Genomic DNA, 144,179 nt, shown 5'->3' with positions numbered 1-144,179 from the left:
GCTGGCATGGCGACTCAGAGGTCCCCCAGAGCCAGCGGGCTCAGCACGGCAGCCCTGGGCCCCCCGGGGCCACAGGGCACCTTAGCAACCACCCTTGACGCTGTGTCCTGATGGGAAATTTGGCTGCAGAGAAATGCATCCGAACACGTAAGACCCAGCTTTGACTTCCTTCCCTTCAGAGCGAGATAAAATTTGAAATGTTCAAGATCAAAACAACCCTGTTGTTCAGGTTTTTAATTTAGACATTGCCTCGTTCTGCTAAGTCAAGGTTTCCCACCTCTGGCGCCACCTACCCACTGAGTCCGTAAAGTGATCATTTGCAAAGAAAGAAGCTGTAGGGACTTCCCTGGTGGCAAAGACTCATTGCTCCCAAGGCAGGGGACCTGGGTTCGATTCCCTGTCAGGAAACTAGATCCCACATGCATGCCGCAACTAAGAGTTCACATGCCACAGCTAAGGAACCCTCGAGCCTCAACTAAGGAGCCCGCCTGCTGCAACGAAAACCCAATGCAACCGAATAAAATAAATAAATACTCTTCTTAAAAAAAGAACCTATAGGCATCCAGCCTGGTGTCCCCACACATGAAGGGACGTGGCTCTGAAGCAGAGCGGTCACTGGGCCAGGGCCAGGTTTGTGTCCGTTTGGCTTCCCAGGCTAAGGAAAAGGCATCTTTCTTTTTAAGATCAAAATTAATTTTTAAAATCTCCCTCAATTATTTCAGATAAAAATCTGAAGAGAAGTGCCAACAAAATCACTGGTTGTTGAACTTGTGATAGAGCAGGACAGTGTTTTTGGCAGGAATCTCCCAAACCCGCCTCCTGTTGTCCACAGAATTACGCTTCCTTAGTTGTGTGTGTCCCACGAATAAAGATTCAGAGGGTGCATTCGCCTACTTGTGCCCCAAGCGCAAGATTTTCTGTACTTCGGCCACGGCATTGGCCTGTGACCAGCTAAGCGTTTGGCATGAATTTGATCTCGGAATAAAATTAGCCCTCGATTCCTCATTCCAGTGGAAATTGTATGGCCTTCCCTCTCCACTTTCTTAATGGCTCCTTCACTACAAAGCCTCAATTGAATGGCCAAGTCGGCCATCAGTAAGATTTGGAATTAGATGTACTGAGCGTAAATCAATAGAAAGGAAATCAAAACTAAAAGGCCAGAATTATTTTTGCAGCTCGCTTTGTGCAAGACAACTTCTCATTGAACCTCGGGACCACCTGGAGACTCCAGAACAACTCTGCACTCCCGCTTCAGGCCACTAATGTAATGAAGCTACTTTTATGAGCAGACATTAATGACAAGGTCCATAAAATGGGATTATATACCTGGCCCGTTCACCTCCAAGAGCTACTAGATAACAAAATTAGAAAATTCAGAATTCCGAGTGTTTGATTCCAAATTGAAAGGGACGATGCATTTGCAAGGGTTTCAGCTGCCTCTCCATGGTTCCTGACTCAGATTTCCACAGAATTTCATGCTCTTGTGAATTTCAGGTGCATGGTTTCCTTGATTCAACAGGGGGAGATATAAGGAAGCCCCTCAGGCTCATTTAGAATTGAGAGGAAGTTATCATCCTCCCTCCAAGACAACCTCCCCAAGAGCTCTGGTCGTTCTCCAGCAGGGCACACCAGGTAGGGACCTTCATCTGTCTCTGGTCCACCCTGGTCCTGTGCCTTCAGACTTGCCAATCCTTTATCACATTAGGAAAGTCATTTTCCAAGCCAATCAGCTCTTGGCTACCAATGGCTGGTCAATTATTAACATGTTATCCCTTCCAAAAGTATCTCATCTTACATGGTACCCCCAATAACATAATATTTTAAGCAAAGGAAGAACTCTCTAATGGTAAAAATCCAACCACCTGAGCCAATGAGAAGACAAGTTTGTGTCTTTATGGTCTGAAGGAGCTGCGTACTGTGTCGCCATCTATGGTTGGATCTGTGAACTGCAGATCCCTGTTGTGTTTCCACAGTGGGCAACCGAGCGGTAAAAGATAGCAGAACTAACTGTTCTATTCTGAATCTTTATTAGTCAAAAGAGAACCATTTCACTTCCACCCTTCCTTCTAGTTCCAAAGCATGGAAACTTTTATTTATTCTGCATTGTTCTAAGAAACATGAGTTCTTACTCACAATGAAGTGTAAACTCTGATGAACGGGTGTTGGGATGTGTGATTTCAGGGTGAAAAGAGACAGCAGACCCAGCTGTTTCAAGGCTGTGGTGTTATCTTAAGAAAATCAGCACCTAGAGTCTGTCATACAGAGTGAAGTAAGTCAGAAAGAGAAAAACAAATACCGCATGCTAACACATATATATGGAATCTAAGGGGAAAAAAAAAAGTTCATGAAGAACCTAGGGGCAAGACGGGAATAAAGGCGCAGACCTACTACAGAATGGACTTGAGGACACGGGGAGCAGGGGGAGGGTAAGCTGGGACGAAGTGAGAGAGTGGCGTGGACATATAGACACTACCAAATGTAAAACAGATAGCCAGTGGGAAGCAGCCGCATAGCACAGGGAGATCAGCTCGGTGCTCTGTGACCACCTAGAGGGATGGGATAGGGAGGGTGGGACGGAGACGCAAGAGGGAGGAGATATGGGGATATATGTATATGTATAGCTGATTCACTTTGTTATAAAGCAGAAACTAACACACCATTGTAAAGCAATTATACTCCAATAAAGATGTTAAAAAAAAAAGAAAATCAGCAAATGAGAAAACTATTTTTCACTCATTCACTGCAAAATTTAACATCAGGCAGAATGAACTTTTCTGCTAAAGTTGATCTTACCTGTAGAATACTAGGATGACAGAACGAGATCTCTGCACTTTTTTTAAACTGAAAAATTCTACTTCTTTTCTAGAATCTCTGAGTTCTGGGATGCACTTACCGACATGAAGAATAGAAGAGAGAATTTCTATGGGAAAACTTGGGAGAATGGAAATAAAACATGAAAAATTGGTGCTAAAAAAGAAAAATGTGAGTGTGTGTGTGTGTGTGTGTGTGTGTATGTAATAAATAAATACCTGATGGGATCTGCATGTTTTGAAATAGAACTCAATTCTATTTTGAAAGTGAGTTCCCTTCAGTACCCAGACAATGAGCGGTGATTGATGACCTTTGATATTTTTCTCCAAGAGTGATTTCAGGTTAAAAAAATATGTTCCATGTTAAGGTGAAGTTCTCACCAAATGTAAAATTTTACCGCCAGTTCACACATTCAGCCAAACATTCCTTTAAGTTAATTATACATTATCTGAACAAGTGTATAGGCGTTCAGTCTCTTCGTATCGGTACACATTTTCTAGTACTTTTGTTCTGATTTTTAAAGAACCTTGACTAATTCACTTTAGCGTGAACCTAATCCTACACCGTGGGGCTAAGTATAAAACAAGCGACATTCTCAAATGGGTGACAAAAATGAACAGACTGGGGACAATTAAGTCTCATTAGCTGCGTGTTGTCACATCAGCTACAGGGTGTAGCACCAATTTTCTCTTCTCTGTCACGGGCCAACACTCCCCCCGCTTTGACGGAGCGAGCCTCTTGGTGATGAGATGCCCAGAGCAAGCCCTGGTTCGCCTCTGTTCATGTAGAGCCCCTCTGGACTTTATTTCCATTGCCACAATCTGAGAAGTTCACCGCTCAGGTCTGTTGGTCACAGCGATGAGTCACTGAAATGGTCAAGTAGCAGAAAAAACTTCTTTCCCTGCTGCTCAATCCGCACCGCAGTTAGAGCCGTGGGTGGGAACAGAGTGATTTTATTTCAAGTCATGATTTTAGAATCTTAAAGGCGGTCATGAGACCCAGACCTATAGGATGCCCAGTTTTAATTCTTAGTCACTTAATCCCAACAGTCGTAGGACTGACAACTGTGGATTTGTGAACGCACCCAGGGGGATTAACTGTCGTCTGCTTTTCCACAGTGATGGGGAAGAACAGCAGTTAGGCTGAAGCACGTGTATTAGTGGGAGTGTTGCTGGTTTAAAAGCATCTTTAAAGTTTCTTTACCCTGTTTCCCTTTTTGTCTCTCTCTAGTTAATGATGTCTTTTGGGGGAAAAAACCCTGCATTTAAGCTCAGCTAACAGAGGTCCTACTCCATAATGGTATGTTTTGCAAGGAGTGGGTCTGGACAAACTTTTCTAGCACAATTTTATTTCTAAGCCCTGATTGCTTTTTCTTTGAATTTTCCAGTTAATACTTAATTCTACGTAAGCAACTTTTTTTCCCCTTTAACTGTAAGGTAAGCCCATCCTCAAACAACATTGTGTTTTGTATAATATATTGGATTTTGCCAAAATTATTTCTTAAAGCATATTGGATTCTTTATCTGAATTCAAGAGAACGATACAAAACAGAACCTGAAAATGGAAGTGGTCTCAGGGAGCACGTCTGCCCAAATGTTCTAGGCCTGTCTTTGCCATCCTGAGGCGCTCACAGCTGAGCAGCTACACTGACCAGCCATTGCCAAGAGATGGGATTTTATTACATGTAGAAATATGTAAATAATCTGATTTCCTTTAACAGCAACACTGAAACACAGTCTTCTCAGAAAACACAGCCCATGCGGACACAAAGAGGATGAATGAATGAACGGATGAATGGATGAAAAGATGGCTGGATGGATGGATGGATACAGCAGTGTTCTCAGGGGTCCCCTTACTCAGGCAAATCCTCCCTGCTGCTTCCTCAGCAGATGTGGCATTTCACTTTTCTTGCCCACGCTTAGAATTCCCGGTAGAGGGGTCCCGGGAACGCAGAGCTATTTTGGCCCATTGAGGTCAAGGTTGGGGTCCCCAAACGCAGCGCCCGGCACCACCAGCAGCCTCGGGCTGGGCAGTCGCAGGGCTGGTCTGCTCGGACTCACCTCCCGTGGACCCTCCCCGGGTAGTAAAGGCCACTGGCCACGGCCCACGTGGCCTCCGTGCAGGACCCAGGTCCCTTCCTGCCTTTACAGCATCCACATAACCAGTCCCTACAGTTAACCCGTGAAGCATCAGAACTTGGTGACTGACACAGTTCATCCTTCCCAGCAACTCTGTTTAAAGCTTTCTGAGGACAAAAGCAAGAAGACAATTATACAGATTGCGGAGACCAGAGAAAGAGCAGGAGAAAGAGAGGCTTGGAGAGACACAACCACAGTGGAAAGTGCACAGCTCGGCAGTTAACAGGGCAGCGCCCCGGCTTATAGGACGACGGCCTGATTAAACACCGCAACGCACACCCGGAAGAAGGCCGTAAGCTGGGACACGTCTGTGCCAGAAGCAGCACGTTAACCGCTGCTCGCGCACTTCTCCAACTGCAGTCCTTCAATTCTTTCATTTAGAGAACAGTTTACATTATAATAGCCAGCATCACTTCTGTTTTAAAGCAATTGATTATATGGCTATTGCCCAATTATGGACCCACTGGATATTTCCATAAGTGAAAACAACTGCAAATGTGCTTTGAAGATGACCTTTAAATAGGGAGTCTGGTGACACACAGAGGCACGGCCTAAGGGTCCTGGTGCCCCTATTCCGAGGCCTCCCGGGGGTTGAAACATCTCTTTCCTCTCAAGTTTTCTGGGAGCAGAGGTCTGTGGACTCGGCAGCGGGAAGCCCGTGAGCTACAGCCCCTGCCCCCCACCCTGGGGTCTCTGCCCCGCAGACTCCCGCCCTTGCAGACTGTCACACTGCATCGGAGGGCCACATGCTGGTGACTCCACGCGTTCATTCTGTGGCCGAAAGTGCCTCAAACAAATCTTCCCGGAACCTCAAAATCCTGCCAACCCCACCGGCTCAGCAGCACCCGGCCAGCAGGGAATCTTCCCAAGTCCTAAACATCTCAGAAGCCAAGGTGCGGCCGCAAACAGCAGAGGCCCAGAGACCAAATGCCCCCGGGATGAGAGCAGGGCCTTGAGGAGCTCCTTCAGGGACAGGAAACAGTCTCAGCATTAGCCAGAGACAAGTGACCCAGCCGCCCGGGGAGGGCCGTCCTAGTGGGATCAGTGTAAGAGGCTTGTCTGTGGTCACCACCCAGCACGTGGCTACGCTGGGAAGTCAACCAGCCCCTGCGACTGGAGCTGACCTCTTAACCCTGGTGCCCATGGCTGCTGCAAACTTGCCCCAGCTGGACACGTGCCCCCACGTTTCACAGAGAGCCTGCATGCTCTTCTACTGCATGAAAATTGGAGCAGACATCTTTTCCCCTGTTCTTCCCACTAAGCACCACGAAAAGCCCTGGTCGTCACGGACAAAGCAAACATGGGAAGCCTCTGGAAGGTGCAGAGGCAGCAGAGGTACAAGGAACACGAGGCCCAGCCTGGCCGGGAGCCCCTAGTTCGCGGTTTGGCTTATGGCTCCCACCAGGTGCTGGAGAAAATTGGCAGACCTGGAAACACCCACAGATCCATACGAGAAAGCCTGCTCTCCAGCCTAAGGACTGGGAGACCAGTCGGCCTCCCAAGACCCGCAGTGCTTCCACAGTAATGGCTCCACCCCAGCCAAACAGCACAGAGGAAATTCAGGCCCTGTCCCCAGCCTTCCAGCAGAAGTTCAGTGGCGAGTCAACACCTGCACCATCGTGGGGCTGAAAAGAGGCAGCCAGGCCATGTTTGGGGTCGTGGTGGAGCAGGCTGTGTGGGGAACATGGGCTTCCCCCCCAGCCGACAATAACACAGTGCGGGGTCAGGAGCCTGCCTGCTCGAGGACAGGTTTAAATGAGATCCAGAGTCTTATAACACACACACCACCCATGTTTCCATCAAAGAGCATCTGCCACACCGAGAACCAGGAAAATGTCCTATGGAACAAGAAAAGGAGCTCAGTAGATGCCAACACTGAAATAACAGACGGTAGGATTATCTGATGAGGACGTGAAAGCGGTGATGGTAAGAATGCTTCAGCAAGCATTTACAAACACACTTGAAACAAATGACGAAATAGAAAGTCTCAACAAAGACATGAAGCGTTCGGCCAATAAATAGAAAATACAAAGCAGAACCACCTAGACATTTCAGAACTAACAACTATTGTATATGAAACAGTATCAGGTACAAATATTGTATCTGACCCACAAGGTTGGCTCAATGGCAAAGTGGGAAAAACAGAAAAAAATCAGTGAGAAAAGGTAAAACAATAGACATTCCTCGGTGTCACCGACCATCTTAGCAAGCTGATGAAGGAAGAGTCACACAACCATATCAATTCAGGCAGAAGAAAATAGTTAACAATTCTCGTCAAACTGATGTACAGGTTTCACGCAAAATCCCAGCAAAATATTTTGCAGATGTAGACAAGATTTATGGAAAGGCAAAGGGACTAGAATAGCTAAAACAATTTTGAAGAAGAAAACTAAAGTGGAATGACTCTACCTGTTTCCCAGACTTTTTATGTAGCTTCAATAATCAGGGCAGTGTGGTATTGGTTGGGGCATAGATACATAGATCAATAATACAAAAGAAACAGAACAGAGAACCCGGAAAGAGCCCCACACAATGACGGCCAACTGATTCTCTAAAAAAAGGCAAAAGCAATTCAGCGGAAGAAGAATAGCCATTTCAAAAAATGGTGCTAGAGCAATTTTAAATCTCAAGGCAAAATAATGAACCTTGAACAAAACCCACAACTTATCAAAAAGTAACTCAAAGTCGATCATAAATTTAAACGTAAAAGTATAAAATTTTTAGAAGACAGGAGAGAAGCTTCAGGACCTAAGGCTTGGTGAAGAGTTCTCAGACGTGAAACCAAAAGCACAATCCATAAAAGGAAAAAAGCAATACATTGGGCTTAGTACAATTAAAAACAGCTGTCGTTCTACAGAAGACTTTGTAAAGAAGATTAAAAGACAAACTATGGACTGAGAGAAATTTTTTGCAGACCAAGTGTCTAACAAAGCGCTCACAGTTAAGAATGCATAAAGAGCTCTCAAGATGTAACGGTGAAAACCCCCAAACAATCCAGTTGGAAAATGGGCAAAAGATGTTGTCTGCAGGATAATGGTTCCCCAAAGATACCCATATTCTCAGGCCTGTAATCTCCAGAACCTGAGAATATCTTGAGTTTTATGGCAAAGGATAACTAAGATTGCAGATGGAGTTAAGACGCTAGTAAACTGAATTTGAGGACGGAGATTATCCTGGGTCATCCACATGGGCTGTGTTAGGGTTCTCCGGGAAGCAGAGCGGATGTAGTAGGGGATGTAGGTATATATATAGGTGGACATGGTGTAGGTATATATATAGGTGTAGGTGGTGTAGGTATATATATATAGGTGGAGGTGGTGTAGGTATATATATATAGGTGCAGGTGGTGTAGGTATATATACATAGGTGCAGGTGGTGTAGGTATATATACAGGTGTAGGTGGTGTAGGTATATATACAGAGAGATTTATTTTAAGGAATTGGCTCACACAATCGTGGTGACCGGCAGAGCCCAAATCAGCAGGGCAGGAGGGCGGGCTGGGATCCCAGGGAACAGGTGGTCCTACCATCTGCTGGCACAAGGTCCTCTTGCCCAGGGGACGCCAGTCTTTTCTTTCTATCCAGGCTTTCAACTGATTGGATGAGGCCCACCCACAATCTGCTTTACTCAAAGCCCACCAATTTTTTTTTATTTCCTTTGATAACTAACATTTACTGAGTACTTAATACATGCCACGGACTCTTCCATGCACTTTATATTATTTATATTTTTTCCTTCCCAATTTGAAAACCAACATAACATAAAATTTACCATTGTAACGATTTTTAAGGGCATAGTTCAGTGATATTAAGGGCATTCATACCGTTGTTCAATCATCACCCCCATCTATCCCCATAAATCTTTTTTAGAAAAAAAAAGGACATTTATTCAAAGAACAGAATATACTTAGAATTGTTTGCTTCTAAAAAGCCCATTTCCCCCAAGCTTTAACTTTATGATTTCGTATTAAGCAATGAAGTTATTTTACACAATCTAGTTACACAATTTTACAGAGATAGTCCCATAACTCTTTTTATCTTGTGAAACATAAAGTCTATACATTCTGCCTTCACTCTGCTCCTTGCACCTACCCATCTACTTTCTATCTCTGTGATTTTGACAACTCTAAGGATCTCATATAAGTGCAGTCAGACAGTATCTGTCTTATCGTGACTGCAAAGCCCACCAATTTAAACCTAAATCTCACTCAAGACACCCTCCCAGAAACAGCCAGGATAGGATTCAGTACATGTAGGTACTGTGGCCCAGCCAGAGCGGCCATTGTAATCACAGGGGTCTATAGATGTCACAGCAGAGAGTCAGAGACAGGACAGGCTTTGAAGATGGAGGAGAAGAGCCACAGTCCAAGAATGTGGTGGCTCCTGGGAGTGGGAAGAGGCAAGGAAACAAATTCCACAAGCCACACGGCACTGCTGACACCACGGTTTTAGGCCAGGGACGCCCGGCTGGGGCTTCTGGTCTCCAGAACCAGTAAGATTATAACTTTATATTGTTTGAAGTGAGCGTGTAGGACACACCTGCCCAGGGTGGGTCTCTCCGGCTTTGCTGTCCACACCCTTACAGGGAAACGTCCAGAGCTTCATTCGTGAGAGCCCAGCTCTCTCTGCTTGGTCTAAATTGGAAGTGGAGACAAAAATTAGGAAAACTGTCAGTTACTGATCAGATCCCGGCAGGGGCTGTTGTTTACCTACCTGGATCTACCTGGACGGTTACTGTGGATGGCACTCTTTGCTCCTGGATGGTCACCACGGACACTGGTTTCCCTTCCCGGGCTGGTCACTGCAGACTGTGGGTCAAAGTTCTACATCCCTTCATGGTGCTGTTTTCCATTTGAGGCTGCTGGTCAAAGGACCACACTTGAATGGAAAGTGTCCAGACCACTGGTCTGTGTGTCATCAGACCATTAATTAACTCAAATGGGACACGGAACCCAACGTGCTACCTGCAAATGTAAGCTGTGCTTACATTCAACATGTCCATGAACACTGCAAACGTTTGCAGTCTCCTCCGTGGCTATCCCTCAAGGTAGACTGCTTTCCACTACATCTACCCAAAGAAAATCCTTAAAGCATCTGCATTGGTTCCCCATAACAGCAATAAAAACGTTAAAAAGCCAAAAGATCCCTGGTGGGCCTGCCACCTTTGAGTCCTCCCCGGGTTTGGGGGCACCGTTGTTGTGCATCCAGGACCACCCCCCTGTGGTTGGAGGACTGTCCACCTGGGACCCAGCCCTGCCCTGGGGTGGACCAGCTACCCCATTCTGAGCCCCAGACATAGGAATCGGTCCGGGATTGGGATATGGGATGCGATATGGCCCAGGCAAGCCAACCAAAATCCTGTGGGATTTCCTCACTGGTGTGAATGGAGCAAGAATCTCTGAGGGGTGGAGCTGGGAGGTGGTGCGGGGGGACAAGCAGCCTTGCTCCTGCTGAGATGGAGGGGGGACTGGGGATGCTGGGGAGACAGGCGTCAGCCCCTGGACCCCTGCTGGCTCCAGCACCTGCTCTGTAACTCAGTGAGCTCCCAGCCTTTTCCCAACATGCCTCTTTTCCCCGAAGCTGGCTTTGTTGGGTTCTGCCAGGTCTCAGGGTCTGCAGGACTGAGGGAGGACAGGAACGGGCAACAGAAGTAAGGAGAGGGGATCCCCGTCCCCCAAGGCCCCAGGGGTCTCCCGCATCTTCCTGTCTCTGCCACCCACACAGGCAGGACGCTGTTCACTTCCTGCCGTGATGTCACACACCCTGGACATTCCACAGTGTCCTGGAGACCACGCGGGAGAATCTGAGGGGACCTCAGGAGAGGGTCCCCCTTCTGCAGCTGGAGGAACATGGCGGCTAATACAGGAGTGGCCGTCTTCGTCCTGCTGCTTTGCTGCGGGCAGGGAGCTGAGTTCCGGCCGATAAACGTGACCACGGGTACAGTCACGGGGCGTTGCTGTGGGCGGGAGACTCCCCGGGCTGAGTCAGGTGGGCCATGGCCTTCTCCTAGGGGTCCCTCCCCTTCATGCCTCCCCAGATTTACCGTTTATTGCCGGGGGAATGGAGCAAATTGAAGTGTTGTTCTGTATTTGAAGCTTTTTTCAGATCCAATACTCAGATCCAATACTCCATACATCAGATCCAATACTCCATCCAATAATTCAGCATACGTTATATATTTTAACTTTTAATCATGGAAAATTTCTAGCTCACCCAAAAGAGGGGGAATCGTGGAAACTCCATCACCCAGTTTCAATCGTATACGTTTTGCCATCTTGTTTTACACACACATGCCTGCTCCCCCCTCCCCTTCCTGACCCCTCAGAGGTCACCAAGGGCGAGCTCGAGGAAAGGGGTCCCGACAGACCCCCGGCCCAGCTCCCAGGCCGGATGAGCAGGCCCTGGAGAGTCAGCACAGGGCCCATGCGGCTCCCCTGAGAGCAGGACGTGGCCCAGGCCGGGCCCAGAGTTACCAGGGGGGCGGCCCAGCCCAGCCTGGGTCTGGAGGTCACCCTGTTAACTGTCCTTGTGTGCTTTTTCCAAGATGAAATTCTGGTCCAAGAGATGTTGGAGCCAAATAAATCATCATTTCTTGAAACACAAAGACACCCACCAACATCGACAAAGACTCCAACAAAGAGAAAAAGCAAGTACACATTTCTTAAAGCCTAATTACATGTGTTCCTAGAGGTCTGTGGTACATATGCTCAATCCCGTCATGGTCGCATTCCTTGAGGCCAGCTACCTCTGGGGCAAAAGCAGATGGAGATGTGGACGAAACAGTCGTCCCAAACCTCTGCTGTGATCTTCCCTAGACTGGGGAGGTCACACCTAGACAGGCAGAGACAAGTTCCTTTCTCCCGGCTGGTGTCTGGGTGCAAGAAGGGCCTCTGCTTGGGATGCAGGTGGGGTTTAGCCACTGCGGGAACCCGGGGCGCACGGAAATGGGAGCTTTCGGCCACCCAGCACGTTTGATGCTCACCTAAACCTCTGAGAGCAGGGCAGTGACTACGACCCCATCCGACAGGGGATAAAAGTAAGGTCTGGAAGAGGACTGGCCCGAGGCCCCAGAGCTAGTGAACAAAACAATGTGCTTTCCCAAAGCACAGCTTCATGCGGTCCAAATGCATACAGATAAGTCAAATAGCACCCTGAGACCTGAGATGGAGCATCTGACCCTCGCTCAGGAGAGAGCAGCACGGCAGAAATCTACACGCAACGCGTGAAAACACCTTCAGCAGCAGGGACGTTCAGCATTTTCTTGAAATTTTACATCCAGATGGAAGTTCCAATAGCCTATGGAACATCTACCGAACAGCTGGGCTCAAGGAGGTCAGATGAAGCCTGACTGTTTACATACTAGGTTGCCAGAGCACGTTTTCAGTAGAAGTTGAAAACTGTGTTAGCATCCCAAGCTAAAGTACGGTATGGATGAAAACGTTCGCGGGAGTGTACATTTATGTTTTCCCTCATTCTTTTCCATGCTTTTCATCAAAGATGCCGGCCTTGACGAGAGCTATCAAGTTGGTGGTCCTGAGGGTTACCGTGAGCTCTCAGATATTTCATCATTATCTCCGGACCCTGAGGACGAAATTCTCAATAACGGTAAATGCAGCCTGGCAGGTCCCAGCCCGAGCTCAGATGAGGTGGGAGGACAGGAGGATGTAGGCAGAGACGCCTCCTTCGTGGGGGGTGAACAGCGTGGTTGGAGGGTTGGAGGGCGATGCTGCTTCCGCCACCATGACACCTCCCTGGTCAGGCAGATTTCCCGCCTCCTGGGGACGGAGAAGACAAGAGGTGACTCAAAGACACATTCCCGGGCCCATCGAACATCTCTGCAGGTGGCGCCCGGGAATCTGCATTTCAGCCCATTCCCCAAACAGTCTTTCCAGTGAGCCGGCGGGCGTCTGGTGTTTGGAAGATTGAACAGGAATAGGGTCGCAGTTACAGTTAATATTTCTAACGCCTCTGGGTGCGTCCCACACATTGACCTGTGCAAATCGCCCAATGGCCAGTGTGGCTGCCAGGTAAATTCAGTGGAATAGCATTGCTTCCAGTCTCTCTCGGCAGACAGAGCTGGAAAACATGAAGACACACACACACACACACAGATGCACACGTGCACGCAGACACGCACAGACACCTCTGTGCTGACTTCTCAGCCTCCCTCCCTGCTCTCTTTGTTTCTCTGTATAAACCCGTGAGTTCACACTGGCGCCTCTGGTTCCACTCCAGTATCAATTTCAGGGGCTCTTCTCGAAGCTCCTTCTCGGTACCACTTTGTAAGGAACGTGGCTCCCACTTTCCACACAGATTTAACTGCGTAGTCCTGGAGTTCAGAATTGCTATCCCCACCCCTGAGAAAATCCAGTCACCCCACAAGAGAACAATATTTTTCATCGGTCCTTTCATCTCTAAGTGTCATTGTTTTCCTGTGTCGCCAGGGCCATCCTCCCTGCCCACCGGGCACCCTGCGTGTGGCTCATTTCTAATACATAAGGCTCCTTGTTACTGTTTGCTTTCCCTTGTCGGTCCCCTCATCCTGTTAATTATAAATACTTATTTACATTTGACTCTGTGAAGCATCACCATGGTTTTGAAAGCCACACTCTAGAAAATGGAACACACAAAGCCCCCCCAGCCCATCATCCCACCTGTATAGGGGACCAGTCTCCTTAGTTCCACCTTCCTGTGCCTCCTTTTGCACAAATGAGGAGATGAGGGATATTCGTGTATCCCTCCTTTATTGCATGAGGGGTACACACCATAAATCTCTAGTCTTTTTTTCCACTTAACAGTGAAAACTGAAAATCAGTCCACATCCGTTAATATAGATCTCCCTCTATTTTTCACAGCTGCAAAATATTCCACAATGTGTGTAAACCATACTTAGCGCCCTGCTATCTGTGTACAGTCTTTTCACTTGGTTCCAACCTTCTGCAGTTACAAACACTGCTGCAATGAACAGCCTAGTGCATACGTATTTTCCTATTGTTGGAGATGTATCATCAGGGTCAATTCTTTTTTTTTTTTCTTTTTTTTGCGTTACGCGGGCCTCTCACTGTTGTCACCTCTCCCGTTGCGGAGCACAGGCTCCAGACCCGCAGGCTCAATGGCCATGGCTCACGGGCCCAGCCGCTCCGCGGCATGTGGGATCTTCCCGGACCGGGGCACGAACCCGTGTCCCCTGCATCGCCAGGCGGACTCTCAACCACTGTGCCACCAGGGAAGCCCCTCCAGGGTAAATTCTTAGAACTGGGATGACGGGATCAAAAAATGAGTGACTATGTAATCTGAATAGTCAGATAATTCTATATTTACACAATAACTTTCCAAAATGCTTTCCAATAAAATTTGAAAATAACATGAGTGTTTCAACCCAGACTTTTAAAGTAAAGTGTGAGCCGAAATGTTCATAAGTATGTAATCAAATGCTCCCCCATGTTTTCTATGTTCTTCATCCAAGAACCCCAAATTGATGAGAGTTACCAAGTCGGTGGTCCCGAGGTTTACCATGGATCACAGCTCTCCTCTGGCCTTGAAGACAGGTCTCGCAACAATGGTAAATGTAACCTGGTGACTACCCCGGCCGGCCTGCGCGTGCAGTGGAGGGACGGGGCGTGGGCATCGAGCATGGCGGGCACAGCAGCCTCACCATCAGTGTGTGCTCACACTTGTAAATTATCACCAGTCCGATGGGGGAGGAGGGTGTTTCTGTCTTGTTTTAATTCGCAATTTTCTAATTATGAGTGAGTCTGAACATCTCATATTTTAAAGGCCATTTCTTTTATCATTTCAAAATCTTTCCTTTTATCCTTTCCCTTCAGTCTTTTTTCAAGGCTTATTTTTAAAATATAGTTGGAAACATACAATATAAATTCTGTATCTTGCTTCTTTATGTAATATGATAATGATCTTCTTTTTTTCTTCCAGTTTTATTGAGATAGAATTGATACACAGCACTGTGTAAGTTTAAGGTGTACAGCGTGATGATTTGATTTACATACATCATGAAATAATGATCACAATTTCACTGAACATCATCTCATTTAGATACAAAATTAAAGAAATAGGAAAATATAATTTTCCTTGCGATGAGGACTCAGGACTTATTGTCTTCACAACTTTCATATATAACTTGCAGCAGGGTTAATTACATTTATCATGTTGTACATTACATCCCTAGTACTAATTTATCTTATGACTGAAAGTTTTTACCATTTGACCACCTTCACCCCATTCCCCTCCTCCTGAGCCCTGGTAACCACAGGTCTGATCTCTTTATCTATGAGTTTGTTTGTTTTTGAACTATAATCGGCCTACAACACTACGTTAGTTCCTGTTACACAACATAGTGAATCAATATTTCTATACATTTCAAAATGATCATCGCAATAAGTCTAGTTATGATCTGTCACCACACAAAGGTATTACATAATCGTTGACTATATTCCCCACACTGTACATTTCATACCTATTACTCATTTAGTTTGCAACTGGAAGTTTCTACCTCTTAATCTTCCTCAACTATTTCTTTTTTCTTATTATTGAAGTATAGTTAATTTACAATGTTGTGTTAGTTTATGGTGTACAGCAAAGTGATTCATTTAGATAGCTAGCTAGCTAGCTAGCTAGATAAATAAATAAATAGATAGATATACATATATATATATTCGTTTTCAGATTCTTTTCCATTACAGGTTATTACAAGATATTGAATATAGTTCCCTGTGCTATACAGTAGGTCCTTGTTGTTTATCTATTATATACACAGTGGTGTGTATCTGTTAATCACAAACTCCTTACTTATCCCTCTCCCTCCCTTCCCCTTTGTTAACCATAAGTTTGTTTTCTATGTCTGGGAGTCTGTTTCTGTTTTGTAAATAAGTTCGTTTGTATCATTTTTTTAGATTCCACATATAAGCGATATCATGAGATATTTTTCTCTCTCTGACTTACTTCACTTAGTATGATCATTTCTAGGTCCATCCATGTTGCTGCAAATGGCATTATTTCATTCTTTTTTATGGCTGAGTAATATTCCATTGTATATATGTGCCACATCTTCTTTATCCATTCCTCTGTCAGTGGACATTTATGTTGCTTCCATGTCTTGGCTATTGTCAATAGTGCTGCAATGACTATAGGGGTGCATGTGCCTTCTCAAATTAGAGTTGTCTCCGAATATATGCCCAGGTGTGGGATTGCTGGATCATTTGGTAGCTCTATTTTTAGTTTTTCAAGGAACCTCCACACTATTCTCCACAGTGCTGCTGTAATATTTATAAACCTTTGGATTTGAATGCCTCCAGGTTGGCAATACTTCTACAGGTAGTCATCATCCTCAATAACCCCCGCTGGCATTCATGTAAAGTAAGTGCCCAGGAGAAGCAAGGATCTAGGTGTTTAAACCCTGACAGTGAGAGAATGTTCTAATTTCATTCTTTTCCATGTAGCTGTCCAGTTTTCCCAGCACCACTTATTAAAGACACTGTCTTTTCTCCATTGTGTATTCTTGCCTGCTTTGTCGTAGATCAACTGACCATAGGTGTGAGGGTTTATTTCTGGGCTCTGTCCTCTCTTCCATTGATCTATGTGCCTGTTTTCATGCGAATACCACACTGCTTTGATTACTGTAGCTTTGTAGTATAGTCTGAAGTCTGGGAGGATTATGCCTCCAGCTTTGTTCTTTTTCCTCAGGATTGCTTTGGCAATCCTGGGTCTTTTGTGGTTCCATATAAATTTTAGGGTTATTTGTTCTAGTTCTGTGAAAAAATGTCATGGGTAATTTGGTAGGGATTGAGTTAAATCTGTAGATTGCTTTGGGTAGTATGTCCATTTTAACTACATTAATTCTTCCAATCCAAGAGCATGCGATATCTTTCCATTTCTTTGAATCAGCTTCAGTTTCCTTTATCAATGTTTCATAGTGCTCAACATATGTCTTTCACCTCCTTTCCTTTATTTTCAATCATTCAGCATCACTTTAAGTATACAGCGTACTACATATACTTGGATCTTGCTTTCTAAGGAGTATTGCCAAAAAGAAAAACATTTAATGCATGAGTTAAGCCTACATACACTGTAAAATCCTGAGAGTTTCACACTGATAGGATTTTGTTTTAAAACAAACTGTTAACTATGGGGTAAATCCAAACAAGGATTCCTGGGTAAAACAACAATGATGAAGCAGCTCCTGCCTCATCGTGATCGTGCAGCCGCGAGTGCTGGTCATCCCCCGGCCTCAAACAGACATTCCTCCTCCCCAGCCAAATCATCCAGGCAAGTTTCACTGCCTCTGCCTGATGAGGAGTTGGTGGGAAATACTCCCCCATCTCCACCGCCACCACGTTGATACTTGTTCAGTCTTTTTCGCTGCACGAATGTAATGTCTCCTATTTCCTGATCAGGCATTGATGCCCCCTCCTTTTGCTCTGCAGGCGTCCATTTTTGATTTTTCAGGGCATCTAGGATGATGGGATACCAGGGCCAGGAGGGGTCGGGATGACCCACCAGGACCTGCTAGTTTCCAGGAAAGAATGGATCGGCAGAAGGGCTACACAGCCAGTCAGTGGCTGGTGACATCCTGTTAGAGGTTCAGCCCATTTACTTAAAGGGAAACGGCGTCGTGAAGCCCAAACCTGCAGGGTAGGTGTCTGCAGGCTCTGAATGAATGAACTGGCAGATGAATGACTGAAGTGTCCCAGCTGGAAGGGAACACTGAGCCCTGGAGCTCATCTGAGCAGAGGACCGGCTTCTACAGGCATGTGTTTTATTAACACGGAGAAAAGGCGAAGTCCCATCGTGATCTAGTAACTTCACAAGCAGCTCAGATGCAACCTGACAAGAGTTTCTGCTGTGGCAGAAGGGGTGGGTTCTGGGGTCCGCAGGCAAACCCACCGAGGGCCTCGCCGAGGTGCTCACTGACCTGTCGGGATCAGGCCAGGAAACTGTGCCAGAGAGAGATCCTGTGGTCACGGAGGAACTGGACTGGAAAAACAGTGGCCAGCAAGTTAAAGGAATACTCCTCCGTGTTCACTGAAGGCAAAGGGCAAAGAAAAAGTCTGGCAGAAACAGAGGGAAGATCAGACAACAGCATGGCTATAGCTGGAGAGGAACCCATCTCCGTGCTGGGGGTTAGGACACAGCTGGTCCCTTCAGCCCCGCCTGGTGGGCTGACACCTTTCCACGGGAAGCGGGGCTCCACCAGGCCAGTGGTTTCCAAGCCACTGAGTGGGTCCTGAAATCAATTCATTGGGTTGGCACCAACATCTAGAAGAGAAAAACAGAATAAAAACAATGCACGTGCTGGTGAAACTTTTGTTTCGAGAGACAGGAGGTGGTCACTGGTCACGGTACAAAGCGCCTTCCTAGCTGTGTGGGAAGATTCAAAGACTGTGAAAGCCACAGCTTCGGGGGATACACTCACCCTTCTGTGAGTCTGAGATCTGGGCCGTGTGTGTATCACGGGTCTCCTCGCTGCCCTGGTTGGAGCCAGGACCCACCTCCTGCTGGGGGACCCGCGGGCGCATTCCGTCTACACTCGGGCCCCCCTTCCCTGGCAGATGTCGGTGCTTGAGGGAACTGCTTGCTTTCAGCTTCTCATCCCGAGCGAGGATAAGGCCCATCGCCGGCACCTGCAGCCAGTCCATCCGCCTGTGTCTGGAACAAAATACCGCAGACCCGGCGCCGAAACACTAGGACCACCCGCCTGTCGGCTATGCAGGCAGAGTCCAGACCAAGGGGGGCTGGGCCCTTAATCTGCTCCATGCCCCCCGACCCCGGTTCTGGTGGTTTGCACGGTCCTCGGCTTGTAGAGACATCACTGCATCTCTGCCCCTGCCGTCACCTGGCCTCCGTCCCCGTGCACGTCTGTGTCTGCGGCTAAATTTCCCCTTTTCATAAGGACACCAGTCATGTTGTTGGATCAGGGCTACCTTGCTCCAGTGGGGCCTCACCTTAACTAGTCCCGTCTGCAGCGACCCCATTCTAACTAGGTCACCGTCAGAGGCACTGGGGTCAGGACCCCAACACGTGAACTTCAGGGCGACCCCTGACCCCACCTGCCGGCAAAGACCTTCCATCCAGCGCCCAGGAAATTGTCAAGCCAAGAGGAGTTTCCCCGCTGAATGTTGACTGCCTTCTTTACAAAGTAAAAATAAATACTTCGCCATTTTATTCTGATTAAGAAGCGGAGTGAGGCTTTGGGAGCCGTGTCTTCTTTCCTGTGTTATTTCCTCCCGTGATGCCTGGGTCCCAGGCACGTGGGGATGGCGCCAATGTCTCCAAGGAGACTGCAAAGGGGGCTCCCAGGGCTGCTCAGGACAGGCCCGCCGGGACGACTGGAAGGCGGTTTGGGGTGATCAAGCCCATTCAAATATCAAGTCCAGCCCCGAGCACCCTCCAAAGAGGCTGTGGCCCGGGTGAGAAGCCACGACTCAGATTCTCCCACGTGTGAGCCTCGACTGACGTGTGCTCAGGTTGCAGTTTGTCTCTGCCTTGAGCCTGGTTGTCCTGGGCAGGAACGTGGACAGAAATTCACCCAGCGCGAGATTGCCAGGAATGGAAGAAAAAGCAATCAGCCTGGTAACGACGACGACGTCAGCCCTTCAGCGCCTCCTACTGACAGACGCAGCCCCACCAATCCGTGGGTCCCAGGACCGCCCTCGGGCCACGTGTGGACGGGGCCGGCGTGGCCTCGTGCACCCCCTCTGCTGTCTTCCCGCAAGCTCACGGGTGGGCACGTGTGCCTTCTGCGGAACAGGAAGTTGTTTAAGAAGCAGGCTGGCGGCAGCCCTGACCGCTCGGGTACGAGGCCACCGGGGCTGTCTTCTCTGTTCTAGAACAGTGCAGCAGAGAGAAAGCAGCTCCCAGAGGTGCCCGCTCCGTGGGAACTCAGAAATGCAGACTGGGAGCGGGGTTCTTAACGAGCTGGAAGCGTCGCCACGGAGCACAACGCAGCGGGTCTGCCTTCCGAGTGCGTGTTCACTGCAGGGCCCCCGTCCATCTAGAAGCCGGCGGCCAGCGCCCCCTGCCTGCCCCTCGTGACACCGGGGGGACCCCGAGCCCCGGCGCCCCACCGAGATCGGCTCCCCCGGAACAGGCAGGATCCATCCCCCAGGTTGTGTGGGCGGATTTATCTAGAACCTTGCCCTGCTGCCGAAGATAAACTCACCTCCAGGAAGTGCGGCTCCTGTTTCCGCTCACGGGAGGCCGCCTGGATGCTCAGCGCTGATTTACGCACAAGACCGACTTCTGTTCTTGCATCGTCTAAGACCCCAGAGTTTGCAATGATTCGTCTGAACTAGGTTACAGATCAACCCCATATTCTCTGTAGACAAATGATCACCTAGAAGACAGTCGTCACACGTGTCTCTGTTTGGGGGCCGTGGGAGCCTCAAAATTGGAAAGAATGGGTCGATTATAACGCCTCCTGAGGACCACGTGTTAGGTTGAGCCGTTGGAAATTCCTGTTTGTGAGATCAAACATGGTCCAATACCCGCAGCGCCACCGGTCCCACCCAGTCCCTGGCGCCTTCCAGGCCCCTGCTCCAGGCAGGGCTCCCGCCCCTCGGGGTCCCCGCAGGGAGGCGCACCCTCCTCTCTCCATGCTCGGTCCCCCAGGCACCCACGCTCTGCTGAGCAGATGCCGGGCCTCCTGACCCTGTCACCACAGGCAGAGCCTTCCCTCCAGACAGACACACAACCCCTAGCACACAGGCTGCCTCACACCCTCTGGGGGTGTGTTCATTTCTTCCACGAGCAGAGCAGCCCCACGCTTCCCAGACTCACTGTTCGGGGCTACACTGAACCCACCACTGACCCCCCAGAGACACAAACGTACAGGCTTCGTAACATCGTCCTCATGAGCCAGACCTCGGAGTCACGAGGCAAAGAGGTTCTAAAGGAGGGCTCCCAGGGATGACTCGCTGGCGTGGAGTCCAGGCTCCACGGCAGGGTAGCTGCTCTCACTTCCCTTCCTGGGCTGGAAGAGGCTCCTCACCACCAAGGGGCGTGGTGCCACTGACCATGTAATATATCACCTTTCCCCGACGTTGATCATGTTAGCCAGGTCTTAGATTCTTATTGGTATCTGTCATAGTCCAGAGGAATCCAACCTCCCCTCCTTCGTCTTTCTCTGCTAACAGGAGCGGAAATGGAAAAGTTTCTGTGGGACGTGGGGGCGTGGGAAACAGTGCAGGGTAGAGGCCAAGAGCTGATCAGATCCTGGCTCTGCCTCTTATTAGCTGTGCAACCTTGGGTAAGTTACTTCACCTCTCTGAACCTGTTTCATCGTCTGTAAGCTATGGAGTTACTGTGAGGATTAAACGAACTGACAGAGGTAAACAACTTGGGGCAGACAGAGTCTGGTTCATAAGAAATGTCAGGCGTTATTACAAGACTTTTTGGTTTTTATTAAGGTGTAACTTACATACAGTGAAATCCATCCTTTTTACCGTCCAGTCCTGCAAGTTTTGACAAATACATAGGGTCATGTCGCCATTGCAATGAACAAGACAGAACAGGTCTATCACCCCAAATTCCACGCCTCCATTGTAGTCAATTCCTTCCACCACCCCCAGCCCTAAAAAGGACGGACCTGTTTCCTGTGCCTCTAGCGTCGCCCTTTCCGGAATGCCGTCCACGCGGTGTCGTTCGCTGTGTAGACCGTGAGTCTGGTTTCCTCCATGTCGTGTGTGTATCCGCCGTCGCCCCTTCTCAGTGAGTGGTGCTCCGCCGGAACCACAGTTTGTTCATTCCTCACCAGCAGAATGACATCCAACCTGTTTCCAGGTTTGGGAGCTACAAGTAAAGCCACGGTAACCATCTGCGTAGTAGTTTTGGGGTGGATACAGATTTTCGTTTCACTTAGGTAAATATCTAGAGATATGGTAACTATGTTTTACTTTTTAAGAAACTGTCAAGACAGATTTTTGCATTGACTAGAAGGATTCGAGTTGCCCTGGGTCCTCCTCAACATTTGATATTTTCTATCGTTTAACCATCTAATGAGCCTGCAGTGGTATGTTATTGTACTGTAATTTGCATTTCCCTAGTAACTAGTAATGTTGAGCGTCCCGTCCTGTTCACTTGCCACCTGTGTATCTTCTTTGGTCAGATGTCTGTTCAGACATTTTGCCCATGATTTATTATTTATTCTTATTATTGCATTTTGAGAGGTATTTGTACGTTTTGGATACAAGTCCTTCACCAGATATGTGATTGGACAATATTTTCTACCAGTCTGTGGTCTGCTTTTTCATTTGCATAACATGGTTTTTCAAAGATCAGGAATTCTTAATATTGATCAAGTCCAATTTATCCATTTTCATTTTATGGATCATGCTTTTGGCGTCGAATATCAGAAATCTTTGCCTAGTTCAAAGTCACAAATATTTTCTATGTTCTTTTCTAGAAATTTTACAGTTGTAGATTTTACATTTAGGACTATGATTTACGTCGAGTTTGTGTCCGCGATGAAAGGTAGATATTTTGTTTTGGTTTGATTTCTTGCCTATACTGATGCTCCATTGTTTCAACACCATTTGTTAAACAAACTCAGCTTTCTCTGTTGAGTTGCTTTTGCTGACACTTTGCTCTTTGAATTGCCAGATGGTGACAATCAGTTGATCACATATGTGTGGGTCTATTCCTGGATTCTTTCTTTTGTTCCACTGCCATAAGATCTATTCTTTTTCAGATTTCACATTGTGTTGGTCACTGTATGTTTACAATAAGATTTGAAATCAGGTAGCGTGAATCCTCCCACTTTGGTCTTCATTTTCGAAATTGATTTAGCTATTCTGGTTCCTTTGTCTTCCCATATAAATTTAAGAAACAGCTTGTGAATTTCAACAACAAAAAACTGGGCGGGACTTTGATTGGGGTTGCTACAGATCTGTAGATCACTTTGCAAGACGCTGACATCTTGACATATCCAGTCTTCTGACCTTGCAATGATTTCATCTCTTTAGGTCTCCTGTGACTCCCCTCATCAGCAACAAAACCCTGCATAAATTAGACTATACATAAATATTTCCTATTTCTTGGTGCTACTACAAATGGTACTTGTTTTAATTTCCAACTGTCTGTTTCTAGCATATCGAAATGTGATTGTTTCACACACTGACTCTGTAACCCACCACCCTGATCAACCTGCCTTCAGTTCCAGCAGTCTTCCTGTGGATTCTTCAGGATTTTCTACAAAATTATATTATCTGTGAACAGTTTTGTTTTTCCTTTCCAATATATACACCTTCTATTTATTTTTCTTGCCTTATTTCACCAGCTCTGACACGATGCTGAATGTTAAATAGGAGTGGTTAGAACAGACATCCTTTCATAGCTTAGAGTGAAAACATTAAGGGTGCTTTTACTAAAAGCTGATGTTAGTGGTGGGCATTTTTAATAGAATCCTTTTATTAGGTTGAAGGAGTTACCTTCTTTCTACTCCTAGTTCGCTGAGCCTTTTGATCAGGAATAGATGTTGAAATTTGACAAAGTTTGTTTCTGTTATCTATTGCAGGCATAGTGAACTTTTTGGTAAAAAGTCAGATAGTAAATATTTTAGTCTTTGAGGGCAATATGGTCCCTGTTGTAACTACTTAACTCTGCCATTGTAGCACAGAAGCAGCCAGGGACAATACATAAAAGAATGGGTGTGGCTGTATGTCAATAAAACTTTATTTACTAAAACAGGTGTTGATCCTATATCTTATGGCCCATAAGCCATCGTTTGCCAACCCTGATCTTTTGAAATCATCAGCTGGGTTTTTTTTAATCCTGTTCATATGATGAGTCACATGTGATTGATTTTGAGACACACACACACACACACACACACACACACACACACACACACCTCTGGAATTCTCTTCGGACCCCATCTTTGAACTCCAGCTGCTTTGGCCTCTCCCTGCCCCCAACCCCATCTCCTCCGCACATTGAGACCTCTGGGCTCCACTGTGTCCCCCATCACTGTCTGGCCTGGAAAGTCTCCAGGCAGTAAACTGGAGGAACCATAGGAAACCCTTCATTAGTTTCCCCTCTCAGGGATTCCTATTCTTTGCTGCCTGTCTGGTGTATGCGAAATCATTATTTCCTTTTTTTTTTCTAGTTTTTAAATTACCTTGGGAGGATAAATCTGTTCCTTGTTATTCCATCTTTTCCAGTCATGAAAATTCAAATACTAGGTTATACTGATGCGGTTCCATTGGGAATCCTGTAGCTATGAAAATCTCTGCATTTTAACCTAGAGAGAAGATTCAGGTGGCCTGGAAAGAGCAGAGGCCAGAGACCCTAGCCCCCTTGGTTCTTTCCCAGCTAGGTCACCTGCGGCCCCAGTGACCTTAAGCAAAATCTGCCTCTCTGGGGTCTCACCTGTAAAAGGAAAGTAAACATCATTCCCGAGCTTCGTCAGGTGCATTGACGGTCAAATGGAACCCCACCTGCATAGGGACCATGTGAATGTTGTCATGATACGTGCTCCCTTGGGACTCCCAACTCCACAAATAAGCAAATTTAAGATGTAAATTTTTATATTTATTGATGTTCTATGTTTTTCCGTAAATTCCCAGCCTGAATTATCTGTCAAAACTTCCTATACGATTTCCTCTTAAAAATACAGGTGTGGTTTTAAATATTCAGTGAGAGGATGATGTTGGTAATAATCTCTACGATGTGGAAAATCCCTGGAAGGACAACACACAGGGAGGGCATGACAGCTGTGACTCCAAGAGGAAACTAGAGTCAATGATTGGAATGGCCTGACTTATCACGGACAGACTTTTTCAATTTAAAAATTGTACCATTAAAAATACAAATGTGGTACTTAAATAAAATTTAGCTTAGTATTTTTAAAGCCTGAAGCATCTTGAAGGATACTGGAACTGCAGACGTCTTCCCTTCCTTGTTGCCAGCGCAGCCAGCTCTGCCTCTGTGATTTCCGGGGTGTCTGAAAAGTCCTCTTGGTCCCCGACACTGTCCCCGACATCCTGACTGTGCCTAAGTGCCCGGTTTAGACTTGGGGCTCTGCTGAGATCAGAGTGTCCCACGGGATAGATATAATTTTATGCCATAATCACTACTTTTCTATTAACTTTAGCTTTAACAAAAGATCCTTTCACTCACTCAGTAACTACTGAGCACCTGCTCAGAACAAGGGGTTCTTTTCCAACAACCCACAGGGTAGCCAACGACTCGTTATTTCTCATGGGTTCAACAAATATAAACGTCTAAACCTGAAGGTTTTTCTTAAGTGTTCCAGGCTGTACTTATATGGAGTTTTGGGAAAACCGAATGGAGGCAGGTCTTCTTGGTGAGCTTTGTGAGTAGGGCAGGTGGGAAGGGCAGCTTCCTGCAGGGGAGCTCGTCCCTCGACAACAGGGACCCTCGTGGGCAAAAGCTGCCTGAAGTGGCCCCCACCCCTCACGCTGCTCCCCTTTTTTTGGCAGCGGGACCAGCGAGTCCCACGCAATTATGCGTGCAAAGGGGTGGACAGGAGGGAGGGTGGAGAATCGCCCTTTGGAGGAGTGAAGCATCTTATAAAATGTGTGTCCAGGACCAAGGACAGCAGCCAAGCGGTCAGGAGCGTCGTCCATAGAAGGAAGCAGTGCCAGCACGCACAGTAGACGACACAGATGACGCTAGCGTGTGCTCAGAGCGAGGAGAGGCCCACGGGAAGCAAGAAGATGTGGCGTCCACCCCGTGCCTGAGTGCCCAGCACGCACTCTCGGCTCTGGGCTCCTGCAAGGAGGGATGTTTCGACAGCCTCACCCGGGGCCATGTCACGTCACGTGCTCTGCGAAATACTGCATTCTCAGAGCTCGTGGTTGTCCAAAGCTGAAAAGACGTTTGGAATCCTGCCTGAACTCTTCACCAAACCTTGATCGTTATACTTACTTTTCCTCCAGGAAAGAAGAACCCAGACAATGATCAACATGCGAAACAATCGGTTCGGGACACAATCCTTCAAAACACTGGAAAATCTCCAGGTAAATGGGAACAACCGTTTGGCTCTAATAGGGATTCTCCTCCCTGGTGAGAAGGGACGTGAGGCGTCCACTCGAGGGCCCCGCGTGCCCTGAGAGCAGCTCTGGAGGAGTAGGCGGCGCCGTCCCGGGGGCACCAGCGTGGGCGCGCAGGGGTCTCCTGGCCCACCACGTGCGCGTTCCAGGAGTCCCGGGCCACCTGCGGGCGTCGCCTCCCTTCCCGCTGAGCCCAGCGAGGCCGTGCCTCTTTCCCAGGAAGAACAGGCAGCAAAGTGCACACGCGTGTACAACATGCACGTAGACACACACACAGACGTGCACGCACACCCGATGCCATTGTGTCCTCACGTTTGCCGTGCTGGGGAAATGCAAACTGGGTCTCTGGTGTGGGAGGTGAAGCCGTGCTCCAAGTGGGGTTTCCGACCTATAGTGCTTTCTTGGCGAGGCGACTAGGGCACAGCTTTCGGCAGGTTTTTTTTATCCAAACCCATTCAGACTGTGGGCAGGTTGTACCTCTGCCTGACTTGTGGAAAGAGTTCCTTAGGACAAAGTGGGGTTGTCCCATTTCTCCAGAAAGGCGGGTCTGGAGAAGGTCGTGAATCCTGCCTTAGAAATAACCACGGAGAGAGAACGTCTGTTCCGAGGTGCACACTTGGCAATGGGTTGGTGTTGGTTCTAAAACCCCACTGTTTTTTTATAAATTTATTTTTATTTATTTATTCTTGGCTGTGTTGGGTCTTCGTTGCTGCGCGCGGGCTTTCTCTAGTTGCGGCGAGCGGGGGCTACTCTTCGTTGCGGTGCATGGGCTTCTCATCGCGGTGGCTTCTCTTGTTGCGGAGCACGGGCTCTAGGCGCACAGGCTTCAGTAGTTGTGGCATGCGGGCTCAGTAGTTGTGGCACATGGGCTTAGTTGCTCCGCAGCATGTGGGATCCTCCCGGACCAGGGCTCAAACCCGTGTCCCCCGCACTGGCAAGCGGATTCCTAACCACTGCACCACCAGGGAAGCCTTGATACTTGGTTTTAACGACTATCACGTCTGGAAAAGATTCCTCACCAGGACACGTAGGTCAGAATGAGAAGCGCATCACTGGCTGGACATCTTCATCGCGTTGGGGGTTAGTCCAACCTGTCGACCGATTCTACAGGGGATTTGGTTAAAGTTTGGGCAGTAAATCTCTGTGCTCCAGGACCACCATCAGTTGCTGCTCCAGACCACTTAGAATGTGTTGCATTTTAACAACTCTAATACATGGGCCCAACCACCTGAAACCCTCCGCGTGGAATATCTTAAAACAAGTTTAACAAGTGGATTCCCGGGGCTTCCCCTGTGGCGCAGTGGTTGAGAGTCCGCCTGCCGATGCAGGGGACACGGGTTCGTGCCCCGGTCTGGGAAGATCCCACATGCCGCGGAGCGGCTGGGCCCGTGAGCCATGGCCACTGAGCCTGCGCGTCCGGAGCCTGTGCTCTGCAACGGGAGAGGCCCCAACAGTGAGAGGCCCGCGTACCGCAAAAAAAAAAAAAAAGAAGTGGATTCCCAAGCTTTTTAAATGTTTAAGCCCAACTTACAAAAAATTAAGGGCTACATATCATTCTTCACAATAAAATCCCGTAACGGTTATATAACATTTCTGAATGTTCATTTTCAAAATGTTTTCTCTGCAGAACGGTCACACCGACGGGCACCCAGCTCAGCACGGGCGGCCAGGAGCCGGGCCAGAGCCGCGACAAAGACGCCCTCTTCCTCCCACACCTTCAGCCTGAACACCCGCGATCCAACAGCCCTCCCGGGACCCCCTCCCGCTCCAGCTGGAGACCCTTAGCCTCTGCATCTTCCACCAGCAACGCGAGGACGCCGCCTCGTTATATAATGTTATATAATACACATTGCTTTTGAAAAGTAGCTGCTTCCTCACTTGTCACTCGGGAGGTTCCCCTCGCGGCCGGCTGCGCGTCTGAACGCCGTTGGAAATGTTTGCTCAGTGGCCACTTCTCCTCAAGAGAAGACCTGAAAATTGGACATTTATTCTTCAGTAAAATCGAACATCTGACTGTGTGAAGGCTCAGCCCTGAGGTTACAGGGCATCACAGAGGACTTTCAGGGCCTCTTCCCATCTCCTGGCAAAATACTGTGAAGATTCCACTACTTAAAGGATAAACTGACGCTTCTGCTTCCGCTTGGGCTGCAAAGGTCAAGCAGAAACGGGGGCAGCCCAGCTCCTTCCGAGGCAGGGCCGTCGCAGGGGCCCATGTGCTGCGATGTCCCGGGAAGGGGGGCAGCGAGGAGGGGGCACATCCGAGACGATGCGAGGCCTGTGGTCCCGGAGGAGCCGTGCCCCGCAGACCCCCGCGGGGCAGCTGAGACGCAGGAAGAGCGGCCTGGAGACCCCAAGAGAAACGCTGGGCCCCTCACTCCCCTGGGGGCCGGCGTGTGGGGTCCTCTGTGCCCCTGCTGGGGACACGCAGGAAGCAGGCCCCCTCGCCCGCCGACCGCAGGGCAGAGGCTTGTCCGCGGGGACCCCTTCCCCCATGTACGGCTGGTGTCCCCGGCACACGGGCGGCATCGTGCCGCGCCCTCCGGCCGTGCTCTCAGGGTTCGGAAAGCTTTGCATTCCCGTGTTTCTGAGCATCCCTCCTCCTCCTCCGCAGCCCCAGCCTGTGATCCCTCCGGTCCCGTCAGGGGCTCCCCGCCCCCGCTTGTGGTGCCGGGGTCACCGGGGCCCCCATGGCTGGAGCCTTGGATGGACCACGTCAGGCTTCAGGATGCCCTCAAAGGGCCTGGCGCTCCCTTGAGGGGCCCAGGGGTCAGGCGCAGCTGCTCTGGGCGCCCCAGCCAGCCCAGGCCTGCAGCCCGCAAAACGGAGCAGCCTTCCCCCAGCCCCGCCCTTCACGTCAGGGCATCTAAGGGAAGGACCGCAGCTCTCCGCCAGGCAGGGCGGACAGCACAGCCTGCAGGACAGGGCGGCCTGTCAGGTGTGGGCGGAGGCTGAGACAAGCCACCCCTGGTCCAAGCATCCCCGCGGGCAGCGGACCCGCAGGCCCTGCAACGACACGAGCCCAGCTTTGCGAGAGAGGGGTGAGCCGAGGGCTGCTCGGACGGCAGAGGCTGGTGCGCACGTCCGGTGGGGACAGATGCAGGCTGTCGGGCTCTCTGACGCCCCCCGGGGGGACAGGGTTAGATTTCCGGTGGAAACCGGAGACCGTGTGAGAAAGCCGGTCGAAAGTGCTTGTCAGCAGCATGAATCTGGGCTCCGCGCAAGTTGCTATGCGATTTTCCCTGGCTGCATTTTTATTAAAACCTTGAACCGGAATAAAGGCAGAGAGACACAAATTTACTTCTCTTCTTGAAGAGACACCTGGCAGCACGTCCACAGAACAATCTCCATGATCACTCAGTCAAATTTCCACACCATTTGACTCAACTTTCTGGAAAGCAGAGGCATATTTTCAGCGCAGAGAGCCGTGTGTGATTCACGGCCCCCTGCGCCCCCAAGCCCCCGCAGAGCTGGGCGAGGCCGGCGGGGAGGCTGCGGCGGCAGGGCCCTGGCCCCGAGCGCCTTCTCCAGGCAGGCGGCGGGATCTGACCCAGTGTCCCCGGGGGCCCAGGTCCCAGTGAGCACCTTTAGCACCTGGCGGCCCGCTCTGGCCGGGCCTGGCGACCTCAGCCACCTCAGCCCCTGAACCTGGGTCACCCCGCAAAACCACAGCAATGGAAACATCTCTGGGGCGGCTGGAGGGGAGGGAAAGCGAAGCGCGGGCGCTGCGCGGTAGCCCCGGGGTCCGTCCCAGCCTTCCCACCCCACACCCCTGCTGCCGCTGCGGTTTCTGTCGCGCTCCCCCCTCACGTGGCCGTGGTGCCTCGTGACCCAACTTGAGTGTGACCGTGGCTATTTGATCAAAGGGCTCTTTTCCCAACAAGTGGGATTTTCAGCTTGGCTGTGCCTTTCTGCCCTGCAAAGCCTGCAGGACGCATCCTCCCCAGTGACAGAGAATCACACGCTCGGAACTCTGCTGGCGACATGGTTCAGGCTACGCCAACAGGCGGGAGGGTGGCAGGTCCTTCGAGCCTGAGGACGGCCTTCGGCCTTCAGCCTCGGCAAGTGGCCTCCTGGGCAGGGGGAGGGCTGGGCCTGCGGCGGTCCGGGCAGGGGCTTCTCTCCACTGAGTGCACGGGCGCAGGCCCGCGGACCTCGTGCGCCGGGCCCTGCACGCAGCTCCCCAGCCGCGGCTACCTAAAGCTCAGAATGATTACCACCTTCTGGGTGAAACGGCGGCCCTGCCCTCCCAGGGCCACGCGGGGCACCTGCCTCCAGAGATGGCTCAGCCTGCAGTGGGCTCTCCCCTCCCCACCCCAGCACGGAGCCCCCCGCTCCCCGAAGCCGCTGCCGACTCTGGCTGCTGAGACCCTGCTCGGGGGTGACAGGCTGCCCGACGCTCCACAGTCAGCGCCTCCACCTTCCAGGCCCACAGCCCCTCCTGAGTGAGCCCCCCGACCCGGGCCGGCCCGGGCTCCTGTCGGAAGCGACTCCACAACCCACGACTCAGCCTGATTACCTGATGGCTCCTAAGCCAAAGGGCATTTCTGTCCCCACATCTAGAGTGGCGTTTTCTAGAGCGGCTTCTACTGAGGAGTCACCTCTGGAGACATGCTTCAGATAAATTAAAAGCAGGCTCCAAGGTCAAAAAGCTTCGGGCAGGTTCTCCGGGAGACACGCAATCCATCATCGTTTCTGGGAAGCTCTGCAGCAGAGAAACCTGCTTCAAATTTCTGATTGTATGAATCTTTAAACTGAAATTCAACGTATATCCTAAGAAGTTCCGACCTTCGCCCTGGGTCCATCTCTGCACAGCCAGCACCCCTGATGCCCCTTTTCTTCTACAGGGACTCTGCACCCAAAGGAATCGGATGTGGGTAAAAACTGAAAGGATGCATCACGCAAGCGGCAAGGGGGGCGTTCCCTCTGGATCTGCACCGGAAGTTGCACACGGTCTGATTTCTTGGTTTCACTGATTCAATAATTCATATGCTGAAGCACGAACTCTGCCAACCCCCAGCCCCCGAACCTGGCAAGTGAACTATGTCTCTTCATAGACAATCAAGAAAGAACCAACACATCGGAAAGATAATCGCTTTTAATTTTCTAAGTTTTCACTTACGCAACATGATAAAGGCAGATTTATGCGACTCGATATGACATTTTTACAAAAAATGTCCCCCCAGCATCTGGGCAGTAGTATATAAATATTTACAATGAAAAAATAGGCAAGGAAAAAGGAAATCTTCATTGTTCAAGACAATTTCTTTCCAATGCTTCTCAGAATCTTGAAAATAAAATACTTCATTACCTTTCTTAGTCATCCATATTTACATGTTGATCCAGCTGATGGTTCAAGAAATCTAGGCTTAAGGATGTTTTGTTCTACGTCACTCCTGCTCTTTTTCTACACTATTTTCCAAGTTATCTGAGAGTAAATTAAATATAAAAATGTAAACTTTGAAGGAAGAGAAAAAAAGAACACGTGTAAATGCACTGATAGAAAGGTCCTTACAGAGGTTAATATTTTACAACACTAAAAACCAAAATAAAATGCTCTCTATATTTCTTTAGTAGGGACATTTGGTTTCAATGTAATCTGATGACATTAACAAAAATTGCCTCTAAAGAGGACGCCAAGAAAACAGCAACGATGTTACCATCCTAACTGATGAATATCCATCACCCTAATTTTCTCTAAAAGAAACTGTGGTTTTTTTCAAAAAGTGACAAATATGAATTATATCACGGAGAGCTTAAAAGCCTCAACAAAGTGTGGTATCTTTTAAATATGAAGACTTTAAAAAATAAATTTGAATAGTGCAAGCCAGCCTCTTTAACGTAGTGATATTACAAATATATTCAACTCCAACGTAGGAAAGCACGACTCTGCCGCCGCCCGACGCCGGGCTGTCGAGGTTGCCAGGATCGAGGGCAGCAGGTGGTCCCCGAGGATGCGATGCGAGCGTTTCCATGACGACGCCTCCAGCGGTACCTGCCGCCCTGAGGCAGGGCCGGGGCCTCACGTGTGGGAGCTGCGCCGGCCCCTGGCGCCCAGGGACACGCGGAGCCGCGGCTCCCGGGCGCGGTAATGCTCGTTGAAATCCAGCCTGAAGCTCAGGAAGCGCAGGCTCTCATCAGGGCTGGTCGTCAGCAACACCAGGAACTGCTGCACGATGCCCTGGAGAGACGCAGGGGACACACGCCCATCTCAGGTCCAGGAAGGAGCTGCCCACACAACCGCCCCGCCTTTAACCCCCTTCGGAGTTATTTCCATCAACACCCACCCTAGCGGTTATCCCTGGGACCAGAGTTCACCTAGTCAAGGGCAGCCCCACGGGGAAGAGATGCTCATTTCCACAAATGCAAATTCACAACAGTAATTTCATGGAAAAGAACTAACCAACAGATTCTTCCTTTCTGCCCTTAAGTTCTACAAGAATGAGCAAAACAGCAAAGCAACTGGTGGGAAAACATCCAATTTTTAAAATTTTGATTTTGAATAGATAACTTCAGTGCGACACTTTTCATCTTTCACATGAGTTATGAAAGAGTATTTAATCATACAGCCCTGATGGGAGGACAAATTGAGAACACCAAGAACAGACACGTGATGTAAACCATGGCTCGGGGCCCCGGTGCCTTTGGGGGTGTCGGGCTGCGGCTGCCCCCGAGGGCGGGCAGTGCGGCCACATCACCTCCTCATTGGGGGGTTTGCAAAGATGACGACAGGGTGTGAGAGACGTTCACTCAACTTTAACAGAACAGAATTCCCAACTGCTTCTGTCCGGGCTGAGTCACTGAGGACACCTCCCATCCCTGCCAACCCCCCGCGCGTCTCACATCAGCTGACCGTCACCTGCTCAGGGGAAGCGCTCGGGAAAGCTCTGATCGGCAGAGAAAAGGTCACCGACACACCCTTGTCCATCCTTCCCGAACTCTCGAGGTGGACACTGCCCCCCACCCTTGCTTCTGGTGGAGCTCCTGGGAGCTGGGACGCGTGCAGACGCATGTGTGCGACACTAGTCACTTTACACTGAGCGAACACACTGCCTGCGTGCGTGTGCGCGTGTCACCATCTCTCTGGGTAAGGAGGACTTGGGAGAAAGTCCCTAAGGAACCACGCTGCTCAAAACACCGCCAGGGCTTCTCGCGAGCGTGAAACTGAAACATGCCGACGAAGGACGCCTCCACCTGGACATGTGAGGACATGCCTTCCCGCGGGGCCGGGCCCAGGGCCGCTCACAAGCAGCAAAGCACGGATGGCTGTTAAGACTCTATAGTGTTTCAGCCACCGACACAAAGAAGACAGCAAAGGACTTATGTGCTCAAGAAAAGAAGTCTGAACGGCAGTGATTTACAAAGATCAAGGCTGTAACGTTAAGTAATGCTGGGATTACATTAAGATTACTTTTTAAAAACTGTATTAACTCTACCGGGAAAACATGTAACCACCACTGGCCTTTTGGAAATCAGCACTTGGACACGTTAAGTTACTGAGCTCCTCTGCAGCTGGGCAACTATCTTTTTTTTTTTTTTTTGCGGTACGCGGGCCTCTCACTGCTGTGGCCTCTCCCGTTGAGGAGCACAGGCTCCAGACGCACAGGCTCAGTGGCCATGGCTCACGGGCCCAGCCACTCCGCGGCATATGGGATCTTCCCAGACCGGGACACGAACCCGTGTCTCCTGCATCGGCAGGCAGACTCTCAACCACTGCGCCACCAGGGAAGCCCGGGCAACTATCTTAATTAACAGCACGAACGTAACCATGAGGCGCCCACTTCTGAGAATTATGAACCCACACCACGTGCAGGACCTGGGTCAAGACAGCGCCTCAGCATCAAACACCTGCCCGACAGATATTTTTGCATTGGACATAAACCAGTCATTACCACCATTTATGAAACGTGTTTTCAACAAAAAGGTAACAGGAGGCCAATGCCAAAGTGAAGCCACTTACAAAAGGGACAAATTTACCCCTTAGTTATGCAGAAGAGAAATTCAAAACTAAAAAGTATGAGGACCTTGGGAAGCAAACTAGACGCCTAGGGAACAGGGTCGTGGCGTTTCAGTTAGAATTCTGAACCAATGAATACATGGCACAGAAACATAATTTGTCAAGGTCTGGGGTTCAACGCTTGATTTGTCTAATTAGTTACCAGAACTGAGTGGAAGAACTCTTCGTAAAATCTTTTCACCTCTATTTCCAGCACTAACATCACCTTGAGAAACATGAAATCAGAAAACAAACCCTCAAAAGAGACAAAGCAGAGCGTGTGGCCTCCGCGGCCCAGCAGCCTGAGGCCCGTCCCGCACGCTCCCCGCACGCTCCCCGCCTGTCCGCAGAGGAGGGGGCCGCAGAGCCGCGCCCACCAGAGCAGCCACGGGAAGGAAGGGCCACCAGATGTCGGACAGCCCCGAGGGCAAGACTCCCACCCAGCGGCAGAGGCGGGACCGGCTGGAACGACGCCCCTTCCATCATCTGGCATCGAGCATCAGTTACTGTGACGTGGGCGGCACCCTGCTGCTGGACACGCACCTGGTAGAAATGCGTCAGTATGCGCAGCTGCGAGCACAGCCTTGGTATCGACTCCTGGAACTCCCGGACCCTCTGGCTCTCCTGCTCTTCTTCTGCGGCCGTCACCCCCCACTGGCCCTGAGAGTGAGAGAGAAGCAGACGGGTTAGACTCTGGATGGAAGACGCTGGGGGGCGGGGCTGAGGTGCGTGTTAGTGGCGGGGCGCCGACTTCCACCCCTCTGTGCCGCTGGAAACGTCCATGATCGTTTTCTGATGCCACACTGCTCTCTAGCTTACTTTTTTCAATTAATAACATACCTCGGGAGTATTTTACATCAATACACGAGTACACGGAGAACTCCCTCACTGTCCGTAACCATGTCCATCAGCCACAGGGTGACATCCAACTATTCAGACGATTTGTCACAGCTCGCCAGGCTTCTGCTATCAGAAACAACGCTGTAATCAACAGCCTTGTATCTGTCATCTTGCACGTATTTCAGAGCAGATACTTTACGTGTCTGTAAACTGAACCCGACGGTTCAAAGCACTGGCGCCCTCACACGTTGCATTAACTCCTGACTTGAACGGGAACGGTTCTTACCATTTCCCTTAGCCGTGATGCATGTAAAAGACTGTTCTCAATCACTGGTGAAGCTGACTAGCTGCTTTCCAGCCAGCACACGCAGGAATTATCACAGGACCATTTCTTATCAATTAACATGGTAAATTACACGAATAGATCTCTTGAACCCCTGCATTCCTTAAATAAACCCCAGTCTGGGTGAATTATTCTCTCAATATTCTGTTAAATGTTTCCACTGAATTTTCTGTAAGACTTTTTCCATCAACATGTACAACCTAGGTCTGGTATAAAGATTCTTGCATCTGGTGTCAACTTCACAGAGCTTCCCAAGCAGGCTCTGGACGCTTCCCTCCCTGTGACTGAACTGGCACAGAGCACAGCGCTCTCCACGCCAGAGGTCCGGCCACTCCCTTTCCGGTGGCAGAGCTGCTGATAAGCAACCTTGCTCCTTGCTGAGCCACTGTTCTGCCTAGAATTTGCCCTCTGTCCAGAGAAAGCCCTTCATCTCCCTCCCGTGCACAGGCTGACTTCACGGGTCCGAGCCAGACAGCAGGCGGCACTCCCTCACCACCTCGGTGTGTCTGCCTTCCCCCCACAGCCTCCTGGGCGGTGCCCGGCTTGTTCTGCTCCCCCTGGGCCGGGGACGCCCTCCGTCCACGCTCACCCTCATCTCACCGGGGCCCTCCTCCTGCTGCCCGGCCGCCTCCGGGTTTCGCTGCTTCCCCAGCTGCTTCCCCAGCGGCTTCAGCGGGCGTCTGGGTGACTCTCTCCCCGTTTATTCCCGTCGGCATGAGGGTTGCGCATTTTCAGAATCGCGTCCTGGGGCTCCGCGGCCTGAGAGACACGGGTCACCTCTAGCGCCCCTCCGGCCCTCCCTCCGTGGCGGGACCTCACCGCAACCCCATCTTCCATCACAAGCTGGCCCTGTCCTCTCTACTGCCTTGTGCCCTCGACGGCAAGCTGCTTCCCTCTGGACAACTTCAGTGCCCAGTGCGTCGTCCGTCCTTTCCACTCTGTCCTGTCTCTTCTGTCCCAGAACCTCCCGACCAAGCAGGTCTGCCCAGACGAGCCCTCAGCCGTGGGCGAGCAGGCGACAGGTCCAGAGGGCAGCCCCGGCCCAGAGGTTACCCAGAGGCCTCTCCTTTCATGCGGTGGGCTTAGCCCCGCTGCCTCTGCTGACGGGACAGACACGTCTGGTCTCACTGTCATCTCAGCAGTGAGACGCTTTCCGGTCTCCCTGACGGTGGCCATCTTTTACCACATGGTCTGTGCTTCTTCTGATAACCAGGAGGCTTCTAAGCCTGTTCAGTGGCTACCTTTAGAAGGACAGCTTCACAAAGCGGGCCGTCCCTGTGCTCTATTTCTTCAGACAGCGTTAACCAGCCTGAGCGCCCCCTTCTTGCTGCCTGATTTTTAGAAGGCATTATTTTCATGTCTGTATCTTTTTATATATATATATATATATATATACACACCTGTTTTACTTACTTCATGAGCTTTAAAGAATATCTCTTGATGCTGGGTTTTAAAAGACGAAGTAATTACTGAACTTATATTACTTTCTATCTCTTCTTCCCCTACTACCTTTTGTCTTTTCAAACACATTTTTTAAATACTCTATCTTACTGTAGTACATACATATAAAAAAGCGCACGAGTTCTACGTGGACAGCGTGATGCAGTGTCACGATGCGGTACACGCGTCACAGCTGGGCTGACATGCACGCTCACGTCAGCAGCACAGCGGCTGCGTCCAAACACTTTGTCTTGTACTTGCAGCCAGGTAACGGCTTTACATAGTTAAATTCAATTTTGTTTTATAAATAAAAGCTATCCCTAATAATTAAAAGCAAAAATGAAACCAATTAATCTAACTGGGTACTGAGCTGGTGGCAAAACCTTACGGGAATAGCTATTTCAGGGAGGTCACCTTGCAGGAGCGGACACGTGGCTGGGAAATCGCACGGCTGCTGCACTGTGGGGGGAGGGTCAGGATGCCTGTTCTGAGAGAGTGGTGTGTACAGGTGTGTACAGGTGTGTGGGGGGCAGGTGGAGTCAGAGAACAAAGAGCTGGGTGAGCTCCTGCTAGAAAACAAGATTTCCAATTGTGAGACAGAAAAAAGAAGAAAGAAAAGGCCTTTAGCCCTAAATTTGAATTGGACATATTATCACAGACGGTTTTGAGAAGTGGGAAGAAAGCAGAAAACTGAGGGCAGGGACTGAAGGAGGAAGAGGCGCCCGGGAGCCCTTGCCCAGCAGCAGCAGTGCGGAACGCTGCGGCAGGGGCGGGCAGAGGCCCCCGACCAGGCACGCTGGGCCCTCCGAGCCGTCCTGCACAGCCCCTCCAGCCTGCGGGGGCCTCAGGTCTGATGACAGCGCGCAGATCACCCTGCATCACGAACGTTAACCATTCCGCGGGTACACTCGCAGCTCTCGCCTCTCCCGCATATCCCGAGCACGTCCGAACAAACACGCTGAATAACCCACCTTATCAGGCAGGTCTGCTCCGAGGCGCTGACGGGCAACAGTCTGGAGAGTGAGCCTGGGCGCCCCCAGAGCGCAGACTCACAGCTCAGCGATTCCCCAGGGGCAGAGCTCTGGGCAAGTGGGCAGTTTGAGAAACCACGGCCATGGATGGATTTACTGGACACTTAACAGCTGACATACACCAGCACATGAAAATAAGGAGCTCCAGGGGAGTCTGTTTGTTTATTATCACTCCCATTCTACAAACCAGGAAAACTGGTCTCAGAGAGGTCAAGTCAGCCAAGGCACAAAGCTGGTGACGAGGTCGCGGCCTTCAGTCCGCCTGGTGCGCAGGCTTCCTGGGCGGGCCCAGCCGGGAGGCCCCGGGGGCCGGGGGTCGCCAACTCTGACACTTCAGCCACAAACCCCTGCTCCCGGCAATGCAAACAGAGTGAGCAGTACACCCATCCCTAGAACACCCTGAAGGCTCGACACATACACGATGCGCTGTGACCCTTCCAAGTTAACGATCCTCTAACGCAGACTGTAAGGGAATAGTCAAAAATAAACCGAATCCAACCGCATCAACTGGACAATCTGTCACCACCCCAAGGATAAGCATCTTGAGAAAGTGAAAGACTACAGATTATATCCAGTACAAGAAATCCCATAAAGACTCAAACTCATTCCATACATCTCTGTACTTCAAGGTCACGACGGACATGAACCACTCAGTAAGGCGACTGAAAATAGCCGACGAGCACAAATCCGGTTCCCACGGGTATGCGTGTGCCCGCCAGCTCCAGAGGAGAGCAATGCAGAGTCGGGCACCACCCAGCGGAGACACCGACGCAGACGAACGTCTCGACACTTAACTGAGGAACGCTGGCAAGAGACCAGAGCTTCCCGCGAACTCTGCCTTCACTGATAGGACAGTGACGGTGCCCGCTCCCTGTGAAAGAGTCCAGAGCCGCTCAGGACCCCGGCCGGACGCAGCTACGACCACAGCCTCAGCGGCAGAGTCTGCCGCGCCGGTGAGCGCGGCAGCACCAGCTCACTGTCGAAGCGGATGAGCCACCAGCACCAGAACCACACCTCGGCTCCACGCTGCTGCTTCTTCTCCTCGAACCGCAGGCGCCTCTGCAGCTCCTCCAGGGCGGCTCTGTAGATGGCATCTTGAGTGTTCTGAAGCTCGATGATCTGATCAAACACGGCCCTCAGCTGGTTTAAAAGTGCCTGGGGAGAGAGGACGAGTTTTTTCTTTTCATGAACAGAGCCCCCAGCACGCTTATTACTAAGTTTTTCAAATAAAATATTGACACTTAGTGAAATTCTCAAGGCGCTCTTTAGCTGTTCATTCATGCATCAGCAGACACCGACTGAACACCCGGTCCTGGCAAATACGCGAGCTCTGAATCACCACAGCAACAGCAAGCAGTCAGAGCCCAGGCTCTCGGCTGAATCACCTCCCATCCTCACCGAGACCCGGCAACCCAAGGTGCTGCCCAACTCCGAAGTGTGGAGCACGTAGCTGCATCCACAGCGGGACTGCCTGAGGAGTAGAAAGGGATGGGAGAACACTTTTTTTTTTTTTTTTGGTGGCACATACCAAAACCAGACATGGAGAATATGAGAGAGGAAATTCTTTAAAAAGTATAAAAAACAGATCCTGCAAGGTTTTTTAGAAAAAGGTATCACGCTTTACACCAGGAATGACAGGATGGTTTTAAACCAAGGGCGACAGTGCGTCTCCCTAATTCACAGGGCTCCTCAGGGCACACACCTACCGCAGGTCACGCATTCTTTCTCTAGTGCGGCACGGAAAGGAGGAGACCACGGCACACAGTCTTGTATGTACACCAAACGATATCCACGCACCAGACACATCCTAACCCAAGGCTGTACGGCGAGCACCACGACACCAGCGCCGGCGGAGGGGAAGGGGCAGGGGGCTGAAAGGTAACATGAGAGCCAACACCCACGGGGTCTTTCGTGGACAGCAAGCAGTGCGCTCGGCTCAGAGCTGCCTGTTCCTGGTGGGGCCTCAGCCGTAACACAAAATCAAAACAAAAACTGGAGACGACTTTTTAACAAGGATTTATTTCTTCTAGTTTGTTTCTTTATTGTAGTCAAATAAAAATTTACTATTTTTGGAGCTGGGGTGACTCACTGTTTACTCCAAGCTAAGAGTGCAACATGTGCTTCTGTCGTCAGCAGTCTGTTCAGACAGGGCGACGACGACAGCGCCTTCTGTGCTGACACCGGTTTGCGACAACTTACAGTGTGACTCAGGATTTTTCTCAAGAATGCATAAACAGAAATTACAAAAATGTATACACACACCTGTCACAACCTCCAACTTCAAAATTACGTGTATCAAACAGCCTTGTTTTTCTTACTAAGTGACGTAAGAAAAATACACTTAATTTATGTCAGTAACAGACTGCCTTAATTTGTTTTATATATTGGGTTTCTTAAAAAACAAAAAACCCTCTAGTGATTACTTTAAATAAACCATCAAATTAAAAGTAAAACCCTCAGCAGACGGACCATTTCAGAAAAGATCATTAAGGTCTTCAGCAAACGACTCCTTCCATGAATTGAGCCAGGACCAACTCACACGTAAACATTTACTATCATGAGAAAATTATGTTACAGGCAAAAATATTTTCTCGCTTGGATTCTGTTCATCCCCGTAGACATCTTTAGCAGTGAGCAGCGTGGCCTCTAGCTGTTTACAATGGAACTTCCACATATGCAAACGGACAGAGACACCGCCACTGGCAGGTGCATGTGCTGATTCGCCAGCTTGGGGACAACCCTCAGCCCTTCACATGTTTTCTAAAAAGCATTAGATCTAACGATCGTAAATCTCTCTGCAAAACACACACACACAAGATGACTTTTAATTGTTTAAAAACACTAGCGGGCTTCCCTGGTGGCGCAGTGGTTGAGAGTCCGCCTGCCGATGCAGGGGACACGGGTTTGTGCCCCGGTACGGGAAGATCCCACATGCCACAGAGCAGCTGGGCCCATGAGCCATGGCCGCTGAGCCTGCACGTCTGGAGCCTGTGCTCCGCAACAGGAGAGGCCACAGCGGTGAGAAGACCGTGTACGGAAAAAAAAAAAAAAACAACACTAGCAACTCACATGTCCCAGGCACTATGGTGACGGCTTACGAGCAGCACACAATTTAATTCTCACAAATGTAGGGAAGAGAGGGGTGTCGTGCTCTTTCAAAACACGGGAACGCCGGGGTCAAAAGCTGAGAAGCAGGATGGAGCCTTAGGTCCACCTGCCCGCAGTGCCCCGCGCTGTGCGAGTGGACAAGGACACGGTGGCAGCGAACGCCCGCAGCCCACCAGGTCGGGCCCTGGACACTCATCTACCCGGACTGAACAAGAGCGTGTCAGCAGGCAGACCCCTGACAGGACCTGCCCACAGCGCCAGCCTGATACAGACGAGGCGCAGTGATCGAGGCTGAAAGCCCTGAGGTGTGCGCTTCGTAAGTTCTCCTTACGCTCCAAGTACTTTAAATTATTCCTGTGCCGCTGTTCCAATCTATTTATGAACATTCTATATAGAAGCATCTTTGATCTGAAGCATCTATAAAGAAGCACACATGATCAATAATTCTCTAATAATGAAATCTGGCATATCAAAATACCTGTTTTCCCAGCCACGGATGGCTAACCAGATATACCTAAAAAATCAGACAAGTATAGCTGATTCACTTTGTTATACAGCAGAAACTAACATACCATTGTAAAGCAATTATACTCCAATAAAGATGTTATAAAAAAATGATAAAAAAACAGCTCTAAGATACAATTTCTCACCTATCTATCACACTGGCAAAAATTTAAAAGTATGACAACATGTTCTGTTGGCGAGGCTGTAGGAAAACGGACTCTCACGCACCTGCTGCTGGGAGTGCAAACGCACACACGCTTCTGGCAAATATCTACTAAAGCGTCTACTAAAAAAGAAATCAGACGAAACAGCGTGTTCCCACAGAAGGACCCCTGCAGCGGGTGGAGGTTTAGTGGGAAGCAGCCCTCTGCAATCCTGAAACGTCTTTAAAGTCGCACATTTAACGTCAAAAACGTACTTGAAATTTTGCTTCCTGCTTCACATTTGTCTCAAGTGAAAGCAAAGTGTTCCTTATTTTCCCAGATCTCTGAGTAAGATCTAAGCTCCGGGAAGACTTGCCACATGGAGCATGCAACTTTCAGCAGGGCCTACAGGAAGGAGTGTCAGCAAATAAGCAGGGGTTTATCCAGACAGCCTGTCCTGACTCTGCCGCCCACACCCCCTGACCTGAGGGGTGGGCTCTGAGTGCTTGTTCTCGCACTGCCACCCCTCAGGACGACTCCCCCCTGAGCAGCACGCGAGGACATCGCTGCCACCCCAGGAGGTGGATGGGCGCCACCAGTCTTCACCCTTTTGTGCCCAGCTCAAGGCACGTTCTCACCTGAGCACTACTGCTCCAACCCTGAGGGGAACATCACACTAACAGCAAGACTGTCCCGGCCACCAGGGCTGTGGCCGCACCAGGGGACGAGCCCAAGGGGAGGACTGGCTGACCGTGTGTTCTCGTCTTACCCTGGAGTCGGCGTCCAGCAGACAGCGGGAGATGACGGTGTCCAGGAAGGCCTCATGCGCGGCGATGATGTGGTCCAGGTCCTGGGCCTGCTGCACTTTGTTCCAAAGTTCATCCCAAGAGCACTCAAGCACCTGGAAACGACGAGAGCCTGAGGGAGGCGCTGGCGCCACGCCGGCGCAGCACCTGCTACGAAGCACAGCACAACGGCCTGAGACAAGATGATCTCAACCAGAATCGAGGGCTGATTCGAACGTACCTCAAATGTAATGTAATACTGCATCTGATGGATGAAATGGACCATCTCGGAAGCCAGGATATGGCAGTGGTGCAGCACCCCAGAGAACTCTGCAAGAGAGCCACACAGCGCCGTCGGACACCAGCACAGCCCGCCCTCCTGGCCGCCTGCAAGCTGCCTTCCCCAAACTCCCTCACTTTCACTCTCGACCCCTAAAGCAGGAACCCGCCTTTCCAGAGTTCATCTCTGTGCTATGTAAACACGTACTTAGCCACCCAATCACGCAGTGACAGATTACTTTACGGAATATAAGGATCTAACAAGAAATGGCATAAAATGAAATAACTATTTGAAAAGTAGAGAAATTCTGTTTTACAATAATGCAATATCTTGAATAAATATAAGCTCAATTTTATGGTTTCTTTACAGTCAGTCAGTCTGCCTACTGTGTGTGAGACTTTTACTATTCCCTAGCTATTTGGCGACAAAAATGACATTTCCTTAAGTACCGAATGTGACCTTGCCACCTGAGAGAAGCATGAACTTGGAGGGGGGTGGGCAGGGCCCAGACTCCATTCCTATTCTTTGTGAGATTATAAAACCAGGACAAGGCTGGAGGGTCGCCAGGGAGCAGCATTCTCTGCTTGGACTTTTCATTTTTGTTCAGAGACTCCGCTGGACTATTATGGGATACTACTGTCCCTGAAGGCTCCATTGGGGGAATGACTTTAACGTGGGTCAGACTGGACATATTTCTGTTACCGCTCCAAGGGCCTTCAATTAGCTACCTGGATAACTCACTTGTCGCTGCATGCGGTTATTTGAGAAATCATTCTTGTCCCTTCCTCAAAGAGTAATGACGGAGCGACGTATAAACAGGTGTGAAAAAAACAACAGTGGTGCTGTATACTTGAAAAAATACTGCTTTCTACAAGCTGAGGACTAAGAGACACTTGTGGGGATCCTGGCTTGTCTAACAGGCCCTCCTCGGCCAGGGAAGAAACAGCACGGCCCCCTCAGAAGATCGGCACAGGCTCCAAAGCCCGCCGTCCCCCGTACCATCAGGATCTGCAATCCATGAATGTGGTAAACATTCTTCTGAAAGACAGCTATAAGTTTCCTGTTTCATTTGTAAGTCCAGAGTGAAGGATGTACTTTTCCTACTAAAACCATCAGAGGGGCTAAGACTTCTAGTCTAGCACTCAAAGTCTATTTAACTAAAATGACTTTGCAATGTAAAAAGGCGTAAGAACATGCTGTTTCCAGCCATATTGATCTGCATTATGGTTTAGGTAAGCTTCTCAGAGAAGTAACCCCAGTGTGCAACTCCATCTGGGGTTTAACCAGAGCTGGAACGGCGGACTGTCCCCCCCCCACCCCCGACGCCAGGCAGTCCCCCTGGAGAGCCGTCCATGTACATTCAAACATCCCACAGGCACGTGGGCGCGTGCCAGTCCGATTCTCCAGATCTTTCTCGGTGTGATGGGATTTCTTCGTAGAGCGGCAAAGTTCCATAAAACGGTCTGTGATACGAAATAGTCTAGAAACCCCGTGTGGAAGGGTCTGTTTCTTTAGTGTTCTTCATGTCATCACAGACCTCGGGTGGAACTTTCCCGGAAGCCCAGCATCTCTGAGGCCTCGTCCAGCACAACCTCACCACTTCCGAGGGCACGGCTCTGCCCGCACTCACAGCAAACGGGGGCAGCCTGTTTCCCAGCCTCGTGAGACGGGTCTGCAGTTTACACTAACCCAGCCTGACATTTTCCCACCAAAGAAAGTTTAAGGTCGCAGGCAGAATGGTAGGTCTCATCCCGGCTCCCGGCGGATGACGTGAGAACGCTGAGCGCTGCCCGGGGGCCTGGGACAGTGCAGAGGCAAGAACACATCTGCGGCCACTTGCCAGCCTCCGGCTCCAGGACAATCTTCCACACATCAGGGAAGAAGCCTGACTCCAGGTTTCACTGCTCTGTGCAGTCTGGGTGTCCTCTGTCACCTAAGCTGAAGTCTCTTCCTCCTGCCCAGATCTGTCTTGGGCCGCAGATCCATTTACCCTTAAAAACATCTCACACAGGTGAGCCTGACCTGACAGCCCAGCCCCCCTCCTCCCGCAGTGCCCGGAAGCAGAGGCCCAGGGGTCCACCCTGGCCACACCTCCCACCCCACGGCTCTCAGCCCCCAGGCTGCAGGCTCCCCCGGCTGCCTAACGCTGGCACACCGTCATGGTGGGTCATGGTGGGCCGGTCTGCTGGCCTCCAAGCTCAGCCCTCGGGGCGGAGCCTCCCTGGCCCCGCTGCACTGAAGTCACACCGGCTCACTGGGCCTCGAGGCCCTTGCACCTGGCCCAGCCCCCCTTCTGAACATGCTCCTCAGCCGGCCCTCCCCGACTCCCCACTCTTCCGTCTAACGCACTCACCTCCAGATGCCAGCCCGGGAGCCCCTCCGTCCTATGACACCACCTGGTGAGGGTCTCCCTCCCGTACTCCCACAGCACCTGGTCGTCCCCACTTCAAACGACGAGCAAAGCACTCTAAGTGCCTGCTGACGCGTCCAGCTTGCCTGCGAGACAAGACGCTTCCTGACCACAGAGACCTTTCTGTCACATCCACCACTGGATACCAAGGACGGGCAGCACCGAGTAGGCCAATCATTATTTACTGAATGAATCATTCCGATCCTCAAACTTTAAGGAGACAATCTGCATCATCTATGTCTTGACTATTTCACTCACATCCTTTTCAGAAGGTTTCCGTGGCCAAAGGCAAATTTGGCAACAATGGTAAAATGAGTTACTTTCTTTATAGTCTTCAAGTACTACCAAATGTATTTTCACTCTAGAAAAATGATGTTCTCCAGTCTGAAGGGAGCACGGAGGACAGCATCTTTAATGCACCCTCCTCCTAAGATAAAGCCTCTGAGAGTGAAGGGACCCGAGGGCACTGCCTCCTGAAAAGGGATCTGGTAAAGTAACCCACGCGGTAAAGCCTGCAATCCCTCTGACACCACAGTGCTTCCCTTCCCCACGGGAGAGAGCAAGTGCTCTGAGCTGACGGATTCGGAACTGCTCACTGCCCAGTTAAGGCTCTAACGACTATGAACCCAATTCATATGGAAACTGAATTCACAAGGTATACTTTGGTCCTTTAACTCCTAAAAAATACAACTTACACCTGCAACAGCCCTTGAATCTCTTTACCCAGAACCTTGAAAATACACTTAAAACATACTTAAAATATAAGTACTTGTGTTTTTATAAGTGAACCACAAATAACCATATAATTCTAAAAATTCCAAAAGCAAAGCAACATTCACCCTGAGGTCCAATAAATACATAAATACAGTACATCTCCCGCTGGACTAACGTGGCGGCAGACGGCTTTACACAGACACCAGGATCCCCTCTGGCAGACTTAGGTGTGAGACGTTAGACCTGTCTGTAATCCTCTACTGCCCCTCAAGGCTGCGGGAGGGACTTCAGGGCTTTAAAATACACCAGCAGCTCTCACAGGCTTGACCGTGTGGTTTGGACATCTTTCCCAGAAGCTTCTGCCCAACTGGAGATGCACCGGAAATAGCCTTGAGTGTTGTTAAAAATTACAAAAGTTTCTTTCGAAAAAATACCCTAAAACAATTTATTCACAATTTCAAAATCACCTCCTTCAACTTTTGTCTACAGCTGAAGGGATGATATTTAAAAGTGACTTCACCAAATTACCCATGAGATTCATTTCTCAAGGCTTTGGAGTCAAAGGACGTTGGTAAGATCCTGGGTCTTTCCTGTCTCCTGGGTACAAGACCTCTGGTCACCGGTCAGGGCCTCCTGCAGACACCGTCTGGCATCCTCTGTCTACCAGGCAAGTGTGAGGACACCTGTCCACGTGGGGCTCCCGAGGGGTACTGGGCTGAGCGCTGCACAGATTCCATCCTGGCAACCCTTGAAGGCAAGTGCTGCCAACCAGCCCTGACCCAGACGAGGACCCTGAGGCAGAAGACTAAGAATCAGCTCGAGGCCACAGCCCAGAATCTGGGCAGAGCACTAAGCACTCAACTTAGCAGTCTGGCAAACAAGAAGGGAACACTTCACAGGCGTGTGATCACTGAGGACGCCCTACTCACCCACGTGGACAAAAACGACAGACACAAAAAGGAACTTGCAAAGAGGAAAACATCTGCTCACCTTTGAGCCACCGCTCCACTAAGTCTAGAACGCCAGCTGTGAGAGGAATCATTATCACTTCAATCACCAAGAAAGGAAAACCGGCCCCGCCAGCAGGGGAGCTGGCCACGCCCCCACCTCCTCCTCCTCCAGTTTTCCTTCCCACGAGGCCCATTCTTTGGGGAGGGGAAGCTCCATGCACTCCCTGCCCGCAGGACACAAAGGCTGAGAAAGAGGCAGGAAGCTCATTTACCTGTAGTTCTGTATTTGTCTATTTCATCTGGTTAAATGTTATCTGAAATACACATCTAGTTGCCACTAACAGCAACAGTTTTTAGATTAACTGAATCTAACAAAAGAACTTCCGTTTCTTTTTAAAGGAAAAAAATCTTTAATCCATTTCAGATCAATAATCTTTTCTATCCAGCTAAATGGCAAATATATATAAAAATGGGTTTAATCGGCTTGGCATACCATTATCAAACTCTTGCTCTGAGCAAATCATTTTCAGGTGTAACTATTTACTCCAAACAACTTATTTTGATGAATATTATTAAAATTACATCTGGGATGATGATCACGGATGCTGTGCACATGACCTAACACACACGTGCACACGTGAAGGGCTCCACGGGCTGCTCTCAGAGGCATCTTCTGGAATCTTCCTGTATTTTTCACACGTGCACACGTGAAGGGCTCCTCGGGCTGCTCTCAGAGGCATTTTCTGGAATCTTCCTGTATTTCTGCCTCAGATTTATGGTTGGTGGGAAATTTCTAAATCTGCTGTGTTAAAAGGACTAACTACCTGGTTGATCTCTGTTCATCAAGTTGCCTGGCCGTTAATAACTAAAACACTGCCTTATAAGTTAAAGGTAAGAACCTGCACTCCAGCAGAAACATGGGCAAAAAAACAATTTCCTGAAAAAACAAACACAAATGACAAAAAAAGGAAGAAAGGAAGGTGTTTACATTCAAAGATAATTTAAAAAGCATTAAAAGGAATTAAAATGAACTTCCAGGGAATTCCCTGGTGGTCCAGTGGGGAAACTCCCTGGTGGTCCAGTGGTTAGGACTCCACCTTCCACTGCAGGGAGCATGGGTTCAATCCCTCCTCAGAGAACTAAGATCTCACATGCCATGGGGTATGGCCAAAAATATTCTTTTAATTCATACAAAACAAATAAATAAAATGAACTTCCATTTTCACCTATCAAATTGACAGTTTGTTTGAACATAATATCCAATGTTAGTCAAAAAAAAAAAAGAAGAAAGAAAACAGCAATACAGACAACTATCAACCAGTGACAGCTGTACTTACAGGGACGTAAATTAAATTGGTACAAACTTTTCAGGTACGAACTTTCCTGAAAAGTAATCTGACAATATGTACCAACAGAGTTAAAATATAAATACTAAGAAATAAAAGTATTAGTAAATGTAAAGTAAAACTAAGATTCGTATCTGTTAACCCAGCAATTCCATTTCCAATTCACCTATTCTAAAGAAATATTCAGAGGCATATAAATATATATTTACACAAAGCTTATGGCATTATTTATATTAGTGGAAAAATAGTAAAAAAAAAAAAAAAAACTATATGCCCAACCGAAAAGATAAAATGATATGTCCACAGGAGGCAATATTATGCTATTAAAAATATTTTAGAAGTTTTAATGACAAGGGAAAAGGCTCAGTGAAAGAAGCTGAAACTGAACACGATACAATAGGATCAAGTTATGTTAAAATGACACAGAAAACTGATCAAATAAATGCGTTAGTTATCTTCAAGTAGAAAACAAAACTCCTTGCTGACTATTCAAAATAAGAGAAAAGCCAATTCGCATAGACATTGCTGATATCCAAATCAGAAAAACTATCAGAACCAGCTAATACTTAGATCTGTTACAGAGCTCAGATTTCCCACAGCTAAAAATAATACAGTTGTCGGGCGTCCCTGGCGGCGCAGTGGTTGAGAGTCCGCCTGCCAATGCAGGGGACACGGGTTCGAGCCCTGGTCTGGGAAGATCCCAAATGCCACGGAGCAACTAAGCCGGTGAGCCACAACTACTGAGCCTGCGCGTCTGGAGCCTGTGCTCCACAACAGAAGAGAGGCCCGCGCACTGCAATGAAGAATGGTCCCCGCTCGCCGCAACTGGAGAAAGCCCTCACGCAGAAACGAAGACCCAACACAGCCAAAAATAAATAAATAAATTTATATTAAAAAAAATAATAATAATACAGTTGTTTATTTCAAAAGGAGAAGAGTGATACATACAATGACAAATATATGCACTGTGCTGAAATGACCTTGATCAGACACTGAGGAAGATGAGGCCCCTGTGCTCACAGGGAAGGCAAGAGGGCAGGCCCAGTGGACACCTGGCAGGCGCACCAACCGTGTGACTTCCGACCGCGTGACTCCCGGGGAGGGCAGCAGAGGCAGAGCCAGGAGCCAGCGCCTCCGCCCTCATCGACTGGAAAATGGACGCTGAAGGCATATTTACCGTCCACAACCACGAGAGGCTTTCAAAGAAAACGCCCCCTCTTGATTCCTTCTCAGCTACTTCAGAGGGACCCTACCATTAATCGTCTCGAAGTGAGTCCGGAGGAAGGCAGGCCAGGAGCCTAAGAGCATCACGACCACTCGCCGAGTCCCGCCGGGAAGACAGAAAGCCTGGACACCAGTAAACCTGTGATTCCGCGTGTTACCACGTGGACAGGTACCCACCAGTCCCCAGCTTCTGGGGTGTCACAGTTCTGGAACTCTGGGAGCTGCCCAGGGAGAAGCCTCGACCTAGTAAACAAGCAGAGCTCATGCAGCCTTTCTGCAAACAACTGCTCCTCTTTTAGGAACTGCTTTCACCAAAGGATTAACAGTATGACCGTGTGGTTCTTCTCTGGAGACATAATTTGTTGAAATACTTTCTCAAACGTTTTGACCAAATCACTTCCAATATAAAGATTTCAAAATTATTCATAATTCAAGTCACTCAATATTTATAACATTAAAATGAACTTGGGGCGTCCCTGGTGGCGCAGTGGTTGAGAGTCCGCCTGCCGACACAGGGGATGCGGGTTCGTGCCCCGGTCCGGGAAGATCCCACATGCGGCGGAGCGACTGGGCCCGTGAGCCACGGCTGCTGAGCCTGCGCGTCCGGAGCCTGTGCTCCGCAACGGGAGAGGCCACAACAGTGAGAGGCCCGCGTACCACAAAAAAAAAAACAAAAACAAAAAAAAAACAAACAAAAAAATGAACATGACATGAGTTTTATTATAGCTTTTAACTGTAAAATATTGTAAAATCTTCCCATGTCCTGGTTTATGAACCAAAACAATATTAAAGCAATTCCCAGACTTTAATTAAAACACTTAGTGAATTTTAAATGAGCCAGTGATTTATTAAACAGCTTTCTTTCCTTAAAGATTATTTTTTTTTAAAAATTGAAGTACATATATGAACACTACATGATTCTAAAAGAAACTTCAATGTCTAAAAAAACCTAACTTGACTCAATTTCTTTTCCTGATTTGCAATGAAGTCAAGATAAGCATATTACAAATGAGCCTCTTCACAAAAGACAAATCCAAAAGCACAAGAAACCACTTTTCAATTACGTTAAGAACACTTTTGTTTTTGCGAAGCTGCTAGAAACCAGGGGCCAGGCGGGGACACGCCCTCTGCCGGGGTTTACCTGGCATATTTCTCAGGAGCTTGGCGTTGCACATGTGCCCCTTCCGGATGTCAGTGAGGATGTACTCCATCCGCTTGGCCCTCCAAAGGAAGTTAAACACTCTCAGGTAGTGGCTCATACACTCTCGAGTGAACACCTGGAAAGAGCAGAACACAGGCTGACAGGATCCTGTGAGGTGAGGGTCCTCCCAGGGCAGGGCTCAGTCTTTTTTTTTTTTTTTTTCCTTAAACAAAAAGCCAGAGAACACACAACCAACTCTAACACGTTCTAAGTAGTATGTAAGCAACCAACACAGCACACTTTAGGAAAGCATCATCACACAGCAACCACGCTGGTCGTTTATGTGTCAGAGCACATTCAACGGACCTGCTGTACAGAAGTTCAGTGTGACCGAAGTTCCTTACAACTATGTACTGTCTCGAGCGGGGACATTCACACAGGGAAACAGCACCCACAGGACGTGGTCCCTCAGTCCCTCACTTACTGCAGAATAAAGTTCGGAGGAACACTCAACAAATAAGCCCCTGACACCTCATGTAACAGCTGGAGACCAAGGGTAGAGATACAGGGATCTTATCCTGCCCACCGTCCTTCCAAATCCTTCTTCCCAGGATTTGTAAGAATCTAAGATAATGCTGTGCTATAGAAGACGTAACTATGTAACTAAGATAGGTACCCATTCTAATTAAATTCTATACAAAAAATGACAATCTCAATGAGAATAGGAAGGAAATAGAGATTAATATGGTAAATTAAACAGGGAAAAATCAGGAAATCCATTTGCTTCTAAAATCTGATTCTAAAACCATAAATTTTTAAATAAAACAGCCCTTTTTATCTTTCTAGTAACTTCTGTATCCAACTGCACAGAATTTAATGTGATAGTTAAAAATCATTTCAATTTCTAACGCTAGTCTGATGACCTGCAGCTGTATAATACAATGGTTACAGGTACAGCCACTCCACTGAGAACATGCCAACCCAGGGCATATGCTGACCTGGGACTGGAGGGCAAAGACTGGACAGGGAAGAGGCCACTCCCTGTGTGAGTCCTGGGCAGACTCCACCAACCAATTACAAGACCTCTTCTCCTTCCAATCCAGCCTCTCCCGTCGGACCATCAACCCACTGGAGTCGGCAAGGAAATTGACACCTATTAGCCACAGGCAGGGATCGATCTTAAATTTCTTTTTAAATACATCTATGATATACACTTATTTTCTTGACTCTACTAGAGCTTTTAAAAATCTAACATCCTGAAAATATGACATCGTGTGATCAATTACTTACGCACAGGGCATGCAATGCGTAACTCCGATACTCTCGCAAGATGTACAAAATCATACAATAATTAAGTAACCGGGCGTAGAGCACGTTCAGTGTATCTATTGCTCCAGGCACCTACATTCTGTGAAATAATCGATGTAGCTGCCCTCACTGTGGTATCATTTATACTACGAAAAAATCATATGTAATATATGTGACATTAACAAGGGAGATAATATGAAAGTTTCTAACATAAATAATTTGTTAAAATATCCTGTTTTGTACATTATAATTACTTAAAACTATTTATGACATACATCAAAGGAGAAAAAACTAACTTGAATATGACCAAAAATTAAGTTTGAGCACAGTTGTATATTGAAAATGTAGTAGCTTTGATCTGGTAACATTTAAACAATGGGAGTTTACGTGTGAAAAGCCTGCCCCAGTAGCTACCGCCCCAAAGGAGACAGACAGAGCCCCCTGCCAGAGCAAAGCTGTCAGCCCAGAGGGAATGCAGGAGAGCCCGGCTTCGGTGCAGGCTCTCCAGCAGGAGATGGGCCCACATCACCCCTGGAGAGGAAGGACAGCCATGGACAGCCAACTCTGCAGAGACCGCTAGGGAGACACTGTAGAGCCAAACTACACTACTTCTTAACAAAATCTTTTCCCAAGAATTAGAAGAAATGCATGTCCTTCTTCAATATTTGAGATACGAAAATGACTGAGATAAGTTCAAAGAGACACCTTGGTCAAGGAAAGTCCACTCAAGCCTGAATAAAGAAAAACTGAGCACTAAAGAGGGCATTTTAATTGCAGACACACAAGAGAGCTGTGCTGGTCAATCCTTTATGACCTGGGAACCATTCAAGGAAATAGAACTTTTCTTTAAACACAGTGGAAGAGCCGTGAACAACTGGGCAGCTATTTTCTCATCAGCTCAAATGGATACTAAATATCAAATTTTATCCAAGTAGTAAAAATACAACGCCACTAAAATGTAGTTCGCTTCAAATTATCCTAAATTAGTCACTACAGTCTAAGAATAATGGAACAAAATGAATAACCCATTTGTTAAGTACCTGCTGAAACCTATGATGAGAACAAATGATATTAAGAATTCTTAAAATAATCCAGCACTTCAGCACTCATTAGTGACTGGTGCACACACACATGCACACGCACACACACGCCTCTGGCTCGAGCATTCATTCAATGGATGCACTGGGGATGCGAGCAAGCACTTCACGCGGAGCTCTAGAGAGAAACCGACTCTGAAGCAACAGGGACGTGCAGCCACCCAAACAGCTATGACGGCGCCCAGCGGGATCTTACGGTTGCAATGGGCCCATCGACGTGGTAATCCAGGCTGAAGACGTCCCAGCCAGTGTCACCTGGAGAGACCTGAGAGCAAAAACAAACACACAACTGCAGGGCTTCCCACCACTGTGAAGCTGTCGAGTCCTCAAAGGAAAGGCATTAAAATAAAGCCCAATTTTTAAAAACCACTCAGCAGTTCTGAGCGTGAGCTGCCTGAGAGCAGAGGAGGGCATCTTTTTTCCACTCCTGTACCCTCAGCATCTAGACAGACAGGCACATACGAGGTGCCCTGCAAATATTCTGGAATAAAGAGCATATTTTTAATGAATATTGTAAAATCAGTTTTAACATTCATCAGCATTTTCTTAAATGACAAAAACCCACTGCCTTTTGTGTTCCTAATCCATAAAAGTAAACATTTTTTAAAACCCACAGGTTCTGCTAGTGGTCCTTCATCATAAGTAAGCAAACAGTGTATTATGTTTATGAAATACTCATTCCCCTAAAAAAGGTCATCTTCTCTCAACTAAAACTAAACACCTCTGTTTGTGATCAATGCTACTGCGATCTGTCACCTCTGTGCCCGGTATCGTCACCAGCAGCAACAGCGGTGGTGACTAAGCATCCACGTGGCCAGGCCCGAGGACAGAGCTGCATGTCCCCTGCCCGCAGCCCTGGGGGCCCTCTGTCAGGAGAACACACTGAGGTGCAGGGACCCGTCTGAGGCCACACCACGCCAGGCCACCGGACAGGGATTCCGATGCACGGTGGCCAGCTCCCCCCCACCAGAGCAGAGCAGCGTGGAGCAGCGAAGAGAAGAGAAGAGAAGAGAGGAGAGCAGAGAAGAGCAGAGAGAAGAAAAAAGAGAAGAGAAGAGACTGCAGAGCAGAGAAGAGACAGCAGAGCAGAGAAGAGCAGAGAAGAGCAGAGAAGAGCAGAGAAGAGAAGAGAAGAGAAGAGAAGAGAAGAGAAGAGAAGAGAAGAGAAGAGAAGAGAAAAGAGAAGAGAAGAGAAGAGAAGAGAGCCGAGCGGAGCAGCGGGGCCTCAGGCCACACGGAGGGCGCCAGCAAGGAGCCCCGGGTGGGAGCAGAGCTGCGGTACCTCCAGCAGCCTCACATCCAGTCTTCTGAGGGCCTCAGGGCTGTCAAACTGGGCGTTGGTGGCTCTGACAGCTGTTTCAAGAATTCCAGTCAGGTTGTGCTGGTACAAAGTCGTAGCCGGACGGACAAGCTCTGGTCTTAACAGAGTTTTGTAAAAGTAAAAGAGGATGTTACTTGGATTCTCAATGCGCTTCCTGAAAACTTCAGATTATAGAGTTCAAATGACGAAACCTAACAGGACAAATGGAACCGATACAACGGTAACAAAATGACCATGAAATCTGAATGCTACAGAATTAACTATAAATAAGATTTCATCAAGTATTTGGGGGAGCAAAACACTTCTTTAAAATTAATTTTGATTCAGCTTAAAATTGAAAATCCTTAAGTGAGCCACGCATGTTAAAAAATACAGTTTTCAAACTTAAGCCTGGCCTACAGTAGCATGAACTACTGTAACTTTCTGTACAGATCCAATGGGCAGAAAGGACTAGATTAAATCAAAACAATTGGCTGTGTGGACACCATGATTCTAAAGGCTAAAAACTACTGTATTACCAGCAAACACTTAAGGGTTACTGACGTCTGCATTCCTAAACATGAAACTGACATCCGCATTCCTAAATATGAAGCTAACCTTTCCGAGATCCGCCCCAGGTGTGCACAGGGTGAAAAAGGACCAGCAACGTCAGTGTCGCTCAAATAAATCTGAGGCAAGCTAGAGACTGATGACATTCCCCTTTTAAAACCGGAAACTTAAAACAGGCCTTTGAGAAGAAATAAACTTCTCATTTACTATCAAGGATGAGACACTCGAATTATTAAAACGCAGCGTAAGGCAAACACGGGTAAGTCAGCTAAGTGATGCGATCTGCAACACGGCCATGGCCTCTAAACGTTCACGAAACACCTGCTCTCCTCCACCCCAAACCTGCACACTCGGCCCCCACCCCCTGGGCCACTGAAAGAACACCTCCCCCTAAAAACTCATCTCCACCCACTCCCCACAGGTGCTGCCCTGGGACCAGTACCTAAGTCACCAGTGACCCCCTTCCTTACAGAGAGCAGAAAGGCTCCTTCAGGAAGTATAACCACCAAAACTTCATGTTCAGCAGATCATCAACTCTTTCATGAGCTAATTCCTCAAACAAGGTTACCCCTGAGCCTGCTTGCTATGTGCGCCCCCAAAACTCAATCATCTTTGGTACTGAAGACGGCCTTCTGGTTAGAGGTAGAACTACGGAGTTTCCGTGGCTGAAGCAGCTTCTCAAGTGCAGTCCCCACGCCAGCAGCTTCCCCTCGGCCGGGACGCTCTTAGGGACGCACTGTCCTGGCTCCAGCCCAGAGCCGCGGAGCCGGGCTCTGCGGGCAGGCCCAGCCATCCAGTCCAACAATCCCTGGAGGGGATTCCGACACACATGGAGTCTGGGGACCAAAGGCCTGAGACACTGCTGGACTCACACAGGCATGACTGAAGTGTCCCAAAGGCAGCGCCAAGAAGCCACGTGTCCAGTCCTAGGCGCCCAAGTCCACGCTGTGCCCACCCTCGGCTGCCCGGGGCCCGGCTGTCTGCTACAGAGCTGGCCCTCCTGTCTCTATGGCAGGAAGGAGGGACACACACTTCCTTCTAGAAGGGACGGTGCCAGGAGAAACGTCATGGAACTAAATGGAAGGAGCAGTTGTATTTGCTCCATGAAGTTGTTTTGTTTTTTTTAGCAAGAAATAATGTAAACTAAAAACATGGAAGAAAAAGTTCCATTTTAAAACCTACATTTTATTTCTCAGACTACTCTCAAACTGAAGCTAAGCTAACCGACCACACCACGCACCCCTCATACCCCTGCTGGTCGGTGCCAGTGCTCAAGAAGCGCACGAGCCCTGCGAGCGAAGCACAGGACAAGCAGAAATAAAGGGACATCGGCTTGATGACGCGACAATTTTCTCTCCTCGGATTTCATCTTCCCAACGTTCTGTGAGAATTCAACACATTTCCTCTAATGTCGCTTATTCTTTTAAAGAGAGAAACTGTAAAGCTCTTTATCATGCTGAAATCTACTGCACATCTACAAAAAAAAACCCTCAAGAGCCTTCTTACTTGAGCAAATCCATTAAGTGCCTGATAAAGTCTCCTTGACCGAGCAGCAAGTACCGCCGCATGGCCTGCATGTGGTCCAGCAGGCTGTACTTCTTATTCAGAACATCCAGTAGGTACTTGCTGGTCTCAAAATAAGCCGCGTCAATTTTCCCCTGAAATGCATTTTCCAAATCTGTGAAAAAATCTGCAGCTGTAAAGAACAAAAGGGAAAAGTACACATACGTACATAATCTGCATCGTACAAAGGAGGAATGAGACTCACACACACAGAAGTCACTCTACACCCGCTCACAGCCTCGCTGACAGGCCGAGGACGTGGTCAGGAGGGCTTGTTTGTTCTTCAGAATAACGGTCCCATCAAGAAAAACCTATTTTAGTACTGCTGCTATTCTAATTATACATTACTGCGGAGGAACTAAGGTGTCCACAGTGAGGAAAACGCAGTTTTCTGTAGAAGCGGAGGTCTGATGGTGCAGTAATGTGAGGACGCCAGGCGCCGAGCTGACCACGGTCATATTGCGGGGATGGGGTAGGGGTAGGGGCAACATACATTTCTGTTGATCTACGTCATTTTTAAAATGTCAATCTCTCCCCCCGGAAGTGTTCTTACTGTACCAGTGTTTGATTCATGAAGGGTTTTTACGCCAAAGAAAAGGTCTGATGCCAACCAACGGCAGCCAAAGCGCCTGTCAGAAGACACACGACCCAGAGCCTGCTCACCAGTCTCTGTTCCATATGCTCCCACAGGAAAACATTTACCCTTAACTCTCTAGGCTCACTTTTAAATTTCCAAAATTTTTCACATATGAGAAATATAAATGTGACTTTTCCCACTGCTTTTTGTATCGTTACCAGCAGTCCTCCCGAGTCCGCATCTCCCATCCTCCCAGCGGTACTGACAGCCAAAACAACCTTCCTCCACAGAGGGTAGCAGTGGAGAGGGCAAGAGTTGCCGACTGCGGCCCAGCGGTCTCCTGCACACCCGCCACATGCTGGGCGCTGGGCGCTCGGTGGTGCTGGCCTCCCCCGCGGGTCTCCACAGCAGGCAGGGCACGGCACTCGTCCTCCCTAAGTCCTATTTTCTCCGGCCACTAGGGAAGCGTCGAAAGGCAAACAACTCTTCACCTGGCTTTTCCTCCTTCTTCTACCTCTTCAGCACAGGTGTTTCCATAAATTCTGTACGGGGACCTCCATATTCTAAGAACTAACCTGGCATCTCTGAATCCCTAAAAAGTTTACGCAGAATAGTGCGTGTCAAACACACCTGATGGGGAGCCAGAGGGGTGAGAGGGAGACGTGTGTGGTCCGCAGCTGCAGCCGCCGCCTCGCTCTGGAGCCCTGGAGCCCTGGCCTTAACCGCACGGCGACACAGCTGCAACCACATCTCCCGTCAGCCCTGACCTTGCTCTGGATTTTCAGTACAACTCCAGCACATTCTGGAATCTCCCCTAGAGTCCTCTCAGATGCTGAAAATCAAGCTGGGCCAAAAGGAACACAAGAAGGTGCTCACCGTCACTAATCATCAGGGAAACGCAAATCAAAACCACAATGAGACGCCGCACCTCAGGCCTCTCAGAAGGGCCACCATCAAAAAGTCAAGAAATCACGAGTGTCGATGAGGGCACGGAGAGGAGGAAGCCCCAGTGCAACGTCAGCGGGAATGTAAACTGATGCAGCCACTGTGGAGAACAGGATGGCGGTTCCCCAAAAAATTAAGAATAGAACCACCATACGACCTAGCAATTCACATCCAAAAAGGAAACGAAGTCAGGATCTCAAAGGAATCTCTGCCCTCCGTGTTCACTGCAGCATCACTGACAAAAGCCAAGACATGGCAACAACCAAAGTGTCCACGGACATATGAATGGATAAAGAAGATACAGTGTACATATCCAATGGAACATAATCCAGCCTGAAAAAAGAAGGTACTTCTGCCATTGGTGACAACGTGGATGGACCCGGATGACGTCATGCCGAGTGAAGTAGGCCAGACAGAGAAGAGACGTCCTGTATGACCTCACTTACAGGTGGAATCTAAAACAGTCACTCACAGAGTCAGAGCGTAGAATGGTGGCTGCCAGGGACGGTGGAGGGGGGGAAACAGGACGGTGAAGGTCCAAGGGTCCCAAGTGTTGATTATACAAGAGGCATAAGCTCTGGAGACCTGTATATACCAAATGGCACAGTGCCTACAGCTGGCAGTACTGCACTCTGTACCTCAAGCACGTTACCTGTACACCTCATTTCATATATCGCTTTCTACCATTTACTACTTATTGATTATTTCACTTTTTTGTACGTTTAATCTCCATTCCTAGAGCACAGTTCACGAAAAGCATCGCCATGGTGAATTCATACCATCTCCCCTAGAGCTACCCCAATGCCTCACACAAAATAAACTTGAATGAGTCAAGACAACAGTATAAGTAACAAATGGAGCCAGGACCCGACAGCTGTCCGTGTAAGTCAGCCACACCGAGAATACACGAAATTACTGAGGATGGGGTAGGCGGCAAATGGGGGAAATGGCAGAGAGGACAGTAGTAAATGAGGGAAAACCACTGAGCGGTTAACGCGGTGCGGCATTCTGAATACATAAACGCTGGGAATCCGCGCTGATTTCTCAACAAGACTCTGAGTTCATTAGCAAGTGTTTCCTCTATTTCCTTACTTTGGCATACTGTCACTGCATCATAAAAAAAGTAACACAAGCTACCAAGGAGAGTAAAATAGCTACACCTAGTTATTGTTTAACTGTATAAGAAAGGAAATTCAAAATTTACACAGTAATAGATGTTTTATATGTATCACACTGTGTATTAAGGTATCTTGGATAATAATTCAGAAAATCTGTCAGTCCTATTGAACGAAACATACTTCAAGCAATATATAGCCCTGTCACCAGCACCATCACCAACGTCACCCCGACATCACCACTATCACCACGACCACCATCATCACCACCATCGTGCCATCACATTATCACCACCATCATCGTCATCATACCGTCCTGGGGTGATTCTGCAGACTTGGTCACAGCTATCATCTTTGTAGTGGGCGTCTGGTCATGACAAACCTGGTGCAGGAAATTTATTGATTTTCCTATCAAAAGGACCTAAAAGAAAGGAAAATATTCTAGTTACCTTTATTCAAAATTAAAATGATCAAGCACTACAAATATTCATAAGCAACAAATTATTCTACTGATTAAAAACTAAATAATAAGAACATCTGGGATAGTATCAAGTGAATTCCAGGAACTGAAAAAATTGTTATTAACAAACACATATTAATGCGTTGAGGCAGTCAATCAACAGATACTTCACCTCAAGAATGTAAATCCTAAAATGCCACTAAACTGTGTGTAACTGAAGACTGGTTTTGTCACCGGATGCAGGTAAATACAGCATTAGCACATCACAGTCACAGCAGTCCCACCCTACCTTCCTGGACTGGTCCATCGTCATGAAGGATGGGATCATTGATTTCCTCAGGGTGTACTTGTCGTGCCACAGCCGGTCTGTCTTCACTGTTGGATCTGATGCTACGAAAAACTGAAAGGAAAGAGGCAGTGAAACATTAAAAAGTGATATTTATGGCGAAATATTAGCTAACAGCAACATCAAGAAATAAGTAATTCTAGGGAGCAGAATTCTCCAGATATTGGGAGGCTTACCATTTATACAAGAAATCTCATTTTAAGAGGCATTTTGATAGATCCCTCTAAATGGAATCACTTATTCCCCACTTCTTAAAACCAAAATATAGTGAAAATAAGATAAGCTTTTTCTTAAAGACATGTGGTCGCCCTTGTAAATATAATATCAATCACAGCCTCTGCTGTGTACATCATGGATCTGAGTGTGAGGCCTGCCTAATCCACACGGACTCTTCCCACCACCTTAGGAAAGGCACACAAGCCTCTGGGGCTGTTTGAATACTCAATTCAAGCCAACTCAGAGTCTTCCTCTCCTCCTTCCACCAGTCAGCAGCGTCTCCTCCTGCCGCTGTGCACCGCCTGCAGAGGCCCCAGGTCCACCTGCAGCACTGCAGGAAGCGACCTTCGCGTGGCGCCCTCCGAGAACCACTGCGCTCAGAAGCTTCCCCTGTTCACTTCCTCCCCTTCCCTAACCCCGCCCACCGGCCTGTTCCCTGACATCCAAAAGGGCACCGGTGTTAAGGAGAAAACTAAGCTGCTATGGTTTCCAGCTCGTTTGCTACTACACTGAGGCCACTCTCCTTTTTCAGTCATAGTCCTAACAGACTTGTGCTTTTATTTCTATAAACTCGATCTCTAATAGCAGAACTGCTGAGTCAAAGTAGTTTCTAATTTTTATGAACAATGCCAGATCTCCCTTCCAAACGGCCCTGTCAACTGACCCTCCCACCACAGGAAGCTCTACATTTCTGCATCCTTGCTCGGTTTGAATTTTGCCAATCAGGCAAAATCATGGTTGCTTGTACTGTTCTTTCACTGACGACAAAGGAAGTTGGGCCCATTTTCATAATGCTGATTACCACACGATTTTCTCCTGTGAATTGTCTTCTTATATCTTCATCCCATCGTTCTACTGTCTTTTTCTTACCAATACACAGAGGCTCGCTGTTATATAAGAGAGAGTGACCATTTGTGAATCATTAAGAATTACAAATGTTTCCAAATTGATGATCTGCCACTGTTTATGGTCTGCTCCATATTTTGTCTTTTTCTTTCTGGGTCATATTGGTGACCGTCTTCCTTTATGGCTTCTGGGTCTCCTGTCTTCCTAAGAGCTCCCCATCCTAGATTATGGAAATATTCTCCACTATTTTAGTAAGCACGCTGGGCCCTCTGTATCCACGGTTGGGCGCATCCACGGATGCAGAACCCAGGGATGCGGGTAGGGTGGGCACCACACCATCTTACACAAGGGACTTGAGCATCTGCAAACATTTATCTGCGAGGGTCCTGGAAACAATGCCCCATGGATACCGAGGGACAGCTGTATTCCTGCTGCTCTGTTTTCGTTCCTTAGATCTTCCATCCCTGCACACTGTAGACACTGGGGTCTGTTTCCTTCTGGGCTGCATTTTCTCTTTACTGGCCAGGCCAGCACCCTTTCCTCTGAGCTAGCGTCCTCACCAGGAGCGATCATGACAGTCACTTACATCGAAAGATCAAAAGGGGAAAAACTGACTCCACCAAGAGACACTGAGGAGTGTCTGATAGTATGTTTACACCCGTCCACAGCGACTAGTTAGATGGACTGGAGCGCATCTGGTGCTTCGATCCATCTCAGTTACTATCCCTCCCGGCGTCCCGTTGCCCATCCTGGGAGGGCGGAGTGCCTTGAGCTGACGCTGCATCCTTCAGACTCCACGCGAGGTGCCTTCCCTGCTGCTGGCCTAATCCAGGCTCTAGGTTCCTAAGCGTTCATTTCTCCCTCGACCTAGAATCAGCTGCTTCTCCAAGGAGCCCCAGTCCCTTTTAGGGAGAAATGGCATTTGGACCACAGCCTGAGTACTTGGAAGTACTTTAAGTCAGCAGCTGGATGTCTGAGATGCAGCAATGGCCACGTTACACATGGCAGCTCGGTCCTCCCACTGGACTGTAAGATCCATTGAAGTCCTAACATACCTAAATGCCTTTTTGTTGATTTTTACGTAAATTCCAAATCACCAATTGGTGAATAACACACAACCCTGGCTACAAAGGTGTGTCTGCAGATACAAAATGGATTTAAAGAATTTTTAAAATATTTTTAGCAAATATATAGCAATACAAAATTAATAGTTTCCTAGCAAAAAGTAAATAACCAAAATAAACCTAAGGAAGGGGCTTGAGAAACAGAGGAGGGAGGGAGAGAGAAGACTCTAAAAAGAGCAGTATCTGTAGAAGAAATCAGAAATGTAAACTGCTATCACTAAGACGTGGGGCCTACTAAACTGTAAAAAAAGGTATCTTTCTTATATTATTCTAGACCACAGAAGAATGTGCAGTACCTGTTTATTTAATGAATCTCGTTTAACACGAGCTAATCCTGATAAAAATAGTGCCCCAAATGGAAACTACAGACCACCTTCGTTTGTGAATACAGATGAAGAAACTTTGAGTGAAACATTATCCTTGCGTTACTGGAATAAAGTATTTGGGGGCACAACATACTTCTAATACACACTAAATGTGTAAAAATGAATTACAGAATATTATCATGTAGTCATTCATTAAAAATGAAGTATGGGAATTCCCTGGCAGTCCAGTGGTTAGGACTCAGCACGTTCACTGCGTGGCCTGGGCTCAATCCCTAGTCGGGGAACTAAGATCCCACAAGCCACGTGTCATGGCTGGAAAAAAATTAATTAATTAATTAAAATGAAGTTTGTTAACTATCAGAAGCCATTCTGAGAATCTGATGAAAACTACAGATTTCCTTCCCAGGAAAAAAATGCTTATATCCACAAAATACAGTTTTATGTGCTATTCAGGAGTTTCAGAGATCACATTTTAAGAAGTCTTGGTATAGAAGAATAAGGTTTAATGGCACGAAATTATTTCCTTTATTTACTTCAAATAAAAATAGAGGTTACAGGACTTCCCCGGTGGTGCAGTGGTTAAGAATCGCCTGCCAATGCAGGGGACACAGGTTTGAGCCCTGGTCCGGAAGATCCCACATGCCGCAGAGCAACTAAGCCCACGTGCCACAACTACCAAGCCTGCACTCTAGAGACCGCAAGCCACAACTACTGAGCCCACGTGCCACAACTACTGAAGCCCACGTGCCTAGAGCCCACGCTCCGCAACAAGAGAAGCCACCGCAATGAGAAGCCCATGCACTGCAACGAAGAGTCGCCCCCGCTCGCAGCAACTAGAGAAAGCCCGTGAGCAGCAACGAAGACCCAACGCAGCCAAAAATAAATAAATTTATTTTTAAAAAAAGAGGTTACAAAATACTATGCGTGGTATGATATACACACACATAAAAATATGTAAGAATACACTGTAAAAAAGGGATATACAAAAATATTAACAGAGGTTATAGGTTCATGATGAGATTCAATAAATTTTAATTTTCCCCTCTGTGCTTACATACTCAAAAACGTTTTAACTGCACATTTTTAAATCAGAAAAAAATACTGTTCAAAAGAACTGAGTAATTCAGGCCAATGAGTGAACATATGGTACAAGTAAGAATTTTTTTAGAAACACTGTTTTCCCAAGGCGATCAACTAAAAAAGATTTTTTTTTCCTGTTCACAGAAATCTACTCCCAAGGGTAGTTATTGAAGGAAACAAAATTTCTAATGATGTTAAGGTCTTATCTTTGATCCTTGTAGTTGATCCTAGATGGTATCGAGGACCCTATTCCAGTTTCCTTTAAGTAGCGTCTGAACAAATGCCAACATTTTTATGATCACGGGGACGAGATTGCTACATTTATTTCCAACTCATATTCTTATCTTTAGATATCAATTTAAATTATGAAAGTATTTGTTGATATTCCTTTCTTTAGTTTTTAAATTTATATTCCCTTTCTAATTTTAAACACATAACTAGCGACTGCTTTCAGTACTGTTACGATGAGGCTATCACCACTTTAACATGAACTCAGATCAGCCCTGATAGAAACCACAGTGTCACAAGCTCACCACGAACAATCTAAGAGGTTACCCAGCCACCACAGTGTCCGCTCTGCGGCTTGCCATTCAACAGATTCGATTAACTGCACATAAATTGTTATTTATCTGTTATTCACTTAAACAGAAGAGCTAGTTTCTACAGACAACACACTAATTTATCCTGATAGTTGGAGTACAGCTGGATTTTTATCAGTATGAACAATAAGAAAATTTAATTTAAAAGATAAAGGACTCAGGCATTCAGTCATCTTTAGAAGTTACGAAAGCATCACTTCATCTGAGGGCAAAGTAGCACTCAATCACCCTACTGGCAAACATCTAGAAGCAAACACCGAGAGACCTGGGCATACTTTAGAATATAATTAATCTTGCGAAAAATGTAGCTACGGAGGAAAAGAATCAAGGTCAGAATATAATTGCAATACGCTTTTATCTTACTGATGCACTTTCCACTCAAGGTTCTTTAATTTTCACCACTGTGTCAGACACAGAAAGAAGTGAGGGAAAATATAAAGCATAATTGAACCAGGATTTCTCATGAAGTGCTGGACGAACGCCAAGGTCTTCCTGCTAAGAACAGAAATAAAGAGGGTAATTTCCTCAGCAAGCGACTTATCTTCTAAGACCAGATCCATTCATTCAGACCACAAAGGACCCCAACTTCAACGGGTCGACAGGCAGGCCGCCACCAAGAGACCCGCCTCTGGCCACGCGGAGAGAAGCCGGAGGCTCTGGACCGGGGGAAGGCCCTGCAGCTGACCAGGCAGCCTGGCAGACGACAGCTTTCAGGGGCGGGCGTCAAAGTGCCGAAGCGTAAGACAGGTACACGGTCAACCTTTAAATCCAGTAATTCCCAGCAAAAGTGTAAGCGGAACAAAATAAGGAGAGGGCTGAAGGCGTCCACAGAGATAGTCCAAAAAGCAGCCCCTGCATTCTCTCTCGTTGGTGCGCCGACCTTGCGATCTAAGGATGCGGGTTTGGGAGCCTCAGCAGAGCTTTTCAGCTAACATCTGATTGCTGTCTGAAATTTTTCTAATTTTGAAAGCCAGAGTGCTGACTTTTAACTTTTCCCTTATTTTCCCGTTCCTAGTTGAAGGCCCCAATCCTTTATAAAACAAATTAGCACTGAGTTATCATGTCCTTACCTTGAACACACTGGCATAATTTGTTCACCTCTCTCGGTTTACAGGGGAGAACCCATGTGAGCCACTAAATGTCTCATGATAGAGTTTCCCTAGACAGTCACTGGAGCAAAATGAAAAACTTTGGTTTTCTTTTCAGTACTACTCTGTAAGAACCAAAAGTAATTTGAAACTTCTCCCCAAACACTGGAAGTACTTTTTACACCAACCATTCAGTGCATCTGTAAAATCTTTTGTTTTAACTGAGGTATAGTTGATGTAAAATCTTTCGTTTTAACTGAGGTATAGTTGATGTAAAATCTTTTGTTTTAACTGAGGTATAGTTGATGTAAAATCTTTTGTTTTAACTGAGGTATAGTTGATGTAAAATCTTTTGTTTTAACTGAGGTATAGTTGATGTAAAATCTTTTGTTTTAACTGAGGTATAGTTCATGTGCGTTTTATATAAGTTCAGGTGTACAACATACTGATTCACAATGATTAAAAGTCTGTTTACACTTATTATAAAATGCCGGCTATAGTCCCTGTGCTGTACAGTATAGCCTTGTAGCCTGTTTTATACATGACCGCTTGTACCTCTTAATCGCCCACTTCTATCTTGCCCCTCCCCCTTCCCTCTCCCCACTTGTGACCACTAGTTCGTTCTCAACATCTGAGTCTGCTTCTCTTTCGTTACATTCACTAGTTTGTTGTATTTTTTAAGTTCCACATATTAGTGATAGCATACGGTATTTGTCTTTCTCTGACTTATCTCACTTGGCATAATGCCCTCCAAGTCCATCCACGTTGTTGCAAATGGCAAAATTCCATTCTTTTTATGGCGGAGTCGTGTTCCACTGTGTGTATATGTACCTCATCTTCTTTATTAATTCATCTGTTGATGGACACTTAGGTTGCTTCCATATCTTGGCAAATGGAAATAATGCTGCTATGAACATCGGGGTGCATGTATCTTTTCAATTCAGTGTTTACGTTTTTTCAGGTATATACCCAGGAACGGAATTGCTGGCTCCTATGGTAGTTCTATTGTTAATTATTTTGAGAGCCCTCCACAGTGGCTGCACCAATTCACACTCCCAGCAACAGTGCACGGGGCTCCCTTTCCTCCACGTCCTCGCCAACGTTTGTTATTTCTTGTCTTTTTGATGATGGCCATTTCTGACAGGTGTGAGGTGATATTTCACTGTGGTTTTGATTTGCATTTCTCTAATAATTAGTGATGTTGAGCATCCTTCCATGTGTCTGTTGGTCATCTGTATGTCTTCTTTGGAAAAATGTCTATCCAGAGGACATCTGTAAATTCTTACAGGGCTCTAGTCTTGCCTGCCTTTGCACTTCATCCTAATACAAGATAAACAAAATAAAAGCTGGATACTAATCCCTGCACCACTGGACTAAAGGATCATATCTTTTTAATAATTAAAAGAAAAGTCCAGTCTGCCCTGGTGGCGCAGTGGTTAAGAATCCACCTGCCGATGCAAGGGACACGGGTGCAAGCCCTGGTCCGGGAAGATCCCATGTGCCGCGGAGCAACTAAGCCCGTGAGCCACAACTACTGAGCCCATGTGACACAACTACTGAAGCCCGCATGCCCTAGAGCTCATGCTCCGCAACAAGAGAAGCCACCGCAACGAGAAGCCCATGCATCGCAACGAAGAGTAGCCCCCATTCACCGCAACTAGAGAAAGCCCACGCACAGCAACGAAGACCCAACGCAGCCAAAACTTAATTAAGTAATTTAAAATAAATAAATAAATAAATAAAATAAAAGTAAAATCTCAACTGGTGGACCCAGAGGCAGTTTTAATGACACCACAGAAATAGCAAAGCTCAGAGGCCACCTGGAAGTTTTCCTTTCAGATAAAAGGACTGAAAACTCATCCTTGGGCTGCAAGTCAGTCAAACCCAGAGGCAGCCAAGGTGGGACACTGAGAGTCGCTCTGCAGCAGGAGGGGGAGAGAAAAGCCTCCCGGGAACCAGGTAAACATGGGCGTTTCAAAGAGCTTCCTGGAAGGACCACAGGATGAAGCCACGTTACACAGGAAGTGAGCTCTGCAGAGCCACCAAAAAAAAACCGACAGGAACTGCACGCAGGGAAGTTACTGGGGAGGAGTGGACGGCGGACCAGAGGAAGCAGGTCCAGGAGCCCCACCGGGCAGACAGGGGCAGACATGGCGCCGGCCCCACTCTGGTCACATCCACCAGTGAAGCCATCTGGCCCTGGGCTTTTCTTTACTGGAAAGGTTTTTAGAGCACTGATTTATTCTCTTTACTTGCTACAGGTCTATTTAGATTTTCTATTTCCCATGAGTCAGTCTGATAGTTTGTGTTTCTAGGAACTCTCTCAGGTTTTATCTGGCAGAATGAACAAGGTAATTCTAAATCTATATGTAAGTAGAAATGTGCAGAAACAACAAGGACGACTGTGAAAAGAGCTGCCCCTACCGGATATCAAACTTTAAAGCTACGCTTAAGTACTACTGACAAAGAAATAGCAAACCAAAAAAATCAGAAAAAAATAGTCCAGAAACAGACTCCGGTGTAAATGGGAATTCAGTATATGATAAAACATGGCAAAACCAACATCTGGAAAGCATCCGTCAGGCCTATGATTCTCGGCTCTATTCTTACACCTCTAAGTCTGAAATAATGTGAAAACAAATGGTTGAAGAAAAATAATTAAAGGAAAAAAGTGCAATTACAGATACAAGATATCCAAATGTATAAACCCATCCCATGATTCGACTCTTCAAAAGTCAGACAAATCCACAGGACAAATGGGGAAACAATACAAACAGCAATTAGTAGGACAAATAAAAATAACCGATACACACGAAAAGCTGGTCAATCTCACTAGTAACCAGTGAAACACAAATACATAAATACCATAGGAGACGCCACATCTCATACATTAGATTAAAAACACTTTTACTCAGGTTGGGTAACATGAAGTGCACACAGGAAGGAGGAATAAGCCGACGGGGGCGCATGGAGTGTGGGGACCGGGAAAGCCACCCAGCGCTCGAGACGGAGTCAAACCTACAGCTGTGCCCTCCCCACAGCCGAGCCAGCCCATCTCCCAGGACTGACTTCAGAGAAGCTCATACACACTCCCAGGGAGGCACATGAAGTGGTGTTCACTTTAATAATGTGGGTAAGATTTAAAACTATAAGAACATAATCTGCTCGGATAGGAGAGCTGTTAGGCAAAAGGGCCGTGTCCAGGCGGCAACAGTTACAAGCCCAACCCTGCACAGGAGGCCTACAGGGCACCCTGGGGGCCTCCACAGCACACATGCACATGTGGATGCCGTGTGTGTCCCCAAAGCACAAAACAGTACCACCTACGGTCAGATCCGCTTCCACGATTGCTTACGTGCAATTTCACCCGCGAAAAACTAGGTGAAAACGGGAGCCCAGCCACGTGGGACACACGAACATCCCCACAGACGCACCTGAAACTGCCCTGCCGCCTTCACCCACGCGTTCCAGCAGCCACGACCGTCCATCCTGCCTCCGCCCAGGCCCACAAGCTAACACCAGGGCTTTGTCAAGGTCAGTGCCATATTTACTCTAGAATCTGCCCCTTCCTTAACCGTTTAATATGTGTAGAAAACTGCCACAGCTTCCATTTAATCCCTGCCCTTTTTAAATGTACCACAACGGCAAGGTTTTGAGCGTGGCGCCCCTCGCTCTACTCTTTGCCAGAAGCCTGGGCGTTACCGTGTGATTTGGCACAGCAGTGGTTTTCAGGGACAAACGCGTTGCACTCTGGCAGAACTAGCTGTGCTTCAGCAGGCACGCGCACACACACAGATAACCCGTCTCATTAAAACCGCCAGCGCCGCAGCGAGCCAGGTGAGTTCAGTTCACACGGCAAGGGCGCAAAGCACGAGGACACGCAATGCCCCCCGCCAGCAAAACCGGACGAAGACCGGGGACCCCCAGCCCGAGCTCTGCCGCCAGCTTGCCGCTCTACAGCGACAAGCGATCTGACCCTGCTGAGGTCCCCACCGCTCAAACGGGGACGACGATTTCTCACTGACCAAATACAGCTCTGATCACCGAGGTAGCTGGCAAAGCAGGCCGGGCAGGCGAATGAGGTGTGGTGGCGCCACTGTGAGGAGGAAATCGTTTTGGGAAAAAATCAAGAAAGGGTAACTGCTCCCATGCTCCTCAAAGCCGCGCCTGAGAAGGGGCCGCGTCCCTTACTTCGTGGTATGTGTCCTCAAGCTCCCCGTCGTAGATCCACCGGTAAAGGAAGCTCAGGATGGGGTGCGACACCAGGCTGAGGATGTGCTGCACCAGGGACCTCATGGAAGGGTCCCCCGTCTTGGTGTAGGCGTGGACGGCTGAAGCCAGCTCACCTCCCTTCCTTCCTGGGGACACAGCAAAACATCCACATTGACACTCACAGCAGAAACCAACAACTGAACACTGATGCAGATGCCAAGTCACGGAGATACGGTGTGGCTGCTCTCTTAGTACCGTCTGGACGTAGGAGCAGCAGTCAACACGTGACGGACCGGGAGCCCAGAGGCCTAGGTTCTACCTGGGCTTCACGCGACTCTCCACGGCCCCTCTGGAAAACGTGACTCGAGATACGATCGAGAACACAATTCTTCACCTTCTCTTGACTGAGACCCACATCAAGACTCACACTTCATACCGCAATCCAATACACAAATAGGCATATATAGAAAACAAGCGTTTTACAAACAATACTTACACTTTAAGATTTTCTATTTTTTCCTTTTTCCTTTTGGTATAATACGCTGGGCTCAACTCTTTAGTCTGATGTCATAACCCATTAACTAACTGGTGGCCCTACAGTTTGAAAACATGGCCCAGTGCCCAGGAGCACAGCTCAGCATAAAATATTGGGAGTGGCAAAACCCAGATCCTACAGTATAAGCACACGAAGAGTTCCCATGTGAATAATTCTGGAGTTCGTTAGATTGCAGAAAGTTTTTTTTTTTAACAGCTTTATTGGAGTATAATTTCTTTACAATGGTGTGTTAGTTGCTGCTGTATAACAAAGTGAATCAGCTATACATATACACATATATCCCCACATCTCCTCCCTCTTGCGTCTCCCTCCCATCTTCCCTATCCCACCCCTCTAGGTGGTCACAGAGCACCGAGCTGATCTCCCTGTGCTATGCGGCTGCTTCCCACTAGCTATGTATTTTACATTTGGGAATGTATATATGTCCATGCCACTCCCTCACTGTGTCCCAGCTTACCCTTCCCACTCCCCATGTCCTCAAGTCCATTCTCTCTACGTCTGCGTCTTCAGATTGCGGACAGATTTTAAGGAAAGGACTGATGTGCTCTGACTTTAGTGAGATCCCTCTTGGCATGTGTGCACAGAGACAGAGCCAGTTGGCAGGTTATGAGGACAGGGCATGAAGAAGGCCCGGAGCGGGGACCCCAGCGCCCCAGGGAGGGCAAAGCCTGGGGGCCTAGGGAGGACCTGGAGGCGCCAGGACCATGAAACGGATGGGGGTCGGCAGGAAGACAGCTGGGGGGCTGCCGGTAGCTGGAGAGAAAGGAGGCATTTACTCACTGTATTCGACTTCTTTCTTCTTTTGAGGAAGGTGCCCCCCACACCGTGCCCTTGGAGTCAGTGGCCCCGAGAACCATCCCGCGGGAGGGGGGCAGCACACGCGCAGCCAGGAGGGCAGGGTGGTCACCAGCCCCCACATCTCACCTGGCCCTCCCACCCCGAGGGGGCAGGGATCCCCAGTGCCCACGGTTACAGGTGAGGAGAGACACAGGGCTTCCTGGCCAAGGGAGCACACACAGTGAGAAAGATGCTGAGAAGCAACTAGAAACACAGGCCGAGAGCGCAGGGGAGGCCCCACCCAGACGCGCAAACAAGGGAACTTGTGACGCAGCTGCTGAGCCCAGACGTGGGCCAGAACCTGGGGGGAGTGAAGCGCTAGGAGAGGCTGCTAATTGAAAGACAAATAAGAGGCACAGAGATAAGCAGCTGGAACACCGTGGGCCACAGGAAAAAGCGAAATCTCTGAAAACTAGACCCCGCCCCCTCCCCCTCAAGGAAGTCCTGAGCCTCCAAAGCATAAACACTGGGCTATGCGGGTAGCTGGTTATTCTCCCTATAATTTCACGTCTATTAATTTGTATTTAATCAGCATCCTTCTGGCTGTTAAGCATACAGAAGGGCAGGCACAAAAACAAACCTCGGTGACATTCCCTAAAACCTGCTTTGAAATAAAGCAAAATGACCTTGGCAGTGGTCCACCAGGGCCGCCAGGGTCTTCAGTCTTATCTTGGGGTCGTACGTCCAAACCAGGAGACGCCGGAGCGTTAAGCTACTCTCAAGGCCCAAATTCACACCCTGATCATCTTCTAACTGTAGCTGAAAAACAGGAAAGACAGAATGTGTAAGTACAGGTCACCAAACAGGCCAAGCATGTCTTAATCCACGTGAAATAGACACGGGGAAAGGATTATCCGCATAAAAATGAAACAGAAGGTCCCTCTGAGACAGCGACAGTTCCTTCAAGCTACAAAGGAGGTCTGTTTCAATGGCAGACAGGACCCTGAAAATTAGCAATGAACTGGCTCTAGGACACACTGAAACTTTACAGATATCCAGTCCTTCCCAAGAGGATTGTCAGATTTTTATCTATAAAGAGTAATGTATGAAGAAACTTAAAAATTCTGTATAGTGGCATTTCCTAACACTTCAAATCCTGAAGGAATTAAAAATAAGGTATTTACCTGGGAATGTAAAACAGAGAGTAATCGGTAGTATTCTTTGAGTTCCTGGTGCAACGCAGCACAAAAGCTCTGTGGAGAAAGGACGGAGCACAATTAAAGCAGGACACGGTCACTGCACACGACGGTCACTACACCGCAACACACGGGGACCTCGCAGGACGACGCCTTGAGACAGAGTTCAGGTGTCCGCGAGATGAAAGTCCGCTTCTGTCCACAGTCCCCACGCAGGTGTACCCACCACGATATACGCATTTAATAGCATCCGGAAAGGGCTGTCCCTCAGCATGAGCTTTGCAGGAGGGAAGTGGAGAAACAGTGCATTTTTCATAAGCTAAAGGGCATTCACTTTAGACACTGATGCTTTATTTTCAGATTACGTCCCTTCTAATTTTTTTTCATTGAAGTATAGTTGATTTACAATATTCTGTTAGTTTCAGGTGTACAGCAAAGTGATTCGGTTATACATATATATGTATACATCTATATTCTTTTCTTTGGACTCTTCTGTGTTATAGCTTGTTACAGGATACTGAATATAGTTCCCTGTGCTATACAGTAGGTCCTTGCTGTTTACCTATTTTATATATACATAGTACCATGTATCTGCTAATTCCAAACTCCTAATTTATCCCTCCCACCACCTTCCCTTTGTAACCATGAGTATGTTCTCTATGTCCTTGAGAAACCTGTCTGTCCTTTGCAGGTTCTGTCACAGGCTCTCCTCCTGCATATCCCTAGGCTTATACCCAGAGTTCATTCCAGAGTAACAGGAGTATGTGAAGGTCCTTCTGATACCTTTTCAGAATTTAAGATTGAAAAGGCACAAGGCAGTTTTTAATAATGTGGATGGTACAACTCCCCTCACCAAAATGGGGGGAACTGGCATGGAGTTGCCAATTTAAAAATATCGCTAGTGAAGAACGTTAGAGAACATAAAAGAAACATTAAGTGTCTATCAACAGATGACTAGATAAAGAAGATGTGGTGTGGGGGTGTGTGTGCGTGTACACACACACACACACATATGCGATGGAATATTACTCAGCTGTAAAAAAGAATGAAATAATGCCACTTGCAGAAGCATGGATGGACCTAGAGATTACCATACAAAGTGAAGTAAGTCAGACAAAGACAAATACCATATGATACCACTTCAATGTGGAATCTAAAAATAATACAAACGAACCTATTTACAAAACAGAAACAGACTCACAGACATAGAAAACGAACGTATGGTTACCAAAGGGGAAAGGGAGGGAAGTGAGGGAGGGATAAACTGGGAGTATGGGGTTAACACATGTACACTGCTATAGTAAAATAGACAAACAGGAATTTACTGTATAGCACAGGCAACGATATTCAATATTTGTAACTACAATGGAAGGTAATAAGAATACATACATATATACGTGTAACCAAATCACCCTGATATACACCTGAAACACAACACTGTAAATCAACTAGCCTTCAATTAAAAAAAGGTTTTTTTAATTGAGAGAATCAAGTCAAAGGGAAAATACACTAAAATATGTAAAGTGACTCAAACATGGTCAGTGTTCCTAAGTATTCATTAAACATTTTTAAAAATCGCTATATTTGATTATCTTTGTCACTATCCACTATGTTTTCTCTTTTCTTGAGTTGACCGTGACTGACACAGTCCATTTTCAAACCTTCTTTATGTAAAAAGAACCCTCTTCAGAATGACTTTCTTATAAGATTCTAAGGAGATTAAGCATTTCCCGAGGTGAATGTCACCCCAAAACCCCACGTGTCTCCGTAACAAAGAACATACCTGGCCTACAAGTCCAAATGAACGGTCCAGGCTCCTCTGGTCAGTGTATTTTCTGATTTTATTATGTAACCATCCCAACTCAGCAAGTCTGACTGTTGTATCCCTCAAAGATTTATTTAGGTTTGCCTAAAAAGTAAATATATCCAGAGTTTAAAATAAAAAAAATTTTAACACTAGGATTTTAATTATTATTATTGTTTTAACCATTTGTACTTTTATAATTCTTAGGCTTCAACATAAGAAACTTAAAGATAACTAATACACCATCACTCAAGTGAAAGCAGTGAGACTCTAGGGAACAAAAAGCATCACAGAGCAGGCAGGGAAGTAAGACACCTCGGAGCAAGTGTTAGGCTTGGGTCCCACCGCCCCAGGAGTGACTGGCCGGGGTGCCGGCGTGGCAGGGACAGTCTGTGACATCAGTGGCCTCGTGACTCGGCTAAGAGTCGCAAAAGGACAGAGGGTCAACAAGAAGGACTGTGGGAAAGGCAGGTTCTGGAAGACAGAAGCAAAGATGCCAGGATACCTGGCCATCAGGTAACTCGGGCACCACCGCCACAGGAGGAAAGGGGGCAACACGCTGAGGATCAAACCAGGGTTCCGTGGTGCAGGCTGACCAGGACTCCCGAATCTGCACGCCAGCCCTCGTGACCCTAGTACTGCCTCACAAACCAACCGTGCCTGCCTGGTCCTGATGCCATCTGTCTTGACTTCTGAACACTTCAGACGGGGTTTCAGTGACCGTACCTTTCCCTCCACTTTGTAACAGTTGTCAGCGTTGCTCATCTTGACATTTCTGCCGTCTATGCCCTGGAAGACGTACAGAATATCTCTGACTAGGGCTGCCTCGGCAACTTCCACAGCACCTGTAACACGGTTTTTACAAGGTGAAATAAATCGCACAACACAATTCGCTCCAGGTGATATATATTTGCAACCAGAACAAAATTTAAAAACTAAACAAAAGAGTTTAAGATGAGAAAGAATATGAAGTTATAAGAAAACAGGATTTTCTGAAAATGATATGGAGATCATATAATTTCTCTTCCGAAAGTCTTTTAAAAAGACAAAGCAGGGCTTCCCTGGTGGCACAGTGGTTGAGAGTCCGCCTGCCGATGCAGGGGACACGGGTTCATGCCCCGGTCCGGGAGGATCCCACATGCCGCGAAGCGGCTGGGCCTGTGAGCTATGGCCGCTGAGCCTGTGTGTCCGGAGCCTGTGCTCTGCAACGGGAGAGGCCACAACAGAGAGAGGCCCGCGTACCGCAAAAAAAAAAAAAAAAAAAAAAGACAAAGCAATATGTGGGAGTGTAATACATGATCAAGGACCAGCACAAATCAATCACAAAAGGATGGATAATTATTTCATACGATGTTTAGAAAACTGGCTACACAGCAAGCACGCAGACCTGGTTCCATCTCCATCACCATGACGAAAGGAGTTAACACAGCAGAAAGGGATTTATGATTTCCACAAACCTTGGAACAAAAGCTAACTCAGAATTCAGGTGTTACCCAATGTCATGACAAGAGGCAAAGCCCACAGATCCAAGGTCTCAGTGGGAGGAGACACAGTGAGAGCCCAGTGGGGTCAGGCTCCCACTCCAGGCTGCAGTCAGTTGTGGCGATAATGGTCCATAAATATCAGACTGCAGCAAACCGGGCCTATCGTCACTGGGGAAGGGAGAGCAGACCCAGGAAAGCGCTCGGCAAGGACCTGAGGAGTGGGCGGCTCTGGGGAGGCACAGTCAGGGTGACAGGGTGACAAAGCCAGCCTGGAGGACTGAGGCTCCTGAACCCCGTCACCAGAACGAGAAACCAGGCCAAGGTTGTGAGCGTTTAAAACAAGGGGTGCATCCCTACTCACCACCTGCATCCCCTTCTCTCCGTGGCCTCGTCACGTTGCGAGAAACAGCGCTGGGGACACCTTTCGAGGTAGTGGTTTGTAAAGAAGGCTGGTTTGCAGTTAAAGTCCACGCAAGACGTGAGCCCAGCTGCTGTCGAAGACAATCTCCCACGCCCGGAGCTGGGTGAGACTGTCTGAAAGAGGAAGGGACCGTCTGTGTCTTCAAATGCCCGGCTCTTCACGGAGGACACTGAGACAGCCAAAGACACACTGCTTGAGTTGCTATACTGAGTGACTTAATCCTGAGACGCCTGAGCGGCCACACCACCACCGCGCCCCCGTGTCCCAGCGACGACGCCCAAGGCCTCCTGGGCTCCCGCGGTGGCTCTCGGGCTCTTCCTGCCCCCTCCACAGACTTCTCAACACACAAGTCACAACCTACTGGACTTTTCTTTACAAATACATAACACACACCACCCAGCTAAAACCACTTTGAGATTCACTACTGGTTTTACCCTGAAAGTTAACACCTTTCATCCAGTCAACATTCGTTGAGTTAAAAAAATCCGAAACACTGTCCCCCTTCCGTCCTCCCTGTCCCTCAGTCTTCACAGCACTTGATACGAAAAGAAACGTCGTAATCTGCAATTAGTTTTAAAAACGCACAAACATAAAATACAAGGCAAAGGCACATCCAAGGTCAAGACAGCTTCTAATAATTTGGAGAACGTGTCAAAGCTGCTCCCTAAAGATGTAGGAAGCTGACAGCTGATTTCTAATGACATGTTTTGACAACCGCAAAATACAGAAACGAGGATCTCAGTGGCACTACTGCTTCCAAGTGGTGAGCTCTGGTTTTCACTGGTCGAGTAAGAGAGGAAAGAAAAACCTGAAACGGCCCTGACTTTTCCCTATTTTTGACGGGGGGAAAAAGTCATCAACAACACTAAATTAAAACTATGTTTTTGAATAGTCCTAAATTTAAGAAAAAATTCTAAAAGACCACTTCAGTTCAAAGTTGTCTACACAGCTTTTTCCGTATCATGACACTAGTTATTTCAAATACTTATTTTAAAGGGGAAAATAAGAACATCTGTTTATTCTTTTAGCCAGAATATGAGTTTAAGATGAAATTTTGGGACGTACTGTGCTGTCTTTCTAAAATACTAGACTCCATTTATTCCACACGTGTGGTACACACATCCTATCTTCTGATAACTTTAACAAACTCTGATTAAGTCGCACAGTGACTTATAACCGTATTGCGCTCATGTGGAAAACGTCATTTGATGGTAAATCCTTGGTCACTGTTCTCCCGGAAAAATACCCACTTTTTGACATTTTAGAGCACAGTCTGCGTTAATGGGATTTCTAGGAACGTGTATGGAAAAACATGCAGGAGAGCAACGTTCCAAGTCCATTCCGGCACTGGTGCTTCTTTATTCTCAGCCATGAGCTCTGCGTGTAACCGGACGTGACAGCACGTTGATGTAAAAGCACCGTAAGGTGCCTCAGTCTGAAGACCTCAGCTCTTGAGGACGAGACAGCTTTATCGTATGTTCCTGACGTTTTAAATAACTGAGGAAGAGAACAGCACACCTATGAAGGGGCAACGTGCACTGAGAGAAGTACGAGAGCCCAGCAAGAGCCTGTCGCTCAGTTACGGCCAGAGAAGGCTCTGCACGCCGTCGCGTGAGCGGGCCCCCTGCTAACGGGTCTGTGCCTTAACAGGCGGGAGCTGGCCCAAACCCTTCACAGTCAGCTACGACTAAACGCGGGAAGAGCTCCCGTCTGAAACGGAGGGAGTGCTTGGAAGGGAACATCCTAGATAAAGCACCTCAGACCCGGCGCCTAGAACATCCCTGGCACATACGAGGCTCTGGAGGTAGTTTCGGCGAAGACGAAATGCCTGGTTAAAGGCCGAGCACCACCCGCTCCTACTGTGTGAGGACTCCCGCGCGCGAGCTGGGTTACCCCGGGAGGAGAGGCTGAGGCGTCGGGGTCGGGCCGCTGAGGGCGCACACGCCGATGCTGCTGACGCCGCTGCTGCCCAGGCTGCCAGAGCTCTGGGCCGGCGGGACGCTGCGGTCCTGGTAGTTCAGGGGCAGGGTCTGAGGCCTGGCGTAGTAGTAGGGCGTGGAGTGAGCATCTCGGGGTAGCGCTTGAGCAAACAACGTGGCATAGCTAGAAACCTGAAAATAAAAGGCGTCACGTATATGGGTACGAAATTACAGAACGCTTTCCCACACCCGCAAAGACAATTCACATTCAGACTTTGGTTCTATTTTTGTAACTGGATTTTGTGCAGGCAGACCTCAGAGATATTGTGGGTTCAGTTCCAGACCACCGCAATAAAATGAGTAGTGAAACAAAGCAAGTCACACGAATTTTCTGGCTTCCCAGTGCATATAAAAGTTACGTGTACACTGTACTGTAGTCTATTGAGTATGCAAGAGCATTTTGTCTACAAAGCAATATACACACCTTAATTTAAAAATACCTTATTGCTTAAAAATGCTAACCATCGTCTGACAATGTAAAGTTGCCACACGCCTTCAACTTGTACAAAATGCAGTATCTGCGAAGCACAATAAAACGAGATGTGCCTGCGTTTATGAAACGAGAAATCAGTTATTATAGCTTTGAAATATGCCTGAACTGATAAAGTTCTGGAACGTTTTCTCAATCTCAAAACTCCCACATGGTCTGATAACTAAACACTTTACTCAGAAGCCAAGCAAACTGAAACTCAAATAATTACTCAAATATTTTTAGAAGCCTGGCATTATTATGTAATGAAAGAATGCCCATTACTCAGACTAAGGCTTTAAAGGTCAATATGACTCTTTCACCCACATTCTTCAACTCTCTAAACACTCAAATTTCTGTGGTCGAGCATCTTATTACACCAGACTCTCTGGGACTCCGGGCGGCAGCCCAATAGCTCTTTCAAACACCACACGGGTCAAAAACTGAACCCACTGACAACAAACTTTTCATGGTATAAGAGTAATTAATGTTCATCATGATATCTGAAAACCCAAGAAAACCCTAAAAGGTCTTCTAACCCAAAGAATAATGAAGCTGTGCTAATATTAATAACGTCACAGAATAAAAATCTGAAAACTGATAGTTTATTCTCTATTTAACCAGACATTGTTATATTTGAAGTAATAACATGATCCTCAGAAACATCTTAAGAAAACACAGCAGACTGACTAAAAATGCCCTTAAAAACAAAACAAAAAGAAAGAAAGAAAAAGAAATCTCTTGACCCTCATGACTGCCCAGAAAACTATACAAAATTATTTTGCTTTTCTCCTACTATTTTCTTAAGTATGGAAGCCAATTCCCATCAAAATTTGGTGTAACTGTCCCAGCAAAAGACACTGTGCTTTAAAAAGGCATCGAGCTGTGAAAATAGAGCCTCTCACCTTGTTAGGCTGCTTGCGTGGATCTTCACTAAGGCTTAGCAAGAGGTAGAGAATTGACCATTTATTTTTCAAAACTCCCTGTTTAGAAAGAAAACATTAAAAGAACAACTTTGTACTAGTTCCCAATTTTATCTTCCTCTCTCCTAAATTACCCTTATTTCCAAAATAGAAAAGCATTTTAAAATTCACCTGGTAACATCAAACCTAAATTTGTCGATTTTTCAGGCACTACCATAGTGCTGTCCATGAGAAGGCAAGAGAACGTTCTCAAGAGGTCAAGACCCTTGGAACCTTTAACCCCCTGAAATCTAACTCCGAAGTCCCAACGCGAACATTTTTTCAATTACCCTATTCCTGTCTAACGGTATTTCCTCCCTGAAATAATTCTTATAATAACCAACTTCCCAAACACAGTGATTATAAGAATAATACCATCACAAAATGTGTGAATGCTTTCCCCGCCTTAAGTCCAACTTAAGCCATAAAAAGAGAGTATCAGGAAAAAGAAAATAATTCCAAAGTATAAGACGTAGGTCTCAGCATCACGCATTCTTGGGAAACTCAAGGTTCTGAAGCACTTAGATGTCAGGATAACTACCCCTAGGTTTCTATGTAAGGTAATCATAATGATTTCATTAATTTCCAAACATGTATCACTCCCCCCGATTCACAACCCTTAACAGCAAGCAGCCCGCCCTCGATACGTTTTATCCCAAATTTACAGCGCATTCCACTCTATTCCTGTATTCCTACCTTTCCTATGCATAGGCTAGAAACTATAAATACTTTATTTACAAAACAAATTATGGGACGGTTACTCACGTTGCACAAGTTCTTCATTATATGTATAAAATGTTCCTAGAAAGTTTCTTTAAAGAATAATTTCATTCCAGGTACTTAACTGATTCACACAGAATTTTTCAGAAACAGCCAACTCCCCAGCTGGGACGACAGCAAGGAAGAAAGAGGCCAGCCCTGACCGAGGCCTCAGCCCAGTGGTAAGCAGACGTTCGGGCAAATACACTTTGCTATCATGAACTGCCCTTCCAGACACAGGAGGATCGCCCAGTGGTCCAGGCTCACGAAAGGACCGCCCGAGGAGACGTGCGTCTCTCAGAAACAGAGACGTGTGTCCCTGCAGCGCGGCAGGAGGGGCTCACTCTTCCCTACCCTGCCTGTTCCAGGGGAAGCCAACCAGAAGCAAGGGAGCCTAGGGGCTGCGATCCACACCCGTCAGCACCCCGGGGCCCGAAGCAGCAGCAAGGGGGAGAGAACAGAGCTGGTGGGACCGCCAGAATCAACAACTCCAGCAGCACACGTTTCAGATGATTCTAAACCACTTCAGACGCTGTCGTCTTAGACTTTGAAACTGAAAGGACCTCAATTCACACATAAAACGTTAAACGCTGTGCACACCCCGAATTCTAAAAGTGGACGCGCGGATTAGGGCCCCGTAAGCCCTAGAGGAGCATGGGAACAAGCGTTGCGCGCGCAGTTACTTCGAGCGGCGCGCGCCCCGGCCCACCCCTCCCGAGGCCCAGGCTCCTCTCGCACAGCCCCGCCTTCCTCCCCCCACCCGCAGCCCCTCCTTGTCTTCAGCTCTGCCCCGCCCGCCACGGTCCAGCTTCTAGCCCAGGACACCCTGCCCACACCACTGCTCCCTGACTCCCGCCTGGGGTCTAAGGACACAATGGCAAACGGCAAAGGGCCCCTCGGACCTGCCCCGGTGCCCACGGGCACACTGCTGGAAGGCCCTGACGGGCGGGAGGGAGGACCAAACACCGACCACGGCTGTGGTTCCAAAGAAGCAGACGTTTCAGCAACAAGAAGGGACGGCTCCCGCTGCTCGCTAACGTCTTCCACCACGCTTCAGCCTCCACCCCTAGGAAGCCGGCTACTATGTAAAACATCGCCGCTTTAGGAATAAGCACTTGGTGTTCCAAACTGAACTGTGGGAAACAGCCATTTAAATTAGAAACGCCTTAAATATGTTTTCACCTCATGGCCAGTGTTAACAGACACAACAGCTCTTACTGATGAAATCTCCCTTTGGGGATCTCAGGAAGGCTAATGAGCATTCCGGGAATGTGACATCTGATAAGAAGATCTTGGTAATTTTCAACGCACAAGTGAAGTTGTTTTTTAAAATAGAGAAAGTTTAAGAAAACCAAATAATACAGCAGTTTGAAACTATCTGCCTGGAAACGACTGTACAAAAAAAGGTTCCTCTTTTTCTTTTTTTTTTTTGGATTTTATAATTTAATGTTAGATTATATTCATATTGAAAGGTTTTTTTTTTAATCATATCTCTTGCAAGGTCATTTCTTAACTTCATAAATATCATCAAAGATGGAAAAACGTACTTAAAGCACGTGCAAGTATCAACATCCAAGCACAAAATGTTCAGATCAATTTTTTATTTATTTACCGTGACAGTAATTTACTGGAACTTATTCACTTTAACAGCAGGGATTGCACCTGATGAACAATGAGATGCACCAACAAGCTAAGCCTCTGCTGTCGTGTGTAGACACATCAAAGCTTCTGCTGACGTGCTTCCTCCCAGGGACGTAACTAAGGCTTCGGTGACACGCTCACTGCCCAGGAAGTCTGATCGCTTTCTCACTGCAGCTTCATTCATCTTTATAAGCAATTTCACATTCAACCCAGCTAGAACCTACTTCTAACACCGAACGTCTTTGAAAAGCAAACACTATCTAGAGTATAAGCCACTACCCAACACAGAGAAGGTAACCATGTGCTCCCAGCCACACTGACTGCCTCGCCAACGGCAGAGCGGCTTTCAGACACGTGCGTGATACCTGTGAGTGAAGCTTCCTGTGGAGTTCTGAAAATAACGCAGCATCTGCTTCTCTTCTCTGCCGGGTAACTGCAAAGTCAGAAAATGAGCACGTTAGTGACACACACCGAAGTTTCTTCTTCACAGTAATGGATAACTCTGCCGTCTGCAACGAATCTTGAGCTTAAAAATCAAAATGACCAGGCAACGTCACTTCAGCTCCATGAATTTCGTCAGGTCACTGGATCTGAGATTTGTAAAATATGGACAAAATTGGGCTGGAATCAAAAAGTTTATGTGAAAATTAGCTAAAGTAACAGAAATGATGGGATTTTTTTAGATCCTATCTATAAATAGTAACAAACCGCCCAGTGAGGCAAAGGACCACGAGTTCAGCTAGTTAATAAAGGCCACCTGGAGGGAGGGATGGGAGGTGAAAACATCTCTGGGATCCTAACTGCAAACGGTAATAACAAAGAAGTACCCCATTCATGACAGTGTGACTTAAAACCACACCTTCTAAGCATTTTTGTTAATATATACACAATGCTTCATCTTGCTTTGGTGTAAGATATAATAGTCAGTTACTGTTTCAAAATCGAAATCGAAACAGCTAAGGGGCTAATCTTCACCCAGGAATTCGTTCCATGCCTGCGTGTCCCCAGGGCTCATGGCCACAGCACATTCTCTAGAAGCCAAGGGAACCAACGAGAAGTTCACTCGCCGCTCAGCTCCGTGGAGGAGGACGTGGGCCTGGGAGGAGACGCTCACCCACATCCACCACGCTGCATGCACCGCCTGTGCACAGATGCCTCTCCAAGGAATCCCGTTACAGCCGAGAGAAAAGCACCACCCTCAGAAGCTGGTTTACAGGAATCTGCATCTATTTACCCCAGCGTAGCAGGACTGCTTCCTTAAAATCTCATCAGCCAAGCTCACTTAGTTTAAATGTTCGAATTCTTCTCTAGAAAGACAATGACTGACCTGACAGCCAGTACCTTTTCACATTCATCACCTAGGAAAGGGTCCCCGTATCATGTACTGACCGTATGGCCCAGCATGTCTCGTATGGACACACCAGAGACCGCTTCATCCTAATCAAAGCCGTACCTCCAAGTCTTCCTGTGCAGAACGGTAACAGTCTCTTTAAAATGCATTATTACAAAATGCATTCAACAAAATGAATGCAGTTAAAAATTCAATGTAATTTACTTTTACATGTTATTTCTACAGAATGGGACTAATGCTAACTCAGATATAAAAGCCACAGGACAATAAAATATAGTAAAGGATATTAATAAAAATGAACACAGAATATTCACCCCAAAAATGATGTTTTATCTAATAGACTGCTAAATAAAGCAAAACAAGCCTTGAGTTACAATGTATCTCACTCACCAATGTGAAAAATGAAGATACCAATAGGTGTGAAATTTTGTCACACACGAGTTTTGCGATTTGTGCCAACACAAAACATACTAGCATTTTATATAAAATGGCAAGTTAACATTTTTGTGCTATTCTAGACGGCAGAACTACCATAACTCAGCTAATCTAATTTACCAAAAACAATCACCAAATTTCAAAAATATTAAAATGTAAAAACTAAGTCTAAGAATGAATGAAAGATGATAGACCAGTGGTGACCACTCCATGCACCACCACTGACACCTCAACCACAGCTGGGCCACGTCAGGGCTGGGGACTCGGGCTGGGGGCCCAAGAGCAGCCGCGGACACCAGGTGATAACGGGCAGAAGAGACGCACTGCGTCTACACAGCAAGCCTCATTTCAAGGGTACAGAGACTACACAGAACAGCAAACTGCACACGGTTACAGTTTTCTTCTTAAAAAAGGACCCTTCAGGACCCAGCCAACAACGTGGCTGCCAGTCCTGTAACTCTGAGGACAAATTATCTTCAGCTGCTCCAAGGATGCGTAGTGCTCTCACCAGCGGGCCTGGATCTGTACATCCAGAAAGGGCATGGTCTGTTAAATGCAGTACCCAGTAGTTGGGGCTCTCACCAATAATCTAAAATGTAACAATCATCAGGGATCAAGAAGCGAGTACAATGTTCTCAGGCTCAGTTTTACAGACAAGAAAGGAAAATAAGTCTCTACAGTATGCTAAGTAGTCCGTCCCCCCCACCTTACACAGTACCTACATGCCAGGTAACCCCAAGGTCTGAATCACCCCAGACCGAGCCGCTCACACGCCAGGGCCTCAACCCTGCCCCCGGCTGCCACGCCACCCAGCTCGGGTACCCAGCTCTGAAACAGGACATCCACCCAGAGCCCTGGCCAAACAGTTAATAATGCAACAGCTGAGGTGGGAAACGGTGCCGTGAGGAGCTACCTCCGAGAAGGTGGCATTACCACTTGCGACAGCCCGTTCCACCTGGGCGGCCTGAGAGCCGGGCCTGCAGGGAGAACGCACCTGCTTTCTCAGGTGCCAGGCTGCTGCTTAGGTGGCTGGGGCCAGGCCCTTGAGTCTGGAAAACTGTGAGGAAAGGGGACCCAGCCCCTGGGGAAGAACCACCTCCGACCGGGACAGGGGCGGCTCTCACAGGTGGGCCCTGGTGCTCAGAGCCCCTCCCGCAGATGCTGCTGGGACGCACAGTCGGACAACCATCCCTAACCGGGGGCTAATACGTGGAAAGCTTCCTTCTCTAAGGTAACAAACGCTGTGTATGAAAGCTTTCAGGACCATCTCAGAATTAAAACATTCAACGGTAAGCTCTGAAGTACTGTGGGTTAACTCACTGAGTTCTTTTAACCGCCAAGATGATACCTCTGTTATCTGGTCAAAGGGTGCCTAAGATAAATCCTTATCACAAGATAAGCTGCAAGTTATATGAAGTCCTTTTATCTTTCTCACATTCTCAACCCAGATTATGCTGTTATAATAGTATTTAAAACAACCCCCTTCCACTATGTTCTTGTCCTTATTTTTAATAGATATTTTTATATATTTGTAATAGTACCTATAATTAAAATGTGCTTGGGAACTACATACATACATACACATACAAAGAAATACATACATATATAAAAAGATACACAAGTATATATCTGTGTATGTGTGTGTGTGTGTGTATAAACTTAAGCTTCGACAAGTTTAAGAATGCAACACATGATAACACTTAAGAAAAATACATACGTTCTTTCTTGATTTTTTCAGCTACTAGAAATTCATCTCTTTCAACAGTTGGGGCAAAGTTGCTGCCAATAACTCGCACGGCATACTGGAACTGCTGGGCCACATCGGCTGAAAGGTAAATAAAAGGATGCAAGTTATCACCATCACGTTATGCTGTGATCCGCTGAAGCTCCAGTTCAACACAGTGCACTGGGCATGTGCATCTACCGTCCACCTTCCCCAGGGCTTAACTGAGAGGACGGGAGAGCCACAAAGAGGCAGAATGAATGACTAAATGAGCAGAATGACAGCTTTACAGACAAAGTGAGGGAGACAGCAACACAAAGTCTGACAACTCCTAAGAGACAGAAAACACACTGGATTGATAAACATAAAAAAAGGAGCAGGAAAAGTGCCAGCCCAAACCATGGCACCTGCTCAGCAGAGCCTACGAGGAGCGCCAGGGCTTACGTGCACACACACAGGACTGGCCGCGAGCAACCAAAACGGGCAATAACTTATGAACCACGTGTGCACTTCCAGGTAAAGAGGGTGGCTTAAACACAGACATGTGCCTCCACGCCCTTCAAAAACCCCACGAAACTGAGAAAGGGGGATCTTTTTTTTCTAAGGCATAAACCTACAAGAGCAAAGAAAACAAGGCAGATCAGTAAACCCTGCTGACTCGACCTCTAAAAGTGTATCCCACTATGATCACTCCATAGCCACTAGCCCATCTCAACAAGTCTCCCGAGTAGCCGGTGACCTACTCCTCCTTTTGCCCCTGGAGTAAATTACCCACACGCAGTCAGGCTGATCCTGAGGAAGGCCTACAACACTGGGCCCCTTGCCACCTGCCACCTCTCCTGGCCCAGCTCACGACACACCTGCCATGCTCTGCGGTCCTGCCCTTCCTTGAGGACGCCTCACTCATGTCCAGCTGAGAACCCTGACACACCCTCCCCCACCTAGCTCCTCAGACCGCCTTCCCACCTCCAGCACACGTACACACGCACACACACACACACACGCACGTGCGGAGTCTTCCTTAAACACCACTGCACCACAACACAGAAGGCGAGTGTACACATGGGGGAAAGGAGCAAACAGAAGTAACTCACACTGTTTCTGTGGAGTCACAGGATTAGAGGGGAGACCTTCTTCCTCATGTTTTCCCACTTTAATCATTTTCTACACCAAGTATACATTAATTTTTTAAATATTAAGTGTCACTGAACATCACTTATTTAAAAGGAGTGCTTGTATAACTATTTTAGTTAAAAATCATTTTTAGATTACCATGATCCTGAGTTCTACAAACAGCAGTTCATTAACAACATCCTCGAGGACATCACAGAAAAATCCCCACTCTGAAAGTTTCATGAACTTTTGAATTTTCTCCCACCCAAAATTCAAACCTCCTCAGTACCAGACACACTCTCCTCTTCCTTGTCTTCACACCTTCTCCACACCTCTGTACGTCTACCACATCCCTCCCACCTCTGCAGCCGCACTGCAGTTTCCCTATCTGCCTGCCAGCCAAGTTTCCAGTCTATCTTTCTTGTTGATGATAAAGTATTTGAAAAACCCATCAGCTATTTCTTAAACCAAACCCACCTATCTTGTGCTTCAAAGGTAGACGCGTAGAATCCAGACCGTGAAGGAGGTTAGCAGAGGCAGTTATTCTCTTTAATAATGACTATCATCAAAGATTAAAATGCAAAGTATCAAACAATGCCAACCACCGATTTCTCCTGTAACACTCCCAAAACATCATCCAATTTTTAAAGTATAAGTAAACTCAATCAGTAGTTCAATGAATAATTGCAAAGCACCTACTACGTGCCAAACAGTACAGGCCCTAAGAATAGAATAGACAAGAAATAGTGGCTAACGAGGCAGCCCTTGTGAGAATACAAAAAACTGAGACACAAGGTAATCAGACTGTGACAAGAGCTACTAAGAAATAAGCAGGACATTACGACGGCAAATAACAGGGAAGACGTCGTGACACAGGCTGGCTACGCAAGGCCCCTCCGAGGAAGCGACCTTTAAGACAGGCAGGAGCCTGCCAGGTGAAAAGCCAGAGACCCAGGTGGAAAGGACACAGTCGTGGGATTCAGGGCTACTCAGGACACTGTTCCTCGAGGAGACAAATGACACTGGATTCTAATATCCAAATCATCAAAGCCAAACGCACTCCATCAAGAGTCCCAGACAAGGAGGTCCACACGGCAGCTCTGTGATGATGTGGCTTAACCCACGACTAAAAATAGGAGTATTCAAATTTTGGACCACAGAGTACCAGAGCACTCTCGCCTCCAATCTGCTCTGGGTATGTGCCAGGGGTGGGCGGTTTTCAGGAGCGGGGAAGGGGAGGTACACCCCCTGCCAAGCCTCCCACGACATCTCTTCGAGAAGCAATGGCACCGGTGAATTCAAGGATACACTGCCTGACGAGTGCCAGAGCCGCTGCAGTGCTGCCCACACACACTTCCAGCCACGCAGGTGAGAGGCCACCCACAGGCAGGGCCACGGCTTTCCCGCCTCTACTCAGCGGCAGGAGCAGGAACGAGTGAGTTCGAGACAAGACGCTCCGGGATCAGAGGCCTGGGCTCCCGGCGTGGCCCTGCCCGCCGCAGCCGGAGGACAGCGGGCCGGCACTTCACCGCTCCAGGTCTCAGGGACCTCGGCTCTAAAACGAGGCCACTAGGAACCACTGCCACCTCCCAGAGGGCGCGCAGAGCGTCTGGCACACAGCAAGGACTCAACAAACGTTAGCTACCTTTATTATTATTAACCTAAAAATGTCATTTAAATGTACATTTTGTCTAGCACAGCCATCAAAACCACAACTCAACACAGCACCCCTACTTTTTAACTTTAAGCAAGATAATGGGGTCTTCATCCTGTAGGTTACAGACAGGAAACAAAATCAGCCTTCAACAGAAATGACCCTCTGGCTGCGGGGTGGGAGAGAAACTGGGAGGAGGTGCAAAGCCAGGGCCGCGACACCGTGGGACCACAGGATCTCAATCCGACACGCGAAGGCCCAGAGAGCGCGCAGGTGTGGGCCCAGGAGGTTTCAGATGGAAGACAGCTGCCTCTGTATCCTGAAAGGGTTATTACCCACACGTTCAGGTAAAAGACAACCACTGAACTCCAAGGTGCACAGAAATAAGCGAGTCCCCAGGAATTACAAAAACTCCACAGGCGTGTGCTTCCCAGAGATCCAGAGAGTGACGGAGGACAAACTGTCCACGTCGTAAGTTCCTGCCTTCCTGCACCTCTTCTACCTGTGGGCTTGTGCGCACGTGACACTGCTTCCGTAAAGGACAGGCCAACAGGTCAGTAACCTGAACCAGCAATCCCCACCCCAGACACAGGTCGGAATGACTGTGTTCCAGACGCCAAGCTCCAACAGACACCGCCAGGACCAGTATCTCTGGAGATGGGGCCCACAACATTAGTTGTGAATAAGTGCCACATTTAGAGAATTCAAAGTGAAAAGACGTAACCCCGCATACAGTAAAAAGTCTTCCCCCTCCACTACTGTCTGGCCACCGCTCCTCTCCCCAAAGCAGCCAGCGTTACCAGGTCCTCGTGAGATCACAGATGACTCTGATCACAGCGCTGGTTGAAAAGCAATGCTCTAAACAAAAACAAAATCAAAACCATTGCTCTAGTTTGTGGTTCTCAAACTTTTTGGTCTCAATTCCCCTCTACACTTTTAAGACTGAGGACCCCTAAAAGTCTTTTATTTATGTGGGTTACATCAATCTATACTTACTGTATTAGAAACATAAACCATGATCATTTTTAAATACTAATTCATTTTAAAATAGCAATAATAAACCCATTAAGTACAATTTTCAAATGAAGCCTAAACCTTTAAAATTTCAATATACACATTAATAGACATTTAGTGTACATTTTAACATACACATAATAAGTTTTTTTTTCCCACATAATATGTTTTGATGTATATTTAATACACATTGATTTTCCCAAGGTAAAGACCACACTTTGTTTGGAACTTCGTCAAGAAATCTTCACAATTTTCAAAAATCATAAACCCCACAGCAACACCACTTGTGGTCCACAAACCAAGACGACATCCTTTCCCTGCCTGCACCATGGCTCACGCGGCCCTCACATGGCTGTTCCCAGTCAGGGCCATCGTCTGACCTCAGTACGTGGGCTACTGTAGTCCTACCTAAGCGTTTGTGCTAAAACACTTACCTAACAAAGACTCCTGTATTTCTTCTTAATCTCTAGTTAGAAAGAGGATTACAAAGTATGAAAAGGAATGTGGCCTCTGGCAGAGCTGAAACACTATAGCATCAAATACACTGTTTCCAAAGACAGAAATAATGACTATCCAAAGACGTAATAATGAGTAAAATGTTCTCCAGGAGAGGCTCAAGGATGTGGAGAGAGAATTCTCCTCTCACTGACTGGCACTGTGTGTTTCAAACAAATTCACAAGTGTTATAAGCTGGAAAAGGTGGGCAGCAATGGTTATACGAACTTTATAAAAGTGTCAAGCATCATTATGGCTAGGAGCTTTGCTTCTGAAGGTCCCTTGAAGCTAACTACAAATTAAAAAAAAAACTTTATGAAAACTGATTCATATGAAATTCACATTAAAAGTAACAAGTGTCTATCATGCCTCAATTTCACAGTATTAAAAAAGCAATATATTATAAAAAAAATAAGGCCAATTGTTTGTAAGCTCACTAGAAAATGTAGCTACTCAAACGTTCTACTAAGTTAACAGATAAAATACCCACCAATGAAAAGAAATTTTTTAAAAATCTCAAACACTGTAAAGGCAGCAATAACACTGCTCCTTTGTTCACTAAGGAAGAATAAATTAAAACAGAACAAGGCAAGCTATTAAAGACATATGTTCTTCAGTAAGTAGTAGCATAATTTGGAATTATGAAAACAACTGTTTGGCAATCCTAGCTGTCCAGAACAGAATAAAGAGAGCATCGTTTTAGTGGATTTTATGATATATTTCACTCTGAGAGGACCCCTCAGGATCTCACAGACAGCTTATTTACTTCTTTTTCCTTCCAGTTTTATTGAGATATAACTGACATACATCACTGTATAAGTTTAAGGTGTACGGGAGCCAATTTACTCTTAATTTAGACACAATTCTACACGGTGCAGAACTTTCTGAAAAGTTTTTCAACCTCCTGGAATGGGTGAAACTAAGTCAATCAAAAGGAGCCTCAAATGTTAAAAAAGAAATTTGAGAAACATGATGACACCTCGCAATGAATGAATGGCCTTCAAAGTCTAGTTGTGACAATGGAAACGGATGAATGTGTGGTTTATCCCTGGAGGAAAACCGAGGGCCCACGGGTGTAACGCAAACCCTGACTTTAACATGAGTGAATCATGACCAACAATCTCAGTTCCCTGGTGTCTCCTATGATCAGGAACATCAAATCAGAAAGGCAACTCAGACACACACAGAAGAGCTGGAGATAAAAACAGAAAACAGCCAGGCCCCGCCCTCCTCAAGACCTTGGCACAGGTGTTCCAGGACCCCTCCCTCTCTCCACCCAGGTCTCTGTTTAGGTATCCTCAGCTTTCCCTCAATATACCTTTACCCTGGGCTTCCCTGGTGGCACAGTGGTTAAGAATCCGCCTGCCAATGCAGGGGACACGGGTTCGATCCCTGGTCCGGGAAGATCCCACATGCCATGGATCAACTAAGCCCATGCGCCACAACTACTAAGCCTGTGTTCTAGAGCCCACGAGCCACAACTACTGAGCTTGCACTCTAGAGCCTGTGAGCCACAACGACTGAGCCTGCGTGCTGCAACTACTGAAGCCCATGTGCCACAACTACTGAAGCCCGTGCTCTGCAACAAGAGAAGCCCCGCTTGCGGCAATGAAGACCCAACGCAGCCAAAATTAAATTAATTTTTAAAAAACGATTAAATCTAGTCTAATAACTTGTAAATTAAAAAAGATCCCTTTACCCGACTTTATTTTTCATCACAGCACCACTAAACAACATTATAAGTTTACTGATATTTTTTAATAAGGAACGTTTCTTCCACTCTAACGATGAGAGAAAACCTTCTTGTTTTTAATTTTTATTTATTTAACTTTTTGGCTGCGCCGCACGGTATGTGGGATCTTAGTTTCCCCGACCAGGGATCAAACCTGCGCCCCTGCATTGGAAGCATGAGTCTTAACCACTGGACCGCCAGGGAAGCCCCTAAGTTTACTTATTTTATCACATATCCTCCACTAGAATGTAGGATCTATGAGAGGAATTACCTGTCTCTCTACCTCTGCATCACCAGCGCCTAGCACAGTGCCTGGAGGTGGGGGGAGCCCAAAGATTTCTTAGATGAACAAAGAGAAAGAGTGAAACTTCAAAAACTGGAGCAAGAACCGTGTAAAGTCAGTGTCATTTAGCAGACTGACCAAATAAAATTCATCTTTTTGCTCCTAAGACCTCCAAATAAATTATGTACGCTAATCATGAAAGGTCAAAATGCAGTCTCAATTCTTTAATTTTGTTTTAAGTCTCCCTGCAAAAACTGCACACTTTCTTTCCCACATTATGGTGCTCAAGGAATAAGTAACCCAGTTGCTTCAATTACCCAAAAGATCCCTTCGTAGTGCATCCCCTCTTCCCCCTTCCCTCCCGCCAAAACAAACATCGAGAGACGACAAACTGTGCCGTATTTTACGGCTCCAGAGCTACACAATGGCTTGACCTACTGCACGGGACTGGTCTGGTAGCAGGACTCGCCATGTGAACCCTGCAGAAATGGTTTCACATCAAAAGCAACCAACCCTCAGCCCTTCGTCTAAGGAAAACGTGGCAGGTAACCGTCATAGGCACCTTTGCATCATCCTCAAATGCGCTCCTTTGCTAACGTTAAGGGGAAACTGTGTGGCTCCACCACCCGGACCCCCTCCGCGGCGTCGCCCCCGCGCAGTCACGGGCGTGTGACCCGGCCCAGCGCGCCGCACTCTCCATCCGGATAAGCGCGGGAGCGCCCGCTGGGCCCTGCGGCCGGAGGCGGACGCGCGACGGCTGACCGTCCTCCGGGCTGCACCCCGGCACCGCGCCGGGCAGCGGTGACTCAGCCGCCCCGGGACCGGCCTCCTTCCCCCGCCCAGGGGGCTGCAGCGCCCGCAGGCCCGCCAGCCCCGACCCCGCCAGCCCCGGGGACGCCTCCCAGCCGCCCGGCCAGCCCCGCTACCTTCACTCCTGCCCAGGATCCGGCAGCACAGGTTCTGCAGCAGGACGTTCGGCGACTTCTGGTCCGGGGTCGCCATCCTAGCCCGGGGCTGCCCGCGGGGGCCCCGCGAAGCCCCGGCGCTCGCCCGCCCCGCCCCGAGCCTGGCGTGCTCCGGAGGCCCGGCCGCCCGCGTCCGCCCCGCGTCCCGCGGGCTCCCGGGTCCCCCACAGGTTAAGGGCTCGCGGGCAGCGCCGGCAAGAAGGGCGCCATTTTGACGGAACCCGCCGAAACGCGGGCCCCTCCCACAATGCCCCGCTTCTTCCGGGCGCTCGGGACCGCAGGTGCTCCCGCCTAAGGGTTCCTCCCGACAACTGCGGCCCAGCCAGGAAAGTTCCGGAACCAGGCGCCCCAGCCGCCGGTGCTCGGAGTGCTCAGACGCACAAACGTCCCCAGGTGTCCTCGAGGGTCAGGAAGGCACCGACCCCCAGACGTTCTCAGCAGAGGGTCAGGACGGCCCCTGACCTGCTGTAAGAGTGGAGGGTGCCCTGCAGCGCTTTCACAGTCCATAATTTTTTTTTAAAGGATCATTGGTTCTACTTACACTTTGGGTGGAGAAGTCTGTTTATAGAAGTACAAGGGTTTTACGATTTTCGACACGTGGCTGACCATCGACACCGGCCACATTGTCCAGCTTTTCATAAGAGTGCTGTTTGGCACCTCCCCACCCCCAGCCCCAGGTAACTAGTCAGTCCGACAAGAGCGAGAGAAGGGGGCAGGCTCGACCACCAAAATGTGTTACATGGTCACGTGTGGCTACCTGGGGAAAAGGGCTGGCTGATGGCAAGACGGGAAAATTAAGCAGCTGCTGCGGTTAGGGGTAATGATGGCTACAGAGAGCACAGGGTGGCGTGGACTGTGCTGGGGTACATGCGGAAAACTAGGGTCCTTGCATTTCTAGCTAGAGGCTCAGCCATAGGCAGAACCAGAGGGCGTCTATAACAGCCCTAAAAGAAATCTCTTATTCTTGTACCTGCTAAGTCATCAGAACTGAGGACCAGACTCCAGTTATGATGCAAGTCCAACACACAGTCCTTCCAAGTCTCTCCTGTTAAGGGTGGATGGTTAATTGAGAAGAAGTGGACCCTGAGGTTTGAGATGGAGACGTTTGGGTAAAACGTGAAAACCCAGGTCACCTGAACCTTCTTAAACACAGCAGGAAACCCCTCCTCGTGTGTGTGTGTGTGTGTGTGTGTGTGCAGAGTCTGGCCTTTCCTCCATTTTCTGAAGAATCAGGTTGGCTCTTCTCAGCAGCAAGTGAAGCAGAATTCCAAAGGACTCAAGTCATCCTAAAGAAGGAGTGAAAGAGTGGACAGAGAAACAAAAAATCAAAGAGGACAACAGAAAACAAACTTTTAAAACAGTGTACCTAAATCCAACCACTCTAATGACGGCAACAAGTGTTAATGGATGAAACGCTCCATTAAAAGGCCAAGATTGGGCTTCCCTGGTGGCGCAGTGGTTGAGAGTCCGCCTGCCGATGCAGGGGACACGGGTTCGTGCCCCGGTCTGGGAGGATCCCGCATGCCGTGGAGCGGCTGGGCCTGTGAGCCATGGCCGACGAGCCTGCGCGTCCGGAGCCTGTGCTCCGCAATGGGAGAGACCACAACAGTGAGAGGCCCGCGTACGGCCAAAAAAAAGGCTAAGATTGCCAGAATGAGTGAAGGAAAAAAGCAGGACCTAATTACAGGTTAAGACATATTATAATATAAAAAGTTGGTAGACAGTAAATGGGTGGAGAAAAGATATACTAAGAAAACAGTGAGGATAGCAAGGCTGGAGTGGCCACATTAACATCAGGTAAAATAGACTCAGAGACAGGGAGTGTCCAGAGACAGAGAAGGACATCTCGTGCTGATAAAAGGGTCAGTTCCTTAGGAAGACACAACTGTAAATGCGCGTGTGCCTGATGACAGACCCTCAAAATACATGAAGCCAGAGGGACTTCCAGAGATGATGGGTGAGGATGCAAGCAACCCCTTTTCACCAAAAAAAAAAGCAGAAAACTGGACCAATTTGCCAAGATGAACCAAGCCAGGGCACTGGAAATCAACCAAAGATAGACCACAAATTGGAAAGCATTCAGTCTTGAAAAAATGATGGAGCTTCTAGGGAGAAAAATGTGCATCTGTGGTCTTCTTGCCAGGGCTGCTCCAGTCCCCACCACACAGCTTGACCCAGGAGAGCCATGGTACTCCCAGTGCATGGTGGCTGCCCGACCATCAGCTTTGGTCCCAGAAGGGGTGGGCTCAATTTGGGGCAGGAGGTGAAAAGCCATGGCTCACCAGCTAAAGGGGGCTTGGTAGGAAATGAACAGGGTGACACTCCAGCTACAGTAGCCCAAGGTTGGGGGCCTACTTGGTACGAGAGGCAGCCCCACCAGGATTTTAATGCCGAGTGTGACTTTTGTCACCTTGACTAGCCATGGTGCCCAGATGTGTGGTCAAACATTGTTCTAGGTGTTTCTGCGAGTGTGTTTTGGGATGAGATTAACATGTAAGTAGTAGGCTTTGAGTAAAGCAGATTGCCCTCCGTAGCATGGGTGGGCCTCACCCAATCAGTTGAAGGCCTGAATAGAACAAAAGACTGACCTTCCCCAAGGATGAGGGAGCTCTGCCAGCAGGCGGCCTTCAGCTATTCCCTGGGTCTCCAGCTGACAGCTCACCCTGCAGATTGTGGAATTGCCATTCCCACACTTATGTGAGCCAATCCCTTAAAATAACTCAATCTCTTTCCCTCACTCTAGATAGATGATAGTGTAGAATATAAAACAATAAAAATTTGTCATCCACTTAAAGAAAAAAAAAGAAATAAAAATGAACATAGAACAGGAGGGACAAGAGAAAACCTATTAAGATGGTAGGTTGAAACCAAAGTAGCTCACAAATTACATTAAATATAAACGCACTACGTCCACAGAGGTGAAGAACAGTTCTAATCACATCCCATCGAGGCTGCAGTCTATTGACTGGACGTCTCACTGCTGGTGTGGACCTTGGTCAGCTGCCCTCCAGTGGTGTTCGTACAGTTACTCCTTTTCTCTTTCCTTTCTTGCTCTTTGGAAGAATGTCACAGTGCAGCCCATACCTAGGGAGTGGGTAGTTATGGTCCCCTTCCCTAAGTGTGGGGTACCTACACAGATTTATGTAAAATTTTTCTGCATGGAGATTTGTTTATTCTCCCCCATTTGCTTGTTTTTCAACAATTTACTTATATCGGTATGCATTTGTGGGTATTTATTTTTATACTTTGGGTCATAATCCAATAATGCATCACTTATTTTCTTGCTCAAATTGTTCCAGCCTTGGCTCTTGGGAGCTGTTTCAGCTGGCTTCTTGGACACTCCCTCATGGCCATGAGTTCTTTAAAAATAGTGAATAGACTTAATGGTTTTTAGTATCTTTTTTTTTTTTTTTTTGGCTGCATTGGGTCTTCGTTGCTGCGTGTGGGCTTTCTCTAGTTGCACTGAGAGGGGACTACTCTTTGCTACGGTGTGCGGGCTTCTCACTGCAGCGGCTTCTCTTGTTGAGGAGCATGGGCTCTAGGCACGCGGGCTCTAGAGTGCAGGCTCAGTAGTTGCGGTGCGTGGGCTTAGCTGCTCTGCCACAGGTGGGATCTTTCTGGACCAGGGCTCAAACCCGTGTCCCCTGCACTGGCAGGCGGATTCTTAACCACTGCGCCACCAGGGAAGCCCAGTATCATTTTAAACTTATAGAAAGTTAAGTAAATAGTACAGAAAAGCTCATACACCCATCCACCCCAGGCACAGCTTCCCCTATTATTAACATTTTCCACGAGTGTGGTATATCTGCTACAATTAATGAACCAATATGGACACGATGTTATTAACTAAAGTCCGTAGTTTATGTTAGTCCACTGCTTCTGGGCGGTGGCTTATTGTGGTAAGACAGTGAATTCTGTGGTCAGGTGCCCCCGTCTCAACTTTTCTGTAAAACGGTGAGGCAGTCATGTGGGATACCACGACAGAGAGTTTCCACATCTGGGAATTCGCATTCCCTCCTTCCCCGTGTGATCTGCTGCTCTGTCTCACTCCTCCTTGATATGGGCTACATTTAAAATTCTTTCATATTCTATCTCTTATGTCACATTTGATATCGTAGGAAAAAACCCATTCAAGTTGCCTCAATGGGAAGCTTTGTGATTAAGGGCCTTCAGTACCCAACTCAGTGATTATAAAGACCGGTAATGATTGATGACTAAATGACTAAATGACTAAAACTAGTGAACAGTCTTTCAAATTACAATGAAGTTTTAAATGGATATTCACTTTTCTTTTTTGAGACCATAATAATTTACTGTTTTTTTTGTTTTTTGTTTTTTGGTCGTAGTTTATGTTAGTCCACTGCTTCTGGGCGGTGGCTTATTGTGGTAAGACAGTGAATTCTGTGGTCAGGTGCCCCCGTCTCAACTTTTCTGTAAAACGGTGAGGCAGTCATGTGGGATACCACGACAGAGAGTTTCCACATCTGGGAATTCGCATTCCCTCCTTCCCCGTGTGATCTGCTGCTCTGTCTCACTCCTCCTTGATATGGGCTACATTTAAAATTCTTTCATATTCTATCTCTTATGTCACATTTGATATCGTAGGAAAAAACCCATTCAAGTTGCCTCAATTGGAAGCTTTGTGATTAAGGGCCTTCAGTACCCAACTCAGTGATTATAAAGACCGGTAACGATTGATTGACTAAAACTAGTGAACAGTCTTTCAAATTACAATGAAGTTTTAAATGGATATTCACTTTTCTTTTTTGAGACCATAATAATTTACTGTTTTGACATCAGATCAACAGAAAGAAACTCCAATTAGACTTAGAAAACTCATATATTTCAGGAACATGTCATTTAACCCTAGGAAGTGGATGGATAAATTACTTTAGAAGTCAAGAAGTCTTTTGAGCCACCGTCCTTTCTGTTATCTTGTTTTGTGAGGATGTAGTGTTTTCTTCTCATACTTTTAAAAAATTGTAATCAGTTTTCGAAGGCTGACATCTGACACAGCGTTACTATAAACACCACCAGGACTGAGTATTACCTTTGCCCTTCTCCCTGGCTTAGGAAGCAGGAGCCCCTACTCCCCTCTTTTCTAGCATTGTTTTTGTCAGAGTTCTTTTGTCTTATTTCTCAGGTCTGTATTTACAGTTTTTGAAGTATATCACGTTTTTCAGTATGGTGTTCAACCGGCACGTTGCTTCTTTCATTTTAAAAGTATTTTAAATTAATTTTTTAAACACTATTTTAAAACAATACAAATGACTTTTCATAACGGGGATGAAATATCCTTGTTTGGGTACAAAATTCTGTGACTAGTATTTCCATCCTGCCCTCATCTCTCCCCTTTGACAGTGGATTTACCAACTTTACCTTCCCAATTTACCTATGATCTGGTTGAATGTTCTTACGCTGTTGTCTAGGGGTGGCTGGGAATAGGTGGATTCTCTTGGTAGAAGACTGAACAGAGCTTTAGAGATTCTTCAAGCCTAAGCAGAGCCGTTGTGAGGAGTAAAGAAAGAGAAGGTGCACAGTGGGGCAGGTTGTCCGCGTAGCTGGTGGGTCGCATCTGCAGTGCTCGGCACGTGGGGCTGGCGTCTGATCTTTGGAAGATAGAACCTGCCTCCGGGACTAGGGACTGGACGCCCTTTTCGAATCAGGTTAAAGGTGACAGCTGGGCTGCCTCCTGCGTGGGTCCCTCCGTGCCCTGTGCCCGCCCCTCACCACCCCAGGCACATGAGGTGGGCTGAGAAACCTGGGTTAAAGCCCTCGCCGGCGCAGGCTGGCCCTAGTACAGTGTCCGATTCCACGGCAGGATATACCCTGTGCCCCCAAAGTCTGTGAAGCTTCTGGGACCCAGACCGCCTTTGTCCATTCATCACTCCCGGGCCCTCAGGGCCCGCCCGCAGGGGCTGCGGGGGTCACGATGTCCACCAGGCCACCACGGCCACCAGGCCCAGCATTGCTAGGTTACAGAGCTGCCGTGACCTGCTCTTTGTGTGCAGTGTGGACTAGCCCATCTCTAATCACCACAAGCCCAGTCCGATTCTCCCCGTTGCAACCTGAAGTTATCAATCCCTTGTCCAAGTTCACGGCCAGGGTCAGACCCATGATTCAAATCTGGGTCACAGGACCCCGAGACGGTGCGTTTCAACCTCTCCTCCAGACACTCGTGATCACTGCTGAGCTGCTCTCCGGGGTCTTCAGCCCTTCGGTGCTAAGGAATTTGAGGAACGCTGCAAGGAGAAATCTGATAATGCCTTTGAAAAAAAGAAATTAATTAGTTTTCCAGATGATTAGAGCACTTACTCCCCGTTTGCTTGAACAAATGCTTCGCCGAGTTAACAATGGGCAGATAGGGAGCTTCTTTGAGCCACAGACTCTTCAAGGAGCCGTCGTGGCCGCTGAGGTCTAACACTCTTTCTGCCGGGCTCGGGGCTTTGTGCTCAGGGATTGATTTGAAGCACGTGAATGACTGGACCGCTCGCTTATTTCTATAAATATCTATCCTATGTTACCTTGGCAGCGACAGAATTCAGCTCATCTCTGCATAGTGGAAAAAGACATTTGCTGTTTGTCACGTTTTTATATTTGCTGTGCCTCAGACGACAATGGGATGGACCCATGACCCATCATGCGCAACCAGCACTGTTTGTTCGTTTTACATAAAATTTGCTTGAATATATTTTTAAAGACACAGCTGGAATATATCAACACAAGGCGAGTCTGTATAATATGAAGCACAGAATCAAAGCCAAGAAAATCCCCCCATCTTGTGTCTTACTCATTAACTCTTTTCTTTTAACATCTTTCTTGGAGTATAATTGCTTTACAATGGTGTGTTAGTTGCTGCTGTATAACAAAGTGAATCAGCTATACGTACACATATATCCCCACATCTCCTCCCTCTTGCGTCTCCCTCCCACCCTCCCTATCCCTCCCCTCTAGGTGGTTCACAAAGCAGCGAGCTGATCTCCCTATGCTAACACATTAACTCTTCAATTTACACCAATTACACTCTCCCACGATCCCTTGCTGCCATTCACATTCAGTGTATAATGTAAATAGAAAATTACTGTGTAGATATTCCCAAGGCAAGGTCTGCATTCTAAAGTCTCCCTGTGCACAACCTCAGTTTACAGTTTAGAAGCAACAGACTTAACCCAAATTGTAAATCAACTATACTTCAATAAAAAAAGTGATTAATTTTTTAAAAAATGCAGCAGCCTTACTAAAGCACAGGAAGGACACCAAAACCAGAGGTGGATGATCTGACGGCCCCGGTCCTTACGCGGGCGGATCGTCTAACTTCTTCTTGCCTGCTTCCTGATCTGAAAAACAAAAGCTGCAGCATTTTATTAACTTCAGATTCTTGTTGAAAGAACGGAGTGGATCACACCCCGTACGCTCTGGCCTTGCCTGACCGTGACACCTCAGGGTCCCCCATCAGCCTTCGCAGAAATTGCATCCCAAGAACGGCTGCGATATCTTTGTAGCTTTCAAGGCTGTCTTTGTGTTATAAAGGGGTTGTTTCAGAATTTTCTCCCCCTAAAACCGGGTCTTTCTTCTTTGGGTGTAATTTTATTTTATTACTAATTCTCTATGTTTGGTAGCTTTGTTTTGCTTTGTTCTTAAATTCAGAAGCCGTTGAGAATCCAGTAAAACAATCTTAAATGTTAATAACACCCACAAACGTATCGTGCTTGATTTTTTATCCTTGGTTTATAAAATGGGGTCAAAGGTAACATGTACCTGAAGGAAAGCAAAGGAGGGAGGAAAGGAAAGAGATTTTTTAAATTAATTTATTTATTTTTGGCTGCGTTGGGTCTTTGTTGCTGCACGTGGGCTTTCTCTACTTGCGGCGAGCGGGGGCTACTCTTCGTTGCGGTGTGCAGGCTTCTCTTGTTGCGGAGCACGGGCTCTAGGTGCGTGGGTTTCGGTAGTTGTGGCACGTGGGCTTAGTAGTTGTGGCTCACAGGCTCTAGAGCGCAGGCTCAGCAGTTGTGGCGCACGGGCTTAGTTGCTCTGCGGCATGTGGGACCAGGGCTTGAACCCGTGTCCCCTGCGTTGGCAGGCAGACTCTTAACCACTGCGCCACCAAAGAAGCCCCAAGAGATTGACTTTGCTCACTTTATATCCAGAATTTTGCTATGCTGGCTCTGCTTCAAATCGACACTCCAACTCTCTTGTTTTAACTGAAACTGTAACTTTAACCGTCCACCTTCTCTATTCAGATCAGTTTTCCTCCCTGGGGTCTTAAGAGCAGATTTCCGGGCAAAGACGTCACTGCTTAAGCCCTATTTCCACAATTCCCAAAAGTATTTTGGTGGTAAAGTGATAGGATTTCTTACTGTCCTGTGAGAAAGCAATCCAATCAATTTCAAGTGTTTTGTTCTAATTTCCACCAGGTCTTATTAAGTTTTACCCCATTTTCCTTAGTGTCTTGGCATCATGACCTCTTATTTTCACTTTATGCATTCATTCTATCTTTCTAAGGTTTTCTTTTGGCATCTTTTAGTTGGGGAAATGGCCTTCATATATTAACTTACGAAACTGTTTTTATTTAATGGCAGTGTTATAGATACACAATTATTTAAAAATAAACTTTTTTCTGCCCCCAAGATAAATGTACATGGGAAAAATTGAGAAGCGATAAAAATACCTAAAGGATAAAAATCAGGCATAATTGCACCCATAGGGACAGCCCCCATTAATTTTTTCCCCATTAATGTTTTAGCATCTATACACCCAGTCTCCCTCTGTGTGTGTGCACATCCATATACATGCAATTGTACTACACGTACTATTTTGTGACCACCAGTTTCACTCAGTATCACATCTTGTGTTTTTCTGTGTCATCAAATAGGCTAAAGCCTGACCATTAATGCCTACATAATATCCCGTCATATGGATGCGTCACAATTTATGTGATTGATCTCCCTCTTCATGATCCTGGATGTCCTGTTTGTTTGCAAATGTTTTGTTATTATATGCAAAGAACATTAAAGCTAATAAAGGCAGCTTTGGACCGCAAACACTGGCTGAAGTCCGTTTGTAAAGCCATCCGTTTGGAGCAGACAAGCACTCTAAGTCCTTGTCAGAACTGTTTCCTTGAGGGTGACGTTCTCTTAGCCCATCTCATCAGAAGATAGAGCGAGTTGGGAAGGATTCCGACCTTTCCACCTCCGCTTGGCCCTTCACAGATTTGACCAGGCAGTGCCACGAGGAAGAAAGGGAGCAGGATTTGGAGCCAGACGAGAGCTTCCCATCCTGGCTCTGCTGTCGACGGTCCGTGTGGCCATCGCAAAGGCACGGACACACTCGAGTCATGGCTTCCTGGTCCGTACAGAGGAGGCAGGCACACTGCGAAGGTAAACATACTGCGAAATGCTACACAAACTGAACCTCTTAGTGACACGGAACGATGTCTCATTATACCTATGCTCCTAACCAGGAGCTACGGATAAGACAGTTTGCCTCACCAAGCCTCCCTGAAGTGGAGGTTATGATCCCTATTTTAGAAATAAGGAGCCTGAGGCTCAGAGAGGTTGAGTGTTTTGCATAAGCTCACACAGCAGTAAATGGCCAAGCAGGGGCTAGGATTCATGTCTCTTCCAGGCTGAGGCTGCTTCTGCTATTAGCACACTACCTAATAGTAACTTTATAATAGAAATTGGGATTACCAATTAGAATGTAGTTTTTAAATCTCTATTTGATTATTGATGGTCTATAAAATGCATTAATACTTCTTTTTTTTAATTTTTAAATTTATTTGGTTGCACCAGGTCTTAGTTGCGGCAGGCAGGCTCCTTAGTTGTGGCATGTGAGCTCTTAGTTGAGGCATGCATGTGGGATTTAGTTCCCTGGCCAGGGATCGAACCCAGGACCCCTGAATTGAGAGCACAGAGTCTTAACCACTGGGCCACTAGGGAAGTCCCTAAAATGAATTATTAGTTCTTATTTTAACACTATTTAAAAATTAGGGGGACCGCAATGAGAAGTCCACGCACAGCAACAAAGACCCAACACAGCCAACAATAAATAAATAAATAAAAATTCATTAAAAAAAAATTTGGAGATAAAAACTCAGTACAAAATCATGTGTTAAAAAAACCTTTGCAGGAATTCCCTGGCAGTCCAGTGGTTAGGACTCCGTGCCTTCATTGCCGTGGCCCAGGTTCAATCCCTGGTCAGGGAACTAAAATCCCACAAGCTGTGCGGCGTGGCCAAAAAAAAAAAATCTTTGCCAGTTGACATCCACCGTGTCAAAGCTGCTGTCTCTGGATGCTTTTTAAAAGCAACTTTTTTCCCCCCGCAGTGAACACTGTTTCCTTCCCAAAATTCCCTGGTGGGTTACATGGAAATTTAAGCTTCTCTGTATCTTGTTATCTAGCTCCTGGGAAATCAGTTGGAATTCTTGCTGCAAGAAGTACAGTGAGAAATATTTTGGAAGATAGCATTCAATACATTTGATGCAGAAATCTGACAGGATCACCAGGTGGGGAAAATGTGCCTTTAGTTTAGAACTTTCTCAGCTCTTCTCTCCATTCTGTAAACCCACAGAGGACCAGAGAGGAATCCCCTCTTCTGCCATTAGGCCCTTCACGACTTAATAGCGCCAGGTCACCAGTGCCCCTCAAAGGGCCTGGGATGGGCTATACCCAGGTAATCAATCAGGAGAGCGAGGCCAGGTGACGCTGGTCACTGCGGGACCGTCCTCCGAGTGCCGGCCTGGTGCTGCCCTCTGCTGGCCGGATGGGCCAAATTGCTCTCCTGAGACCCGGGAAGTGCCGCGTAATCCCATCAGCTGGTTTTAGAGAGTAAACCTAGTAAGCATTGTATCCTTAACTTTTCTATCCTGGTCCACAGTCTTTGGCTTACTGCCAAAAGCGAATCCGGAGTGTGTTTTTTCTGCATCAAACGAATTAAATGCTATCTTCAAAAATGGTGTTGGAAAAGTCTGTCTCATTTTCAGAATGCTTGAGACTGTTCCATCTGCCATGAGTAAGAGAAAGTGGGAGACATCAAAGTGTACCGCAGACTCCTTCAGAAAGACTGAGGCTCAAACCCTACCACCAGGTGTGTGGCTCCGAGCAACTTATTTCTTCCAGCTTCAATTTTCTAATTTTCAAAACAGAATGAACTATTCACCTTGACAGACTTTGAGAGGATTCAACGAGTTAATGTTAAAAAAAAAAAACCCAACCTGGTAAACATTTGAAAATTACAGTTTGTAAGGGAGGTTATGGAATGTCTACCAGTAGATTTCAGTATTTGAATTTTTTCAAGATTACATTAAAAGGACCAACAAAGAGATTCGTTTTTATCACATTGAATCTATTTAAAAATGAAACTAATTCAGCATTACACATATGTATTAAAAATTAATCAAAGATAATTTGAAAGTAGCCAAAGGCCTAAATATATAAAATTATTTCAATCGTCGTAACCAATGAGCAAAGGTCTGGTCTGTAGAGATTATTGACTTTATCTACATGGTACACTGGTCACTGTCAAGAGCACTGCTGTCCACTTGAGTCACGTGAGACACAAATGAGATCACATATATAAGGTGGAATCCCTATAACCATGTTTTCAACGTGGAAAATTAACTAATCTGTCAGTTACTTAAGATTGTGTTGTCTTTCGTCTTACTTGCTGGAAGAAAGCATTCTGGCCTCAGAGCCTGAAGCCCTAAATTTGAATCTGAGTCTGGCCACTGGGCAAACCCCTCCCAGATGCTGGAGAGCATCTCTGAGATGGACACATCTTAACCCAGTGACCACAGAGACCTCACCCCAGCAAACCATTGCTCCCTGGGATACAGTCAAACTGGCCTCTCTCCTCCAGCCCCAGAACTTCTCATCTGCTTCCTCTTTTCCTGGCCATGACTCTCAGCCATTCCTTTGACTCTTTGTTAACTTGGACCTGGTGTCTTCCATGCTAATACATGGGGTAGAAAATACATGTCCACATTGAATTTTCACTTTTCTAATTACAAAGTGAATACATGCTTAGTAAAATTTTGAGCTTTGATGAAATATAAGCAGACCAGAATAGCATTGGAAGGGCCCTGAAAACTACATTGTCACTGGAATTACGGGTCTCAGAAGCAGGCTAGGCCTTACGCACGAAACATAACCAGAAGCACTGCCTGATAAAATAGGAGACTTGAATAGGATCAAGATAAGATACTGATGAAAGAAATCAAAGACAAGGGGCTTCCCTGGTGACACAGTGGTTAAGAATCCACCTGCCAGTGCAGGGGACACGGGTTTGAGCCCTGGTCAGGAGGATCCCACATGCCATGGAGCAACTAAGCCCGTGCATCACAACTACTGAGCCTGCACTCTAGAGCCCATGAGCCACAACTACTGAAGCCCATGTGCCACAATTACTGAAGCCCGCTCACCACAACTACTGAAACCCATGCACCTAGATCCCGTGCTCCGCAACAAAAGAAGCCACCGCAATGAAAAGCCCTCGCACATCAACGAAGAACCAACGCAGCCAAAAATAAATAAATAAAATGTATTTTAAAATTAAAAATTTTTTAAAAAGAATATTAGGTGATAAAATGTATTAAAAAAAAGAAATCAAAGATGACACAAACAGATGGAGAGATATACCATGTTCTTGGACTGGAAGAACAAATATTGTGAAAATGACTATACTACCCAAAGTAATCTACAGATTCACTGCAATCCCTATCAAGCTACCAACAGTATTCTTCACAGAATTAGAACAAAAAAATTTACAATTCATATGGAAACACAAAAGACTCCAAATAGCCAAAGCAATCTAGAGAAAGAAAAATGGAGCTGGAGGAATCAGGCTCCCTGACTTCAAACTATACTACAAAGCTATAGTAATCAAGACAATATGGTACTGGCACAAAAACAGAAATATAGATCAATGGTACAAGATAGAAAACCCAGAGATAAACCCACACACATATAGTCACCTAATTTATGACAGAGGAGGCAAGAACATACAATGGAGAACAGACAGCCTCTTCAATAAGTGGTGCTGGGAAAACTAGACAGCTGCATGTAGAAGAATGAAATTAGAACACTACCTAACACCAAACACAAAATAAACTCCAAATGGATTAAAGACCTAAATGTAAGACCAGACACTATAAAACTCTTAGAGGAAAACATAGGAAAAACACTCTTTGACATAAACCACAGCAAGATCTTTTTTGAACCACCTCCTAGAGTAATGGAAATAAAAACAAATAAACAAATGGGACCTAACTAAACTTAAAAGCTTTTGCACAGCAAAGGAAACCATAAACAAGATGAAAAGACAACCCTCAGAATGGGAGAAAATATTTGCAAATGAAACAACAAACAAAGGATTAATTTCCAAAATATACAAACAGCTCATGTGGCTCAATATCAAAAACACAAACAACCCAACTAAAAAGTGGGCAGAAGACCTAAAGAGACATTTCACCAAAGAGGACGTGGGGCTATGGGGATATATGTACACATATGGCTGATTCACTTTGTTGTACAGCAGAAACTAACACAGCATTGTGAAGCAATTATACTCCAGTAAAGATGTATTTTAAATAAATAAATAAAAATAAAAGTCAGCCAAAATATTTAAAAAAATAAAATTATAGTTAGAGACTTCATTCAACACCATATTCTGTGATATAAATAGAATTTCTAGACAGGAAATCAGTGAGGATATAGAAAAACTTAAATACATTCAACCAACAGAATCTAACATTTTTAGAACACTGTGCCCAATAATAGCAGAACACACAGTTTTTCAAGGACCAAGATAAGCAGTAACCTTAACCTAAGTCACAAATTTAGAAGTATTGAAATCATACAGAGTGTGTTCTCTGACCAAATGGATTCAAACTAGAAATCAATAACAGAAAGACGACAGGAAAATCTCCAACATGTGGAAATTAAACAACACACTTATACATAATCTTTGGACCCAAAAGGAAGTCTCAAAAGAAATGTTGAAAATATGTAAAACTCTAGGGAGATGAACCTACAGCATATCAAAATGTGTGGAATGCAGCGAAAGCAGTGCTGACATCTAAGCGCTTAGGCAGAAAAGAAGAATATATCCAAAGAAAGAAAAATGAAAAATAATGATAAAGGCAGTAATCAATACAATTAAAAACATCAAGAAAGTCGATGAAACACAAAGCAAGTTTTTCCCCCCCAAAATCAACAAAATTGATGAACCTCTAGAAAGTCTGAGAAAGATAAATAGAATACACAAATCAGCAATATCGGGTATAACACAATAAATATAACTACAGATCCTGGGGTCATTAAAGGATAAAAAGGGAATTCTATGAACAACATACACTCATGCATATGACAACTCGGATGAGACGGACCAATCCCTCGAAAACCACAAACTACCAAAATTCAGCCAAGATGAAATAGATACGTTGAATAGGTATATAACCTTTTATTAAAAATTGAAAAAAAATTAAATTAAATTAAAGAAAACAAGAAAAAAGGGCTTCCCTGGTGGCACAGTGGTTGACAGTCCGCCTGCCGATGCGGGGGCTGTTGTGTGGAATGCAGCAAAAGCAGTGCTGACATCTAAGCGCTTAGGCAGAAAAGAAGAATATATCCAAAGAAAGAAAAATGAAAAATAATGATAAAGGCAGTAATCAATACAATTAAAAACATCAAGAAAGTCGATGAAACACAAAGCAAGTTTTTCCCCCCCAAAATCAACAAAATTGATGAACCTCTAGAAAGTCTGAGAAAGATAAATAGAATACACAAATCAGCAATATCGGGTATAACACAATAAATATAACTACAGATCCTGGGGTCATTAAAGGATAAAAAGGGAATTCTATGAACAACATACACTCATGCATATGACAACTCGGATGAGACGGACCAATCCCTCGAAAACCACAAACTACCAAAATTCAGCCAAGATGAAATAGATACGTTGAATAGGTATATAACCTTTTATTAAAAATTGAAAAAAAATTAAATTAAATTAAAGAAAACAAGAAAAAAGGGCTTCCCTGGTGGCACAGTGGTTGACAGTCCGCCTGCCGATGAGGGGGCTGCGGGTTCGTGCGCCCGTCCGGGAGGATCCCACGTGCCGCAGAGCGGCTGGGCCCGTGAGCCATGGCCGCTGAGCCTGCGCCTCCGGAGCCTGTGCTCCGCAACGGGAGAGGCCACAGCAGTGAGAGGCCCGCGTACCGCAAAAAAAAAAAACAAGAAAAAATTGACCTTGCACTAAAAGTTCTGAAAAAGTAATATCCAGATCCAGATGGTTTCACTAGAAAATTTCACCAAACATTAAAAAATGGCTACACAATTGCCTCTAGCAAACGGCCGAGAAGGGCATGTTTTGTGAACCCAGTACAACCAAATGTCATCCAGAATATATAAGGAGCTCCTACAACTCAATAGCAAAAACACACAAAAAATCTGATTTTAACGTGGGCAAGGGACCTGAGGAGATGATTTTCCAAAGGAGACATGCAAATGGCCAACAAATACAAGAAAAGTTGCTCACTAGTCATCAGGGAGATGCAAGTCAAGACCACAATGAGAGACCACCTCACGCCTGTCAGAATGGCCGTCATCAGAAAGACAAGAAATAACAAGTGTTGCCCCGTATGTAGAAGAAAAGGGAACCCTTGTGCACTGTCGGTGGGAATGCAAATTGGTACAGTCACTATGGAAAACAGTATGGAGGTTCCTTAAACAATTAAAAACGGAGCTACCATGTGATCCAGCAATCCCACTTCTGGGTGTATATCCGAAGGATCTAAAGGATATAAATCAGGATCTCAAAGACATATTGCACCCCGTGTTCAATGCAGCCTTATTCACAATAACCAAGACATGGAAACGACTAAGTCTGCATCAGTGAATGAGTGGACAAACGATGCTTTTCAGCCAAGAGAAAGAAGGAAATCCTGCCATCTCCAACAACATAGATGGACCTTGAGGGCATTGTGCTAAATGAAATAAGTCAGACAGAGAAAGACATATATTGCATAATCTCACTTATTTGTGGAATCTAAAAAAGTGCAGCTCATGGAAACAGAGAGAAGAATGGTAGTTGCCAGGGACAGGGCGACAGGGGAAGCGGGGTGGGGAGGTGGTGGTGCTCAAAGGATACAAGCTTTCGGTTGTAAGAGGAATAAGTTCTGCGGATCTGATGTACGGCATGGGGACTAAAGTTAACGATACTGTGTCGGATATTTGGAACTTGCTAACACAGTAGATCTTCACTGTTCTTGCCACACATACACACAAAAAAGGTAACTGTGTGGTGTGATGGATGTGTTAACTAACCCTGATGTGGTAATCATTTATATATATATATATATCTCATCACGCTGTACACCCTAAACTTACACAGTGTTATTGATCATAGCTCAATAAAACTGGAAAAAAATGAAGGATACGCAAAATGAGGCAAAAATGTGTCCTTCTGATTTATTTTTATCATTTAGAATCCTGCTGTCTCAACACACAGCTACAAGCTCCTTTCTATATATATTTTTAAAAATGCGACAAGATATTTCAAAGGCAGGAAAAAAGATGTCTTTTATTTTAAGTTAATGAGCATTACCTTGCTCAGGAAGTGTCCTTGCTATCCACCTCAAGTTCCTTTTAGCATCTGGTAGAGATGAAGAGAAAATGGCACTCTGACATTAAATCAATATCAAAGCAGGATGGAAGGGGTGTTTTATATCAGGTTTCCATTCGCCAGCATCGGCTGTGTGATAATGCTCAGAAATGGGGCTGCGGTCCCTGCCAACAACAGACTCAAAAGTGCAATTTTGGCAAAATAAATAAAATGATGGTTAAAAAATGATTTTCTTCTGCAGTGATCTCATAGGTCACACCATTGTAATCAAGGACGCATTTCTTGCAAGTCTTGTAGAATACGTGGGAGACGGTTGAAAAGAAAAGCCGTTGTCATATTTTTAAACGATGTAGAAAGAGGTGAAAGAGACAAGAGGAAACCGGAATTCACCGTGCGCCTACTAAGTGCGGGTGCTTTACGTAGATGTAAATGACCTTCCCGGAAATGCCCGAGAACGCGCTAGCCAACACCGTCGGTGGTTCCCAATCCCAGCTGCGCAATTGCGTGAAGAATCCTCTGAAAGCCCGTCAGGATCTCTGGGGCCTGGGCCCAGGATGGGTGTTTTGTGTGCAGCCACGGCCTCCCCGCTGGGACAGCACAGAGACGAGCCCCATCCTCCACCGAGGCCCAGCGTCACCTGCTTTTCCTTCTTCACAGGGCTTTGCTCTTAACTGCCTCCGGGTCTCAATTCTTCTTTTTAATCTCTGACTCCTGTTTCACTAAAGAAGAACCTGCCTGCTTCTGGTCTGCGTGCACCTGCTGTGCGGTCTCCCTAGATGTCAGCCCTGACCCCGAGTCCTTAGCCCTGACACCGCAGCTGTCAGAGGCCCACACCTCCCCAGGATGACTGAAGCCAGCCTCTAATGTCACACCATCTTCACCTCACCCTGCCGTGTCTGGGCAGATGGTTGATATTCAATCGGGAAAACAAATGCCAAATGCAACTGGAATGATAGCAATTTTCTAAAACTCAGCACTCTTTTGCCCTGTGGACACTTCTGTGGAGCTGGGGAGAAGAACAGCTGCCTGGTCTACCTCACGGGGTTGTGAGGAGTAGTCCGTACAATCACCGCAAAACGCTTTCCAGGTGCTAAGACGCTGAATCACTGAGTAGTAGCCGCCGCTCCCGCGGACAGACCTCAGGGCGGCTTGTCACGGGTGGGTCTGCGTGTGCGATGCTTTCCCAGGGCTCCTCCTGTCCTCTGGCACCCTGGTCCGGGTCCCGCATCACCTCCTAGTCGCCCAGGTCACCAGCCGTGTTCAGTTCTCGCCCAGTGGGACTAGTCTCTTTCCCTGGAGTCAGGACAAGGGTCCTCCCACCCCAGTCTGTGGAGCTCACGCCTCCCTGCTCTCGCCTCCTGCGGTGGTTCCTGCCCCGTCAACCACCCTTTAAGGAGCAGATCGCCCAGGTTTTCACCCTCTGTCCTTGTTTAGCTTTTACGACCTATGTACACAGGGTATGTTCATTCCCCCATCCACCAGCTCCGGGGTGGAGTTGTGCTTCTGGGCGTCAGAGGAGCCCTGGGGAAGGGGTCTCCGGTGCCAGGAACGGTCAGCGCGGGGCTGAGGGAGCGGGGGCTGAGCCCGCCCTCTGCACAGCACCCTCACCTCCCAACGTGTGGCTCATCCATCGGACCGGGAGCTCCTGGAGGGCAGAGGCCACGCTTTATTAATACCTGTGTCCCGATACCGATGTATTGCCTTTCAATAAGTATTTGCTATGAATAAATAAATGAACGCTGATTCAATATGATTCAAAAGGCACTTAGGGGAAAGACCGTTCGTGAATCATAAATATTTAGAGGAAGGGCCAAGTAGGAAGCATATGTAAGCACTTCAGGAGCCTGAGAAAAGGCAGCTTTACCCCTCATTTTGTCCTCGTGAGGTGACAGAAGTGATGTCTGATATTCATTACTTTGGCAAATAACCAATAACCTGAAAATTGTATTTCTTCAAATCAACAAGGCCTTCAATCTGCCTCAAACGCATGCAGTTTCCTTGGAGAAGGAGGAAGCCTCTCCCCACGAGGTCCCTTAAAAGTCGTCGTCACAGCGCCCCAGGGTCCACCCGCCCAGGGCGCTGTGCCCTCACAGTCATGGCACAAGGGCTACGTCGTGGGCCATGCCAGCGTTCTCACAGCTACCAGCAGATGGTGAAAACCCCGCTTTCCTCCGTGGAACTGTGTGTCTCGATCGCCAATTCATCTCTTTAAACCTTCTGAACCTTCCTAGTGTTAACTATAGGATCGGGAGTTCCATGAATTTACTTATTGTGAAAAATTAATGCCTTCTTTGAAAAGTAGTAAATTTGTCTCTTCCAGGTTAAAAGAAGCTTCCCCCATCCATGTTCTGGGATCTGGGTTTAGCAATCAGTCTTTTCCCTCTGCCTCTGGCCCTCACAGTTTTACAGAATTCAGTCTTGCCCTTGAAGGCTTCCTATTTCTGTCCTTCCAGCTTACTTTTCCCCAAGAGGTGACTACTGATACTGGTCTTCTCTCAGTATTTTTCATGCTTCCTCTGTGCCTCGGGCTGTAGTGTCTGAGCTTTTCCCAGCATTTCTAGAGTGGAGTTAACGCGCTTTGTCCTAGAGGATGCTGTACATCTACCTCCAGTACCTGTGTGGATGACCTACAGGGTTTGGCTGTTCTCATAAACCGGTGTCTAGAAGAGACCAGACAGAGCATTTTCCTTCATCTGAATCACCTCCGCACGTGCAAACAGATCACATACGAGCTCTGGCAAAGCCCGCCCAGACTTTTCAGCTTTCCAAATGCATTCGGAGTTGTACCTTCCTTACTTCAAGCGGCGGCGAGACCGCGGAATCACGGAGCTTGGAAGGACCTTGACCATCACTCGGATCCATTTCCTGCCCCTCGGAAGGACCGATTTCACCTGCCCCAGACGGGGGAAACGAATCCTGCCTGTAAAGTGCTTCAGCGAAGGTGACCCCACGTACTCGCCCAGAGATGGGTTCTTGCCGGTACAGCTCCTGCCTGGGACCTGGACTCATCAAGCCCGTCCTGAAGAATCGTTCCTTCCAGGACACCTCCCATCCGCAACCTGAATCCAGGCGTTTATTCCTCTCCTCCTCTGCCAGGTCAGGGCGCCGAGCTGCTGCCTCCTACCCAAGCCCAGCCGCTGGGGGCTGCTGGCCACCCGCGTCCCACCCGCCCCGTCTGCCTTTGTTGGAAGTTACCCAGGGCTGAACGACGTCCACCACCCCTCCTTCAGGTGTGAGCTCCTCTCTCAGGCCCCCAGATTTGGGGAGATGCAGAGGGACCTGCACCTCCCTGCGGGACCATCTGTCTCCTTCTGAAAGCAGAAACAGACCAGAGGAGAAGCCACGAGAAGCAGACCCAGCCCCGCTGGGGGAGAGCCAGACTCTGCTCCTGCAGGGACGCGCCAGAGCCTTGCCTGCTGGGAGCCGGGGCAGATGCCGATAAATACGGGATGAATGGATAAATGCGTAAATTCCCTTGACTCAGGAATATAAGTTTCAAGAGTCGCATGAAGAATTAAGATCTCTAGTTACTCTGGATGGAGGAAGGGACAGAACCTATCTCTAAAATAAGTGGTACAGATGATATATTTTCAGATCTTTCAACATAATAAGAATGGTAATTTGTTATTTGTTGATTTAAGTGTATCACCTTTTATGGGGCCCAAGGAACTTTTCGACAAATAACTAGAACAGAGCCAAAGGCAGTCAAAAAGAGGAATGGCACTGTTATTCGCTCTCTGCCCACGTTTAGCGGACATATGTCTGTTTCCACGCGCACTGCTCAGGAACAGGAACAAGCCCATTTACAGCCACTGAAAGGACCCTGCACGTCGGGCGCTGGCTTCACCCCGCAGTCGTCCTGCCCGGTGCCCAAAGTATTAGGCGTTTGTTCCTGATCTAATCCGCTCAGCCAAGTCACTTATAAGATTATGAAAGACCCCTCAGAGAAGACTGAGCCACTGAAACCGAGGAGTCCCCGTAGACCGAGTCCCTTTCCTGAGTTCACGTTGAACCTCTCCATCCGAAGCTTTAGTCCCTTTCCTGTCCCGCCCCTGTTCCCCTCAGGGTTGAGGAGTGTCACAGAAAAGGGGGGATTGGAACCAAGCAGGACCCCTTGGGGCCCTCTCGGGTGCAAAATCCCCTCCGTGTCCCCTGTTACTTGTTTGTAGAAAAAAAGGCTTTAGTCCCCTAGGCCTTCCCCGAGTTCCAAAGAGAGGATTCAGTAGTTAAATAGGACAATAAAGTCACAGGCCTCCTGGGTCCTTCTGAAGGGACAGAGATAAGACACTGATGCGTATCTCTGAGTTGTGCTCTAGAAGCTGAGAGCCCCACCCAGGTGGAGGATGGTAACCACACGCTGACCACACGCGCATGGACCCCGGAGCGGTTGGGACCAGAAGGTTGAGATTCCCGAAGCGTTACCTGTTGCTTCACCACCAACCGACCTGAAGAAGGTCCATGAGCCGATCACACACCCTGCGACCCTCTCCCCCTAGACTGTCTTTTAAATCCCTTCCCTGAAAGACTGTGGGGATTCGGGCTTTTTGAACGTGAGCTGCCGTTCATCTTGCTTGGCACCTGACTTGGCCGCAAACTCCCGCTGTCAGAGTTTGGCGTTTTGTGTTGCAGGCACGTGGACCCTTGCTCAGCTACAGCCTCACACATTGGAGGAAAGTATGTCATGTTCCTCATCCATCCATTTAAACGCCGACCTTCTCAAACTAGCTCTGCAAATGAAACAGAATCGTGGAAAACCACGCCTTCGTCCCACAGTAAATGATACGGAAGGAAAAAGTGAGATAGAAAATGCCGTGTGTGTGTGTGTGTGTGTGTGTGTGTGTGTGTGTGTGAGAGAGAGAGAGAGAGACGGTCCTCAGAGAGATATTAAAGTTCAGTCCAGAGATTCTAAACGACTTTATTTGGGAAACCTGCAAGCTTACAGATTTGCAGAATCAGCGCAAAGAATGTCCGAAAAGCCTTTGTCCAGATCCACTTATTGTGAACGTTTTGCCCCAGTTGCTTTGGCATTTGTGTCCGCTCTCTCCCTGGCACGTACGATCGCGTATAAACACGCGTCCCTTCCCCTGAGCTGTGTGACTGTGGGCTGCGTACGTCGCCGACCCTCTGACGACTTCAGCGCGGGTTTCCTTAGACTAAGGACCTTGTCTAACGTAACCACAGAACAGCTGCCAAGGTCAGTAAATTCAACATCAACACGATGTTTTTATCTAATCTACTGCCTGTATTCCAGTTGTATCACTGACCACATAACGTCCTTCATCCTATTTTCCCTCCAAGACAGGATCTCTTCCAGGGTCACACGTTACTTTTGGATTGCTCGTCTCCTGGTCTCCTGTCTCCGGCCTTCCCGTCTTTTAGGGCGCGGAAGCGGAGAGCTTTGGTCACTAAGCCGCAGATGGTTTGGGTGCGTAATGTACACGGCCCGGCCCCCCCCCACCCGGCCCAGCAAGGCAGACCCACGGGCATCAGCAGCCCTCAGCCGGTCTCCCCCAACTTGTCCCTGGATTTCCACACGTTCTTTCCGTTCCCCAAGCTGCTGGGCAATGCCTGCAGGCAGGGGTGGCTCATCCCAGGCCCTGGACAGCCTCCGTGTAGCCTTCCTTTTCTGCCCTGGGAGGACAGGGGTCTGGAGGAAGAGAAAGAGAACTTCAGGGACCCCATAGCTCCCACCCCAGGCCCAGGGAGGCAGCACTGACGATGCCATTCCCAGTGGCCAAGGGTCCGGAGAAAGCCGAAGGGCTGCACAGTGGTCCCACGTCACTGCCCTGTGGTCTCTGCGTCCGGGGGTCACTGACTGAGCGGCGGGAAATGCACACCTTGCTCTGGGCTTGTCTGAAAGGCCAGGAAGAACCGTGGGGCCTCTGATAGATGAAAACCTCCAAAACCTGTTTTTAGGTAACATGTAAGCACTTTCAGGTTATCTGAATGCTGGGCTAAATCCAGACATTTCAGAATTTGGAAATCTTCAAAGGAAAAGTGAAAAGCCTGGAAGCGTTTTGGATTACGATGACAGAACATGAGTGCCTTTTTTAAAGTAAAAAGAAATGCTTAAGGATCACATGTTTGAAAGGAGAATTGATCTAGCTGATACTGATTATTCGCTCCAGGGGGATTCCAAATACACTCTGTCCTTAAGTTTTTCTGATAGAAAAAAAATCAACATCTGTTTCAAAGATCAGATCCTGTTTTCCTTAATTTAGCATTTAAATTCCCATTCTTTCAAGTGGGTCCCTTTCTGTCTGCGGCATTTGTTTCTCATCCGTGCACCCCGCTAGCTGTCTCTGTCAAGCCTGTGTTCACAGTTTGTCAACCAGTTATGCAAATTGACTAAGTTGCCAATCCAGAATTAGCAGAACTGGGTTTCCCTTTTTATTTTAAGACTGTGATGGCGCAAAGACACAGCAGCTGTACCGTCAGGATGCTTTCGGCCGCGGTGAAGAGAAAAACCCGCTAAAGTGAGGGCGCTGCATCACGGGCAGGTCCGAGGCCAGCTGGGTGAGCGGCGCCCACTCTTCCCAGCTCTGGGATCCCGGCTCCCCGCAGCGGGGACGGCGGCTGGACCGGTCCACTCCCGGGCTGGGGCCTGCCCCTTCCCTCCCGGAGGGAAGGTGGCGCTTAGCACTTGCGGGAGCCCGTCCAAGGCAGGGTTCTCACGAACTATTACAACTCCCGTGTCACAGGCGAGGAAACCGGGAACGCGGAGACGTCCAGCGACTCAGGGTAGAGCCGAGGTGCGAAGCCCCCGCGGCCTGGTTCCCCCACCGCTGACCACGGTCTGCCCCTCCTGAGTCCATGCGTGCACAGGGGCGATGCACTCATGTCATCCCCACGTGGCACAGGCCAGCAAACGATGATGTCATGCTGCCCCCGCCAGCCTTCTGAGCTCCCCGGAGTCTGCCTGTGGCCCCAGCTTGCTCCCAGGGCACCAGGAAGCCGGGGCCAAGTGCTCTGGGGTCTGTCGATGACAACGGCCCAGTGGGACCTCCAGCCTCATGTGGCCACTCCCTCCTTGAGACCCATATCTCAGGGGCCCAGAGCCCTGTGAGTCTTCCAGGGGGAGGCCTGGGAGGCTTCAAGCAGCTTTACAGCCAGCCTGAAACCCTTCACCAAACCCAGCCTAAGACTGCTTCTCTCACTTAGCATGCTCGGTTCCAGTGAGAAGCACCGCCTCTTAAGAAATATGGGAAATATGGGAAAGGCCCCAGAGAAGCCGAAACAATTAAATGCTGCTTCTGCCGCCAGCACAGCCAGGCTCTGTCACGTAGCAACAGACGAGGGATGCTGCAGGCCGGCTGCAGAGACCCGGCCTTTCCGCTCCCCGCCCTGGAATCAGAGAAACCCAGACAGAGGGGCCTCAAGGCCCCAAAGGAGTTGGCTAGATCCCAGTTCCCCTAGCACGGCTCACACTTGACAAGTCGTCAGCCACCTCTGCTTCCGGAAGCTTCAGCCGCTAATTAACCCCCAAAAATCTCGTGGAGAAACTGGGTGGAGTCCTGTAGGAGCTCTTGAAACACTTCATTCAATTACAGGAATGAGCGGCAAGCCCTCGGCTAAGTCCCTGACCCGGTCAGTTCCTGGAGAAGGAGGCTGGCCGGGCCACTCGCTCCCCCGTGCCCCTGACCTGCGCTGTGTCCGCGTGATGACCCCGAGGCTGACCCTGAGCAGACGGCAAGTACAGGCCGAGTCTTCGTTCCTTCCCCTGAGGCTGTAGTTCTTGCCTGGGGAGCCTTCCAGACAAGCCTCGGCCGGGGCTCCACCACCAGGCTTCTGAGTCCATCCCCGTGACTCTGCTGGGAACACGGGTGAAAAGCCATACTCTGAATCTTTGTCTTGCAGGTTGGGGTAGAATCATGTGCTCAGTTCAATGAAGCATCGATGCAGCGAACCCCTATTTTGTACCCAGGTCTGTGTGAGGTCGGAGCTGCCCCGGGATTCTGCGGCACTTGGTGTGGCCGTAGCCTGGCAGGGGCTTCGTTACCTGTCCCCAGGTAACCCCAGGTGGGGCCGAGCCCAAGAGCCGCTGTGCCTGGCAGGTGAACATTCGGACTCCTCCTGTGGGATGTTCCTGGTACGTCCACCTCTTCGGCCGCTCCAGAAACCACTTGTGTTGCTCAGGGGCTGGAGTTTCGGGAGGGACTGGTTCCCGAAAAGGCAGAGTCGCCCTAGCTTGACGTCAGCACATCCATGCCCTGTGCTGCAGCCCCAAGCTCACTCCTTCCTAGAACCAGCTTCCCTCTCGTCCATCCTGACTTTTTGCTGAATCCGCACGGCATAAAAACGCGATCACATCAACTAATTGCTACTTGATGTTACGGCCACGTAGGCAGGTGGCATCCATCCCATCAGATACGGGGCCACGGTCACTTCGGGTAAAATTACCCGAGAGACAAGAATTGGGTGTAGCAGCCCATCCTCCCATTAGCAGCCGCTACTCTCCATCCATCTCCCACAACCTGGGGACCCCAAATGCTCCCCCTCCCCGTTCTCTACTTTAAAGCTTAGCTCATTTACCTCCGAAAGTGGTAAAAAGCAGATACATTCATTTTCCTTAAGATATAAATGGATGCGTTAGGCTTAGGACGTTTGCTTTCTTAGAGACATCTCTATTCCACTAGCAACAGGACCTTAAAGTGTGAAAGTGAATTCCCCACCATCTCTCACATCCTGCACATCCTGCAAGCAAGGCAGCAGCTGTCCTTGTCCCCACTAGTTCTCCCAGAACGTCCGTGCGGCTGACAGCCTCGGAGGAGAGCAATGGCCGGGCGCCCTGGAGCGGAGGGCAGGCGCGCTGACTGCCTGCAGGAAAAGGTGCACGTTCCCCGAGCCCAGGGACCCACTGTGTGTGCAGGCTCCCGTGTCCCCCGTGGGGCTTGGACCAGAGGACCACACAGCCACGCCGATGCCCCTGCTGCCTGCAGGGCCAGGCGTCACCCAGTCCTCTGTCCCCGACGGGGGTCTCCTCCTCCTGTCAGACCTGTGCACCCGACGGGCTAACATGAAAGCTCGCAAGTAGGGTAACACCTGGTCGTGTCACGGTTCTGGGCGCTGTATTCCTATGATGGCAAAAGAACTACAGCAAGGCGTGGCGACCCAGGGAAACAGCAATTTAATAAGTGAAAAAGTAAGTCCGGAAACACTGTGGAAAGGGCAAGACCCTTTTTACAACGTTAAAAACAGTCACACTCACACACATACTTTTTAGAAATACATACGAATGCAAAGCCACAGAAAAGTGAAAGCAAGGCAACAACGAACGTGAGATTTAGGACGGTGGTTGCCTGGGATGGGAAGCGAAGGGGCTGGCGTGGGGCAGGGTTGAGGTGGAATTACACAGTTCAAGGTAGGTTATGGTACAAGTTCTAGCTTTGTTTGGGGGTGTGGGTTTATAGATGCTTATTACGTTATCAAAGATATCTAACGAGTAACTCACCCACCATCCATTGGCCAATGATGAAACGTGCTAATCCGGCTTGTACACCTGAGTCTGGTTAGATAGGGACAGATAATACATTAATTAAATTAATAAATGGATGGGTAGATGGATGGATAATAAATAATGGAATAAAGCCTGAGCCCCCCAAAATCTTCCTCACTGAGGTGGTATCTGGAAGATGAAATGAGAAAATATTATGGGGGATGTTGATTGAAAAGAACTGAGAACTGGTGCCACTGCAGAATTTTTTTTACACAAACACCAATGGTATCAACACCTTATACTGTGGAGGCCAAAGACATCCTTCAAGTTCCCACTCTAGGCCTCCCTGAACTTTGCTAGGTGTCCACATCGACCCATCTGCAGCATAAATTGAACTCCTAGAAAAGTATTCCAGGGCTTCCTCGTGGTGCAGTGGTTAAGAATCCACCTGCCAATGCAGGGGACACGGGTTCGAGCCCAGGTCTGGGAAGATCCCACATGCCGCGGAGCAGTTAAGCCCGTGCGCCACAACTACTGAGCCTGCGCTCTAGAGCCCGCGAGCCACAACTACTGAGCCCGTGTGTCACGACTACTGAAGCCCGCACGCCTAGAGGCCATGCTCCGCAACCACAGAAGCCACCGCAATGAGAAGCCCGTGCACCGCAACGAAGAGTAGCCCCCGGTCGCCGCAACTAGAGAAAGCCCGCGCGCAGCAACGAAGACCCAACGCAGCCAAAAATAATAAATAAAAATAAAATAAATTAATTTAAAAAAGAAAAAAAAGAAAAGGATTCCATTTGGGGAGTGGCCCCCTAGAACCCCAAAGGTACTGAGGGAGCCCAGAAACAACACAGAACTGTGGTTACTGGTTCCTGTGGAGCATTCACTGGGCCATGGGCGGGATGTAGAGGAGAACCTAGGTGCCCTGCACGGGACACTCAGGCCGAGACATGAAGCATCCTGGCGGCAGCTCTGAGCCCGGCCCAAACCCACTGGCGCCGCCCTGCTGACCTGCCTGGTCCAGGCGGCCCTGAGCGCGCTCTGCATGTCAATGCCTTTCTTAGGACCTGACCCTTCGCCCGGGATCCCCCAGCCTGGCTGGTTTCCTCCCCCAGAGTGGCACTGCCTGTGCTAACACACTTGGAAAAAGGATGCAAATTTACAGACTTGTCTAGGTCTCCGGGCTTGAGGGCAAACTTCCAAGGGGATTTTCCTGAAAGACAGAATTGTCCTGGGCTGAGAAAGGCTTGCATGGTCCCCTAGCAAGGAATTATGTGTGTGGCTTAATATTACTTCGTAGGAAATAAAAGAATAACCATCCGAAAGTGGAATTCCGAGACCCAGGTGATCCGGGACCTTGCGAGAGGCTTCGTCATCAAGGAGGTTTGCGTCCTCATACGACCCTCCACTTTTCTAATCTCCCCATCAGTAAAGGGCAGAGGCGGTCCCTCCGTGCACTGAAATGCTGCACGTCTGCGCTCGGACATCACCCCTGCGCCAGACAGGCGTCGCCTCCCGGCCCCTGGAAGAGGAAGCCCGCCTGCAGCGGGGACGCCAGCTCCTCTGCAAGGCAGCACGGCTGCCTTGGCCTGAAATTCAGTTCTGCCACTTTTAAATGTTCTCCCAAAATTTTCTTATGAAACATTTTAAACTCGGCAAGCTTGCACCTGCGAGCTTGGAAGAGTCACTGACGCTCCAGAGGTCGTTGTTTTCCTTCTGTGGCCTCCGGTCAGCAATACCCGCCCCACCAGTCGGGGAAGGTTCAAGACGTAATGTCTGTGAAGCTCCTGACCTCACTGGAGAAGCGTGCTCTATGAATCCAAGGAATTAAAAATAGAAGTGAAACCAGCAGACGTTTAAGCGAGAGGGCAGAATTTCCCGTGCAGCTCAATACGCTGGACACTCACAACTGAAGGTGAAGGGCAGCGCTCTGACGCAGGGCAGTGGATGGGGTGACGGCGAACGAGGCGTCAGGAGCCGGCAGTGCAGCAGGCAGGGCCTGGCTGCCCGTGAGGAGGCCTGTTCTGTGGCCAAACACGCAGCTCCCAGGAAGGGGCATGGCCGCCTGGAAGGGTGGTTGGACTGAGCACCGGGGGGTCGGGGACACGGTCCCAACCCTTCCCCAGACCCCGAGCAAGCCTCCCCCTCCCTGAGCCTCATCCCTTGCGGTAGGGGTGAACAGAAACTTCTCAGCCTCCACCCAGGCCTGTGATGCTTTTGCAGCAAGGATTTGGTCAAATCCCTTAAGCATCTGGGGTCCAAATCCTCCTGCCTGGGAGGCAGTGGCACACGGACGCCAAGAACCTCGACCCTGGAGCACGGCTGCCTTGGCCTGAAATTCAGTTCTGCCACTTTTAAATGTTCTCCCCAAATTTTCTTATGAAACATTTTAAACTCAGCAAATCTGAATGAGTCGTCCAGTGAACGGCCCACCGCCTAGACGCTGTGCAGCCACCGTTTGACCCATGTCCTTCTCCCCAAGCCTTCTTGCTATTTGTGTATTTCAAGTCAAAGCTCCCTGACGGGACAGCAGCCCCTCGTCAGCCCAGCTCTGCCGCACCTTGGCCATGTGACCTCGGGCCAGTCTCAGCTGCTAATACTGTGCTTTGTCAGATTATTTTCGTCGTAAATGGTTTCAAACATAGAGGACATTTGAAAAAAGTAACCCATTGCCCTTAACTATTGCTTTTTTTTTTCTGATCCATTTCATGCAGACGTGGTGGCCATTCACCCCCAGTCACCTCGCCCTGTGTCTCTCACACAAGCAAAGCCTTCCTGTCATACAGGGAACTCCATCCATCCTGTCCCAATGCCTCTAATCACAGAACCCGGTCAAGATTCATGCCTTGTGTTTTGTTTCAAATGTCTCTTTTGCCTGTTTCAACCTAGAACGGCCTCCCAAAATGTTCTCCCTCCTTTATTTACATAATATTCTCCCACAAAACATTCATTTCTCTTCCATTAAGAGGCACACAGGGGCTTCCCTGATGGCGCAGCGGTTGAGAGTCCGCCTGCCGACGCAGGGGACACGGGTTCGTGCCCCGGTCCGGGAGGATCCCACATGCCGCGGAGCGGCTGGGCCCGTGAGCCATGGCCGCTGAGCCTGCGCGTCCGGAGCCTGTGCTCCGCAACGGGAGAGGCCACAGACGAGAGGGGCCCGCGGACCACAAAAAAAAAAAAAAAAAAAAAAAAAAAAGCAGCACACAGACCCCTCACCCCTTCATACCGTTTAGGAACTCAGAGCCAGTTTTACTTTCACGTGGAGAAGAATGTTCCTCAGACACGTCTACCTTCTCTAAAAGTCACGTGGCTTCCTTCTTTTACTATGAAGATTCTGCCTTCTCGTCATTTTTTAACCTCTAGACCCTCAGGACAATTAGAAAAGGAACAACAACTCGTGTGCACTGAATTCACAGGTTGGGTCTTCTCCACAGGGTCTCCGTTGCTGCTAAAAATAACTGACTCTTGAAATTTGATTGGATTTTATCAAAAGTAGCTTAACGCCTCTGTAATGCATCCTGTTTAAGAACCAGATAGGGAAACTCTGGAGTCAGTTGTTTGAAGGCTACTATGGACATTATTGAAAGTTGGAATTTGCCTTTCGTTACCACGTGCAAGTCTTGCACAAAAGCTAAAATACAAACACGTTCTTCACCTGAAGGGGAGGATCCTGGTTAAAATTGGTACAAAGTGGCCCTATTGAGGCTGTGTCGCCTGGCTCTGGCCCGGCTGCTCCAGAAGAAGGTGCAGATCCGGCCCCCCTGACCCTGGCTGGGGCAGTAACATCCTCAGCCCCCTACCCGGCCCGGTTGGCGTGGGGTGCAGGGCTGGGACACGGCGGGTGCGGGAGGTGGCTACAAAGCATCACCCAAGACAGAAGTGAAGCGGGCGATGCTTCTTCTCTGGGCTCCTGCCTCCCCGTCATCCTCTCCTGAACCCTGGACCCCCGGCCACCCCTCACCCCCACACAGAAAGCCTCGGCCGTCCTGCTCCGCCCTAAGTGGCGTCCAGGCCCTGACCTCACAGCCTGCCTCAGGAATCCCATCATGGTCCTTGGCGGTCAGACCGGAGGACAGTGGCAGGTACTCAGGGACGGACAGTGTGCCCCCAAAGTCACGCCCAACAGGAGCCTGTGAATGTGGCCTCACTGGAAATAGGGTCTTTGCAGACGTCATCGAGTTAGCTGAGGTTACCCTGGGGTAGGGCCTGTCCTGTAGTCCAACAGGACTGGAGTCCTTATAGGAAGAGGGAAACTTGGACACAGACACACAGAAGCCACGTGAAGACGGAGGCCGAGACTGGAGAGATGCACCCGCAAGCCAAGCACTGCCGGCCAGCCGCCGTCACCGGGAGCTGGGCGAGCCCGGCCCCGGACGCCTGGCTTCCCGACTCCGGCCTCCAGACTTTCTGTTGTGCTAGCTGCCCGGCCGTGGTGCTTTGTTGGCCCTGGCAGCCACCACGGGAGGTGTTCATGGCCGGTAAAAGCCGCCCTTTCTGACAGCGGGATCATGGCTCAGCCCCGAAGGGGACATCCCAAATGGTGACAGCGTAGAATCAGCCACACGCCAGGGAGGGGAGGATGGGGTAGGAGGGCCTCCGGGGGCCCCGGCCTCACCTGGGCTTCAACAGGAGTCGGAGGAAGCTTCCTTATGTCATTCTTCTAAGCAACTGTGTCAGGACTGCCAGGTCAACCCGAGGAATCACACATCTTTCTTTCCAAGTGAAGTTTAGGCAGACGTGCCTGACGTGCCCCGCCTCTCCGCTGAGGAGACGCTCGGCCTGGGAGGGGGCAGCTCACCCCATCATCCAGTGGAACAATTCAGTCACTTTTCAAAGGATGAAAGGTACCGTGTGGGGTTTCTGGCTAGTTGTTTTTCTAGGTCAAATAGAAAACGTAGCCAAGCCCGGTCACGCGCCCTGGGCGGGATTCTTCACATCCTCAATAACACCAAAAACACGAAAGTTTCCCCCCACTCTGATCTCATTGTTTACACACTAATAAGGAGAAACACAGGACACGGCACTTCGGTATAATCACACCGTTTCTTCCTCTTTTCAACAAAGACCCCACCGACGCCAAACTCTTTGGCAACTCGTTGATTCAAGAATTGGCAAATGAGGTAACCCCACCCGTGTTTTTAAATATGCGGACAAGAGACAGAGAAAGACTACTTATATGTGGAATCTAAAAAAAGTGATACCAATGAACTTACATCCCAAACACAAATAGACCCACAGACATAGAAAACCAACTTACGGTTACCAAAGGGGATAGAGAGGAGTTAAATGAGGAGTTTGGGATTAACAGACACATAGTACTAAATATAAAATACATAGCCAACAAGGACCTGCTGTAGAACACAGGGGACTCTGCTCAATCCTCTGTTATAACCTATAAGGGGAAAGAATCTGAAAAGGAATAGATACATGTATATGTATAACTGGATCACTTTGCTGTACACCTGAATCTAACACAACATTGTAAATCAAGTATATTTCAATTTTTAAAAATTATTTTTTAAAAAAGGCAGAGAAGAAAAGAGCCTGGAGAAGTGTCTCCTGACTTTTCCTTGAAGGGGGAGGGGGTCTTGAAAACCAGACCCAAGATCTGCATCCAAGGTTCCAGGCCTTCTGTGGGGTGACCGCATAACACAAGCTGTACCCTGTGGAAGCCTGGAGTATACATTTTCTAACGACCTGCAGTTTGGGGTTGAATTAAATATTGAAGCGAACTCCAGAAATATCGACAAGGAAACACAGCGGCAATATTGCATCGACTGTGCCAGACTGCTTAATAACTAATTCACTCACCTTGGGGTTTGAATGTCTTTCTGTTTGCGCCTCAGCATCACAGACAAAATACCGGGTGAGGGGCTGCAGCTCAGAGCCTCACCTGGTGTCTCAAGTTCTGAGCAGAGTGTGGGAAGGAGAGGGCTGACCTCATGTCCCTACATCCTGCTGACCCAGGCGGGGGCTCTTCAGCTCGGCCCTTCTAAGTTCAAGCCTCGTAGGAACCTGGTAGGAGCGTTGGATGAACCCCTGAAGGGACCCGAGTGGATTTTTGGTGATGCTGCTTCTGTACCCTTGCGACAACCTGATCCGTGTTCTGAACACAGTTAGAAGTAAGTGAGCTCAGCTCTGAGGTGTTTCTGTTGTAAAGCGAGGCCCCCATGGCTTGTTTACACGGCCCCATGGGAGATAAGAACCAGAAATACCGGTCTCTCGTCTGTGTCTATGCCTCTTCGAAGGAGAGACCTGTGTTTGGCATTCACCACACTGAATTCGGGATCAAACCCAGCACGTGTGCGTATCCCTGCTGGTCCTCAGCGCTGAGGTTCCGAACGGGGTTCTGGGAAGCTCCGGTTCCGGGAGTCTCACCTAATTCTTAAAAATCCTGATCAAGTTACGAATTTAACGGCTGAATAGGTGAAAATAATCTTGCTCCAAGGATTTGCCAACAGGAAGTTCCCTAGATTATCAGTCAGTGTTTTTGTGTTTCTTTTCTCAACAAGTACAATGAGATGGTGGACTTCTTCATTCCAGGAGAGCGATGGGCGTCAGGTCTCAGTGCGGACACAGAACCCCCCACCCCCCTGCCAGGGCCAACTCGCCTGGAGGGGAGAGGGGCCGGCACCCAGCTCAGATCCCACGGGGATTCAGAGCTTCCAACAAAGGTTCCGGGGCCTGGGTGGAGCTGAGGGTGCTGGCCTCCAAGCTTATGTCAGATGATTTAGACAATCCAGTGGTGTGGGAAAGGGTGATGGATCCGGGCCCACGAGGTGAGGGGTGACGGTGGGTGGATGTGACCATCAGGGCCTGAAAGGAGCACAGGCAAGGCGTGCGGGCGCTGACAGGGGCCCAGACAGGCGAGGAGAAGGACCACAGGCCCTCTGCCCTTGGGCCTTGATCTGATTCTCTTAACGTGTGAGTTTCAGGGCTTAAGAAGCATAGATATTCAATCGTGTCTTCACTGCATCGCCTGGGACTTTGGAGTTTAAGCAAGTGGAACACAGAACGTGGCACACGTCGGGCCAGCAGGCCCGGGAAAGCACACTTCACACCTTCATTCATTCATCCATTCCCACCTTCATTCTTTCATCCATTCACACCTCTGCTCCACAAATATTTCTCAAGCATCGACCAAAGCCAGAGCTGCCTCCTACTCTGCGCCAGGCCAGTCGGTGCTCCTTCTAGACGCACTGGACCCTCAGTTTTGTGGTGGGAGGGGACGAGTGGGGGCGGTCCCACCGTTTGCCGGTGAAGGATAACACGGCGCTCACGGTTAGCACTGTGCTGTCTAAAATTAGGGAAACATCACGAAGCCTCAGGGTTTCTACATCTGTTGCAAATGTGAGGGGTCCACATGGACGAGGGTGTAGGGGGCTCTCTGAGTAGGCAGCCTCCTCTGCATCCATCAGGGTCTGGAAACACGCACTTCCCTCGGGATGGGACGTCGTGGCCACGGTGGTCTCACCCCCGCTGCCGCTTCTTGGGCACCTCCTGAGCCTCCCGAGCGAGAGCCAGCGGCAGGGCTGCATGCCCCTCCCCCGCGGCTGAACAGAGCCCCCAGCTCTCATCCTGCCGCCACCCTGAGGCCACTCCCAACCCCCTCCACACCCCTCCCCCCCGGACAGACCCAATATCCAGCTCATTAACGAGAAACCTTTTTACGGAAAATTCGACAGGTGAGAATTCACACTTCTCGCCATGAAGCAGACACTTCACACAACTTCTCTTGGCCAGCCATCTTCTTTCCTAAGCCCCCCTTTCCCTTTGCTCACCCCAGGCAAAGTCTCACCTGAAGTCCCCACCTCTCTGTTCACCCTGTGAATCATCTACCTCGGACCTTCTCCAGGCCAAGCAGAGCCTTAGAAATCAGAGGGTGGGGCAAATAAATCAGAGGGTGTTTCTTCAAAAGCTTTGAAATTCAAAGAACAATTCCAGGTAGAACTCCAAGATAATAACAATAACACCCAAAGGCACCATTGCTAAGCATGTAAAGCAGCTCAGAGTGACCACACGGACCCTGTAAGCACGAGGAAGGAACAAGTTTCCCTTAAAGGAGAGGTGGTGCAAAATTTCCCATTTTATAGCAAGAAAAGTGGGAACCCAGTAAGATGGAGGGATGTGCACAGGCCCACCCTGTGACTGAGATCTGGGAGATGGCGGGTTGGACCACCACCCGGCTGTGTTAGAAACCCTGTGGGACTTCCCTGGCGGCGCAGTGGATAAGAATCTGCCTGCCACGCAGAGGACACGGGTTCGAGCCCTGGTCTGGGAAGATCCCACGTGCCGCGGGGCAACTAAGCCCGAGAGCCACAACTACTGAGCCTGCATGCCACAACTACTGAAGCGCACATGCCTTGAGTCCGTGCTCCGCAACAAGAGATGCCGCCACAATGAGAAGCCCGTGCACCGCAACGAAGAGTAGCCCCTGCTCGCTGCAACTAGAGAAAGTCCGCCTGCAGCAACGAAGACCCAATGCAGCCAAAAATAAAAATTAATAAATAAATAAAAAAACAAACAAAGAAAAAGGAAACCCCGTGCTCCATCCACTGTGAGGCCCTGGGTCCTGAAATGTTCCTGAACTTTCCAGGGTCCCATGTCACCTGCCACACAGCACTCTGGCCAATCTTGATTTTAACGCTTGTCACGCAGATAAGGCCTGGAGAGCATTTAGAACAATGATTGGCATTTTGCCATTCAAAACCTCACATGACCTCCAATTTTAAGACACCAGCCTTTGAAGTTTATTATCATGCAGCCTCCTTGATTGTAAAGCTTCCCCATCCTACTGAAATCTTGGGCTGTACCTGGTGCACAGGAAAAGCACAGCTATTGTAAAAGGAAAGTCAGAAAAGCAAGAAGGAATATAAAACGGCTGCAAAATGCCCTCCTCGATATTCATGTTTTATTCATGAATGGACTTCATCAACACTTAGACCACACACTTTGTGCTATAAGTAGAATTTCTCAGGAAAGTGGCTAACTTAAATTTCCTCGCTTCAAGCAGCTCTTCATGAATAATGTATCATGTATTATCCAAGATGCTTGTCAAGTTTGACTTAGAAAATGGGAAAGTAAATTTAGTGAAGTAAAAAGGAAAGGAAAAACTCCAAATCATTCAAGTAACAACAAAATATGACAAACACTTAAAAAAAAAAAAACAACCGAGTGAAATTCCTCTCCTTAGTCACCAGGTAGATGCAGAAAAACAGATCATCACTTATGTAGAACTTCATTTAATGGCGTTGGTTTGCTGCATACAGAATGTCCTCTGTCCTTGGCCCCCGCCTAGTACCAGCTGTCTGTAAGTTCCCTGTAAGAAATAGTCAGGGGACTTAAGTCTGAGGCTTAAGAAGTCCTGCTTCAGACACCACCATGTCATGTGCGGGGTAGCGCCCACCTTGCGCCATCGGGGGAGAGGGTGGACCTGTCCCAGCACCCTTCAAGTGGAATGGGAGCTGGGCCTGGACGTGCTCCCTGCATGGAGGGAGAGAGAGAAAGAGAAAACCCCCGCATGAGAGAGGGAGTTTTGTAGGTTTCAAATAAAGATTTTTAATTAAATTCATTTTCATTTTCTTTGGTGGAAACTAATTCAAATTTTTTATGTTGAACGAAATGCAGCTGCAATTTTTCTAGGTAAAGTGGGTCATGTAGGGGTAAGATCACATGGTTCAACCTCACATGTCGTTCGTGGGGGTCATTCTGGCTCAGGCCCACACATGCTACACCTTCCCGGTCGGGGGCTGGGAGTCTAATGTCCTAACTCACTGCTTACCTCTTGGCAGGATGGGGTTTGCTACTCAATGTCATTTTTGCCAGAAGCTCGATGGCGTAAAGAGGGCGAGGCACCCAGGAGCGAAGTCTCTCCAGCCTGACGCAGAGCAGTGAGTGAGGGGTCGTCAGGGTGAGCGTCCACTTCCAGAGACCACGCGGCACGTGGACTCTGCTATAGTGTATTCATTCGGCAAGTATTGTTGGGGACCTACTGCGTGCTGCGAAGTTTGGGGACAGTGAACAAGATAGACATCATCCCTGCCCTCTGACCTTTCGTGACCTAAAACGTAAAATGAGGCCACGGTTTCTCAGATATGACACCAAAAGCGAACCCGTGAACAACAAACTGCACTTCATGGGAATTTCAAACTTTGTATTGAAAATACCATTAAGAAAGCAGAAAGCCCCTGGAGTGGGAGTATTTTCAAATCATGTATCTGATGAGAAACTTGCATCTGGAATATATAAAGAGGCCTCATAATTCAACAATAAAAACACAATCCCTATCTTAAAAGGAAATGGACTTGCACAGACATTTCTCCCAAGGAGACACACAAGGATCCCATAAGCACATGCAAAGATGCTCAACATCTTTAGTCATTGGGAAATGCAAATCCAAACCACAATGAGAAACCACTTCATACCCACCAGGATGGCGATAATAAAAAGACACATAATGACAAACGCTAGGAGGGACGTGGGGACACGAGCCCCATACATTACTGGCTGGATGTGAAATGGTGCAGCCTCTTTGGAAAACAGTCTGGCGGTTCCTCAAAAGTTTACACACAGTTGCAGTGGGACCCAGCAATTCCACTCACAGGTATAGGCCCCAGAGCAATGGAAGCATATGTCCACACAAAGACTTGTATATTAATGTTTGTAAAAGCATCATTCACAATAGCCAACAAGTGGAAAGAACCCAAATCTCCATCCACTGACCAATGGACAAATAAAATGTGGTGTATTCAGACCATGGAACCTTATTCAGCCATCAGAAGGAAGGAAGCAGTGACACATACTACACCGTGGATGAATTGTGAAAACACATGAAAGAGCCGGTCACAAAAGACCACGTATTGCATGATCCCATTGATATGAAATGTCCAGAATTGGCAAATCCCAGAGACAGAAAGTAGATGAGTGGCTGCCTAGGTCTGGCGGAGGTGGGGGGAGAGTGAGGGCTAATGGGGAGGAATTTTCACTGGGGGTGATGGAAAGTTCTAAACTTCGTGGTGACAGCTGCACAGCTCCGTGAATATATTAAAACCATGGCATTGTACACTTTAAAGGAGTGAATCTTGTGGTATGTGAATTATATCTCAATAAAAATGTTTTCTATAAAGATACACAATGCGAAAGTTTATATTTGGGGAAAGAAAAAAGTACCCATCGTTTCATCAAGTAAAGCAGAGAAAATAAAGTTCAACTAGATCATCTCACTGGTAGTTTCTGTTAAATCACTAGGAAGGTGACCCTGAGCCACTTATCAGAACTGTGCCTGGCTTATAAATGTTGAGAGACGCGGTGTAGACAGGCCTCCTGATTACACTCAGCCTGTAAGATAAGGAACATACCACTTAGGAGGGAGGCTATACGTGTGATAAAGTGTTTTATGGTTTTACAGGACCATTTGGCTGAATTAAGAAGTCCTCCTGGGCTTCCCTGGTGGCACAGTGGTTGAGAGTCCACCTGCCTATGCAGGGGACACGGGTTCGTGCCCCGGTCGGGGAAGATCCCACATGCCGCGGAGCGGCTGGGCCCGTGAGCCACAGCTGCTGAGCCTGCGCGTCCGGAGCCTGTGCTCTGCAACGGGAGAGGCCACAACAGTGAGAGGCCCGTGTACCGCAAAAAAAAAAAAAAAAAGAAGTCCTCCTTGGTAAGCAGTGCTGGGAAAACTGGACTACAATGGAATATTACTCAGCCATAAGAAGGAACGAAATTGGGTCACCTGTAGAGACATGGATGATCTAGAGACTGTCATACACAGTGAAGTAAGTCAGAAGGAGAAAACAAATATCGTGTATTAACGCATGTATGTGGAAACTAGAAAAATGGTACAGATGAACCGGTTTGCAGGACAGAAATAGACACAAAGATGTAGAGAACAAACATATGGACACCAAGGGGGGAAAGTGGTAGGGGGGGATGGTGGTGGATGAATTGGGAGATTGGGGTTGACAGTATACACTAACATGTATGAAATAGATAACTAATAAGAACCCGCTGTATAAAAAATAAATAAAATTAAAAATTTTTTTAAAAGTGGAAAACAAAGAAGTCCCCCTTGGGCTCTGCTTTGAGGTACAGAGCAGGAATAACTTAGTTTGAGGGAAATATTATATGCTTCCATCTCAGCCCCAGAATTCTTTTGTCCAAGAGATTTGGGTCATAAAAAAGGCAATTGCTTTGCTTTTATACCAGCTATTTACAAGATGTATTAAGCAAGTACTTGGGCACAATTCATCTGGGAAGGAGGGAGGCGGAGGCTTCACACACACAACCAGTCATCAGAGTTCTGGTGACAACCCTGCGTCCAGAGCAGCCCGGCTGCCGGCGAGGCCTGGGGGGACTGTGACATTCCTCACAGTCCCGGGGAAGGGCAGCGGCTCCAGCTCCCTGGGCTGTCGTCCCACTGGACCCCGCTGGCCATGGACCCCTGGGCAGTCGTCCTCCAGGGACATTATCACTAGGCGGTTGGAGAAATAAATACGATAGAGCCACGGAAAAACATTCAATTCAGCGATTTAGGCCAGAATGAGGGAGAGCTACACATGCTGGCAGAAAATTGTCCGGTTCCTTAAGTGAGAAAAACATTGCAGAGTCTTATGGAGACAACAGGACACACACGCATGCACGTACACACACGTGTGTGTATATACACACACCCGGGGGGAAAGATCCGGGGTTTGGAAGCAAGCTTTCGATTTTTACCTTATACCTTCCTGTATTATTTTCATTAAAAACCAACCAACCAACCAACAAACATGAACGTGTCTTATAATGAAAAGCAGTTAATAAATATTTTTCAGTCTCTTTCCCATGACAACAAGCGCGCCCGCACATCCTGCTTCCGGGCCCCGTTTGCCAAGATGAGGACGTTGAGGGAGCGACTCCGGGGAGGACGGAGCTGGTGGCGGGGCTGAGTCTGAGGCTGCCGCATCCCCGCAGAGGCGTGGCGGGTCCCTGCCCATCCCGGCTGGCACGCCCGGGGGAGGGGGCACTGGGCCGGCTGTCCTGGGGGCCTGAGCCACCTGCTTCAGCAGGTGCCTGAAGCGGAGGGACCCGGGCTGCCTGGAGGCGCAGAATCGACTCCCTTCTCGACCTTTAATCACCTCAGTCTCGGTTTCAGTGCATTCAGTCCCACGAACACTGTTCTCTGGGCCCCTTGAAAGACATGCGGCACGGCCCTCCCCCGGGCTCTCGGGGACGCAGAGCATCACTGCTCCGTGGGAAGGGCATCCAGCCTGCTGGTCTCCACCACCAGCTGCCCCGAGGCAGGTCCCCGCACCTCTGTAAAATGAGGGGAGGGAAGACCATCTCTTTACGGCTCTGCAGCCTCAGGCAGGAGAGCACAGGGCAGACAGGAGCCTGTCTGCCAAATTCAGTGTTGGGTAGGCTTTCTGGAAGGGGTTCCCATTTGTTTTATTTCTTTCCAAGGCCTCCGTCTTGGTCTCTGTCCAAACCAAGGGATGCTGAGTGTGAGTCCACGGGGGCAGAGTCCGTCTCAGGAGGACCCGAGATCGGTACTTGACACTCGGCGGATGCACAGAAAATGCACGTAGAGTGACGGGGGGCGGGGGCCGTCCTGCTATTTCCCGGGGCAGATCTTGAAGCCGGTGTGGCCTTGGGGCCCCAGGGGAGAACTGGAAGATCACTCTGTAGTGAGTCTCTCTGAGGACCCAGGACCTCTTGGGAACTGGCCCGGCCCTCGTGCACCTTGGTGGCGTCTTCCCTTTTACCTGACGGGATAAATTGTTTTATTGTTTCCTATCTTCCTGCTCTTTAATGATTGTAGTCTCAGGGAAAGGTACACTATTTCTATAAGAGGAAGGGGAAAAAATAAGAGCCCTAAAGGCCTAAAAATAAACTGCCTCTGCTAAGGCACGGACCTGAGGCCCCTCCAGGGGCGTCGCCAGTTTGGTCTGTCTGCCACGTCGAGTGTCCAGGGTTGGTTGTGCTCTGAACAAGTCGGCTCAGGACTTCACGCTATATGTTTTACTTCCGAGCTTCCCAAGATGAAAAGGATCTTTTCATTAATATCAAGAAGGATACAGCCAAACTGAATCAGGTGTTTTATAAGTGGTGACCAAATGCAACTGAATAGTTTCCCATCTTGAATTTCTGTGAGAAAATATTTTAAACTTGGATAGCCAATTAGTGAAAATAGGAGACTCTGAGAGCAGAATGGGAATGTGTGATTCCTATTTCTCTCCTTTTCATTTTCGAAGCATTATTTGTGGATTGCTAGCCACTTAGACTTGAAGTGATCCCAGTGTGCTATTGGCTAGAATGGCTTACAGAGATTTATTACCTTTCTCTGTGCCCAGAACAAAATTCTATTCTCAGATACCATGTTTAAGCCCTTCATGTGTATCAGGTAAATATTTTCTAATCTATCTCCTTAGACATTCCTCACAGTAATCAATATCTTTATATTGATGTGGAAAAACTCAAGATTGTAAGTAGTTTTGCCAAAATCAGTTCAGCAGTCTGGGAGAAGATGTGAAGCTTTCAGACCCGTCCTTCAGCGGCTGCTGTCTGCCTGGCCTCGCATGGTAGAGAAGATTCCTCCAGATCCTTCTCGGGCGACCGGAAGCTGCGCGCCATCCCACGTTGGGGGGAGGGGGAGACGGAGGGGACACAGCCAGACTCAGCCAGGCTCCACCCCGACTGGGTGGGCCCTGGTGTGTCCCGTGACCTCTCTGAGGCTCGTTTCTCCCAGAGCGGAATGGAGAGCCCCGCAGGGTGTTTGAGATCATTCACACGAAAGAACTAAGCAATAATAAACTTAGCATGAAAGAACTTAAGCATCTTGTAGGCCCATTTTATTGCTCTGAGGTTTGACCTTGAAAATGCAGGGTAATATCCCTGTGCTGTTTCAACTCCTGGAAAAAGAAAGAGTCATAGATTTATTTAATCACTCTCTTGAAATCAGAGGTTTTCTACAGTAGTAATAGTGAATTATCCTCAGAAAGACCCAAGAATTAATGTCTGGGCCGAGCGTTAGGGTGGGAAGCAGATAGCATCTTCGCTGTCCCACAAAGCCCTGTATTCGGGACAACGCTGTATTTGTGAACCCTTCTATTTGTTCATTCATTAGAGAACAGTGGTCGGCTTTGATTTACTGGAGCTGAAGTGATGCAGACTTAGGCTCTCCGCTTCTATCAGCTCAGCCCCGAGGAGAGAGGACAGCTGGGGGGCGGTCTGCTGTTCAGTCGTGATCGGTGGGGAGCACAGCGAGAAGGGACCCTCTCCAGGCCCTGGACCGGGGCATGGGGCCCCTCCCTGAAGCTCTGGGTTCCCCCAGGGGAAGACGCTCTCTTCCCTCTGATGGTTTACATCAAGGTCAGGACAGCACGTGTGTTTCCACTGACCGAGGGGCATGAGGCCCTTCCTGGGCTCAGCTGTGAGGTTTGGGGGCAGCGTTTGTTGACTAATTTTTTTTTATTGTCTATGTATTTTTGGCTGCATTATATGTTTTGGGTCTTTGTGGATGCACGCGGGCTTTTCTCTAGTTGCGGCGAGTGGGAGCTACTCCTCCTTGCGCTACGCGGGCTTCTCATTGCGGTGGCTTCTCTTGTTGCGGAGCACGGGCTCTAGGCGCGCAGGTCCAGTAGTTGTGGCTCACGGGCTTAGTTGCTCCACGGCACGTGGGATCCTCCCGGACCAGGGCTCGAACCGTGTCCCCTGCATTGGCAGGCAGATTCTTAACCACCGCGCCACCAGGGAAGTCCCCTCACATTATATATTATGTGCATATACCTATATATTTCCCTAGCACATAACAGAAATATGGAGATATTGGGACCCCACGTGGGACTAGATTCACTAGTTTGAGATAATATATTTTATACTTGGAAATAAGAGAGAACATGATATCGTATTTACCTGATATTTTGTCTGAAAGTGACCACACACATGTGACAGGGATAGAAGGAAAAACTGGAGAGATGTGCTGCAATCTGCCTCTCCACTTTTACCCCTGCCCCCTCCCTCTCCTGGACCTCCTGCCCCATCCTGGTCACCCAGGGAGGCTGCAGCCCCCAGAGCAAACAGAAGGGGCAGAGCCTGGACCAGCAGACTTCAGCCCTTCAGACCAACACCTTCACCAGCCTGAGACGAAGTTAATTCACGCGTGGTGTGAACACCCTCAAACACTTTAGAAAAATCTCCGTAGCGCCCAAATTCCTACTCAGAGAAATATAAAGGAGAAACCAAGTGTAATTCATGATAAAATAATGCATATCTAAGGATGTAAGTTCTCAGGTAGGATCACAGGGCAAAACAGAAAGTACTCAGATAACGTAATCAGAGGCTCACTCACTTTAATGTATCAATCTTTTGTTTTTCTTTTCTTTCTTTTTTCTTTTGCCCAGGGCACGCAGCTTGTGGGATCTTAGTTCCCCAACAAGGGATTAAACCCAGGCCCTCGTCAGTGAAAGCACGGAGCCCTAACCACTGGACCACAAGGGAATTCCCTAATGTATCAGTCTTGATGCTTAAAAAGTATGTTAAGAAGTGATACTGTTCAAAAAGTAGAGAACATGGCAAAACAGTGGTACAGGTGAACATAAGAATTTAAACCGTAAGTATACACTCTGCATGTTAAAACCACACACAAGTTCTTTAGGTTCCTATGTAACATGAGTGTCCAGGATGACTTTAGGGATGCCTCAAGGACCACTTCAGTCATGGTGACGACCAAGAGTGCCCCACAGAGTCCCAGAACACACCTGGGAGGCACCACCGCTTCTGTGGGATGGAAACAGTCAGATGAACTAATATTAACCATCTTGCAAAAAAAAAAAAATTAAACCCTGTTGGTTTTCTTAAAATTGGTTCCACATAATTCTAGACTTAAACATGGAAACACCCCAAGTGATAAGGGTCACCAGTGTCCATAAACCTGGGGGATGTCACACCCGCCACCTTGACCTTTGATGCTGCTATTTGACCTTGAAAACGGGCTACCAGAGAGAAAAGCTCTTTAGGATGCTGAGTCGATTCTTGCCCAGGAGGTCAGTGTGAGACAGGGATTCTCAGCCTCAACGCGGTCACTTCAGACCGAATAAGGTTTGGTTGTGAGGGCTGCTTGGTGCCTTGCGGGGTGCCAAGCAGCATCCCAGCCTCCACCCACTGGGGGCCAGTAGCGAGGTCACGAGGCTCAAAACTGTCTGCAGGTCTTGTCAAATGTCCCCGGGTGATGGAGTCTGTCTGCAGGCTGAGGAGAACTGGTGGGAGCCGTGTAACATCCTCCTTTGGTCTCTGTTTAGTGCAGTTAGTGATTTTTTTTTTTAAAAAAGAGAGTATGTAACACAGAAGCTTAACTCACCCACTTAGAGCAGGGTCAGATATTATTATATCAAGACCATGAATGGATGGAGCTAGAGTGTGTCATGCAGAGTGAAGTAAGTCAGAAAGAGAAAGACAAATACCGTACGCTAACACATATTATGGAATCTAAAAAAAAGGATATGAAGAACCTAGGGGCAGGACAGGAATAAACACGCAGACGTAGACAATGGACGTGAGCACACGGGGAGGGGGAAGGGTAAGCTGGGACGAAGTGAGAGAGTGGCATAGACATATATACACTCCCAAACGTAAAATAGATAGCTAGTGGGAAGCAGCCGCATAGCACAGGGAGATCAGCTCGGTGCTTTATGACCACCTAGAGGGGTGGGATAGGGAGGGTGGGAGGGAGGGAGACGCAAAAGCGAAGAGATATGGGGACATATGTATAACTGATTCACTTTGCTATACAGCAGCAACTAACACACCATTGTAAAGCAATTATACTCCAGTAAAGATGTTTAAAAACAAAACAAAACATGAAAAACTCACACTTCCCTGTTCTGTGTTTTCAGCTATCAGTTTTGGCTTCAGGTTTGTTATCTGCGGTCCCAGTAACAATCACTGCTTTCGATGGTCTCCACAGGAAGGCCCCACTTCTTTGCTCCTGCCCCCTTATTTCTCAAAGGTCTTCTTCACATGGGAGTCCAAGACCCAGGAGCCCTGGTTCCCACCCTAGTCCCTGCGCAGTGGAGGAGGGTCGGGGCAGGTGTGTGCGAGCCCGTGCATGGGTGTGGGTGCGGTGCAGCTACCGCAGATCCACAATCTGGCTTCCATTTGGGGTTTGCCTCCTGCCTGTCCCTCCTACTTGCTCATACCACCCTCCACCGGGAAGCAGCCATGCTGTGTGTGGGTCAGGGGAAGGCGCTGATGGCCCCAAGCTCATTGGGATCCTTCCACCCACCACGGACACCTACTAGCCAGGGGTCTGCACTTAACCCAGGCCTAAGCCAATCATCTGATGGCATTCCACCATCCTAGTAACTGATTGGCCAGGAATGGGCAGAGGATGTGGCCGGTCCGATCAGGGTGGAGACTCTCTTTCCCCTTGGATGGGAATGAAGAAACACACAGGCCCTGGAGTTCCCACAGCCTTTTCACTGTGACCTTCCTGTGATACTGTCAACATACTCAGTCGTCGTTGGATGTGTAAGGTAGGTTATTTCTGAAGATGACTGTTCATAGGTTCTCTCATCCTTTATGTAAAAGGCTCTGTCCCTCCCCCTTGAATCCAGGATGGTCTTGGGCTTAATTTCCCCAATAGAATAAGAGGAAGGTGATGATCCGGAACTTCCAAGCTCAGACCTTCAGGGGCCGGGCAGTGTCCACTTTGACCCTCTTGGGATCCAGCTGCGTGTAAAGAAGCTCAGGCTAACCACCAAGTACGGAGAGAGAGGCCACCTGCTCCCAGCTCTCCACTGACCCAGCCGAGACACTAGACATGTGACTAAAGCCATCAGAAACCCCCAGGGCCCAGCTAAGCCCCCAAAAGAATGCAGATGCCTCAACAATCCCAGCCAAGAGCAGGTGGAACAGAGGAACCTTCCCCCAAAACACTGTCCTGTGAAATAATAGCTCACTGGTGTTTAAGCTCCCAAGTTTGTGTGGTCCGTTACACAGAAATAAATAACCCATTCACAGCGTGAGTTGGACTTAATGTTACTTTAATAGACACCTAACTGGTTTGGTTCCATAGGTTTATTTTTTATTATTATTATTTTTATACAGCAGGTTCTTATTAGTTATCTATTTGATACATACTAGTGTATATATATATCAATCCCATGTTTCCATAGGTTTAGAATTAAGATGCTGTGAGCCGCTAGCAACAGAAAATCCAACTCAATAAGGATATTTATTATCTCTCAAAACATGAAATCCAAGTCAGGGTAGTGGCCCAGTGGTGTCACCAAGGACCCATGCTCTTCCCATCTCTCCACGCTGCCATCCCCACCATGACGCTGTTCCTGTCACATCACGGACGCAAGAAGGCTGCAAAACGCCAGACATCCCATCCAGACACACAACATCCGGCAGGAAACGAGGAGCATGTCCTCTTTATGTGCTTTTTACGAGTGAGGAGACCTTTCCCAACAGCAGGATTCACTGGTTTAAAACTTGTTTCAAAACCAGTCACAAGAAGAGGCATGCAGTTACCGAGATTGGCTTACATGGACCAGTTTACCCCTAGCCACGCAGAGGGTGGCTACCTGCACCAAGGTGGGCTTCTACCAGCAAGGACGGAGGGCATGGCTGTGGCCACCACAGTGTTTACTACAAGATGAAATTAGCATTGACCACTGAACAAAACAGGCGTCCCTGAAAGGCACACAGCCTTTATCCTGTGGCCTTGTGTGGCCTCTGCCTGTGTCCTTCCACTCGCCCCATGCAAATGTCACCATTCGCAAAGTGCTAGGCCGGTCAATATCTGTCTCAAGCAGCCAGGGTCCCGGCAGAAAGCAGAAGGCGTTCCTGGGAGGAGATGTGGAAGACCGCATGGCGACAGGACCACCTGCTGCAGTGTGAACGTGGCTCCACGACCCACCAGAGGTTCTGCTCCCCAGGGCCCAGCTGACCCCGCTGCCTGGCTGTAGGAAGAATGGGGTGACAACTGTCACCCACTCATTCGGCGCCTGACACGAATTGATCCAACAGAAAAGAAAGCTGGGCAAGCACTGTGGTCACCGAAGGACACAGATACTGCCAGGCCAGGGTGCAGACGAGGGAAGAAAGGCCCCAGCCTCTCTGCTTGGTCTCAGCTCGCAACTGGGGCCCCGTTGGTGAAGATCCACTGATGCTGGCCATGGGCCTCCTGGATGCCACGTGGGAAAGAGTAGATTCGGTTGGAAAGTGGAGAATCGATGAGTTAGGTGACCAAAAATGAGCATTTTACTGAAGAAAAGCAGTTCAGAATCCAGATAGTTTAGCCATGACCACCATTCACTCCCACTCAATCCCAGGCTTCTGTATCTAATCCCCAAAGGGTCCAGCAGCTTCTCTTCCACGACCAGCCAGGGGGACACTCAGTGGCGTTTCTGCAGGGGCGCTGTCAGGCCCCACTGGTTTCACAAGCGGTGGCCCGTGGCAGCGAGAACAGATGCTGGAAACAAAGTGCATCCATTAATTCAAGGCTGACTGTGATTGAGGAGAGATAGTTCCTTTCCCGTTGGGGAAACAGAAGCATCCCCTGGGATTGAAATCGAGGTGTCTGAGACACGCAAGGGTTCTCCGTCTGGTGACCAGATAACGCACGAGTGCGTGCCCCGCGGGGCCTGCAGGCCCGGAGCCCAGAGCTCCTTCCCGCGGGCCCAGCTCAGCCTCCCGGTGACCGCCTGGCGCAGCCAGGGACGGAGGCAGGAGCTGGACCGGCAGGACCGAAGGGGGCGCCAGCCGGGCCGGGCGGGCCAAACAGGTTCAAGGCTGATTCCAACCCCTCAGCCCCGACGGATTAAAAGTGCCTGTGACTGTCGCAGCTCTGGAGTCCTTGGGCCAGGGGCCCCGGGGGTGGGAGCCGGCGGGGTTTCAGAAAGAAGCGGGGATCCTAGGTGGGAGACGCTGAGCTCACCTTCGGCCCAGCGCAGAGGAGCTGCGCGACCCTGGGCAGCCCCGCGGGGCCCGCCTCGGCGCCCCCTCACCTGCCAAGCAGGCGGGCCGCGCGTGGGGCCAGCGAGCACGAGGGAGACACAGGCCGGTTTTAGCTGGTCTCCGGCCCAACCTGATCCCGCCCCTCCCCGACTCCCCGCGATCTCGCGCCTGCCCTCGGGCCTTCGCGGGGAGATACACGTTTCGGGCCGGACCCAGGGCTGGGCGCCCAGGGCCCGCCGTCCAGGCCCCGGCTGCGCGGCCCGCACCCCCGCCCGGGAGGCGGAAGCAACAGGGATTGGCCTCGTGCGGCCGACCGCGCCCCGGGGGACGGCAGGACGCGGGGTCCCTGAGGAGCTGGCACCTGGGCCCCGACGGCGCGGGCGCCCACCCGCCGCGCGCCTCCCCGGAGCCGGGCGGAGCTGCCGGGGCAGAGACTGCTTAGATCGGCGCGGGCCGGGCTGGGGAGGGATGCTCGGGCTTAGCCTCGCCTGCTGGCGCTACCCCAGGGTTAAGGGACAGGGAGAGGGGCACCCACAGGGAAAAAGGCGGTGGCTTTGCTCGTTAGTTTGGTAACAGCACCGGGGGGTTCGGAAGTGAAGTTTGGGACCTTTGTCCCGAAAGTAACCAGTCAGACCCGAGGCCGGCCGTTCGGGGTTCCCCCGGAGTCTTCGCTCCGGGAGGGGCGTGGCGACGCCGGGCTTGGGCAGGGGGACACGGAGGGGCAAGTTGGGTTTGTTTCCCATCCGCCCGAGGGGAGCCGCGTGCGGCGCTGACGCCGGCCCCGGGGGTAGAGGGGGTGCGCGCAGGAGAAGGAAACTGGCCGCGTCTCTGACAAAGGCCCCCCTATCCCCCGCGCGCACCGCCGCCAGTCCCAGGGTGGAAAAGTCGCGCGCACTGAGGTTTCCGCTAGGAGAGGGAACGGTGGTGGGAACTTGTTTTCTTCTGGCTGAGGAATTCCCTTCCTCAGTCATTCATATTTACGTGTTTTCTTCGAGGAGACCTCGGCTGCATACGAGAGTGTTTCTGTTCGTCCAAGGGGAACGTTGAATCAGTGCCTTCCCCCGAATCCACTCACTCACCAGAGGACTCAAGGGTCAGGGGAGCTCGTGGCACCTTCCAGTAGCTCCCCTGGGGAGGGCGGTCTGCCTTCCAGTTAGTGGGGCGAACCCCTCTGGGATTCTGGTTAGGGCCGGGAGGGCTTCCCGTGGGAAGGGCCCTGTCCCCTCAGGGATTCTTGAGTCCATCTTATAACGTGAGTGTAAACATCAGGGTCACCTTGGTGTCTCTACAGTAGTAAGTTCTGGAAAATCAGGTAACAGTGGCAGTAGGTAATCAGATGTCTTAGAGAAACGCTTGACGGGTCCCAGACATTCTGTTCTCAGGCTTATGGCCCACAAGCTCGGAGCCAGCGTTTGCCTAGGATGTGCTCACTAGTTTTCCAGTTAATTTCTATTCTCTTCCAACTCTGAGACTCTGTGATAGGAAGGAGAGTTGAATTGTGAGCGGTAATGCGCAGTCTCTATCCCCGAGTCTCTGCTCCGAGGGCCACCGCCCGGTGGGTCTTCCCCTCCCTCCTGCTCCTGTGACCCGTTCGTCCTCGGAGTCCGGCAGACAGGTGTCCGAGTTTTGTGCTTTTACTCCCTAATCCTAATCCTCCAGGCCTTCAGCTGTTTCATGGCATATCAATCTATATAAACGTTGGTGTACCTTATATATTTTAATTCCCCTTGGCTGTGTTATTAGACTTACTTTTCTCAGACCTAACTGGGAAATATTCTTCAGTGAACTTTCCCAGCATATGTGTTTGGTAATGTCCCTGGAGCCCAGTTACGGGGTGCTGTTATTATTTCTTTGTTTCTCATTCCGCATCTTTTTTCTTTTTTAACAGTCTGATCATTTGGCTACTTCACCATAGTCACATACAAAACCATTCATTTCTATGATATGAAACTCCTGTCTCCGTTATTAAACTAATTTGACTTTTTCCAGAAACAATTTGTTTGTTTATAATTGGATTATCTTTCAATATTTAGGAATTAATTATACTTCCTTTTGCTAGAGGGCGAAGAAAGACTCTGGGGTTAAATATTCATATTTCCTTGTGGTTTCCATATATGACGTATTTCATAAGCATGAATGAAGTCACACCCTGTTCCCATCTGGTGTTCACACAGTCAGAATTTCCAGGACAAAGAAACCTTTTCATGATGACGCCTGAGGGCTGCCAAAGATAAAGGAGTCCTTGGAAACCACTGCTGTGGGTATTCTATTCTGGGTTAATTCCAGAGAGGTAGAATAGGCAAATGAATGAGAGGATGCCCTTCCGGGTTAGGCCAGGTATATGCCAAAGCTGGCATTACTGGTCGTTTGTGAGCCTGGCTGCACATAAGCCACGTAGAGATGCGCTGTACTTGTAAATGGCAAAGCGCTTCTGTACCTTGAGCTTTTAAAAGAAATGTTTAATGAAGTGGGTGGAGAACTAGTGCCATCCCTCTAGAAGAGATGTGAGGTGGGAAGCCCAGAGTCAGGTAGTTTAAGTTCTGAGAGGAACCTGCAGGGTCTCCGGGAGCCCACCTGGATGTGGACCTGGCCTGCCCACTTTGAGGCCTTGTCACCCTGGGCAGGTGGCTTCGCTTTTTCTCTGCCTCTGTTCTCTCATCTGAGGATGAATAGCGGTACCCGTTGCAGAGTGTTATTGTGAGAATTAAGTGAGTTAGTACAGGCCAGGAGCTAAGAGTGGTGCCCGGCTCTGCGGAAGTGCTCAGCACACGTGTCACGACTAGCCGTTAGCATAACTTTGCCCCCGGTCACTGGCCGGGGGAGGGCAGGCACCTCTGTCGGTTGCCGGCCAGGCCAGTCAGTACGGCCACCAGGGGCCCTGGGTGCCCTGCTCTGGAGCAGCTTCGGGAAATTTTAAAACGAGGGGTGCCAAAATGCTGCAGGCCCGACGGAAAGCCTGCAGGCCACCTGTGAGCACAACAGTTATTTCCAGGCCAGGAGGCCCACCTTGTCGGGACACTTCTCTCCTTCTTTCCATCCACGCCTCACATTCAGGAGATGTGACTGTAAAGCTTAAGTTTGTCATGTTTCTGCCGTTTGTGTTTAGTAAACATCATTGAACCCTGGAGAACCTCAAGCGTGGCTGTGTTAGAATGCTTTACACCTGAAAAATTCACCATTTGAATGCACGCACATGGGTCTGCTTTGGTTTGTTTTTTGATCACCAAATGGTGTGTGCCGTGGACGTCAGTGCCCACTGATGCTGCCCTACAGGCGGACCCATCCATCTGACGCAGATTTAGTTTTAACAACTTTCAGTGCCGCCTGACTCGGGGTTGCCTCTTAATGGCGCTTCCGACGTGGGGCCTCCGGATCTGCTCCTGGAGTCTACACCCCAGGACACTAAGTTAAGCCACTGGAACTAACCAAGGCCTTCAGGTATTTGAAGTAGGTGACACCCCTTAGGATGGCCCTAGGGCTGTGCTACAGTGTTTGCACAGGCCTTTCAAAGCAGTCTGCCAGGTGTATAATTTAACCTTTGTGTCCTGGCTGTTAAGTTCAGTTCCTTCCATTGTCCTTTCAAACCCTGTTTAATGTCTGTTGCCACGAGGGACCTTGACATGCTTTTCTTTCACGCCTGAGGGTAGGTTTAATAACCCGAGGGGAAGAGGGAGTTTAGGTGTTTGGGTTCTGCTGCAGTCAGCTGCATTTCTAGGGATGAACACACTGTCCTCAGTTTACAGTTAGCTAAAACCACCCGGAATCCACTGAGCTGCCGCTCAGTACGCAGGAAGGCCTCTGTTTACAGCTGTGCTGGGCCTTGAAACCTAGAGACGCACTGTTCCTCGGTGGTGGGACCACGTGTTCCACTGGCAACAGGGTAATCAGAGATGCTTAGATCCCCAAGTCCCAGACTTACAGATGCTTTTTTAACCAAGTTAAATGCCGGCAGAAATGCTGTTGATTTGCAAGGAAAGTCAATAAAAAGCCATTTTTACAGCAATATAAACTCAACAAGATGGAACAAGGGATTGTTTTTGCTTTTACTTGACTCCTGGTATCTGAGAAACAAGATAGTTGTTTGTGGAGGTCAAAAGTTCAGCGTCAGAGCCTAACAGGCAGCTTGAGACCTGGCCCGGCCTCTGACTGCGAGGCCTTGGGCGTCTTCCTGCTTGAAACGAGGCACCGACTGCGGCTCCCTGGGGGCGCTGCCAGGATGGGGCGCTGTGGCATGGGGAGATGCTCTGTCAAGGGGCCTCTTACCTGAAAGCTGAGCCTGGTGCTGCTGGCAGCCCCAGCTCCTCAGAGGGACGGCGTCTGCTGCTTCCTGGAGAGCCTCTGGCCCCCCCCCCCCTGCGGAAGGTGTGGAGGGCCGTGCTTGCCCTGCACTTGGTGGAGAGCACAGCGGTCCTCAGACGGGACGCCCCCCTGCCACCGGCCCACGCCTGTCGGTGCTCTTGCCGCCCGTCTGGTTCGGGGCAGGTGAGCCCGCTCTGTAAAGGTCTGTCCTGCAGCTTGGGGTCCCCCGCCCCTCACCCCCTCCTTATCCTCAATCAGCAGCGTCTCCCTTTTAGGGTGACGTCACCCAGTCCCTGTGGCACTCAGCCATGCCTTGAAATCGCCTTTCTGTTTTTTGAAAAGCAGACTTTGTTTGTGTTTGTGTTTTTGCGGTACGCGGGCCTCTCACTGTTGTAGCCTCTCCCGTTGCGGAGCACAGGCTCCGGACGCACAGGCTCAGCAGCCATGGCTCACAGGCCCAGCCGCTCGGCGGCACGTGGGATCTTCCCTGACCGGGGCACGAACCCGTGTCCCCTGCATCGGCACACGGACTCTCAATCACTGCGCCACCAGGGAAGCCCTATTTCCCCCATTTTTAAGTGGAGCGGGAGGAAAGTAATTTCCCCCGAGTCCTCCTTTCCCCTCGCTCTCAGCGAGGAGTTTGTTGGTAACATATTTACACACATTTGCAGGTGTCCTTCCCATCTATGTTTCCGTCACTCCTGACTTGAGGGGTTAGTCATCCTCTGAGGAGAAAAGTCACTTGGATGGATTTCCAAATTCCTGGTCCAGAAATGTTTAACCACCTCTCATCCTCCTGGTTTATGTGGGCAAAATGTTTCCCATTTTTCTGGGGTTTTGAATTTGGCTTTGGTGGGTTTCAGTATCAGAGCACCTCTTGGGAGTGGTGTAGGCAGTAGAAGAAGTCCGTTTTCCTGGGAGGCAGCAGCGTGCCCCGCGTCACCCGGCATCAAAATCTGCCCCCGCTCGACACGGACTTGAGCCCACATTCGTTGGCTGCACCTGTCAGGGTTGGTGGCCCTTGAGAAATTTGCCCCGTCCATTGTGTGTGATTTGCGGATAAAACACTT

The 144,179-nt window shown here is 48.3% G+C and overlaps 1 protein-coding gene across 2 annotated transcripts; it reads right to left on the bottom strand.

The window, feature by feature from the left end:
• Nucleotides 1-31,051: 31,051 nt before the first annotated feature.
• TUBGCP3 (tubulin gamma complex component 3) lies at nt 31,052-92,028 on the bottom strand. 2 transcript variants are annotated; one of them, XM_024754002.1, is made up of 22 exons: nt 91,773-92,028; nt 84,550-84,657; nt 81,412-81,479; nt 78,590-78,667; nt 77,130-77,347; nt 75,177-75,349; nt 74,058-74,176; nt 73,311-73,436; nt 71,516-71,584; nt 71,018-71,150; nt 68,978-69,144; nt 59,451-59,561; nt 59,014-59,122; nt 56,008-56,197; nt 53,914-54,049; nt 52,828-52,896; nt 50,227-50,362; nt 42,403-42,491; nt 42,146-42,277; nt 38,636-38,776; nt 34,511-34,627; nt 31,052-32,152 (listed from the first exon to the last, which is right to left on the bottom strand). In XM_024754002.1, the coding sequence occupies exons 1-22, from the start codon at nt 91,846-91,848 to the stop codon at nt 31,994-31,996; spliced, it is 2,724 nt and encodes a 907-aa protein (XP_024609770.1). In that variant the 5' UTR covers nt 91,849-92,028; the 3' UTR covers nt 31,052-31,993. The 2 variants fall into 2 exon arrangements, with proteins under 2 accessions (XP_024609770.1, XP_024609771.1); XM_024754003.1 differs by having other exon boundaries at nt 56,008-56,179.
• Nucleotides 92,029-144,179: the final 52,151 nt, after the last annotated feature.

Source organism: Neophocaena asiaeorientalis, unplaced genomic scaffold (genome assembly GCF_003031525.2).
Source record: "Neophocaena asiaeorientalis asiaeorientalis breed wild unplaced genomic scaffold, Neophocaena_asiaeorientalis_V1.1 scaffold684, whole genome shotgun sequence".
Lineage (NCBI taxonomy): Eukaryota > Metazoa > Chordata > Mammalia > Artiodactyla > Phocoenidae > Neophocaena > Neophocaena asiaeorientalis.
The sequence above is the reverse complement of the archived record's forward strand: the minus strand, read 5'-3'. Positions and strand labels throughout refer to the sequence as shown.

Excerpts from the sequence above, each read along its gene's own strand:
- TUBGCP3 (XM_024754002.1), bottom strand. The coding sequence starts at position 91,848 with ATGGCGACCCCGGACCAGAAGTCGCCGAACGTCCTGCTGCAGAACCTG. Across the intron at positions 78,668-81,411 it reads ACAGGAAGCTTCACTCACAG|GGAGTTTTGAAAAATAAATG; the intron begins GTATCACGCACG and ends CTTTCTAAACAG. Across the intron at positions 38,777-42,145 it reads TGCTGGACGCCGACTCCAGG|GCACTTTTAAACCAGCTGAG; the intron begins GTAAGACGAGAA and ends CTCTCTCCCCAG.